The sequence below is a fragment of the Pelobates fuscus genome, chromosome 13 (assembly GCF_036172605.1).
Source record: "Pelobates fuscus isolate aPelFus1 chromosome 13, aPelFus1.pri, whole genome shotgun sequence".
NCBI lineage: Eukaryota > Metazoa > Chordata > Amphibia > Anura > Pelobatidae > Pelobates > Pelobates fuscus.
Window position 1 is genome coordinate 41,201,828 of NC_086329.1, and position 144,179 is coordinate 41,346,006.

The following is a 144,179-nucleotide window of genomic DNA, read 5'->3' on the forward strand; positions in this document are numbered from 1 at the left end:
TGGGAAAGGGTTGCACGACATCAGCCAGAACGGGTGGACGTTGGGTGGGCATTTGCCTTCAGATTAGGGGAAGTCCCTGGGGGATGAAGGGTTACATTGATTTATATTGATTTGTGTTGTTTATAACTAACTGCCTTATGTGCCATGGATGCTGTAATACTGTTTATTGTTAATACCTGTGTGCCTTTGTTATCACTATACTTTGTGCGCAGGTTATTGCTGTCCATTCGAACTTGTTCATGGGGGATACGGTGGAGTGGAGTCCCACCTGTATATTCCTTGCTACCTTACCTGGGCAGTGCTCGTTCTCCAACACATACACTCGTGCTAAGAGGTTTGTGACCAGACGGCGGGGATCCTCGACTCCTGGGCTGGTACCGGAGCGAGCCCCCGTTGGCACTGGTTGCTGCGCGAGTTTTCACCCCCCTTGCAGGAGGGGATCTAGAACTAGATCCGGGATCCACCCGGAATTTGGAGGGTGACCGCTTAGAGGGGGCACACCTCTTCTTACATTTTGCGCAGTCGGCCCCGGATATCGGACCCCAGAGTCGCCACTCGTGCCACCCTCTATAACCCCACTCTAACCGGTGGGAGTGCAGAGCTATAGCTCCATACTGGGCGATGATAAGGGAAACAGTTGAACTCATTTTGGGAGTACAGACGGAATGGTCCGCAGAATTGGCATTATTACATATCTCAACTCAATCCATATCGTCATATAAGAGATCAATACTTCGACACCTGCTTAATGCCGCTAAGGCTAACATTCCAGTTCTCTGGAAACAGAGCGCTACCCCGACCAAAATAGAATGGATCCGCAGGGTTGAGGAAATTCAAGGAGCTGAAGAAGCACATGCTACTTTGACAGGTCGGGAAACCAGGCACGCCGAGATGTGGACGCCATGGTACTTATACATTTCCCGTTACCGTGGAGGTGGAGGCGTTGCGGGATCTTCGGCTGGGGCACAGGACGGTGCGGACCATGGAGGGGGGACAACTCCCCTTGTACCTTGACTATCCTCTATCCACCTTTTCTAACCCCCTCTTTTCCCATCTACCTAAACACCGGGATCTGGGGTCCCGGGTCTGGGGCAGAGTGGGTTGACTGTAGATAAGCAGAAACCGCAATGACACTAATGAGTGATAGGGGCGAACAAAATGTACATTCACGTAAGTTCTTGGATAAAACACGATGACCTCTAAACCGAGCTGCGGAACATCGAGACCCCTCGTGGCCTGACTGCCAGACGCTTAGATGGGTATTGCTTAATTATGACGGACTTTTGATAACCCGATTGACATACTTGTCATCCCCCCCTGCATGCGAGTGCAACACCCATACTACACGGAACCTCGGCGCTTCCCACACGTTAGCTGGTGACGGGGACTTGGGCACTACGACTGGGATATAGGGATGTCTGAACAACGCGCGAGCTCTGCCATAGGTAATGGTCATGGGACAATCCTAGATCCCGAGTGTAACGGATCGCCTGGCACCCCGACTGGGTACCTCCGTTAATGGATGCTCCTAGCGTTTCCTGAGGACTCCAAGCACTGCAGCAGACACCACAACCACCGAATCAGAGAAGCGTATAAATCCTCTCAAGCATATGAATGCTGTAGACAGTTGAATAGGAAACCATACGAATAGGTTTACACTCCTAGCAGTCAAACTGGAACAGCATACCATAAATCCTCCCCCAATAATGAGACTTCACTTTGAGGGTTAAGCAGGAACTGAGGACTGGCTCATCCAGCCTGGCTTTTATTTCCAACTCACACATACAGGCCACACCCAGGGGGAGGCATAAAAGAACCAATGACATAGATGTTACATCCCACACATCCCCTCCCCTTAGTGTGACACATAATCCCATTATGCATACAGTTTAAAATATACTTTTACACAACTTTCATAACTTTAAAACCATACATCACATTCACATAAAAATACATATCCACAATCAATCCATTCAGGGGAACAACATATTAAAAAATGGCATGGATCAGACCAGGGGTTCAAAAGTTAGTAAAGTATCTTTTAAAACCCCTAGCTTTCCAGCTTCCTTCTCTGTGCTGGAGAAGTAATCCAATTACCTCCCAGCACAGAGACAGACTCCATTGAGCACATGGGGATACAAAGACAGTAAAACACTTTAAAATACATAAATTCACCTTTTACACATAACACACAGACATTTCACATATCCCCAGATAGCTGGGATCTGAGCGCACAAAACTACTGAATAGCGCGCAGATCCTATTCACACAGTATAATTGCCATGGAGCTAAAGTCTTTCCCATAGTCTTTCATTATATGAATAGGCTCCATGGTATAGCTATCTGGGGTATCACATTCCCATAAAGTCTGGTCCATAGTCCAAAGGAAGCAGGCGGGCAACCAGGCTTCTCCAGTTCACAGTGGCGAATTTGGTTTCGCCACACCGAGTATCTCACTTAAGCTATATATCGATACAAGCTCCCAATAGGGTTTGGTTCTCGGAGTCTCACTGGGACGATACCCTATTATCTCCCATACTGTAATGAAGTGAACACATGTGCTCCCAATAGGGGGAAGGAGCTCCATGAATCCCCGTCCCGAAATGTTGCGGTGGACCCTTGTCCACACCGGTCCCACAGGCACACTGGCCACTGGGCCTATAAGCTATGTGTGAGTTTTTTCTTGGGTTCCCCGAGTTTTTTCTTACTTACGTCTTACAAGTGTTCCCTGCCTGCTCTGACATGCGGGCCATAAAGTATCACCTTCGGTGTCGCTCCGAACATGTACCTTATCAAACTGTTCCAAGTCATGTTCGGATGGACAGGCTGCTACTTGCTCCATATATTACTGGTAACGACACATTACCCAATAATCCCCACCTTGTATATTTGCCCGGGTTCGCATGGCATTCCCACTGGACCCACGAGCCTTAAGGGGTTAAAGGCATACTCCATATAATCAGTAGAGTGTGTCAGTACGATGCCATGATATAATGCAACCATTTAAAAAAGAAAATCTTCCGCTAACCCCTCAGTACCCAAACCCCGCTTTCCCACTCAGTGTCATCATTTTGAGAAACCTCTCTATTCAATCATCCAAATACTCAATCAAGGTTTCGATTTATCCCCATTGTTATAAAATGTATGCTTTTATCTTATTACCATGAGTAATGAGCCCTCCTCCGTGCATCATAAAAGGTGGTAAAAAGTGATCATACATTTGTACCCTGATTGATGTCAGGTATGTATCACCCACATTTGGGACACTGATTGTGAGATGCGGTGCTCTGTGGATTTGTTTTGGGGGGGGGAAGGGGGTGAGTGTACCAGTGCAATTTAACCCTCTCGAGTTGTCAGACGTACAATTCATTCTTATGCTTTGCCTTGCTTTTTGCAGCTTTTCTTGAGCATGCCGTAGCTGCTGGTTAAATTGGGAACATGTTGGGTTGCCAGCATTATTCGGGCTGCCGGCCAGTATGGTTATCAGTACTGGTTGATTCATTGCTAATACCAATACTGGCTGCTGGGCGCAAATGACACAGACAGGCAGCTACAGCATCTATATCATTAGCAGCAGCTATAATGGTTGGTGGACGGTAGTTTAAATGACATGCCCTCGTGAGAAGGAGAATAAGGCAAAAATATCGTGAGTGTACAGAATTTAAAGAATTTCTCCAAATCAGTTTTATTTGCCCCGGTTTGGGAACTGGATTTCGATATGCTAGAACTTGGATTTTAATGAATAACCAGTATTATACATTGTTGTAAGTTGCTTTTTTTTTATTATTATGCCACCCTGCAAAATCCTTCTCGTGCCCCTCACGACATAGGGCACTGGATTTACCCCTGCAGCGCCAATCACAGACAAGATTCCAGATAAGCCACCTGCTGCGCCACGTGTTCTAGCTGGTGAAATCCCGCATGTCAATGTGTCTGATATAGTTGTCTGGTGCCGGAGTTGCCGTTACTCCTGCCTGGTGGTATCAATTCTGGCATAATATGCTGTCACAATAGCATAGCTCTCCACACTCTGCTAACACTATTTGCCATGTTAAAGGCACACTATAGGTATCGAGCCTACATTAGTTCATTGAAGTGGTTTGGGTGCTATGTCCCTGTCCCCCTTAGTCCTGCAATGGAAATCATTGCATTTTTTGAGAAACTGCAATGATTGCATTGCAGGACTAAGACTGCCTCTAGTGGTTATCAGACAGACAGCCAGTAGAGGCACTTTCTGGTGGTTAAGTGACATTTGGTCACCTCACTGACGCTGGACATCCTCACTCTCTGCTTGATGACATCCAGCGTCAGAGAAATCCGCATAGGAAAGAATTGGAGCAATGTTTTCATAATGGGAGGGATTAATGCACTTGCAGTGATCGCCGCGCATGCTCATTAGCGCCCCCCCTCCTTCCTCCACCAGATGATGTCAGAGGAGGCCGAGCACTGACTCAGCACTGAGGGAGATCGGCACTGGACTCGGGTGCATACAGAAAGTTTTTTTTAACCCTTTCCATGCTAGGTGCGGGGGCACGAGGCAGGGGGGAGGGGGGTGGGGAGGGGGCGGAGGCAGAGGGACTATAGTGTAAGGAATACAGATTTGCATTCCTTACACTAGAGAATCCCTTTAGGGGCCCATTTATTGCTTCAGAGATATTCACTGAGCAGATTCCAGTAGATATTGGACTATTGGATAAGTTTGGGATGTTGACACCTACTAAGTCCAGTGAGACTGTATTAATCAATATAGCGGAGTACAACCATTATATTGTGCTATGTCGACCCATTGTGATGTTACTATTACAAAACATTATTACATTTTGCTAAATCAGGGGCAGTCAACCTTCAGCGCTCCAGATTTTATGGACCACATCGCCGATAATGCTCTTACCACCATAATGCTGGCAAAGCATCAAGGGGAGATGAAGTCCACAACATCTGGAGTGCCGAAGGTTGCCTACCCCCGTGCTACTTTGTGTGATCTATGTTAGCATCATTGGGTTGGCATGGAATTCGCTCAGTGGAATGGTAACCTAGCAACCACTTTAGCTAAAGTAGAGCAGCCACTTGTGGGATCCAAGCATTTATCGTGAAGACCTCTTCAGGTATGATTGTTGGATGGTGGCACCTGGAAGGAGTAATAAAGAGAGGAATATTTAAATTAATTAAGGATGTCACAATTTTATTATTTTAACTCCTATTGGATGAGGCTGCAAAAGGTGCCACAGCATTACTGTATTCTTGCACACATGGAACGGCAATGTATCAGAGACAAACCTTATCTCTATTTTGCCCCATATCACCATTCCTTGTAAAGCAGTCCTTAATTTGCGGGTTATTTACTAAATTCAGAGTTGTAGCAAACTGAAATCAAAAAGCAAAATCTAGGCTAAAGTAGCCACATTGGCATTGTGACAGAGTGTGAGAATGTTTCTAGATCGGTCACTTTAGCCTACATTTTGCTCTTCAGATTTCAATATGCTACCGTTCGGAATTTACTGAGCAAACCCCAGTTATTTCATTATTCTTTCAATCTGCTAGAAATTTGGTAAAATCCCAGTGCCATACAGATTTTATTCCTAAACATTCAGGTAGTAGCAGGTAGATCTTTAGACTGTAAGCTCCTATGAGCAGGGTCCACCTCAACCTATTGTACCTGTAGTATTTTGTAATTGTCTCATTAATTGCAAAATGTCCACTTTATAACATTATAAAGCTCTGCGGCATAAGTTGGCGCTATATAAATGCAAATCATAATAATAATAATTATAAGGTACAAAACACACATAGTACATTAGGTGCTATTCAGATATATTTTAGTTTTTTGTTTAAAGCACATTCCTAAAATGTTTTCACCTTCTACATCCACCAATCCTTTTTATCAGATTTACCCAATTTTATCCCTCACCAGCAAGTCAAACAGGTTCTCTGCTTGCATCAATCTAAAGAAATAACTGTGATGTAATTCCCCCAGGCATTGTGTGAGAATGGAAGCTCATTATTATCACAATAAAAATGTGCAGATAGAGTCTAAGGGTGATCTGGGCAGCACAGGCTCTCCTGTAAAACCTGTCTGTAGCTCACACCTGTCTGCTCTATTCCCAAACACATTTTAGGATACATTCCACCTATTCTAAGGGGTGGAGGTTCTGAGCTCAGTCTCCCAGTCTACTGCATAAGGTGGAGCCTGTCTTTCCCCTCCTACATGACCATTTTGATAAGAAAGCTTGCATCTGGGTATTTCTCACAGTCTTTGTGTCTGTTTTTAACCAAGAAACACAAAACCCAGGCAATTCTTCTGTGAGGTTCATACAGGTACCATCCAGGAGGGCAGAACCTGGGCTGGACCACCCTTCTCCTGTACCAGAAGCAGCAGCAATGGATGGAGAGCAGGGGACTCCTGAGTGAGACTTGACTCCCTCCTCCCTTCTGTGCTGAGCAGGTTCTGTGAGCTGGACTCCAAGCAGTCACACAATGGCTAAACAATATGATGTCTTATTCAGACTGCTGCTGATCGGGGACTCTGGGGTTGGCAAGACATGTTTGCTGTGCAGATTCACTGACAATGAATTCCATCCTTCCCACATTTCAACAATAGGTAAGATAAGGCTGGGGTTAGCTGTGGTTACACTGCTCTGCTCATAGAATGAACGTGATACCCTACCTGTTATACACAAACATTCTATAGAACCATTGTGTGTCATTGTCATTGCAACAGTCTTTAATTATAGGAGATCCATTCTACTGTATACCTACAATGCCTACATAACATGTATCTTTAAAGACGTGTATTTGTGTGTGTGTGTGTGTGTGTGTGTGTAAACATACATAAAAACATGAACACTATACTATAGTGTGTGTGTGTGTGTAAACATACATAAACATAACAATAAATAGTGTGTGTGAACATACATGAACACTATACTACATATAGTGTGTGTGTGTGTATGAACATACAAAAACACTATACTAAATATTGTGTGTGTTTGTGAACATACATGAACACTATACTACATATGTTGTGTGTGTGTGTGTATGAACATACAAAAACACTATACTAAATATTGTGTGTGTTTGTGTTTGTGAACATACCTAAACACTATACTAAATATTCTATGTGTGTGTGTGTAAACATACATGAATACATGAACACTATACTAAATATAGTGTGTGTCTGTGTACATAATGAACACTATACTACATATATTGTGTGTGTGTGTGTGTGTGTGTGTGTGTATGAACATACAAAAACACTATACTAAATATTGTGTGTGTTTGTGTTTGTGAACATACCTGAACACTATACTAAATATTCTATGTGTGTGTGTGTAAACATACATGAATACATGAACACTATACTAAATATAGTGTGTGTGTGTGTGTGTGTGTGTATAAACATACATGTAGAGCTCTACGGAACTTGCTGGCACTATATAAATAATAAAATAATAATAATAATAATAATACATGAACACTATACTAAATATAGTATTGTAATAAAATGCATAAAATGTTATTGGTCAATGATCCAGTAAATAGTTTTCAGTATGAGGTGGCAGTTATTATTATTACTATTATTATTATTATTATTATTATTATTATGTTAAATGTTTCTTTAAATGTTCAGGTTTCATTTTTTTATTTGTTTTATTATGTAGTAATTTGTATTACTATGTGTCTCTTATCTGACTTAAAAGCCAACACGTTTTGCTGTGTAACTATTCTCTGGCAATGTACATAGCAGTATATTTTGATGGAACGTATTTTATGGTTGATAGGTGTGTTTCGTGCACAAGAAAAAGTGCAAATGTTGTGATAATGTATTGTACCAGGTTCCTCATTAATCAAAATGGCTTCCTTTAGTGTCAGATGTATTAAATATTTGGGAGTTAGGTAATGGGGTTAGCTTTACACATGAATGCTCCAGGCCACTCCTAGAATACCAGATATAAATAATTGCAAGCCAGTGACTGTTCAGCCTACTTAGGGTATATCAAGTGACATCACAGTTCAGTCACACCCTTCTCATGATGAGCTCATACTAATGACATCTGCAGAATGATATACAGCTGAGTGGCTAGTCATTTAACCCTTAATGAGCCAGTGGCATACCAGGCAAGTCTTAATACATTCATGTTAACCCATTGTCATGAATGGTTATTCTCAAATCACATAACATACTTTTACTTAAAATGGAACATTAGCATAAACCTTTCAAGTTACTTGGAGCTAAAATCACAGTTATAATTATTAATATAGCGCCAACATATTCTGCAGCGCTGTACAATAGGTACAGAACAGACTCTTCTAACAAAACACGATTGACATACAAGAACAGTAGGTGAAGAGGGCCCTGGCCAAACGAGCTTACTATCTAAAAGAAGAGCACTCCCTCTACTTCCGCTGACCTATAATGTAATTTCTACCAAAACCTAATTTAAGTTTTTTTTCTACTTGATGTCATTTAAAATAAAGAGTAATAGTATGCTCCGTCATACCGGCCCTTTATTTCTAAAGCTGTGTCCTTAAGTGGTTAAGTTTGCAGAAGGAAAATTATTATTTTATTATTATTATTAGCTTGTAATTTTTTTCCGTTCCTTTAAATACTAGGGAGTACCATGTAAAGAAGAGACTTGTTCATTTTAAATGCCTTATTGATCTAGAACCCCTCCATGTAGGATCTCATGTTTCATTTATGAGATCCTCTTCCACAACACATCATGTAGATGCAGTGGAATAATCCTAAATCATGCTTTCTGTTCTTGCACATATAGATCAATACCGTAAGCTAGGCAGTCTCACTCAGAGCCGATTAGAGTGACTAAGCAACTACTCTTGCTCCTTAACCCAAAATGACTAGAAATGTATTGAGATTGATGGGTTATTCAATAACGTGTGCATTTGTAGGAATGCATACTGAACCTCACATTGTAGCGCATAATAGCAAAATAGGTAACTTTTTAACCATTTTTAAATTAATAGACACAAGTATACACACAAAAAAATATTATATTTCCGCTGGAAGCATTATAGTGGGAATATAGAGAACATTATACCGTGCTATGTTCCTTGGGGTTTAACCATCAAACTGTGAATTGCAAACTTTTAGGTTAAAACAACAGAATTAGGGGAAAAAAAATCTAAAATGTAGTTAATGTTCTACCTGGGCTATTTTAACCTACAATTGTCTAGTCAGTTGTCCTAATTTTCAGAATTAATTAATAATTATTCTTTTTCATTTACACATAATTATATTGATTTATTGCCATTTATTCCTATTTCAAAGTGAAATTTCGCGTGAAATTTATATATTTTTTTCATTTTTGTGAGTAAGACATTATTGTAGTAACAGTTGTAGTAACAGCAATCATATAGCACCAACGTATTCCACAGCGCTGTACATTTTTAAAAAGGGGATTGTCAAAGCAAATCAAAGAGAAATAGAATCGGGTAAAAAAAAAAAAAAAAAGATTAACAAATTCACATCTCTGCCTGCTGGGGACCTGTGAGTCCTGTGTTTTATATTGCGGAACGGAATGATATAAAAGATAATTAAAAGATATGTACAAAAACAAATTCACACCATTAAAAAACTGAAAGCCTTCCAAAACTTTGATGTCCTGTTTTCTCTTAAAGTCAAGTTAATATTTGGAAGATGTGACATAAGTCTCTTGGCACAGCCAGGGCACACCATGCAAATAATAAGACCAGAAACAGTTTATTTTTTTCTGATTCTCTAACTATATTCAGTAGAAGAAAAGGGCAATACTTATTGCAATAATTAACAGGGAGCTAAGCCAAAACGGAATTTAGCAGTGTGGATTTCTACATTTAAATTTCAGAATATATATATAAAGGCGGGAGCATGGAGTTGTGGGAGGGACTAGTTTCCGCTATTTAAAGTACTTACCTGCTCTAGCCAGTAACTGTATCTTGATTGGCACAGCACATATCCCACCCTCCACTCCTAAATTTCTGAACACTTTTCTGAACTAATTCCTTAGGTCGACACTTTTTATTTTACAGGCCTACTGGTACGTTGGTTTCAACTGACTTATGCATACTCCCCATGTTACCTTGATGTTATGGTGTTATTATATTATAATGTTATGATGATGGTGTTTACAGCATATCCCGATCCCGACAGAAAACCCATCTGCTTACTGATCTTGCTCGTGGGGTGCCTGTTGTGCGGCAGTTTGAAGTGGTTGTGGTGTGTGGCATCGCTCTGTACTCATCTCCCAGGTCCCTCTTGTGCTCTGTGCTGTAGCTGGAGCCAGGATATGACATTATCCCAGCCCCAGCAACAGTATAGAGCTGCAGGGAACTGGAAATCAGTGTATACAGAGGTTGATCCTAGCAGCGTCCCACTGGACCCCAGGGATCAGGTTCCATTCCAGCTCTCCCTGTTAAGGTAAGACAAATGAGACTGGGTGGACATCAGTATTAAACTGATTTAGCCAAAAATAAATAAATAAAAAATTTTTGCATTGCAGTACATAAATGTTTCCATGGCAACAGTAATTAACTTTCCAGCCAATGAAAATGCATAAAAGAATGCGTCATGGAAATTTATTGCCACGGCAATTATAAACACGCTTCACTTCTGATTGGATGATGTGTCCAGTTAGGATACTGAAAGTGTCTCAAGTGGGCGCAAAAATATGAACCGATAAAATTTATTAAAGTGGGCAGCATGACATGAGGTGGGCAGATGTATCTGGACAGCCAGATGTAGGCATAGGAATCAGAAGTGGTTATAAAAATCTGACGTGGGCAGGAATATACGTAAGGGCTTGAGGTGGATAGAGAGATCTGAACTTCGCAGGTTGGAAGTTGGCTGAAAGACAGAGTTATCTGGCACAGCCTTTGCTCACATCTATAGTTTTACACAATAAATTATGGGCACATTTATTAACGGCAAGTTCTGATTATGAACCATGCTTTTGTATACATTTTTTTCTTTTGGTGTGTTTTTCTTGTTAATTCCCTCCCCCCCTCTCCCCAAATCCTACGAATGATGTTATTTCAAATTATTTTTTCTTGCTTTGCTACCAGAGATGACCATCATTTATAGGACAATCTACCTGATTCAATGATAACTGAAATTTCAGAACGCCTTCAACTATATACTTTCCAGAAGCATTCTCCTAGCCAAACTTGTTACTAACTATCTGACGATAGCTTTGTTTGTAACAGCAGGTAGATAGATATCAGTGTCCACAAATTACAGACATGTTCCCAATTTTAACAAAACGGTATTCCTAACACTACAATATCGATCTACCTTCACGGTCCCCCCCACGGATCGGGCTCTTCCTCTTCCAACATAAGCACGATCTGGGAACATAACGCGCATGCGTGACAAGAAACTGCAGTAACAGCCTCTAGTGACAGTCACTAGAGGCAGTCTTAACCAAGCGATGTAAAATGTTTTACATTGCGAGGTTAAGGGAAAAGGCTCACTGCACCCAGATCACTTCAATTAGATGAAGTGGTCTGAGTGCCTATAGTGTCCCTAAAGTGTATTTAACTTCTACCACCTGTCTGACGTCACAGGAGCCGGCTGAGGTCCAATCAAAGTCTTCTCATAGGCAAGACTTTGATTGAGCCATTTCACAGGATGGAAGGAGATAAGGAAGAGGGAAAAAATATATTAGTGGAAGCGTCAAGGTGGAGGGAGGGATGCTCTCCATGTGGGAGGGGAGACTAAAGCTTCTTTTTGCAGGCTGTCCATGCAAAGGAGAAGCAGTTACGTTTGTCAACAGGGTGTAGTGCGCGCTGCCAACAGACATATAATATAAATAGAATTGACATTAGGTTGTTCTTGGCTGCCGAAGTCACATTTGCCGAGGGTGCAACTAGTCCCCGGCACACAACTTCCAAGAACTTTGAATGTGCAGCTGAAACACTGTACATACATACTCCATCCACCATGACCACTTAAAAAAACAGAAGTGGTCATGTTGTTTGGAGTAACCCTTTAACATAATCCCAGGTAATGACAGTTCGATAACATGGTCCCTGCTTAAACAAACTTAAAATCTAGAGCCAGGTCTCCTAAAATATCACTAGTGTCGTATGAATCCCCAAACATTACAGACTTCAATGCGGAGTGTTCTCACTGATATCGCTCTGTGCCAAGACATTCCATAACCTCTAAAAGCACGTAATAGCGAATGCTCACATATCACTGTTCATGCATGACTAACTGAATCCTTAGCTACCCCCTTTCCTTGGGGCTGCCGCCTAATCGACCTGTGTGAATTCCTTTGTTTAATTTCCACAAGACAGCTCTAAATGTGAATGATTATAGTTACATTATTATATTTGCAAATCTATACGTATGAAATGTTACGGTAATATGTGACAGGGTGGAATGTGTGTTGCTAAGCAACAGGGTTTATAAACAGCACTTGGTCGCACTTTCCTAAGCTGCATTGTGTGAAGTCATAGTGAAATTGCAATAAGGCATCTAATTAGTCCGAAATAGAATTGATACAATACATCCTAGACTGTAAGCTTGTTTGAGCAGGATCCTCTTCAACCTATCGTTCCTGTAAGTTTTCTTGTAATTGTCCTATTTATAGTTAAATCCCCCCTCTCATAATATTGTAAAAAGCTGCGGAATCTGTTGGCGCTTTATAAATAGCAATAATAATAATAATAATCTATAAATGATTAACACACGTAGATGATAAAAATATGTTGGTGGGCATGCATGGCAGTAGGGTGCAAAAGTCAGAGCCAACAGACAGAATTTAGGTGATGATAGAACAGTCTGGCAGAAGTGGGAGAGACAATATGTCGGGGGCAGATTGGGATGGGGTACCAAACCACCAGGAAGGAAGAAGGAAAGATGATAATGAAAAATAGAAAAAGATGGGGAGACATAACTGCTAGATTAGATAGATGGCATGTATGTATAACTTAAAGATATAACTACACAGGCCATGAAAACTACCTGCCTAATATCATGTAGGTTCCCATTGTGCTGCCAAAACAGCTCTGATGCGTCGAGGCATGGACTCCACAAAACCTCTGAAAGTGTCCTGTGGTATCTGGCACCAAGACATTAGGGAACATGGGCAAGCATAAAGATTTGACTGTTCACTTGCTGCCTAACCCTTTGCAGGTGTCATTGTAATGATATAATCCATGGTATTAACTTTCCCTGTAAGTGGTTTCAATGTTGTGGCTGATCAGTGTATTTATTTAAAGGGACACTATAGTCACCAGAACAACTACAGCTTAAGTTGTTCTGGTGAGTATAATAGCTCCCTTCAGGCATTTTCAGGTAAACACTGCCTTTTACATTGCCCATAGGGACACCTCCAAGTGACCACTTCTTAGATGGCCACTGGATTGGCTTCCTGGCTCAGGCTGCACAATTTCTAATTTAGGCGCGGGACTGTTACTTTACTGTAAATAACACCATTGAATAAAACATTGAACGTCCCGGGCCCCCAGCCCTTCAATCTGCATATATAAACCTTTTTTTTCCATGTGACGCTCCATTTTCTTTGAAATGCATAGTAAAAATTGACATCACAATCCAAGTCTGGCCTTGCACAGCCAGCACGTAGATTGCAAAGGAGGAGAAACAGATTATCGGGTCTATTCAGTAAAAAAAATCTAAAAGTCAAACTGTAAACAAAACAAATATTTAATCGGGTATAATTCTCTAGCTTAATCACTTTTAGACTTAAAGGAACACTAGAGTCACCAGAACAACTACAGCCTATGAACCAAACCTACACGAGTTACTGTATGATTACCAAATTCTAACGTAACCAAAACTGACTCTATGTTCGCCTCACTAACTTTTATTAGGCTGGATTATATGCTATCCTTAACATGCAGGGTCACTCCTCCCCTTTCTTGCCTTCCCTGTCTTTTCTACATAAAGAGTACCCTGGTATTGCTATGTCCCAGTCATTTTTCTCATTATACCATGTCTCAGTAGCAGGGCCGCCATCAGGGGGTGACAACCATGACGGTTGTCACGGGCCCGGCGGTCCTGGGGGGCCCGGACTGCACAGGTAATCCTCTGCATGCCCGGGCCCCCAGCCCTTCAATCTGCATATATACATAGCGCGTACCGCTATGTATATATGCCTCTGCGGGCCCTGCTGGCTCCCAAGCAGGGCCCAGGATATACTTACCTCCCCTCCAGCACTCTCGCAAGCCACAGCAGTAAAGCGTTGCCGCGGGTTGTCATGACAACGCTCCGCGGCACGCAATGCATGCTGGGCTAGAGCAGTGGCTGGCAGGAGGGAGAACATGGAGGGAGTCTGCTGGGCTCCTCCTTGCTGCCCCAATAAGCGGAGCCAACGGACCACCAGGGAATCCAGTGTCCCCCTCCCTGGCTACAGGTAAGAGGCAGGGAGGGGGGAATACATATTTTTTAATTATACAAATTCTACATAAAAAAAAAAAATCCCAGCAGCATTTGTCACACATCCAACACACATCCAACACACACACACACCAAACAGACAAACTGCATCCACTACACAACCACACACATCATCCACTACACAACCACACACATCATCCACTACATAAACACACAAACTGCATCCACTACACAACCATACACATCATCCCCTACATAAAACAGACAAACTGCATCCACTACAAAACCATACACATAATCCACTACACAACCATACACATCATCCACTACACAACCATACACATCATCCACCACACAACCATACACATCATCCACCACACAACCATACACATCATCCACCACACAGCCACACACATCATCCACTACACAACTACACACATCACCCACTACACAACCACACACACATCATCCACTACACAACCACACACACATCATCCACTACACAACCACACACACATCATCCACTACACAACCACACACACATCATCCACTACACAACCACACACACATCATCCAGTACACAACCACACACACATCATCCACTACACAACCACACACACATCATCCACTACACAACCACACACACATGATCCACTACACAACCACACACACATCATCCACTACACAACCACACACACACATCATCCACTACACAACCACACACATCATCCACTACACAACCACACACATCATCCACTACGCAACCATACACATCATCCACTACGCAACCACACACATCATACACTACACAACCATACACATCATCCCCTACATAAAACAGACAAACTGCATCCACTACACAACCATACACATAATCCACTACGCAACCACACACATCATACACTACACAACCATACACATCATCCCCTACATAAAACAGACAAACTGCATCCACTACACAACCATACACATAATCCACTACACAACCATACACATAATCCACCACACAACCATACACATAATCCACCACACAACCATACACATAATCCACTACACAACCACACACACACACATCATCCACTACACAACCACACACATCATCCACTACACAACCATACACATAATCCACTACACAACCATACACATAATCCACTACACAACCATACACATAATCCACTACACAACCATACACATAATCCACCACAAAACCATACACATAATCCACCACACAACCATACACATAATCCACTACGCAACCACACACATCATCCACTACGCAACCACACACATCATCCACTACGCAACCACACACATCATCCACTACGCAACCACACACATCATCCACTATGCAACCACACACATCATCCACTACGCAACCACACACATCATCCACTACACAACCACACACATCATCCACTACGCAACCACACACATCATCCACTACGCAACCACACACATCATCCACTACACAACCACACACATCATCCACTACACAACCACACACATCACCCACTACACAACCACACACATCATCCACTACACAACCACACACATCACCCACTACACAACCACACACATCACCCACTACACAACCACACACACATCACCCACTACACAACCACACACACATCACCCACTACACAACCACACACATCACCCACTACACAACCACACACATCACCCACTACACAACCACACACATCACCCACTACACAAATACATACACATCATCCACTACACAACCACACACATCACCCACTACACAACCACACACATCATCCACTACACAAATACATACACATCATCTACTACACAACCATTCACATCACTCACTACACAACCACACACATCATCCACTACATAAACACACAAACTGCATCCACTACACACATCATCCACTACACACACACACACACACAGCATCCACTACACAAATACACACTGCATTCACTACACACATAATCCACTACACACACACTACATCCACTACACAAACACACACTGCATTCACTATACACACACTACATCCACTACACAAACACACACTCTGCATTAACTATACTCACACACTACATCCACTATACACACAATACCTCCACTACACAAACACACTCTGCATTAACTATACACACACACTACATCCACTATACACACAAACTACATCCACTATACACACACATTACATCCACTATACACACACACTACATCCACTATACACACACACTACATCCACTATACACACACACTACATCCACTATACACACACAATACATCCACTACACAAACACACACTCTGCATTAACTATACACACACACTACATCCACTACACAAACACACACACACACACACACATCATCCACTACACAACCACACACATCACCCACTACACAACCACACACATCACCCACTACACAACCACACACATCATCCACTACACAACCACACACATCACCCACTACACAACCACACACATCATCCACTACATAAACACACAAACTGCATCCACTACATACATCATCCACTACACACACACACACACACAGCATCCACTACACACACACACACCATCTACTACACAAACACACACTGCATTCACTATACACACACTACATCCACTACACAAACACACACTCTGCTTTAACTATACACACACACTACATCCACTATACACACACTCTGCATTAACTATACACACACACTACATCCACTATACACACACACTACCTCCACTACACAAACACACACTCTGCATTAACTATACACACACACTACATCCACTATACACACACACTACATCCACTATACACACACACTACATCCACTATACACACAATACATCCACTACACAAACACACACTCTGCATTAACTATACACACATAGAAACATAGAATGTGACGGCAGATAAGAACCATTCGGCCCATCTAGTCTGCCCAGTTTTCTAAATACTTTCATTAGTCCCTGGCCTTATCTTATAGTTAGGATAGCCTTATGCCTATCCCACGCATGCTTAAACTCCTTTACTGTGTTAACCTCTACCACTTCAGCTGGAAGGCTATTCCATGCATCCACTACCCTCTCAGTAAAGTAATACTTCCTGATATTATTTGTAAACCTTTGCCTCTCTAATTTAAGACTATGTCCTCTTGTTGTGGTAGTTTTTCTTCTTTTAAATATAGTCTCCTCCTTTACTGTGTTGATTCCCTTTATGTATTTAAATGACACACTACATCCACTACACAAACACACACTCTGCATTAACTATACACACACACTACATCCACTACACAAACACACACTCTGCATTCACTATTCACATACTACATCCAGTACACAAACACACACTCTGCATTTACTATACATACACACTCTGTCCACTACACAAACATACAATCTGAATCCACTATAAACAGCGTATCCACTTTACTCACGCACTTTGTATCCACTACACACATTCTATAGCCACTATACACACACAAACAAATTCAGTACACAGACACCTCATCCTTGTGAGTAGACTTAAGATGGGCCCTGTGGGGGCATTAGGGGGCGGGTTATGTGGGCGGACTTGGGGCGGGTCATGTGGACTGACTTGGGGGCGGGCCCCGGGGGGCCCAGACCGTAGGCTGTGTCAGGGGCCCCAAAATTTCTGGTGGCAGCCCTGCTCAGTAGCAGCGACTAAATCTACATTCTCATAGTAGTGTCTATATAGACATGACTCTAAGCTTATCATTTTTTAACACACTTGCTACAGGCACCTTCTGTCCTTGTTTTGGGGGGGCAATTGGGTTGATGTTTTATCACCCTTTTGCCCCCCTCCTAGTTTAACCCCTTAAGGACACATGACGTGTGACATGTCATGATTCCCTTTTATTCCAGAAGTTTGGTCCTTAAGGGGTTAAGGACCAAACTTCTGGAATAAAAGGGAATCATGACATGTCACACATGTCATTTGTCCTTAAGGGGTTAAATACACCCTAGCAAAACCTCTGAACTGCTCACTGAGAACATTTGTTCCCTTTTGAGAAAGATGCAAACCATCTTTTTTGTACAATTTATTTCCATTCCAAACAGAGTTACCATGAGAAATAAAGCCAAATCCTTGCTCCCGACACCATTCACCAAGCCACAAGTTAAAGTCCCTAATGCGCATCCGCCTGTCGTTCTGAGTGTTATGCACAGGCAGAACTTCAGAGAATGACAGTGTGGAAGCAACCTGCTGTATATCATTGGCAAAAACACTAAACACTTCCTTTAATTCTGAAACCTCATTGCAAGCCAAGTCATTTGTCCCTAAATGGACAAGTACATCCAATTCCCCATCCGGCTTTGCTCGCTTAACAATATTACAAATACGTCTCCTGTCTCTGTGAGCAATATCTCCGGAAAGACATCTCACAAGACTACTTATGTCGAGCTCCACACCTCTTACGATAGAATCCCCCAACAACAACTGCTTTCTATCTGGCCTCACCTTATCCTGTTTGTCATTGGCTGCAGCCTTGCTTAACTTTGACAAAGAGGATGGTGGTTCTACAAACTCTGTGCTGGAGCCTGTCTCCATAACACCACTACACTTGGTGCCTGAGCCTGTCTCCACAACACCACTACACTCGGTGCCTGAGCCTGTCTCCACAACACCACTACACTCGGTGCCTGAGCCTGTCTCCACAACACCACTACACTCTGTGCCTGAGCCTGTCTCCACAACACCACTACACTCTGTGCCTGAGCCTGTCTCCACAACACCACTACACTCTGTGCCTGAGCCTGTCTCCACAACACCACTACACTCTGTGCCTGAGCCTGTCTCCACAACACCACTACACTCTGTGCCTGAGCCTGTCTCCACAACACCACTACACTCTGTGCCTGAGCCTGTCTCCACAACACCACTACACTCTGTGCCTGACCCTGTCTCCATAACACCACTACACTCGGTGCCTGAGCCTGTCTCCATAACACCACTACACTCGGTGCCTGAGCCTGTCTCCATAACACCACTACACTCGGTGCCTGAGCCTGTCTCCATAACACAACTACACTCGGTGCCTGAGCTTGTCTCCATAACACCACTACACTCTGTGCCTGAGCTTGTCCCATAACACCAGAACATCTGGTGCCTGAACCTGTCTCCATAACACCACTACACTCTGAAAGTGCTGAAAATGAATTGTGTAGAGACACAGACTGTGCAATATGCCTTTTATCCACAACTCTAAATCTACCAGATCCTACAGTAATCCATCTGTCATTCCAAGGACATCTCTGCGGCAGTGGCTTTGCAAAATTTCCAGCCTGCGTTTGTTTAACGGATAATTAAAAAATCTCAGACTTTAAAAATACAAGTCAGGAGAATTCGGCTTTTAAAATATAAATATTCTAACGGTGGCATACTTCCCAACATTTGAAATGGACATAGATGAACACTTTTATTTTAGGTGTGTGAGTGTGGGTTTACCAGGGGCGGAGCTGTTTTGAGAAATTTTAGGTGACTTACTAATTTTTTTGTCATTTTATTGAGGCAAGATATAATTCAATACAGAATATAAAGACACATGGTACGCATAGCATAATGTAGGTAACATCAGTGCTGAAACTCCAGTGTAGTGCAGCCTCTTTTTATACATTACAACATTAGGTAGCTATGCAGGTTAAACAAATAGTGTTAGCAATAGGATATGTCAAAAAGTATTGCACTTTTAATATTATTGAATTAAAGAACTCAAGGTATGTAACACGTCTAGGCTATAAGCATAATACTCAGCAGAATTAACCCCTTAAGGACACATGACATGTGTGACATGTCATGATTCCCTTTTATTCCAGAAGTTTGGTCCTTAAACAAGACATGTACAGAGCAGGCAAAAGAGTTGAGAACCACTGGGTGATGGTAACGTGCCTGCATCTAGCTATGCATAATAAGAAGTAAACAACTAAAATACAGAACTAGACATATTCTAGATAAACAGAGGCAAATACTCATTGGTGATAATGCTTATAACGGTCAGGAGGCTATGTGAAGCCGAATAATTATAACTGCCTGTGGGTAAGTTCCAGTATGCACGCGGTTGTGCTGCCCAGGAGTGTGGACAGACGGTCATCCTATGCTCTTGACTGGGAAGCAGCAGACAGGCAAGTGTAGGGATTGAGAGGGAGTGGCCCCATGGGAGTGCTGTGGAGCCTTCACCCCGACCAAGGCCAGGTTACAGGCCGGCTTCTTCCTTCCACGGACTCGGGAGCTCGGAGAGACCAAGTCCTGCCCTGGAGAGGGGAAATAGAGGGCCTTGATGTTGTTTTGCTGCTAGTGGCGGCAGGACCTCGGTCTTCGTGGTTGATGCAGTGGGGTCTTGCCCCCTTTGGCCCTTGGCCTGAGTGGGTTAGCAGTTGTGGTCTTTTAAGTTGGTGGAGAGTAGTTATCCAGAGGAGGCTCACCCTTGACTGAGCCCTGCACTCCCGAGCCTCCGCTCGAGGTTGAGACAATGTGGCCACCTCTCGTTCCTCCAAGGCAGTCCAGAAGCTGTCCAAAAGCTCTTCCAGCCATGCCAGGTTTGCTCAGTGGAGCTGGATTGTTTCATCTCAGGTTGCATATGCCTGGGTGCACTCTGACTGAGTATAGCTGCCATCTTGTGTGGCGCAGCTGTAGCTAGTGGGGGACGTTGTTGTTCCGGGCTGTGGGCCAGTGGGGACCGGGATAACCCCCACCGGTCTGGGTTGGGGGGGAAACGGCCCTCACACCACTGCAGAGTCTGTTTGATTCCCAACTGGGTTGTCAGCCGCAACTCCCGATTGTACCTCGCTAGGCCGCAAATGCAGCGATTCTGTGCTTCGGTCCTGCTGGGCATCCAAATGTACCGGTAAGTGTCCAGAAGCCTCTTGGCACCTCAGAGACACAGCCGGAGCAGATTATTCGGCGGTGTACTTGTTTTTTTGTCATGCAAGAGCACACCAGCCACACGTCCAGGGGCGTATTAGCCGCGAGGCAAACAAGGCATTTGCCTTGGGCGGCACTTTCTAGGGGGCGGCAAAAAAAGCCGCCCCCCAAATGCCCAAGGCAAATGTCTTGTTAGCCTTGCGGCTAACAGACATGCTGGGCTGCTGCTGGGCAGTCGGGCGGGGCTCTTGGGCGGCTGGCGAGGGAGCACTTCATCTGAGCTGTCTGCTCAGCTCCCTCGCGCGCCGCAGAGTGAGGCTGGGAGCCGGAATATGACATCATATTTCGGCTCCGCCTCCCAGCCTCACTGTGCGGCGCGCGAGGGAGCTGAGCATACAGCTCAGATGAAGTGCTCCCTCGCCAGCCGCCCAAGAGCGCCGCCCGACCGCCCAGCAGCAGCCCAGCAGCCACTGGACCACCAGGGAAAAAAGATGCCCCCCCCCCAGCATTCCCAAAGGTAAGGAGGCTGGGGGGGTTGAAGTAAAAAAAAATAAAAAAAGTGTTAATGTGAGTGAGTGTCTGTTAGTGAGTGTGAGTGTGTGTGTCTGTTAGTGAGTGTGAGTGTGTGTGTGTCTGTTAGTGTGTGTGTCAGTGTGTTTGCCTGTGAGTGTGTGTGTGTGTGTTTCTGACTGTGTGTGTGTGTATGTTAGTGAGTGTGTGTGTCTGCTAGTTTGTGTCTGCTAGTGACTGAGTGTGTGTCTGTTAGTGCGTGTCTGTTAGTGCATGTCTGTTAGTGCGTGTCTGTTAGTGTGTGTCTGTTAGTGCGTGTCTGTTAGTGCGTGTCTGTTAGTGCGTGTCTGTTACTGAGTGTGAGTGTGTCTGTTACTGAGTGTGAGTGTGTCTGTTAGTGTGTTTGCCTGTGAGTGTGTGTGTGTGTGTCTGACTGTGTGTGTGTGTGTATGTTAGTGAGTGTGTGTGTCTGCTAGTTTGTGTCTGCTAGTGACTGAGTGTGTGTCTGTTAGTGCGTGTCTGTTAGTGCATGTCTGTTAGTGCGTGTCTGTTAGTGCGTGTCTGTTACTGAGTGTGAGTGTGTCTGTTACTGAGTGTGAGTGTGTCTGTTAGTGAGTGTATGCGTATCTGTCATTGGGTGGGGGTGCCGTGGGGGGGGGGTGCCTGAGTTTTGTCCTGCCTAGGGCAGCACAAAACCAGGATACACCACTGCACACGTCCGCTCAGTATGGAGGTCAAGCTGCACCCCCCCCCCCCCCCAAATGTAATTTAGAACAAGAACAAAGTATCTTATTTACAGTGACTGATTTCTAAATACATTTATTGTAGTTTAGACACATTACTGGGAATATTATTGCTGTGGAGCTCTGTTATACACTGAGCTCCTAGAAAAGATGGACAGAGGGATGTGGGCCCAAAACAGTGGTATCAAACTTTGACTTGAGGGGTCACCCTTGGACTGTCTTCAGTGATTTGTGTGATATATACCAGTTCTAGTATCAAATTGACAGCTAGAACCTGTAGAGTACTGTAAACCAAGACTTATGTAGCAATCCACCCATCTATTTATTGGAACAAGTTACTGGGAGGCAGATTTTATCTCCTGGCTACATGTATCTGGACATTGTCTTTGTAATCATTCAGTTTCTCTTGTCATAAATGAACAAAATATATTTGCAAAGGTATTAAACACAAGAACAAATCAAATCAAAGTATTGTCAGATACTCACCTTTCTATGTGCCGCTCATGTATGGCTGCCTCCCATTGCCGCAATCCTTCCAGGGCCGGTGCAAGGATTTTTGCCGCCCTAGGCAAAACAAAAATTTGCCGCCCCCCACACCATGTGACATCACAATGCCCCACCCATATGATCTGCCTTATGAACCAACGCCAGTGCTGCACACAATGTGTGTTTACATTAAAAGGCCTGCAGGGACAGGCTATAGACACCAGAACCACTACATTAAGCTGTAGTGGTTCTGAGGACTATATTGTCCCTTTAATGTGAGGTAAATTAGAGATTAGTGTGACTAATAATATACTAGATTGCGTACTTACAACCAGATGAGGATGGTGATGGGCTCTGGCTGCAGTTTGGCTCCACTGGTCTGGTGTAGAACAGGCTCTCTGGAGGCTGTTTGTAACTGTGGTCACAAAATTCAATGTTCTGGGAGAACAGGAAGCAGCTCCATTTTTTGAGCCCCCCTTACACAGCTCAAGGTCTGGGCCCCAGGGCCTGACTGTGAGTATGCCCATAAGGCCCACCCATAAGTCCACCTACAAGTTCCACCCATGAGTTCGCTCACAGGGAGTGGAGTGTGTAGGGGATTTGTTATGTGTTGTTGTAGAGCAGGGCTGTCCAACCTGCGGCCCCCCAGATGTTGCTGAACTACAACTCCCATGATTCCCTGGCTATCTGTTTAATTGAAAGAATCATGGGAGTTGTAGATCAGCAACATCTGGGGGGCCGCAGGTTGGACAGTGTGTGCTTATGCAATGTAGTGTATAGGGATACCAGTTAGTGTAGGTGATGCAGTGTGTTTGTATATAAGGGATGTATTGTATGTTCTGGTTGTGTGTAAGGGATGCATTGTGTGAATCTGTGTATGTATAGGGAAGCATTGTGTGTGTGTGTGTGTGTCTAGTATGAAAGAGAGAGTTTGTGGGGTAGTATAGTCTTGTCCGTTACTGCACTTCCCTCCTGTTCCTTAGAGCTCTCCCCTCCCGTCCCTTAGAGCTCTCCCCTCCCTTCCCTTAGAGCTGTCCCCTCCCTTCCCTTAGAGCTCTCCCTGCCCCACTGTCCCTTAGTGATCTCCCTGCCCTTTTCCCGTAGTGCACTCCCTGTTTGGTAGTGATAGTTTGGAGGGTATCTGAGGACCTCTCACTGTTTAAGAGGCCAACCGCACCCCTTACTACAGCTCAAGAGGTCCTAGGAGTTGCTTTTGCTTTTTACATTGAGAAGTAGCTGACCCCTTCGAAGAGCCCAGTGGCTAAGAAAAGCCCCCCACTTTGAGCTATTCATATTGATGAAGAATTTCATGTGATTTGTGTATATTAGGCATTTAAATAACCTGTAATGTTTTAGTATCTGTAATATTTGTATATGGTACAAAAGCCATATAATCGGATAAGATAAACTGCTTATGAATTTATAGCCTGCCACGCCTGACCGTTTGATTACTTATTTGTTTACACACCCTGTCTGGACAGATTATGGTACAATCTAAGGAAGAGGAAGATAATTGTTTAACTCAGCCAACAAATTTGTTAAACTTCAACCTTTTATATAAACAGTGTCAAATACAACGTATACAAAAATCAGACAGACAGTTATTAGCATTTTGTTTTTCTTTAATTTATTATTTATATATTTTAGTCTAGAAAACTGTGCTTCCACAAACTGTGGGTGCAATACCCAGGCACAAAATAGACAATTGAGAATTGTGGAAATTGTTCAATGTTTAGGAAACATAAACATATAGAAAAACGTTTCTCCACGGCTCTTTTGGAGGTAAATATGCATTTTATTTTTTTTCTGATGTATTTTTCTAGATTTTATGTAGCTGAAATGCCAAAAACAATCACTACTAAATATGCATAAAGGAGTTTATGCAACAAACTAAATTTAAATTAAAAATGTACTAATCCCCCCCCCCTTTTGTTCTCTCCTCTCCACCCTTGTTGTCTTTCCCCACCTCCCCCTTAGTGGTCTCTCCTCCTAAATTCTTTTGCTAAATTTTCAACAGAAATTATTTTTTTTCTTCAGTCTATTATTTTTAGTTATTCATTGTAGTGTTATTATAGTGAACTGGCTACTAAATAGCAACATTTATTGCTGATTTTCAAGAATTCTCCAACTCGGCTATTGTCACAACATTGCTATATTAGCATGAATGTTGCCATTTGGTTTTCAGTTTACTACAATTGGGTGTTTAGTAAATAAAGCTGCAGTATTTTTTATTTCATTTTTGATTGTGTACATCCTTAGCAAATGGTTACTGCAACCCACAGTTTGCCTTTTTGGCTTACAATACCCTACTGGGCATTGCCAATAGGTCCTCCTCCCCCCTGGAAAAAAATAAAAATCTTCATCTTTATATTATTATATTGTTGATTTATTTATCTTTCCACCACATTTTCCAACAGAAAAGTGGTTTGTTTCACTTTTTTTGGTCGCTCTAAATAAATCTGTCGGAAATTCCTATGAAGAGAATAGTCACTTTAATTTGCCTTTAGCACTCTGTGTGAGCTCTGCCACTATTAGGCAAGCCTTGAGAATGTCCCTCAAACCCTGAAATATCTTAACCTATGGAATCTCACAACCAACAGCCTCAAAGTAGGGTGTCAGCATCCCGTTAAGAATGCTGTAGGAGTTAGGAGAATTATTAGATTTTGCAACTGCCAAGTCAGTACCACTGTTACTATGGCAACCAGCTATCAATATGACTGTCATGCAACCCCTCACTGGAAAGGAGATAGCTACAATCTTTCTGTAGAACAATCCTCTGTCCTCAGCTCTAGCCTTTTGAATAAAAGAGGAGCTTATTTTTTTTACCAGCCTCCCTGTGATAGGCTGCAGAGGTTTGGAATGAGAACAAACACATGGAATTCAAGGCAATTGAGAAGCAGGGCCTGCCTTGTAGGATAACCAGCACCCAACTGACAAGCAGGACCTCCCTTATAGGAGATAACCAGCCCCAACCTGGCACCTGCCTTATAGGATAATCAGCCCTCCCCTACTTTCAATGACCACAATGCAATATCCTGTAGTATGCTACCAGTGCCACTGATACTACAACACACTGACGTAGACTTTGTTTCTCACAGAGTATCATTTTATTTACTATACTGTTTTTTCTTTAGTCAAATTTTCAAGAAAGAATGACATAAAAACAAGCATAAATTGTAGTAGAAAAGCAGCACTCTCTTCCAATCCTATGTGCTTAACTGGACCGGAGGTGGGCAAAACCCCAGTCAAATAGTAAGCAAAACATCAAGTTGGTCTAGGCATTTAAGGTTGAATTTTAAGCAGAATTGAAAACACTGCAACATTTTGACCTCAACTGAGCTTGATAAAGACCTCAGTTGAGGTTGAAACATTGCTGTGTTTCTCCAGTAAATATGCTTAATATTCAATCTTGAGTGTCTGGACCCGTTTGGACCAAGAGAGGATGTAAACCAGTGTCCATGCACAATATTATACAGTGTTTATTCACTGTAGATGCTGGGTCTCTGAAACCCAAAAGCTTTCTAAGAATACCCAGCAGTATTGCTGGGGTAGCATGAAATACATTAATTAGGGCATCTTGAAACTGTGGAGCTTTAAAGAGTGGGGAAGCCATAGAGTAGGAAGAAAAAGAGAGAAGGAGGGAAAGGATGAACAACGAGAAAGTAGTAAGATATTAAGGGCATAATTAGTGAGGCGAGGGGTGTTAAGCAATGGGTATGGCATCCAAATAGAACCATGTTATAAAGGTTTAATCTAGTGGATCAGCTTGGTAAGGTGACATCTGCCAATCAAGAGTATCGGAATATTAGGGAAGATTTGAAAATGTTGCTACTCTATTTTCTGTTTATGTTATCCCAACTTTGTCCTATTTCTGCTATTCGGTCATCTGCTCTGCTCTTGACTTCTCCATTATTTAACCTGCATCTGATTGCCTTATTTTATGCTATCCTGCTATTATTTTGTATGCTCCGGGCTTGGTGTCTTAGACAATTTAGCGTTTGTCTGCATCACCTTTTCTCGTATGGTGTTTTCCTTGTCCATTCTAACCACCTAAGGATACATCTTTCTATCTTTTTTATGTTCCTTTACTTGCGCTCAAAGATTAAATAAGTCAGACTTATTCTCTGAACAAAAACGGTAAATACTGTAAATGCGTAGGAAATTTGAATGGCAGTTTCACTGGTCTTGGTGTGAAATATTCTGGTTTGCACTCAGGATCATTAAAAAGATATACAATTCCTGTGAAATGTGGTTTCTCTCTCTAAGAGCAGTATCAAAGTGAGTCCCTGTTGTGGTGCTGGAAGCTAGATATGATTTTTTTTTTAATATTTATATATATTGTGTGTGTGTGTATATATATATATATACACATATATATACAGTCACAGCAAGAGATTTGTTACAGTTTGAAGCTCTTCAAATGCTAATTAGATAATTGAAACATTATGAATCAAGGCTTCACGTTGCAGTAATGCAGATAACTGGAAATGCCAACCATTCACCGTAATGGCCAAGTGTTAACCTCGGAGTCAAAGCCATGGTTACCTAGAGGAATTGGCATTCATTACCTAAGTGATGAGTCACTCACATGTTATCATACAAGCTCTTTAAATAACAATGTATATAGTTGATTCTGCTCCATGACTTCTTGGGTTGAGAAAATCTACATCTAAATAGTTAGAAACATGTATTTCTAACATTAGAGTGTTCCTGTAACGCTGATGTTCAACGAGTTCAATGAGATTGATTAGCACCTTTATTTTTTTTTCTCAATTCTTATTTAGTGTTTTATCCAGAGTGTGTAACATAGGTTAGCAATGACACCTCATCAAAATTAGAGATGCATTCTAAGGATCACGACTACATATGGCAGTTATGGTGCTAGAAAGGTATAGGCACTTCCAACTGGTACTCTCAGTTCGACGAAAATCCAGGACACAGCATCAGTAGCCTACTACCACCATAGAAACTATAAAGGCTGTTGTAGTTATGGTGCATAGAGCGTCCCCTTAATGGAACACTCCAGCCCCATATTTCAATAAAGTTGTTAAGGTGTCTGGAGGTTCTGGGCGCTGTCTAACCTAATATGGGTTAAACTGTTTACAAATGGCTTAACCCAAAATTTGTCCAGACAGCGCCCGTCAACTAGGTTCCTTTTCCTCTGCCTTAGTCCTGGACTTCAATAAGGAAGCCTTAGACTGGGTGCATAGTTATTGTCCACAGAGCCTGTCTCTTTTTGGAGCTACATAAAATATTGCTATTTAATTGAAACAACATTATTTGTATTTACATTTGGTCATATATCAGAGCCTCACAGAAGCTTCTCATTCGTATGGGCTCCTAGTTGTAGCTCAGTTTGGATGAATTTGGAGGTAGGTTTTCAGACTGAGGGATAAATCCTGTGAAATGTTGCCATTGGGAATTGCTCCAAATATTTTTATCTTCTTAAATTTTAAGCTGAATGAATAAACGCATATGTCACTGTAAATGCATGTGTGCTTATGATATTGAAGGCGTGGGTAGTGCATCTGTTTTTTTTTAAGTATATAACAGACTCATCTTTTAGATAAGCTGTGGAAGAGAGGACAGGAGGGTTAAACGAGATCATGCTAGGGCAGTTGACTGCAGGACACGCAGGCAGGATTATAGGAGATATCTGTAACACTGCACTGATAGTACTGTGATGAGCCCAGCTTAGCTGGTAGAAAAATACGGCCTACCCTCTGCAGGCTGGCAGAAGCAGAGCAAAGCACCAAGACAACTGGCCTGGCAGATAGCCATGTAAAAGGGATAGAGAAGCTCCACTACAAAATGCAATTAAAAAAAAAAATCTTTATAAAAAAAAAAAAAAAAAAAAAGAAAAAATATTTTTCTGTAGTCTCCATTTTGTCACACTAGCCCCAGGAATAGCTAGTCTGATGATACATAGGACTATGTTGATGATGACACTTTGGCTGAGTCAATGCTACTAAGTGAGGAATGTAATCAATGCTGGTTTAAAGGAACACTATAGGGTCAGGGACACAAACATGTATTCCTGACCCTATAGTGTTAAAACAACCATCTAGTCTCCCTGGCCTCGCTAAATATAGTTAAATCTTACTTTTAATCAATCTGCAGCTGCTAGATCTGCCCCTGATCTGCCTGCTTTGCTAACATCATCAGAAGTGATTCTCTGAGCCAATCACAAAGCTTTCCCATAAGATTGTCTGAGACTGTCAAGGAGGCAGATCAGAGGCAGAGCCAGCACAAGTCAAACACAGCCCTGGCCAATCAGCATCTCTTCATAGAGATGCACTGGATCAATGCATATCTATGAGGGACGTTCAGTGTCTCCATGCAGAGGGTGGACACATTGAATGGCAGTGCTGCACTCTGAGTAGCCACCTGAGGAGTGGCCAGTGGAGTTATGTCAGTGGAGTTGTAAGTAGTTTATTAGTGATTTAGGGAATTTTCCTCATCCAAATATTTTTTTTTTCTCTTATGTCAATCCCTGAGATGTTATATAACATCTGGTGCTGTTGTGTCCGGTGATGCCACGCATATCAAATTAATATGCAAAATTGCACAACCAGTATTTTTTATCCAAAATAGGTGGCAACCCTAGAAGTGTTAGACCAGGCCCCTGGAACTACGAATTGGCTTGGCCCATTCACCATCCACATGTAAAGACAGACAGTGGGGAGGGACACAAACCAGTAACGTTCCTAGAGTCCTGTGGGATCTTAATCTTTCTTTGTGGTCAACTACTCTCGATTAGACACCCTGTTTGCTTTTAAGTTGAAAAATACATATTTCAGGCAGGAAAAATACCAGCATGTACCTTAAAAATGGCAACACCCTTTAACCTCCCGAAACTGACCCCCTCAATCACAGAAACCCTAGGGGAAGAATTCACAGCAGACAAAATAGATAGAGCCATCACTCGCCTTAAAGGACATAAAGCCCCGGGCTCAGACGGCTACGAGGGCAGCTATTACAAGACGTATAGGGAGGAACTGATACCCCACCTACTAGGATGGTTCAACCACCTGATGCAGGGCGGACGCCCCGACCCAGAAATGTCCACAGCCCACATTGTATTAATACCTAAACCGGGGAAAGACACATCATACCCAGAACATTACAGGCCCATATCATTGATCAACCATGACGTAAAACTATTAGCTAAGATACTAGCAGACAGACTGTCCCCACACATACATAAATTAGTTCATCCCGACCAAGTGGGATTCATCCCCGACCGCCAACTATTTGAAAATACCAGACGTAACATCAACCTAATATGGACGCAGACGACTTCACAAACCCCAACGCTCGTTCTCTCGACGCCGAAAAGGCGTTCGATAGAGTTAATTGGCTATACCTGTTTGAACTCTTGCGACATCTCAGAAACATATATAAAAACAATCCAAGCCATGTACACTGACGTCAAAGCACTCATACGGATCCCCGGCGCCAAGACATCCCCCATCACCCTGCATAACGGCACTCGCCAAGGCTGCCCACTGTCACCTCTCCTATTCGTACTCACGTTGGAACCCTTGCTACAAGCAATCAGATCAAACAAAGCCATAGAGGGAATCACAGTGGGCGACCAAACATATAAAGTCTCGGGATATGCAGACGATGTCCTTCTCACCCTTACAAATCCAGGACATTCGATGACGGCACTAGACAGGGACCTAACAGAATACGGAACCCTCTCAGGATATAAAGTCAACCTATCAAAATCCACTGCCCTCCCAATAGCCATGACAGCAAACGACACGACGCACATTAGGAACCACCACCACATACCCATAACACATACCACGATCAAGTATCTAGTGATACATCTGACGGCTGATCCCCGAAAGCTTTACGGAGCTAACTACACCCCCCTTATTAAGACCCTGGACGCGGACCTTGACAAATGGACAGATAAGCCCATATCTTGGATAGGGAGAGTACACACGATAAAAATGAATATACTCCCCAGGCTCCTCTTCCTCTTCCAAGCCCTCCCCATCCCCGTCACTAAAAAAGACCTGGCCCCCTTACAAAGGGCAATCGGAGACTTTATATGGCATCGCAAACGACACAGAGTGGCCCGCAACATATTATATAGACCCAAAGACGGAGGGGGGTTGGGGTTGCCCCATCTCTATAACTACTACCTAGCGGCTCAATTGGCACATGTGGCCATGTGGCATTCAACGCCGGGAAACCGCAGATGGGCAGACCTAGAAGCTGGCTTAACAGGAGCCGATTTGCCCCAATTCTACATATGGGTACCCAGAGAACACAGGGCTATCCTGCGCACAGACTGCCCAGCCATACTGAACTCCCTACGGGTATGGGACTCCACGGCCCTAAAATTTAAACTAACCTCGGCCCCCTCCCCAATGATGCCCCTGTTAAGAAATAGAGCTTTCTTACCGGGAATGAGGGCCCAAGATTTCAAAAACATAGAGGAGGCGGGGCTACAGAGGGCGATACATTTATATGAAGGGAACCAAATGGTGACGTTCGAAAAGCTGACAGAAAGGACCAGGTTAGGCCCCTCAGATTTCTTTAGATACATGCAAATTCGAGACTTCGCACAACATAAATTAGAAAAAACGGCAGCAACCACTGCACTCACAGGTTTCGAACGAATGTGCCTCAAAGAAAATCCCCCAAAGGGTCTTATAACTAACCTCTACGCACACCTATGCACAAACAGCTCAGATTGGGGCAATCTCCACTACACCACACAATGGGAAACCGACCTCAATGAGACACTAGAGGGCACAGACTGGAGAGAAATCTAGGAAGCGAACAGGGCTATCTCAATATGCGTCACCCAACAAGAGCAGGCCTACAAGACCATGCTGAGATGGTATACGACCCCGGCAAAACTATACCGCATGGGAAAAACCCCAGACGACCTGTGCTGGAGAGGGTGCGGACATAAGGGGACTTACATCCATATGTGGTGGGAATGCCCAAAAGCACAGGCTTATTGGAGAGATATAGGGAACCTATTGCAACAAGTATTTCACAGGCACATAACTATAGACCCATGGGTGTTCCTGCTCTCGAGAACTCTAGACGACTGGCCTAGGAAGCAACAAAAACTGCTTCATAAAATCACGTTAGCGGCCAGACTTACCATGGCACAGGCATGGCTTAAACCAGAAATCCCCCAGGTGGCCGCAGTAATTCATAAAATAAAGGACATACGGGTTATGGACGACCTCACAGCACGAGTTAGAGGTAATATAAAAACCTACTAAAAAATCTGGGAAATGTGGATGGCTGGTGATTGGGGATCGTAAGTAGACCATACTAGGACCACCCCACTGATACAAAGCCTTGAACCGATACCACACTAAACTGATAAAAAGGGAACCACCTCCTACACGGCGCTCCGACCCTCACCATGAGAATCCGCTCCCACCCCCCCCCAGACTATCCTCCCCCCCCCTCTGTTTATCCATAACGGAGAGGATGAGGGACAACAGACTAAGTCTACTCATCCACAACATCGAGAGGGCATACTCATTAAGTATCCAGCCAACGCGCATTGTTGGATGTTACACGAGTGGATACCCCACACTCGGAGCACAGGTCTGGGCTACGAGGCTCGACCCTCCGGGCATGATGCTAAATGGTTTAATTAAGTTTAACTATGCACCTCTATATTGTGCACCTTTATTATGTGTTTCTTTTTGTCGTTCTCTTTCTTGAATATTTTCGTTTCTCACTGTACTATTCCTATGTACAATCTACGTAATGTATAACCGTGACACCAATTAGCTAACACTAACAAACCTGAGAAAATATACCTAAACCGCGGACGCGGTATGTTCCAATGCAAATTGTACCCAAACCAATGTACTCAGAGGAACTTGTCATGTAACTTGTGTTGTGTTATAAACAGAAATATCAATGTCACTCCAAAAATAAAGAATTTGAAAAAAAAAAAAAATGGCAACACCTTTATGTGTATTTAAAAAAAATAAAATAAGGTTCTACTAAAAATGCAAGGTTATTTTTTAAGTTTAGTACCTGGCTAATTGATCTGTAAACATCCTGGTTCAGATAGTGACTCTCCAGTGTTTGCTAGACTGCAGCTTCTATTATCAGCAACAGACTATCTTGTTGAGGCTGTAGTTACATTCCAGCTGTTTCTGCGGTTTGTTAAAAATCTCATTATTTTGCTTTTTTAAATCTCAAATACCATCCTTACTCTGAACCATGTAAAGTGTAGGGATTCCAGATTTTCATTATTTTATGTTACATTGTGCATCAAGTAGGGCCTGAAACCGTTATAATTTTAAGGGTATATTCATACAACATTGAAAAATCTTGCTGTTCTGCTGTCAGATTTAATCTAATTTATTGTTATTGGAGTAAGTAATTATTTAAATAATACTGGAAATACACTCCAAAGTTAAAATATAAAATATAGCTGATATAAGAATGGATAGTGAAGATCTCTATTTTTTTTTTTTTTACCAGCCAATAAAAAAAAAAAAAACACTGCTTATACATGTGTCTGCATCCAGGTTTTTAAGGAATTATTAGGTTTGACAATAGAAAAAAAAACAACAATGTTTTTTTTTTGGCACCAAATATTTATGTACATGTTTATTCGCTCAAATTTTGAATTGACAAGTTTTCTGGTTCAGTTATTCTGTCATAAAAAAAAAATGTAATTCTCTTCTTGATTCACACCTAGAATGAACAAAAAAAACCTTTATCCTACCATTAGTATGTATTTGGAAAAATTACATAATTGCAGCTGTATTAGTGGTCGTTTCTGTTTGTGTCTGTATGTATACACAATGCACGCACACATTATATAACAGAATTGATGATATTTAGTTCTTGAATTGAGCCTGTTTTTATTGGAATACACAATATTTTAATATTCTGTGGACATCTCTAAATGAAAACCTGTGTATAAAAATAGGACAGGATGAGAGAGAGCTAAGTGCATGGTTTGAGTCGTCATCATTACACTTATATCTGTATGAAAACACCATGTTTCCTAAAATATCTTTCATGCAATTTTAAATCCTAATGGATCATTGTTACAAAAGGTCACTGTTGATGCTGTTCTGAGAAACCCGTGCGTATGTCATGAAAAAGACTTGAGATAAATGTGAACGTATATGAATGTAAGAGTGTAATTGTGTAGCTCCATAAACGTAATGAATCTGAAGATAAAAATGTATATATATATCATAGTACATATTTACCATTACTGTATAGCGCATACACATATAACGCACAGCAGTTACCTTGTTTAGAACATTGATCTGGTATCTGGTACCCCTCTGAGCAATTTGATAATCCCGAACTAACATTTCGGCATTAACAATTGTGAATCGATCATCACAAACATCCAGTTGTACAGAATGTAAAAGTGCCATTTCCAAATTCTCAGTTCGGTTCAAGAGGGGCAGGTGATGGGTGCTGGGGAGAGCCCCAATTTTGTCAAACCACTCCAAAACAAATTTACAGAAAATCAAGTGACAGCGTCCATAAGCTCATATCGCCATATCCACCACAGCATAGGATTGGACATGTTTTCCCCTGTCATCTTTAAATTGGGCCTTTTCTTGTACCTTTCTCTGCCTCTAGGTTTATTATTTAGTATTTCACCATTTACTGTAAATTCCAGATACCCAAATTTATGCAACACTCTGGTACATATCTCCATCATTAACACCTCACTTAGTCAGGTACATCACATGTCCTCTTGGAGGATTGGGCAGTGCAGTAACCTCCATATGTCCAGCAAATAATTATGTTAAAGGACCACTCTAGGCACCCAGACCACTTCAGCTTAATGAAGTGGTCTGGGTGCCAGGTCCAGCTAGGGTTAACCCATTTCTTTTTTTATAAACATAGCAGTTTCAGAGAAACTGCTATGTTTATAAATGGGTTAATCCAGCCCTCAAATCCTCTAGTGGCTGTCTCACTGACAGCCGCTAGAGGCGCTTGCGTGATTCTCACTGTGAAAATCACAGTGAGAGCACGCAAGCATCCAAAGGAAAGCATTGATAATGCTTTCCTATGAGACCGGCTGAATGCGCGCGCAGCTCTTGCCGCACATGCGCATTCAGACGAATGGGAGGAGAGGAGGAGGATCGGAGGAGAAGAGCTCCCCCCCGGCGCAGGAGAAAGGCAAGTTTTAACCCCTTTCCTCTCCCCAGAGCCCGGCGGGAGGGGGTCCCTGAGGGAGGGGGCACCGAGTATGTTTTCCTGGCACTACAGTGGTCCTTTAATTCTGCAAACCACCACAGGTAACCAACTGGCAAGTTTCTCATACATGCTTTGGAACAAACATTTCTGCTCCTATAGCAGTGCTTATGTTAGTGCTTATGCAACATTTTTTGAAGTACAAATTGTCAGGAACGCTGTCGGCTTACTTCTATGTTCCGGCGTTCAGTCTGACATGACACGCTTGCATACAGCATGCTTTTATGTGCGACCGAATTCGGGTCAGAATTAGGAATTTGCTGAACTGAATTCCAAATTCGCCGGACCCAATTTGGCGCAAAAATATTGTCAGGGGCCAAAATGGATAGGTCAAGCATTTCCCACCAATCATAAGAAATTCCAAATTAACCTGGACAAATGAGACTACCCTATTTATACTCACATCTCCCACTCCTTGTTGCCCTGTTGTAGTTCTTGTTAGTCCAATGACGTGTTTCTGCTGTCCTAATTTCTGGTAATTATTCCTGTACTGGTTTATTGTACTTCCTGTCTTCTGTAATCTTTTGACCTCAGTTTGTGTAATTTTTAACCTGTTTATTCTGTATCCTATTGATGTCGGCTACCCACACTGACTCAGTTTTCATATAGCCCAGCCATTCTACGTACCGGTATACGGAAAGCCTATTTATTGTGATTTGGTCTGTGCGTTTTGGTTACACCTGATCCCGACACAAATACATTCTTTTCTATATATTAATTGAGTGTTAAGAGTATACTTTTGCTTAAATATTGTTATTATATGTCTGGCATTTAATAACCAAATAATTTGGCAAGAAAGAAACATCTAAGTTTACAACACCGACATGTTTAGGGATTAATAGGTCACCATTACCACAATAAATATCCAGTAGGGTCGAAACGTTGCTGTTTTTTTTTTTTGTTTTTTTTTTTTTCCAGGAAAAGATATTTTATTGAGACAGATTAATAGGAGAAATCACTGCAGAGACAAGTGAATGATGACATCTCATGAGAAACGTTGCTGTTTTTACCCCAATAAAGCTGCATTTTTTTGTTAGCTCAGAGTGCCTGAATCGTTATTTATTCACCATTACCACAATGTCTTGCAAACACAAATGTTGGTCATGTTAGTGTTGTGTTTGTGTTGTCTACTAGAATCTGATACATATGTAGGTTAGGATAGCTATTTGTGGATATGCTATACAACATATATGCTTACTGATTGTAATTAATATGACTTGTATTTTCAGGTGTCGATTTTAAAATGAAGACTATAGACGTTGATGGAATCAAAGTACGAATACAGATCTGGTAAGAGCCACTAAAACGAGTATGAAGTCACAGTTTATCTATGTTATTAAGAGGTCTTTAATTGTACAGAAATAACTAATACTAAATGGTTAGTTAAGATGCAGTGGAGAATTGATAAGAAAAGTATAAAACAGGGAAAATAGAAATTGTCTATAAATTATGGAGCTGGAGAATTTCTCCAATTTGGCTATCTTGACCTAAAATTTCAAATTCCCATGTCCGTTCTTCACAATTTCTGGAGGTGTCCAGTTTCAAGAAAAAGTAGTATACATTTCTACATCTAATTTAATTTCCATACGTCACAAGTACATAGTTGTTAAATATAGAGATAAGTATTAGACTTGTTTATAGTAGACAAATTTGGTTCTGACGAATCACTTTGTTTGAAAATTAAATTTAGTTTGGGAAGTCCGATAGTCATCCATGTGGCGGTTCAGGTGGTTCAAATATTGTCCACGCAAAATAGTCCGGAAAAGGATTTGGATGAACCAAAAATGGTGCAAATATGGGTCAATCAGTAATTGGCCAGATATGTACAAGTACATAATATAAATATTATGCATAGATTTTGTCATACACTGATTGCATTTTCCTGCTATTTAGTCAACAGATCAAGTTAGAAAAAGTAACCAATGGGAAAAAGAGGAAGAACAGTTTTTCTGCATCTCCTTTTTTCCCCTTCTTACTTGATCGATGAATACAATCTACATTTAGTGGCTGTTCCCTAACCATCAGTCATCTTTTTTCCCCATTATTCATTTATTGGAGCCGCAGGCGCAACTCTGAATAATGAATAAAGCGAACATGCTCGTCCATTGCGCGACTCATTTGTTCGAATATACATCTATATGGGGCTTCTGAATTGGCCAAAACTCATAGGAATTGCAATTAAGCCAAAATGCATACAAGTAATAAGTAGATATAATGTGAGACAATGCTCGAAGGTGACAATTCACTTTTAAAGGAAAAAGGGGCAACAGGACAGTCCTGCACAGCCCACCACTTGGACATACATCCTGCTGTCAGCACAGTTAGGAATTTGTTCATTACATTCTGGTTGCACAAAATGAATGTGGAAATCCTGCTTCATGCTCAAGATTACATTTTGCATGATTATTTAGAATCTGTATCTTGGAAGGGATTGTGACTATGTAGGTTACTACTCTAGAACCTTTCCAGGGTATAATAAATTAGAAGGCTTTCCAGGCCAGTCAGCCTCAACTCCTTCCAATAGGACAGTATTGATCCACTGTGAAGAGTTCAAGTCTACATCAATGGATCATAGTCACAGAGGAAAGAAAAAGGTCCAAACACTCCAAGGCTTAGGTAGGCAATTTTATTGGAACTACAGTGTCCAGCTGCAATGTTTCGACCTACATACCTTTCTCATACCTTTCTCATACATTTCCTGTTGGTCGAAACGTTACTGCTGGATACTGAAGTTCCAATCAAATTGCCTACCTAGGCCTTGGAGTACGTGGATCATCTTCTTTCCTCTGTGACTGCAAACTACTTCTTGGGCCTTGGTGTTGGCCCCAGACGTAGTAGCACCCAGACTTTTATCTATGGGTTGAGTGCAGTTCCATTTTCGTTTTTTGGTTCATCAATGGATCATCACTTGGCATTTAGTACCTAGTGATCGATGCAGTTGACATTTGACATATTCCGTAGATTATGTTTAATTAATCAATGCAGAGTTCTCCAGCTGTTTTTGAGAAGATCAAACAACAAAGTGTATCTAAAAAATCATCTAGAACATTACATTTAAGCTTTTTTTTTCTTTTTTACATTATTGCAAACTATAGAAAAAAATTAGATGCCCACGTAATTGCGCAATGGGAGCTTATATTCTAATTTCATGCATCTGCAAGCTCTTGTCTAGACAGGTTTGGGAGGCAATGAGACAGATCAATGAACCAGTCTCATCCACTTACCATGGTAATCCTGATGGCTTGGTATCAGAGCATCTGAGTAATCACAACTCGATAGGAAAACATGCTGGCAAGATTTTAAAAAGCCAAGATAATTATCACCATATTTCACACTTGCTCAGATTTTGATATGGCATATATTGCTTGATTCATTTTAACAATCTGACATTTTCCATTCCTTGGGGACATGGCTAGTCTGTACAGATACCTGCCTATAATATAACAGAAGAGAAAATACAAGCTGCGCTACATGTAATAAAAATATATAATGGTATAAAAGATATAAAGTGCTAAACAAAATTAACTTCCGCAATAATGTTCATAAATTCTCATGGAATTTTAATTTTTTTTTAAATATGAGGCAAACATAAGTATAAGGCTTATTTACTAAAAGATTAAAACAACAAGCTATTTGCAGACAGTAATGTGCACACTGCCAAAATAGACTTATAACTGTGCAACATGCAGGAACTTGGGTGGATATTTCTGAATTTGTACAGGGTAAAAAACTTTGGTTCTTCACAGCAAAATTTCCCCAATGTACATTTTTTTGATACCTTCATTGAGAGGTGTCTGTTGATTACCGACATTGTTGATAACCCATAACTGTTGATATTATCCATGTTATACCTTTTGAATATTGCATTCACACACAAAAAATAGTTGTAGGGAAAAAAAACAAAGACTGGACTAGACGGCTGCGCGGCGCAAAGGTTAATCATAGCGCTTACTAGCCAGCCACCACATTAAAAAAATGTATAAACAAATTAAAGTCTGAGGGGGGTTAAAACCTCCCCTGTGCCCTCACTTGCCATGCTGCGAGTGGAGGCATGTCAGCTAAACAGCAAGCAGCCACCAGCTGCTTACTAGCAGCCACCATTGGCTAGTTACATACAGGGAGGACCTGGTACAAGTCCTCTTCATACCCCCACCGATCGTCGGTTGGGGGCTTCAATTTAAAGAATAGGGGATGCACAGACCACTGTCCAACCCTGTGCCCCCATTAATTAAATAAAGCAGGTAGGGATCTAATCAATTCATAATGCAGGAGTAATGGGGGACATATAACAGAGGCCAAAATTTGCCCCATCCAGGTTTTCAGCCTCTTTAGATTTTTCTTTAATGTGAAATAGTAAGCTACACAAACTCTGTGCAAACAGAGGATATATTTATCCATCGTAAAATAAACAGGATCATGCGGTGTGAGTGATCACTGTATGATCAATTGTATATGTCACATTGTTTCCAAGTTCACGTTTAGACTAAGTATTGTGACCAAGCCAAACGGATCAATGCTCCAGTCACCGTGTAAATCCTGGCGGCTTAGACTCAAAGTTTGTGGATGATCACAGCTTAAAAGAAAAGCATACTGACAAGCTCTTAAAGAGCTGAAATACCAATTATCATCGTATTTCATGCTTGTGCCAAAAGAATGTCACATTTCAACTGATCTTTAATAACTTTTTCACATTTTCCTTTATTTATGTTTTTTTAGGGACACGGCTGGTCAAGAAAGATATCAGACTATAACAAAACAGTATTACAGACGGGCACAGGTAAGTACTTAAAATGTGTGCTTGATCAGTGGTTTTGACCTGTATTGTTAGTTGTCGGAATACTGTAATATAGCAGAGATGGCATGTGCCTTTAGAAGTAGTGGGTGTAAAATATAAGTGCAATATGGAGCAATTGGGAGTATTTTAAGTAACCCCAGTGTTTGTGTGCTTAAGAATGAATGAGGAATCAAAGGCCAGCAGTTTAGTAATCGTAACTGGATATCGACTGGAACCATTTCGGTTCCATATTGGTGAGCAGTGCATCACATTTTCTCACATCCAATTTGTGAGCACATTTTCTGAGACTGCTTCTTTGGAAAGTTGTTAGTGTTCTAAATTGACTGATAATTAAAAAAAACCATATCTGGCAGCATAAGGGGGACAAGCTTAGAGGGGGATCTCAGGTCACTGGCCAGGTATATCTGCTCTGATCGGAGGAGATGACACTCCCTCGCTCATTCTTACTCATTGCTTTCTCTCTCGTCGTCCTGGTTGCGATGGCCCTGCTCTCGTGAATGAATGAGTACGTTCAGCAACATTATAGGAAAGCGTAGGGAGATGCGGGTGTACAGTCAACAGCTGCCGATTACTGCTATTAACGTTGCAAAATAAAGGTCACACAGCGGCCAAGTGGCAGTCACCATTGCCTCTGTTGCCCGTCTGTTTATTCGGGGTTTGAGGGTACTGGTGTAGGGCCTTTGTTTCATGCTACTTAATTGTTTCTCTATGTTTTACACTTTCATTCATCATGGTCTTCTATTGGACCTGCAAGTCCAAACTAATTTCAATAAATAATTTAATCTGTTTATTAATATGGACCTGTGTGTCCCATTGCTTGCTATATGTGCTCTTGGATTACAATAAAACACTAATTTACAAAAAAAATAAATAAAAAGGATCTCTGTTCGCACTTTCATTGCTCATCCCTGAAGTCTTAACCTAAGGGTTTACTAAATTGCCGGTGTTTCTTTAAATTTTTGACCATTTCAAATGCAGTCGAAACCACTTTAAAGTGGTCCTCAGACACAAAAGAACAATGTCATTGAGGATTCATGGCCTCCTCCAACAATGGTCCAATCCAATGTGTGTCATAATTCAATAAGGCGGAAGATCTGCCCAAATTACTGACAGGTCAGCCTGGCGTGTATGCCCAATGAGGGCAATTTTTCAGTGCTTTCTGCAGGGTCCTAGTGCCCTAAGCACGAGCTCAGTCAATGATGTAGTCACACTATGCTTTTGGGAAAATGTCCCTGGTGTCCCCAAAAGTTGGAACAGGGCTGGAAAATTGGGACTGCTCTTTCGAAGTTATGGCCTGTCAAACCTGGAATGATTATGTGGCCACATATATTATTTACCTCTGACACAAGTGTACAGTAAATAAAGGATAGCTCATAAAAAATGTGTTCATCAGGACCCAAGCCTGTGTTCCAGTTTGACTTTGGGGTGTAGTATTCAGGGAGGCAGGTTTGGAGTATTCTATTGGTTATGCTATTGATCATTTGGCAAATCAATAAATCATTACACATGCACATCTCTCTCAGTGCATGATGACATTGAAGCAGAATGTGCATGTGCAAAATCCCATCACTAGAACAGTGAGAGAGCATTAATGCAGTTTTTAAATGCTTGATTACTTGAACGGAGATCTGCATAACATTAATCACTAATACAAATTATTTGTCAGATGTGTCAAGCACTCATACTGTTTATTTGTCCGAAATGAGATTTGTAAACTTGTTTTGGCAGGGTACGTTTAACTCTTAACTTCTTATGTACGTAAACATGTATGGGAACATTGGTGGCCATGAGCCCAAAATTGAGACTGAATCCAGCCTGATTCAGGACAGTTGGGAGGAATATTAGAGAGAAACAGTGGATGGGGCTGCAACAAAGAAAACCTATTAACCAATACAATGAAGTTAGTGCCAGCCTGAAAAGTTGAAAGCAGTGGCAACTGGTGAAGTTTAAAGATGGCGGTGTGCTTGACACTACCCCTGAAATTAGACTCTGCCCTCTTAAATCCATGTAATTAACCACTGACTTAAAAAGATACCAAGCCCTTTTCAACACCATAAGCCTATAGATACATATATTCGGGGAAATAAACACTTTAAAGAGGTCAGACTCCATCACCTTACACTACATCCAATGTTAACCCTAGGGTATACAAGATCTTGTGTCCCAACGCAAAGATAATGGGTGACATCAGTGATCCTGTTAGAATAGACTTAACATGTCTGAGGGCTCTATATACAGAAAATGGTGAGGTTTTCAAAATGTCCCAAACTTTTTTACATGATTAATTCCTTACCCTCTCAACCTAAAATGAAATAGACACTTATCTTTACTTCTTGCAGTGCCAATAGATGTATTTGTTTTCTTCTTCATTGTTTTTTTTAAACAAAAACTGCTGGTGGTGGTACGGTCTCACCTGCCTCTATGGACCAGTTTCCATTAGTGGAAGGACTTTGAAACAGTTCAGATACATGACTTGGTATATTTTGCAAATCAAAATAAATAAGGGGAATGAAAGATTTTAGTTATAAACAAAGGCAGAGAGAGTTGAATTATTAAACTGGGAAAAAGGGGATATCAGATAGCATGTCTATATCACAAAATAGATACAGACTGTATTATGATGAATTTCTTTCTTTCTTTCTTTTTTTTTTCAACAAAACAAAAACAAGTTTAACTCTTTTCTTGCCAAACCAGACAATAATAGTTCATATGGACGAAAACATTTAACATTTGATGTTTATTAGAAATTTTAGCCAGATCTCCACAAAGAGAAAATATATATGTCAACAATAATTAAGACCGGGAGTTATGCCTTCTTATCACAATGTGCTGCAGAGATGCGTAAATTTGTATGGACTAATCGATTAAGTTACTCGAAGGAGGCTGTTTTGACATTTATTTGGCATGCTGCAGAAATAAGGGACCCAATGAATGACCACTGTCTGTTAATATTGGTATCCCAGGGGTCCACATTATTTCTGTTTAAATCCTTTTTTTAATCTTACTATTTTGATGTGTCTTCCAGGACTGACATAGTTAATTCTCAGTTTCTCCTGTTGCTATGGTAATTTATTAATACATGCACTTTTTTAGCTTTCAAAATGATAAATGCTATGGTGATTGGTAACAGTTGTGGGGTGGATGTTAGATACAAGGGTTAAGGATTTAAACATGTCTGAAATTTCATTCATCATTGAATCAGTTGGACTGTCCTATGAAAGGTGGACATTTTTGGCAGCAAAGCAAGAAAATATAGAGCTGACATAACATCAACACAAAAAACTTACAAAAGCGTGTGTTATATGAAAATTATTTTTTTGCATAATCAGAACTTGCTGTTACTGAATATGTCCATAATTTACTGGGATAAATCAGACACGAGCAAGGGCTGTGCTCGGTGTGCCCAGGCAGAATCTGATAATATGGAGACAAATTCATATTATTCTACCTTGTTTTTTTAGGTCTGTATATTAAAAAAATACAAAATTATATTTGGGATTGTTAAAAATAAATTTTAGTTTAATTTATTAGTAATAGACAATGAATTGGTTCATACCCTAATGGAATGCTTTTTTCATGCTTTTGCCATTGGCCCGTTTGTCTTCTTCAGAACCAAGTGGTCATTTCAGACTCCTCTGCTAACTCTGTGTCTTTCAGCCAACTTCCAACCCGTGAAGTTCAGATCCTTCTATCTACATTAAGCCCTTACATTTATTCCTGCCCACGTCAGATTTCTATAATATATTTCTATTTTGCGCCCACTTCAGACACTTTAAGTATCCTTGCAGGACACATCACCCAATCAGCAGTGAAGCATGCTTATAATTGCCGTGACAACACATTTCCATTACGCATTTGTTTGCTGCATTACCATTGGCTGGATAGTTATTGGTGGTTACCATGGAACTATTTATGTACTGCAATGCAAAATGTGTTTTTTTTAAAAGCTAAATTAGTCCTGCCAATATGAACTATGAATTTGGTAATTCTGTAAAGCAATGTTTCTCAATTTTTTTTTTTTTACACGATGTCCTGCAGGTCTAAAATAAATTCCCAAGTATCTCAGCCCCAAGAAAGTAATTTCTATTGATTTTAAATCCAAATGAAACAACTAGACGCTGATATTTAAATTAATACCATATTGAAAAACAAGCCTTATAAAATGTAGTAAATAATATTTTGAAAATAAATATGACATACCGTAATATGAATATTGTATATTCAAGGAGGTGTGTATGAACTATTAATCTGAATTATAACAGTAAAAAATGAAAATATAACAAATGCATTATAGTTACACACCAGAACAAACTGAAACACACACACATAGGACACTGACACATACACACATTTACACCCACAAGACACTGACGCACACACACATTTAAATTAAGAGGGCCCTGACACACAGAGGAAACTAACACACGCAGAGGACACTAACACATACATTTATAAACAGAGGAAACTGACACACACATTTATACACAGATGGCACTGACACACACATTTACAGACAGACACACTCTCTCTGATATGACACACACTGACAGACACTTACTGACACACATTCACTGACAGAGACTCACTGACACATGCTCTCTGATTTGACAAACACTGACAGACACACACATTTACTCACAAATTATTATTTTTATAAAATTATTTTTATTTAAGTCCACCCAGCCTCCCTACCTTTGGGAGAGCTGGAGTGGATCTTTTTCCTGGGGTCCCTTGGCGATCTTTTCCCTGGGGTCCAGTGTTGGGGTGTGTAATCTTCACGTTCCTTCAGCACTGCTCTGTCTAGCATGCTGTATAGTGATGTCGGGGCTGGATAACGTCATAACCCAGGCATCCTGGCATCATTGCAGGCTGTGTGATGGAGCTGTGCTATAAGATAATAAAGAGTACAGCTCCATTGCCAACTCCGTCTCCATTTTCCTCAAGTCGTCCGTATCCTGGTCAAAAGGTCACTTCTTGGCGTACCTCCTGCCTTTGGTACTCGTACCCCCTGAGGTACACGTGACACAGGTTAAGACACTAGGCATTAAAGGATCAAAGCGGTTTTCTTTGGCCTGACAAAATATAGTCTACTGAAGATTTTACCATCTTTGATCTCTGTGGCAAGAATTTCTACTACTGAAATACTTTTTCAACTATTATTACAGAACTGGTACAACTTATCGAAGTCACTGTCTCACTATCCTCTCTTACTCAGAGTTAAAAGGGGATTACAAGAAGGTCTAGTGTAGGGCAACATAGTCACATTTGAAAAGAAACCTTTTGATATAGGATTTGAAAGGATGAAGACTTACCATTTCAGTGCAAGGTTACCAAATATATTTTTTAATGTCTACCCTGAAAATCCAATTTTCTTGTGTCTTGTACATCTGTGGCTTATGCTACCTTTTAATATAAGAACCATAGGTCATATGGAGGTTAGAAATGTTAAAATGATAGACTAATACTGCTTGTTATGGGAACCAAGAGAGGCTATGTATTTTTTTATTTTTTTCTAACTGCATTGTCAAAAAAATAAATTACTCTTTCGACAGAACAAGTTGCTTTCTCGACAGAACAAGTCAGAAGAATGCATGGCCTCCCATAGGTTGTACATCCAGCACATACTTAAAAAAGGAAGAAGTCTATACATATCCTTTTTGGCAAAACCCATTATAAATTATATAACAACCATTACTAATAAGTGGATAAAACAGGCACTCTCTCTTAACAATATAAAAAAAGCAGTGGAATACAAATTAGGTGTATATCCCTGTAAAATGCAATATATTTGGATGTCATTTTAAAATGCAACATATTCTGTGTATCTCTTTAAAGTGCAAAATATTTTATTATTAAAACATTAACACATAAATTATGAAATTAGAATAGATGTACCTTTCAGGTTGCATTCTTCATCAATGGATTTTAGGTGTTTCAGGGGAGGTGTAGTCCACACAAATCTGCAATACAAAGGATATATATTGCTTAATTAGCAAGCTTGTCCTACCTAAAGAAACCATTATCGATATCGGTTTCTTATTGTGTTAAAGGGGCTCTGTCTATTGTGACAGAGCCGCATTAACCAAAAACAAGTTTAGCAGAATAGCTTTTTTCATTTTATTCTACACTTTTAAATATATTGAAACAGCATAAAAAAAAGTCCTAAAAGCAGCGCTACCTGCATGGTTCTGATAGTTGGGGGCTGGCCAGTCTATCCGCCAGCCCTTTTTTTTTTTTAAGATCAGAGTGACCCTTTTCCGGTGGCCCTCACCATTGTGGGCATCACGGGTGACACAATTCACATAAATGACGACGGCCCCCCTAGACTACGCCCCCTGGTCCCAATTTAAAGGGGAGCAATGTTGGGAGGTATGCCAACTATAATCCACCGAATACACTATGGACCCTGGCAGAGTGCACGTTCCCCATGATGCTGACACTGGCTTCACTGACAACTCATCTTGTTGGAAGGTTCTCCTGCTCTCCCCTGTCACTCAGTTATTGGCATAGAGTCTAGCTAGGCAGAGACCGGATTGTCCACTGGGCAGAGGAGCCATGTCTTCATATTGCTTTTTTACAGATACTAAACATTTACCAGCATTTTTCTAGCACTTTAATAGTTTTAAGGTCTGTAACTTTTGTATGATAATAGAAAATATTATATTCAGCATGTTGCAGCAGTAATTGAATTCTGTGGCGTAACCAAGAGTTCAAGTACTAATTTGTTTGTACCATTAGTAATCTAAAGCACTCCAATCCAATTAAGTGATTTCTGCCATTATCTGATTGAATTTCACACGATACTAATAATACTAGAAATACATATTTTTAAAAATGTGACAATATATTTTCTAACTAAAGGGAACAAAAACTTTTTTATAAAAAGGAAAAACTCTCTCAAAATGAAACAATATTCAGAAACAGTGTGTTGACCATAGGTACAAAATTCTATTAATCTAATAACACTTACCATTTATATAGTTATGGGTATAATAATAAAGTTTAGTTTGATAGATATAAACTTATAGCATAGGACTTGGGATACACTAGCAACATGTGTTTGCACGCTATCTCTATAAAGTTACACGTGATTCTTTTAATTTAATCATGAGATTTTTCAGAGATGAAAGATTAAAAAAAGATTGTATTTCTTCAACCGATTTATTTATTTTTGTTTTCATTTGCAAACACTGATATGTGGCTTTCAAAGAAACCTGAAAGGTCATTAAGGGGGTTCATCAAGCATTTTAGACAATACAACTTATTGTAGTGATTATGGTGCTTGAAGCAGGTCTGTACTGCCCATGGCCGACTGCAAGCTCAGTGCTGGCAGCATATTTTGAAACAAAATGCATTGGTATCTTTACCCAGAGAATAAGGCTTTGGCTACATGTGGCAAACACCATGAATATGCCAAGTAAGTTTCTAAATGTTCTTTTCCTCACAATATTTTAGACCAGGGGTAGGCCACCTTCGGCACCCCAGATGTTGATTACATTTCCTCTGATGATTTGCCAGCATTATGGGTATGTAGTCCACAACATGTTGAGTGCCAAAGGTTGCCTACCCTTTTTTTAGACTTTTGTACCAGTTCGAGAACCTGGCTCTGGCCACAACATGCTCTTTCTATCGTGGTTGATGGTAGGAGGTACATCTTTCACCCAAAATAACATGATCAGTAAGGACTTAATGGGATCTTGCAGTTTGGTGAAATTATCTATAGACAATGATGAGATGGCTTGTTCACCACGCCGACTGATAAACTGGTTTTCCATGAAGGTATCTTTGAGTGCTGATAGATAAGGATCCCAAAATACCTTCAGAGCTGTGACCTTTTTAAAGTTTATCTGTATATGATTAAAGGGCACACATATTTATATGTCTGAAGTTCCATGTAAGTATTTATAACCGGTGTGAAGTATGTGCCAAACTATTTCAAGTATGTCTGGCTTCCGAAGTGTATTTCTTTTAAACAATTTGGAATTCTTACAATGACATATTTACTTGTGTATGTATATTGTTTTGTTATGGGGTATTTTTTAAACTTGTTACATTGGCAGAAGAATGCTAATCATGCACATAGAAAAAAAAATAACAAGCTGTCAAATTCAACATACTTTTTTTATAATCGGGTACTTCGTCATCAACAGTAAGTGACACTAAATGTAGTGGGGGTGGGGGGAGGGAGGGGTGGAGAATGTCACAGGAAGAGTAGAATTGGGCTACAGGGAGAATTTTGCCTTGGCATGAAATTCAGGTAAATTGTATTAATCACTGTATTTTTATTACGAAAATGGGAAGCCCATGCCAGCACTCGCCACTCCATCCAAAAATAGTGATTTCTGAATATATTGTTTTCATTGGAGTAATCCTTTAAGTACGTCATGAAATTGACCACTTGAAAGGAAACCATGCACTATAACTACTTCAACCAATTTTAGTGGTTATGGTGCAATGAGTCTTTGAGTGCTGTCCATCCCACACTGCATACAAATATGGATGAAGTTGAAATTGCAAATCTGAAGTGTACATTTCTTATGTCTCTGGGTGACTAGTGGACCTCAGGTTCAGTCAAACCACTCAAATGGCTTGCTGCTGAACCAGGGGACGTGGTCTATAGAATAACATAAATACTAGAAAGGGCTGTAGTTGTTGTATGGGGGTTGTATTACCTCACATTATGTTTCTGTATGGTAGTACCTTATTAAAGGAACGCTGCAAACTCCTAAAGCACTTCAAACTGCTGTAGGTGTAACAGAGTGTCCTTAAAGTCTTATTTTATGAAAGTGCTAATTTCAAGAGAAACCTTGTCTCCTGTGAGGAACATTGGATTGGCAAGAGAGGAATGGAGTTGTAGCAAAGAGACCCTCTCACTACTGGATAGGAGATAGGTAACATATTTTTCAGGGCACTGTGTGGAGGGGAACAGTAATCTTAAAGTAAAAAGGAACCCACTAACATTACAAAGAAATGTATTTCTAATACTGGAATGTTCATTTTAACATTACAGCCATTGACGGACATTACACACTGTTGCTCACTCAGCAGTTACAATTATTCTCAATTGCATCTCCTTTTAATAATTTCTGTAACTCAAACCCATTTGGAATATGAGTTGCAGATTTTTTTTTTCTAAAACACAAATGTTTGCATTTACATCTAAGCCACTTGCAGAACCAGTCTCTAGGTTTATTCAAATACTTCTAAAGAAAAGTAAAATCCTCTCAGGTTGTATTACTTCAACTGATCTATTTATTTTTGTAGTCATTTGCTAGTCATTTGCTAGTCATTTGCTAACATTTATATGTGACTTTCAAAGCAACCTGCAAGGTCATTTTAGGGGTACTTTAAGCATTATAGACACTACAACTTATCGTAGTGATGATGGTACTTGAAGCAGGCCTGTACTGGTCATTGGGCCAAGGCCGACAGGGAAGATCATCTGATCAAAGTGCTTGCTTTGCTATGTGCCTTCACGGGCCAGTGAGGAGATCCATCACCAGCGCACTGCACTTTCTACTGGAGAGTGAAGTAAGGAGGACTCATGAGGCTGAATGTTTTTTCCACGAGCTGCGAAGTTCAGAGGATATACTCAGTGCTATGTTGAAGCATTGCCATGGTAATCGCGGCAACGCTCCAACATAGCACCGAGCTCCACAGATGAGTGAACTGAAGTCACTCACCTTGACTAGACCACCATGGCTTGCTATGCCCAGGCATTATACCGCCCAACACAGTCACACAATGTCCCCCTACACAAAATATATCACCTATAGACACTACATCCCTTATAGACACACACACACATACGCACACTGCACCACCTACACACTCTAGATCCCCTACACATCTTCTATACAGGGAGTGCAGAATTATTAGGCAAATTAGTATTTTGACCACATCATCCTCTTTATGCATGTTGTCTTACTCCAAGCTGTATAGGCTCGAAAGCCTACTACCAATTAAGCATATTAGGTGATGTGCATCTCTGTAATGAGAAGGGGTGTGGTCTAATGACATCAACACCCTATATCAGGTGTGCATAATTATTAGGCAACTTCCTTTCCTTTGGCAAAATGGGTCAAAAGAAGGACTTGACAGGCTCAGAAAAGTCAAAAATAGTAAGATATCTTGCAGAGGGATGCAGCACTCTTAAAATTGCAAAGCTTCTGAAGCGTGATCATCGAACAAGCAAGCGTTTCATTCAAAATAGTCAACAGGGTCTCAAGAAGCGTGTGGAAAGATCAAGGCGCAAAATAACTGCCCATGAACTGAGAAAAGTCAAGCGTGCAGCTGCCAAGATGCCACTTGCCACTAGTTTGGCCATATTTCAGAGCTGCAACATCACTGGAGTGCCCAAAAGCACAAGGTGTGCAATACTCAGAGACATGGCCAAGGTAAGAAAGGCTGAAAGACGACCACCACTGAACAAGACACACAAGCTGAAACATCAAGACTGGGCCAAGAAATATCTCAAGACTGATTTTTCTAAGGTTTTATGGACTGATGAAATGAGAGTGAGTCTTGATGGGCCAGATGGATGGGCCCATGGCTGGATTGGTAAAGGGCAGAGAGCTCCAGTCCGACTCAGACGCCAGCAAGGTGGAGGTGGAGTGCTGGTTTGGGCTGGTATCAAAGATGAGCTTGTGGGGCCTTTTCGGGTTGAGGATGGAGTCAAGCTCAACTCCCAGTCCTACTGCCAGTTTCTGGAAGACACCTTCTTCAAGCAGTGGTACAGGAAGAAGTCTGCATCCTTCAAGAAAAACATGATTTTCATGCAGGACAATGCTCCATCACACGCCTCCAAGTACTCCACAGCGTGGCTGGCAAGAAAGGGTATAAAAGAAGAAAATCTAATGACATGGCCTCCTTGTTCACCTGATCTGAACCCCATTGAGAACCTGTGGTCCATCATCAAATGTGAGATTTACAAGGAGGGAAAACAGTACACCTCTCTGAACAGTGTCTGGGAGGCTGTGGTTGCTGCTGCACGCAATGTTGATGGTGAACAGATCAAAACACTGACAGAATCCATGGATGGCATGTTTTTGAGTGTCCTTGCAAAGAAAGGTGGCTATATTGGTCACTGATTTGTTTTTGTTTTGTTTTTGAATGTCAGAAATGTATATTTGTGAATGTTGAGATGTTATATTGGTTTCACTGGTAAAAATAAATAATTGAAATGGGTATATATTTGTTTTTTGTTAAGTTGCCTAATAATTATGCACAGTAATAGTCACCTGCACACACAGATATCCCCCTAAAATAGCTAAAACTAAAAACAAACTAAAAACTACTTCCAAAAATATTCAGCTTTGATATTAATGAGTTTCTTGGGTTCATTGAGAACATGGTTGTTGTTCAATAATAAAATTAATCCTCAAAAATACAACCTGCCTAATTCTGCACTCCCTGTAGACATACACTGCACCACCTACACACACACACACACACACACACATGCTGTCTACAGCCCATACACAGAATGCATCACCTATATACAGACACACATACACCACAGCCCCAATACACACACTCGCTGCATTCCCTATACACACAAATTATGTCCACTAGGCACAAACGACAAGACATTTTACATCACAAACACACAAAATAATAGCACCAATCTATTTACACAAAACACCACACCCCAGTCAGCTAACTCTACACAGACACAATCCCACAAGCAGCTCCAATCATATGTACAATTACTTTTCTGGCCTTTTTGCCCTTTGCTATCCAAATGTATGGAGACACCAGAGACAAGTCACAAGCAAACACAGCACATGCACAAGCATGTCATTAAATTCGTTTGAGCTCTGCAGAACAAATATAGGGCCTTGTTCTCATACCAGAGCTCTTCAGCAGGGTTCTGTGCATGTGCTGCCCTGGAAGAACATTGAACCGACATGCGCACTTTGAGAGAGGACATGACACCCCCTGTCTCTGGCCACACACCTTCCCACTGGGCCACTGTGTTTAAAAAAATATCTGGCCTGAAATTTTCTCCACTACAGTGGTCGGACTATCCTTTTAATAATACAAAGAGACAGACTCAATAAAAAAAGCATATAGTGCAGGAGTTCACAAAGTAGAGATAACTGGATTACCTATGTTTTAGGCTACCAACTAGGGCTTTGGGCTCAAACAGGGGATGCATAACTTGACTCCTGTCGTGGCATTAAATTGCTGTTCTTGTTCCATGGCTGAGCAATCCCCATTCTTATATTTGTGAGTTTCTCTGAGTTTAACCCCTTAAGGACAGACGACGGATATATTCCGTCATGATTCCCTTTTATTCCAGAAGTTGTGTCATTAAGGGTTTAACCTACCTTGACTTGAAGGCTTCGACCCATCTTCCATAATCAATGTGGTTGAGAGGGTCAACATCCATTAAGTTTATACATTTACTCTATACATTTTCAGTCAAACATGCTCAAAGATATACTCAGGGCTGGAACATGAGAGGTCCTTGTGTATCTAATGGAGCAAGTCAGTATTTTGAGGGGGGAACCATTTAGCCATTCAAAGCAAGAGAAAAAATAAGTTCAGCTTCCTAAGGTCACTGGCCTGTGTCCCTATAGTAACTCTTGCAACCCCCATACCTGTTCCCCCCCAGTTTTTGTTACAACAGAAAATAAAACAAATCAAATATATTGGCATTGTAAGGACTACTGGTGTGTGTTGGAAAAAAACGTGCCAGTCACGATTACATTTGCAGCTTCCATTTTCTCTTTTATTGATGAGCAGAGATGCAGCGGTTTTAAACAAAGCCTGGCATCTCCTGGGGTTAAGGTAGAGTGTGCCTCATTACACATGTGCACATTATTTAGGTAATTATTAGGTTTATTTATGTGTGTAGCTAATAATATGTGTGAGGTGACTAATTATGTGTATGGCTATTTAGTTGGATATGAACTTAAAATAAGTTTGTGTGGCGGGGAGTTGCTTAATGAGGGGGCCATCATATTATTCTTGATCCAGGCAGCAAAAGGTAGCTCTGGATATACATCTTATGCCTACTTCAAGATGGCTCCCACAATGTCTAATTTTAAACCAGAAATCTCCAGAATACAGGTGAGGGTTCAAAAGATGGAATCTATACATTAGCTAGTAGCTTTCCTTGAAAATGTATACATTAGCTAGTGTTTGTTTCAAGTGAAACATATTATTACTGTGTATAATATACTGTAAATACATGTTACCATTGCATTGTATCTTTTCAAGAAGATTATATAGGAAGACTGTTATAAACTGGATTATATAAATACAGTGTTTGTGTGTGTGTGTGTGTGTGTATTATTATAACATAGTTACTATTTCTACTCGTCTTTTATATATACATATTATATTATAAACATTTATAAATACAGTATATATAAAAGACGAGTAGAAATAGTAACTATAATTATAATAATAATTTTATTTATAGACTGACATTCGTATAGGTGTGTGTATCACACACACCTCTGACATTCTTATAGGTGTGAGTATCACACACCTATAACAATGTCTGTCTATAAATCTATAGATTGAATTATTTTTATTATTGTTTCTATTCCTAGTTGTCTATTTAAGTCACATTCTTATAAAATCCTGTTTGCTTTCTAAAATCGTCTTCATTAACTGCCATTCTTTTTCTATTTTCCAGGGAATATTCCTAGTTTATGATATTACAAGCGAGCGTTCATACCAACACATAATGAAATGGGCAAGTGATGTAGATGAGGTAGGATAATTTCTCTCTTTAATATCTTCCTTCCTTTTTTTTTTTTTTTAAATTTACATTTTGAACACTAAAATGACAAATGTAAGTGAAAATAATGGAGATAAAAGAAAAAATGATTATATAATTTATTTTCTTTATTATATCGCAATTTATGTAAACAAAGTTCCATTTGAGTTTATGTCACTTTCCAGATAAGAACACATATACTTATGTGACTTCAGTTGGGATTCCAAAACATGAAAAAAAAACAAACAAAAAAAAAAACACACAAATGAAAGACAATTATCTGTTTACTTCTTGTGAAGCGATCCTGTGTAGAACAGAATGGTCTTTGTATCAGCCATTTACACATTGGTTTGTGTGTAACACAATTTCCAATCTTGGTCTGGTTAGGGAAACACTAGTCCTGCTTAAAGTTAGTTATAATATTCACAATGTTTTTTTGAAGGAGAAAGGCAGGTCCTCCTTTACCTTCTGGCTTCCCCATCCCAAGGTTGATGTGACCACAGTTTCATAAAAATTCTTCCTTACTTCAGTTTTGTGAGTCAGTGGACAATCCTTGAGTACCCTTGTTCTCGGTGGGTGGAAAGGACCATAGAGGCTGGTCCTCAAGAAGGAACACGAGACTCTTAACAATGACTAATGACCCCTAACAACAGATAGACACATTTTTTTCAATAAAACTGCAATGAAGCACCATTAAGGGGACGAGAAGGTCATCTGAGGTTGTAACTTCAAAACGAAGCATTGACTCAAAAAAAGAGACATCATCAAGAAATATGTTTTCACTAAAACTGCAATCAGACACTAAGAAAGGGAATTTAAAAATCATTATAGAAACGAAGGAATTCATATTGCAATGACAATAAATTTTAGTAAAATGTATCTGCGGCAGATCTGACTATATATCATCACTTACCAAGAGTAAGAAGCAGAGATTCATGTCTTATAAGGCTACTTAAAATCACCCATTAAAGCAATTAAATGTTTAGTCACACCATATGGACGTATTTTGTTTACGCCCACCACTGCTTACAAAGCAGCACCCAGTAAAAAGCATAATTATAGTAATAATACAGCCAAATACTAGTATCAGTTTGACAAGTAACTGTATATTAAATTGCTCCCTCACAAGCCTTTCCAGGGCATATATTATACCTTGTATTGAAAGAAACATGAGTAATATTTATGGTATTAGTGTATCAGATTGACAATAACCATTAACAGGACATCTGTACTGAGAAAAGACATTAGTAGGCAGGCCGTTTAAGAGGCATGTCCATAGCGAGCTAGTATAAGCTGACCTGGGAAATGATCAAGTCCCAATTTGTGTAAGGAAGACCTCGACAGACCTCGTGCCACACTAACTCATGACAGTTTGTGATACAGGATTTACCATATATGGCGGTTTATTTCAACTCCAAAAGTACTTTACGTATAATCTAAGAATATAAAACATATTATCTCAGTATTGAAAAGACAATTATAAACAATGTCTATATCTAATAAGCTCGCAATGCTTACTTTAGGCTCTGCTATTGGCTGACGTTGGCAGAGGAGGGGCCCAATCACAGACAAAAAAAAAAAAAAATCATTCTTACAAACAGCGAGTGGAAGAGATTTAAATATATCTCTATAAATATTTCTCTATAAATACAAAGCATTAAACTCAGAGCAATCATGAGCTAAGCCCTGCACTGCTTCTGGCTCTATGATGGTGAACGCGTGTAAGAAGTCAAACTGTTATAAAACAGTTTCACTCCTTACATTGGGCAACAACAGAGCACTGTAGCGCACAATTGTGGTTATGGTGCTTGGAGTCTTCCTATCATCTATATATATATATATATATATATATATATATTTTTTTTTTTTTTCCCAATGGTAGGTAAATAACCATGCCAAATCTCTATTTTATTTAGCAAACAATATCCTATAAAACAATTAGGGTTTATAGCAACACTGCAAATATATAATAGCTACTTACCTAAATAAAGTACTGCACATTGTTTCCTCTGAAATTGAAGCTTTCATTTCATGCCTGTGTATGAATAATATCATGTGAGATTATTGTCACATTCATTGCAAGGGCTTAAACTCCAGGCTATAGGTCACATGACACACACAGGTTTGAGTAATTGCCATTTATATAGTTTAACAATAAGTGCATAAGTGCCAGTGATGATATCATAGGATTTGCCTATCCCCACATTGTAAATGGCTAAATAATGTAGACTAATGACTAGGGTTATTTACTACAGCGAGAATTCAAAGTTTATTTGAAACATAGCCAAACTAAAAACATAGGTGACTTTTTTTCAATTTCAACTATTTTGACCTTCAATTTGAAATGCACTTTGAATTCTCATTTTAGTAAATAAGCCAGTATGTGTTAACACACAGGTGCTGGTATTTTCCAAGTTATAAGCAGAATGGACTTACACTCAGGCTTTGTCTATATTTAACACACACAGGTGCAGATAATTGCCATTTTTATTGTTCAGTAATCTGCTGGGTTTATCCTCTGGATACTGGTCATTTTGTAAACACAGAGGCAGGAATTAGGGATATATTAACCCCTTAACTCCTTAAGGACAGAGCTTCAGAAGCTTGTCTTTCACTTAATGACACAAGCATTTTTTGCATTTTTTTGCTGTTTGCATTCAACTGCAATTTGCATTTTACCAATTTATTGCACCGACGCATATTATATACCGTTTTTTAAAGGACAGAAAGGGCTTTAATTTGATGTAACATATATTTACATAAATGCATATTTATTATTAAAAAAAATACAGAAAAATGCAAAAAAAATGAAAAATCTTGATTTTTTTAACAGTTTTTGCAATAATAATGTGTGCACAATTAGTGCAGGTTAAGGAAAGTAATTAAAAATAAATTAATTTAGTTGTTCTGATTTACAGAATATATAATGTGTCTGGGATTTTAAGTTTTTTTTGGTAGTTACAGGTCACAAAGCACAAGGAGTAAAATAAACTTTTAATGTGGAGCGATTTTAGAATTTGGTATGTTTGTCTTGTAAGCTTAATAGCCATGAAAGAAAACAAAATAGCCACACAAAAGTATATATTTATATAAAGTAGACATCACAGGCTATTTACCTAAGGTTGTTTTGACACTTTCTACGTAGCCATTTTACCGCCAACCTCTGCTAAATATTGGAGTAAAATTTTGTTTTTTGGGGGTTTTGGCACACAAATTTATAACAAAGAACTTCTCATGTGTATTTTGTAAAGTTGGTGTGTGCTATTCCTGTACAAAGTTTTATTATGTGTTCAGTTACTTCTGCTGAGTACAACGGTACCCCCATTGTATGTCTTTGGCACTATTTTGTGAAGCTACAGTGCCATATAGGAGACCTGTCCTTTTCAGTATTCACAGTAGAATTTTGAGAGACGGATTTAATGAGCCTATGCTTCCATTTGGGGTATTATAACAGTTTGACTGTTCAAAAAAAAACCACAAAGGCCTAGCATTTGTAAAAGTAGACACTCCAGGGTATCTCATAAGGTGCATATTGTGCCTTAACATGCCCCCATTTTTTTACCATTACATGCCAAAGTATGTGGTAAAAAATAATTTTGTGCATTTTTTACATACGGATTGCATTTTTGCTGGGCATTTTGTATATTTCATATGTGCCACTAAGTTCAAAACCTCCAAATTATGCTCAGCTAAGTCTTCTGAGTAAAAAGACATCCCCAATTAATGTCTTTGGCACTATTTTGTAGAGCTACAGTGCCATATTGGAGACCAAGCCATATCAGTTTTTACAGAACTTTGGATTTTGACGCTGGGCCTATGTGCAATTTCCAAGCATCTTCGCAGGTTTTAAATTCAAACTACCCCACAAAGGCCTACCATTTCTTAAAGTAGACACCCCAGGGTATTTCAAAAGGCATATTTTGAACCTTAGCGTGGGATAATTTTTCCGCTAGCTTGTACCAGGTGTAGTGGTCATAAGCGTTTTTTCTGCCTTTTTGACACACAAAGTGAGTTTGCACAGTATATTTTGCAAACCTTATGTGTACCACCACTCTATAATATTTGATATGTTGCTCAGCTATGTCGGCTGAGTACAAAAATACCCCCGTATGTACCTTTGCCAGGTAAATGTGGACATCGGAGGGGCACATTTGGGACACAGCCATTCCAGTTTTTTTCAAACTTTACATTTTTACGCTGTGCCCATGTCCCATTTTAGAGTATTTTACCAGGCTATATAATCCAAATACCCCATAAAGCCATACCATTTCTTAAAGAAGACATCCCAGGGTATTTCAAAAGGCATATTTTGAACCTTAGCGTGGGATCATTTTTCTGCTAGCTTGTACCAGGTGTAGTGGTAATGAGCGGTATTAAATATTTTTTAACTTTTTAAAACTTTTTTTACTTTTTAAAACTATTTTTTAAACTTTTGTTATGCTTATTAATTTTTTTAAAGTTTCTTAAACTTTCGTAAAACTTTTTTTTACAGATTTAATATTTTTCTAAGCTTTTTTTTTTACCGTTAACCCCTAACTAGCAGTAAGCAGCACTAACAGTAAATTCCCCATTTTCCCATAACTCCCACCCACCCCAGCTAGCAAAATATTTAATTATACAATATTTAAATTAGTTAATTAAATAAATTTAACCCCTGAGGGTTAAAAAATAAATAAAAGTTAATCGTCAGGGGTTAAAAAAAATTAGATCACAGTACAATACTGTGATCTGTATTTTGATTACTGTAGGCAGTGATCGACTGGCAGGGAAGGGGTTAATTTTTATTTGGACTGGGTAAAGGGTTTATTTTTTTTTATTTTTTACTTAAACGTTATTAAAACTTTTTTTTAACTTAATTTTTTAACTTTTTAAAGCTTATATTAAAACTTTTTTTTAACGTTAACCCCTAGTTAGCCTAACACTAAATCCCCCAATTCCCCACTAACTTCCACCCTCCCCAGCTAGCTAAATTTATAATTTTAAAATATTTAAATTAATTAATAAAATAAATTTAACCCCTGAGGGTTAAAAAAAAAAAGAATTAACCCTCAGGGGTTAAAAAAAAAATCAGATCATATTAAAATGTAATCCCTGCCAATTGATCACTGTAGTCAGTGATCAATTGGCAGGGAAGGGGTTAATTTTTTATTAAAATGGGTAAAGGGGGGTGGGATTTTAAATTTACTTTATTTTTTTTAACACTAGGGGGCAGGATCAGCACTGATCCGTCTCCCTGCACTTCACAGTGAACCCGGAAGTGCAGGGAGGCGGAAGGTAAGTATACTGAGCACATGTGCCCGCTCAGACATGCTGTCAGAGCGGGTACATGTGCTGGGGCAGCCGGATTCGGTGCTCCCGGTCTGCCTCTAATACAGAGGCAGACCGGGAGCACCATTAACCCCACGATCGCCGCAATTGCGGCGATCTGGGGTTAATTTTACCGCGTGACGGACGAGGTCCGTCACCCGTCGTTAAGGGTATCCCCTGGATGACGGACCTAGTCCGTCACCCGTCCTGAAGGGGTTGTGAGCAAAACAAAACGCAAACAAAACCTGGCATTTGCGCTATATGTCTGTCCAACCGTAATTCACCTCTTTCATATTAAATGCACCCCCCCGATATTATATATCATTTTATTCAGGGGAAACAGGGCTTTCATTTAATATCAAATATTTAGCTATGAAACATAATTTAATATGAAAAAAATGGGAGAAAATAAGAAATGTTATTTTGTTTAGTTCTACATGACATTTTAACTGTCAATGTCATAATACTGTTTGCTTTTACTGCAATAAAATACACATATTTGTATTCAGAAAAGTCTCACGTGTAAAACAGTACCCCCTATGTACAGGTTTTATGGTGTTTTGGGAAGTTACAGGGTCAAATATTACATTTGAAATTGAAATTCGCCAGATTGGTTACTTTGCCTTTGGGACTGTATAGTAGCCCAGGAATAAAATTTACACCCATAATGGCGTACCATTTGCAATAGTAGACAACCCAAGGTATTGCAAATGGGGTATGTCCAGTCTTTTTTAGTAGCCATTTGGTCACAAACACTGGCCAAAGTTAGCGTTAGTATTTGTTTGTGTGTGAAAAATGCCAAAAAACACAAATTTTGGCCAGTGTTTGTGAATAAGTGGCTACTAAAAAAGACTTGATATACCCCGTTTGCAATACCTTTGGTTGTCTACTATTGCAAATGGTATGCCATCGTAGGGGTAATTTTCATTCTTGGGCTACCATAGGGTCTCAAAGGCAACGTAACCAATCTGGCGAATTTTAATGTGAAAAAAATGAAACACAAGCCTTATATTTGACGCTGTAACTTTTGAAAACACCATAAAACCTGTACATGAGGGGTACTGTTGTACTCGGGAGACTTCGCTGAACACAAATATTTGTGTTTCAAAACAGTAAAAAGTATCGCAGCAATAATATCGTCCGTGTAAGTGCTGTTTGTGCGTGAAAAATGCAAAAAACTTCACTTTTACTGGCGATATCATAGTTCTAATACATTTTACTATTGAAACACTAATATTTGTGTTCAGCGAAGTCTCCCGAGTAGAACAGTACCCCCCATGTACAGGTTTTATAGTGTCTTGGAAAGTTATAGGGTTAAATATAGTGCTAGCAAATTAAATTCCCTTTACTTTCGGCATGGGTTGTCAGCCAGGTCCCGCTAATTGTAATTAATTAGGATACCTAATTATGTAAAAATATTGTAAAAATATAAATAGCCTTAGAGCAGACGGACGTCGGGTCCTCAGTCTGTGACCAAGGACCCGACACAGGAGGGGGCCCAGCGGCTTGCCCATTATGCCGCCAGGTGGAAGGCCCCTCCATTCAGTCTGCCCTGGGAAGAAAGCATCCTGTACAGCCTTCCGGTCTGCAGCTCCTCTGGGTGCAGAGCTGCAGACTGAGTTGTCTCGTGATCTCCAGCAAATCAGAGCGTTGCCGCAGGTTACCACAGATTGCTCTGATACTTCTGGAGATTGCAAGATACATACCACGTGGTCTGCAGCACTGCACCCGACGGAGCTGCAAACCAGATAGGAATCCACAGGACCACCAGGGGAATGACTCCGGGATAAAAAGTATGTTTGACTACCCACCTTATACACACAATGCAGCCCCTATTTAATTTCACTTTGGTTGTTAGTAGGGGCCTCATGTTTAAGTTTCGCCTAATGCCTCACAAAGTCTAGAGCCACCACTGCTGTGGAGGTTAAATCTATCTATTAGGGAGCATGTGGTCCTATTTATACAAACATCAGAGATTGTTTCCTGTCCAATAGGTGTGAGTGGGAGGAGCTAATACATTACTTAAAGGGACACAATAGGCACCCAGGCCGCTTTATCTCATTGAAGTGCTCTGGGTGCACTTTACCTGTCACCAGTAACACCTCTAGGTGCAGTCAGATTGCCACAATAGTTAATTCCTATTTCAGTGCTGCACAGCGTGCAGCACCTGCGTTCAGCATCTCCATGCATATAAAGAACCTTGTGAAAAGAAAACCGTCTGACTTAAATCAAGGTAAAGTGACTTAGAGCATGTTGGGCCACAAAAGACCACATAATTAAGGCCACATAATTAAAAAAAAAACAAAAAAAAAAACAGAACATTAGTCGCAATAGTTCAAAATCTACACTAGTTTTTAAAACATGATGCTATGATCCCAAGTGTATTGCTTTTGGGTTTACAGCTAATGGTAGTTTGCCACCTTTACCTCTCTGTTTGATTTGTGGGGAGACACTATTTATTAATAAAATATTTTACCAGGATGGATACATTGAGATTTCTCTTGTTTTCAAGCATGTCGTGGGTCCACATAACATTGCATTGTTACAATAGAATACAATAGTACAAACACACAATATACTATTCATATATTATATATATATATACACATATATAAATTTAATGCATAACAGGTCATTAATATATTCAACCATGACAGGTGCTGAGGTATATTGCCATAGATCTCTTAAAAGATTTTAGATTGAATGAAGCCATCCCTCCTAAAAAGACACCTGTATACCAAACATCCAGAGCTAAAGGACAAACCAGTTAGCTCTTTATAAGAAAAGTGAAAGTTAAAAATAAAATAAAAAATCAACTGATGTCATGAAATGCTATTTAGAAACATAAACAGTCACTATGAGCTTCATTTGAAATTGGATACTTTGTGGCAAACTCCCTCCCCCCCCCCCTCCCCCCCCCCAAAAAAAATGTAAATATTGCAGTTATTGTGTTTGGAAAAAAAGAGGTAGATACAGTTAAAAACATACCTCATGCAAATGATACGACAAGAAGAATTTACATATATTAGAACAAATAACAAAACAAATATTATAAAGAAGAAGAAAAAAAACAGATTACCAGTGGAAAAATGTGTAAAGGAACTTAAAATATTTACCCTCATATACCACTTAAAGGACCACTCTAGGCACCCAGACCACTTCAGCTTAATGAAGTGGTCTGGGTGCCAGGTCCTTCTATGGTTAACCCATTTTTTCATAAACATAGCAGTTTCAGAGAAACTGCTATGTTTGTGAATGGGTTAAGCCTTCCCCTATTTCCTCTAGTGGCTGTCTCACTGACAGCCGCTAGAGGCGCTTGCGTGATTCTCACTGTGAAAATCACAGTGAGAGCACGCAAGCGTCCATAGGAAAGCATTATGAATGCTTTCCTATGTGACCGGCTGAATGCGCGCGCAGCTCTTGCCGCGCGTGCGCATTCAGCCGAATGGGAGGAGAAGAGGAGGATCAGAGGAGGAGAGCTCTCCGCCCACCGCTGGAAAAAGGTAAGTTTTTACCCCTTTCCCCTTTCCAGAGCCGGGCGGGAGTGGGTCCCTGAGGGTGGGGGCACCCTCAGGGCACTCTAGTGCCAGGAAAACGAGTATGTTTTCCTGGCACTAGAGTGGTCCTTTAATTAGTAGATATATCAAGATTCCTCTTTGTCTTTAAAAAAGAGATCTACAAATATAAAGATAGGGCAGTATTGTATGTAAACCAGAAGTGTATTTGTGGATTAAGTTCACTCACAAAAGAATTTTAATAACAGTAAGGAGTAAAGAGTTCTCCAGTCCCCTCCAGATACATATGAATATAAAATGAACAAAACATAGTGCAGAGCTTCAAAGTAGTAAACACTTTTTAATATCTATCTCACTTCGAGAATCAACGTGGATCCCGTTGTCCAGCAGACAAGGGCAAAAGAGATATGCTCTTCTTCCAGATAGTGCAAATAAATAAATAAATAAATAAAATCTGACAGAAAAACAAAAAAAATCTATAAAAACAAATGTCTCGGCCCCTGCGCATTTCGTTTAACTGTTCACACTTCTTCAGGGCAAATGAAAGTCCCATCTCTAGGTATGGCTGGCATCAATATTATCGCCACTATTTCATTTATATCCATCTTAAAAAAAACATTGCGCCATTACATACAGATAATAGTTATGTGAATGTGTCATGAAGCTTCACATACTTGTAAAAATTATTTTATGTCTGCGTACCAAGCAATTACAACAAAGACGAAGACTGAGCACAGGTATGAGGTCCAGTGCAGGTTTATTGGATGGTATCACTGCTAGATTAAGAGCCCATTGGGCCTGGTGCTGACAATTATGATGGGCCTAATTACAGAATCTTATCGACAGAAAACACTAAAACACTTATACCTCCTAAGTGGTGGAGGTGGTGCTGAAGGTAAACTCACAGGATGCAGCTATAATAAAACACATACCCTATGCTAATCTCTCACTTTCATCTTTCAAGTAAATCCATACCCACTACCAGCAGTGTCCGGTGAAGCAGAACGTCAGTGGGCGGGGTAAAAGGTTGGGCCATTGTGACGCGAATCACGTAACCAGAACTGCCCAAAGGGATGAACATGTCCAAAAAGGCAGCCTGTATGCTCAAAGAATTGTAAGGCCAGCCTAGTGTGAATGCATAAATACATCTAATGATGTACTCGCTCCACGCATTCTAAGGACTGTCCCCTAGCACTCACTTGCCCACTTACTATCAGGCAGAAGCTCCTGATATACAGTCTGGGACAGAGAAAACGTGTATGTAGTGAGTGTAGAAGAAAGAACATGTCACAGTGTTAGAGAGACTGAAGCTGTAGGCGCATTTGTATAGTGCATGAAGTCAGCGTTACCTTTACTGATTTCATTGTCAGCCAGTCCACACAAGTTTTGTTCCCCTACATCCATCTTAGGTTTGAAACTTAAGCAAGAGCATGTGAAGAGTAGTAAAAAAAAAAAAATATATATATATATATATATATATTTTTTTTTTTTTAACCAATGGGCCTATTCCATGGTCATGGGCTTGGAGCTGCAGCTCCATCAGCCCCTTTGTTAATCCAGCTCTGCATCACAGTAATAATTTCTTGGTTCTAACTGAGCCTTCATCAAGCTTGATCAAAGCTGTATTAGAGCCAAAACGTTGTTACTCAGGTACCTCTGATTTTTGTCTAATACCATCCTTTCTTAATTTCTCAGATAAAGTCCTAATGGTTAATTCTAAATATTTTTCTCCAGTATGCACCTGATGGAGTTCAGAAGATTTTGATTGGAAACAAAGCTGATGAAGAACAGAAGAGGCAAGTTGGAAAACACCAGGGGTTGAAGGTATGCTCTGTGTGGAGTTAAGATGTATCTATCCAGTTAAAATCCTATACAGTATCAAAGGGAATTCTATGGTTAAAATGTAAGTTTTATTTAGAACACATATGTGTCGTCAGAGAACATGAAGTCCTTATGTACTAACATTCTAGTTTGAATTTACATTCTTTAAGAACCATGAATAAGTATCTAATTTGGAATTAAACACACTGGCTTTGTAGAAAAAGTATGGAAATAGCAATAGTTCGTTTACAAACCCCAACGTTATTACTCCTCTTGTAGAGATGTCCCGAACGGTTCGCTGGCGAATAGTTCCTGGCGAACATAGCTTGTTCGCGTTCGCCACGGATGGCGAACATATGCGATGTTCGGTCCGCCCCTATTCGTCATCATTGAGTAAACTTTGACCCTGTACCTCACAGTCAGCAGACACATTCCAGCCAATCAGCAGCAGACCCTTCCTCCCAGACCCTCCCACCTCCTGGACAGCATCCATTTTTAGATTCATTCGGAAGCTGCATTTTTTTTTATTTTTTTTTTTTTTTTTAGACAGAAGTGTGTTATATTTGAGCATGCTAGGCTGAACGTGCGTATATCATGGCTAGTTGCACTGAGGGTATGAGTATATAGCAGCAGAGGCGGCTCTCTAATTAGGCAATTTAGGCGGCTGCCTAAGTCCTCGCGCTTGCTGGGGCCTCGCGGCCGCCTAAATCGCCTTAGGGCAGACTGAACTGTCAGATCTTGGGTGCATGACCGAGGATCCGACAGTGAGAGGGGGCCCGGCGGCTTGCCCAGTATGCTGTCAGGTGGCCCCTCCACATGGTCTGCCCTCAGATCTACAGCTCCGCCGAGTGCAGAGCTGCAGATCAAATGTGGTTCTCGCGAGCACACAGAGCGTTGCCGCAGGTTACCACCTAAATAAGGTATTTATTTATGTGTGGAGGCTTGTCACAGCCTCCACACACACTGCCCTCCCACCCCCACTGCCCCAACACTGCCCTCCCACCCCTCACTGCCCTGCCCCAACACTGCCCTCCCACTGGGAGATCGGCCGCCTCTCCCGCCCGGTGAGCACCAGGCCACACTTGCCACGCGGAGGTAAGTAAGACTCTGTCGAGTTGCTGACCGCTATTAAGCATGTCGGGTCAGTCAGGTAGGAGCAACATTGCTGGGTCATCCCTTCTGGGGTGAAATTCGCTTGTTGATAGCTGCTTAAAGTGAGATATTGAGGGAGCTCACACAAAGTGCGTCTTTCCTCCATGACAGCTAGGCCCCGCCCCCCGGAAGCTACATTCTTAGTGAGAGGAGGGACAGTGTAGCTACTGCTGATTTAATAGGGAAATCGATAGCTAGGCTAGTGTATTCACTGTCCACTACAGTCCTGAAGGACTCATCTGATCTCTGCTGTAAGGACAGCACCCCAAAAAGCCCTTTTTAGGGCTAGAACATCAGTCTTCTTTTTTTTTCCGGTGTAATCTAATTGCAGTTGCCTGCCAGCGTGTGTGTCAGGCTCACAGCGTATACTGTGCGCACTTGCCCAGTGCCACCACTCATATCTGGTTTCACAATAGCTTGCATTTAAAAAAAACAAAAACGTTTTTGACTGTAATATAATAGCAGTCAGTTTCCTTCAAACGTGTGCGTTTCAGGGCCTGCCAGGGCACAGTGTCACACCAGTGCATGTCATATCTGATGTAACAGTAGTGTACATTTAAAAAAAAAAAATACAGGGGGCTTGTTGTCCCCTTTCGGAGACCCTTGGTGTTGTACGTGGCTGGGTGGAGGAAGAGACCTTCAATAACATCAGTGAGGACAAGGAACGGGACATGGCTAGCTTGGTATCCAACCTTGTGCAAATGGGGAGTTTGCGGTTGTGCAAATGGACTGTTTGCGGTTGTTTGCGATGCGTTAAACGGGGAGTTTGGTCTGTCACTGTGAAGCGGGCGTAACCTTTACACTACCTGATCGATACAACATCATACCTGATGTTTTAAAGCACGTTATTCCAAACAATTTAGGAATGTTAGGTGATTTATGCCCTTTATGGATTAAAACCAGACTCTGCATCAACTATGTAATTTTCCATAGGAGTTTTGCCATGGATCCCCCTCCGGCATGCCACAGTCCAGGTGTTAGTCCCCTTGAAACAACTTTTCCATCACTATTGTGGCCAGAAAGAGTCCCGGTGGATTTTAAAATTCGCCTGCCTATTGAAGTCTATGGCGGTTCGCCCGGTTCGCCCGTTCGCGAACATTTGCGGAAGTTCGCGTTCGCCGTTTGCGAACGGAAAATTTTATGTTCGGGACATCTCTATCCTCTTGCAATATGGAGTTATGTTCCAAATTACAGCAGTGTCTTCAGACTCAGCACCACACTGCAAAAAAATCTACTTTTTTTTTAGCAGACAGTGTTCACTATCATTATTATTTAGCAGACAGTATTATCGATTTACCACTAATCTGCTCATCTGAAACATGCAGCATGTGATTGGTGGATTTAAAGATATAGTTTAACATTTAGATGCAGCACTTTTGCCAATCACAGAAGACATGCAGTCTGATCTCTAACGCTTTTTAACTTGTTTGAAAGAACATGCTCCACAGATTTTCTTTAGACTATAGTATTTTGAAATATTATGATCACTATGTACAGAGAGAGATCACAAAACTGCAGTCAGTGTATTGATCAGCTAAACACACTGGATAATGTTTAAGCACTGCTTGTGATATTGATATGTCCATATGTAAAAGATTAGGTACTCCTGATTTCCTCCAAGTTTGCCAATATTAATTGAAGCTTTACAAGTATATTTGCCAGCCCACTATTTAAAAAAAAATGTTTTTTGAGGGACACTTACCATTTTGGCGATTACTCCTAAAAGCACAGCATGCCTGTATGTAGTGTTCACAGGCTTCTAATTGAAAATCAATTAATTGATTAGTAAGGTTCCTCTGAGACATCAGCTGTGATTAATTAATTGATTGATTTCACCCTTCAGCCTTCTAAATTCCACATACCAGGGGCAACACTGTCAAGCTCTGCCAAACAACAGGAAATTTTGGTGGATTGTAAGCTCATTGAGCAGGGCCCTACCCCTCTCTGTTCCTGTACGTCCAGTTGTCTGGTTCAATTACATGTATGTTAGTCCACCCATTGTACAACGCTACAGAATTTGATGGTGCTATATAAATAATAATAATAATAACTGAAAACTAAGCTGCAAATTTTAGGCTAAAATAACAGATTTGGAAAATCTGTTCAACTTAGCTATAATCACAGCTCAGCTATTTTAGCCTGAATATTGCTATTATGGTTTTAGTTCCATTTAGTGTGCAGCTCAGTGAATGATTCCTTAAAAATCAATATCTTTAATTATTTCAACACATTATTATTATTATTATGATATTTATAGAGCACCGTCAAATTCTGCAGTGCTTTACAATGGGTGGACGAACAGACATGTAGTTGTAACCAGACAAGTTGGACGCACAGGAACAGAGGGGTTGAGGGCCCTGCTCAATGAGCTTACATGCTAGAGGGAGTGGGGTAAAATGACACAAAAGGTAAGGATAGTATTAGACTAGTGACAGTTGCAGAAGAGGAATCAGTCGGGAGCTATTAACAGTTTAATTGATACGCTTTTATGAAGAAGTGGGTTTTTAGCGATTTTGTGAAGTAGTGGAGACTGGGTGAGCATCTAACGGAGGAGGGAAGCGAGTTCCACAGGAACAGTTTATTCATTCAAATGTGAATTGTCAGTAATTCAAAGTGAATTTAATTTTAGGACAAAATAGCAAAACTAGAAAAATTCACAAAAAGCTGTATTTTCAGTAATTTTTTTTTACCTAAATTTTAAAAATTTGTTTTGAATTTGCATTGACTTACCCACAATTCCCTCTTTAGTGAGTTACCCTGTAATTCTGAATTCTAGTCTCAGCTCAGGTTTGGCATGCCCTGCCCCATGTCTGAAATCTAAGGAATCTAGAAAATGTTTCTGTTCACCAATACCTATTGTTTACCAGCTGTAAACAAACATTTTAAAGACTAAATTCAAATGGGAAACACCTTAAGTGGGCCTTTATAAAGTAAAAGTTTTTTTTCTTTCTTTTGGTCTTCCTTTCCTAATGCCCTTTGAATTTTAAATCTGTAATGAAGATTTTAAAGGGAAACAACTTTGTTTTCCTGGCACTATGGCTCTCTATAGTACCCCTCTATGTAAAGCCCCCTACCCTCGTGGTGCAGAAGGGGTTAAAAACCCCTTCTGTCACTTACCTGAGTCCAGCTCCGATTTCCCTCGACGTTGGCTTGGGCTCCACCTCTGCTCCTCAATGGCCGCACTCGCATTATTACTTCCCAAATAGGGAAGTATCATACAATGCTATGCATGAGGACATCCGTCAATTAGGCGACCAGAGGTCTGGTAGACAGCCAATAGAGGTGGAGTTAACCCACTAAGGTAATTATTGCAGTTTATTAAAAAACTGCAATAATAACCTTTGCAGTCTTAAGGAGCCTAGGACATCGCACCCAGACCACTTCAGTGAGCTGAAGTGGTCTGAGTGCATATAGTGTCCCTTTAACTTACCTGAAATTGCTCACATATACATTGAAAATACAGCATATTTCACAAAGATACATGATGTATTCAATGTAAAATATAGAGAATTACTCACCTCTCCTAGGTTCTAGCACCGCTTTGTGGGTGTTACTCTTCGTGTCAAATCATCTTCTGCTCCGCTTCCATTCCACCACCATTCTTCGTTGATTTTCCTCCTCAGTAATGTCGGCACACTGCTATAAGCACCAACTAGGGAGTTTCCATAGCAACCAGAGCACATGCGCTGTGGTTGCTATGCTTGGGAGAGCAGAAGGACCTCCTCTGGGAGGTCTTTTATGCTCTCCCTTGTCAGTCAAACCCTTTCAGTGTCAAGGCATGGACTGAGAACTATTTTGAAATAGGGTTCTCTCCCAAATTATACATTTGCTAGCAAAACTGGTAGCACAATTTGTAGACAAATTCTTATGCTTTTTCAAAAGAGCATAAGGACTACAGGTATCCTTTATTGGTTATACTTCCCTCCTTCACAGTTGTCTTTATTTATGGTACACCAAAATCACCAATTAGAACCTAACTCCAATGAATGCTGCCACTCATAAAACCACTCCCAAAAGGTTTAAATGAACACAACCAACAACAAAAAATAGGACGCAAATAGAGTGCAAATGAAAGTAAATATAGCTGTATTGGGCAATTTGTTCCAATTTATCTATTGTGACCTCAAACTTGAAAATTGTTTTTAGTCCTCTTTCAATTCCGGACAATTCACTCATTAGAGAATAGATTTCATGCATTCATCACTTAAAGGATTACGATGTAAAAAAATACCCAATGGTGAATATACCATTAAAATACCATGCAGTTTGTATATTAATTTAGACTAGAGGGTGCTAGATCAGCATTGGGCAAATAAGTCAGCAATAGCCATATAATATAATGGGATCAGTAGGAATATTCCATTGGTTTTCATGGTGATTAATCCACCTTTTAGAACTTTACCCTCTTTTCTTTTGGCAACCGTTTTAGAAATGTTCTCTTAAAATAAATAATACAACATATTATTATAGAATAGTGCAAACAGTATGTAATACAGCAAAATAATGCATTTAAAAATGATTCTGCCTTAAAAATATCACCAAGAGGGCTGACTAGCTGTTCATGGATTATAACTCCTATCATACTGTGCCAGCCATGCTGAGAATTGCAGTCCAATAGCTGGAGGTTCACCGGTGTGCACCACTATTTCTTAAACATTTTATTTGCCACACACTTCCAAATAACACAAATGCAGCATTGCAGGCTTGAAATTAGATTTTATAGGAGGAGAAAGAAACCTTTATGTGTAGAATGGTAAATCCATTTGAACACACTTTGCAAGCCCCACAAATTACTATCCTTTATTGGAGCATTTGGAGGTCCGGTTTCTCTTCTTAGATACAACCTCCAGTGAAGTCCATAAGTAGTTAAACGTGCCTGGTGGTTTTGCATTAGAAGTATCCTTGAATGTTGAAGAGCGTTTGATATGGTCACCATGGAAACAGTATCCCCGCTTCCCAAAAGGGACAAACTGTGCACTTCACTGCTGCACATTACATAGCTGACAGGGGGATGTAAGCAGAATAAATAAATCAGATTCTCCCTACGGGATGGAGCACAGGTGAGAAAGAACATTTTTTTTTTTTCTAGGAAACCATTTTAGATCATAGAATAAAAAGCATCCTCAACACCAATATATATAAACTACCGACACATACTGTGCAAAATATGACCATGATAATTGTAGATAATGCTAACGTAGTGGACAGGTACGTGTCCTCCAAGTCCAAAAGCGTGAACCAGTCGTTTGCAAGGAGCTGATCTCGCAAGAGACGGATACCTTCCATCTTGAAATGCCGATACGCCACAAAGCCATTGAGTTGGCGTAAGTTGATGACGGGTCGGCAGTCTCCCGTCTTCTTTTTGACCACGGAGATATTGCTGAAAAAACCCGTATCAGATGGAGCAAATTCTACCGCTCCTTTGTTGAACAGTGCGCAAATCTCTTCGTCTATGAGCTTTGTGTGGTCCTCCAATGCCCGAAGGGGTGGGGGGTGTTCGGTCTGCACCAGAGTACCGGTGAATTCTATTACATATCCTCTTATCGTCTGAAGGATCCAAGCATCTCTAGAAAGCTTTTTCCAGTTCTGTGGAAAAAGAGACAGTCTGCCTGCGATTACATGTAGTGAAGGAGGTATGCTCACTGTTGAAACGTCCGCGTCATCATCCACGAGAGCCTCTGGCACGAAAGGATCCCCTTGTGAAGGCAGCTTGTGATGAAGAGAAGAAGTTATGTGGTGTTTGAGTTCTAGGGCCTGTGGACCAGAAGCGGCTGGTGGCCCAACCCCTCTGCCGACCAGCCCTGCCAAAAACACCTCTGCTAGGTGTAGGGTTGTGAAAAAATAGTTTTATGGATGTTTGGGCCTTATTGACAGTTGTATACAAGTTAACATGCTTCTTTAACTCCACTATGAACGGCTCTCCAAATAACATCCCGTTTGCCAGGGGTCCCAGGTCCTTCTTTCCTAACTCCAATAGTTTGGAGTACATCTTTAGCAGGGCTGCCTTGCGTCGTTCTGCACATATGGCCACGTTCGTGTTGCCTAGCATGCATATGGCCCGTTGCACCCATTCTCTTACATCATGTGCGTCCAAAGTCACGCCCAAGGAGAGAGCCAGGTCCGCAAAGTACAAAATATTTGCTCGTTGAATCGAGCATATCTAGTAGCTTATCTTGGGCAGGTTTAAGCCCTTTCTCTATTCCCTTTCGTGGGTCAATCACCACTGTGGTGTCAAACTCCGAGGTATGAGCGATCTTGTCTGGCAGTATCGGTCTTGAGCATTCGGCCTGAAGTTGAGCATGTTCTTCCTTCTCCATGGGTTTTCTCAACCAAAAGTGAATGAAATGTGCCAGGTGGTCTGGCAATCCCTATTCTGACGATTTCGGGTGACTAATCGTGCGGGGATCAAACATGGGTGTACCCTGAGTGTTGTGGAATGCACTGTCCTCTAGCATATCAGATGATTTGTGAGAACCCCTCTTACCAAATTGACCTTCTCGAAACTTGTCTTGGACGTAACCTAGGACCTCCTGTGGCAAAATCTGCCATTCTTCTTCCTCTGACGGAAACTCCTCTGCTCTCCATTCATCCACGATCTTCAGTGAGGGGAAGGCATAGAGTCATTTTTCTTTTGTTTTTACTGTATGTATTGGGGCTGATGTGTACTATGGTCGTTGCTGCCGCCCAGGAGTGATTGGAGTTTGAGCAGAGGACTTGTTTTTTTGTAATTGAGTTGTAGCCCATAGAGTGTGAGACGGTAAGGGTCTCGATATAGTCCAAGGGGGTTACCCTTGTTGTGGCCCAAGGTTGTGGGGACAGTACCACTGCAAGTTTTCCCTCCAGTATCGAGTAACATGGAGGTGCCGTGTCGCTTATGGTTACGACCTGTGGTCTGTATATGACAATGATGGGGCGTACCCCATGTTAGTTGAGTCCCTTTGGTTATGGCGTATGGGGGGTCACCCCATATGTAAGGGGGTTCACCCCTGATAGTATGTGGTTGCCACTGAAGGGCCGGTGTAAGGCTTGCTTGGGGGGTCATCAATGGTTGTCAGTGTGATGATTAATCACACCAATGAATGCCTTTGCTAGAATGGGGGGGTCACCCCAGTGTTGAGGGGGGTCACCCTACTATGGTAACTCATCTTGGAGTGTATAAGTGTAAATGGGCATATATCCCTTTAAAGTTGGGATCCCTTCTATGTGGATTGCCAATACAGAACCAGAACTGGAACCAATACAAGCAGGCAGTGCAGTACATATATCTAATATGAAAGATCAGACACTGTTTCATAGGTAAGTGTAAACAGTACATATACACAATAGAATTGCTCAAATACTGTACAATATAAAAAGGAAACAGGATGCCCGATCGTGGGAATCACGATCTGGCTATTAAAATGGCCGATGTGAATTTTGCGGTATTGCGCGCAAATATTGTGGGTGCATGTTTTCAACTGCATATTATGCTATCCATCTATAACCTTTAAAAAGATAACAATTGTGAAAGACAATAGTCACCTCAAAGATACTATATAACATAATAAAAATATATATATAAAAAAAAAGAAACTCATCCCTACCTGCCAATAATTTTAGCTAGGCCCTGGTTTATTACAGCTTTGCTCTGTGGATCAATATGTTAGATTTTGCTTCGGTGTGATCAAATGCCTAAACTTTAAATTTTGTGTGTGGGTGATGTACCGTATATACTCGAGTATAAGCCGACCCGAATATAAGCCGAGGCCCCTAATTTTACCCCAAAAAACTGGGAAAACGTATTGACTCGAGTATAAGACTAGGGTGGGAAATGTAGCAGCTACTGGTACATTTCTAAATAAAATTAGATCCTAAAAAAATTATATTAACTGAATATTTATTTACAGTGTGTGTATATAATGAATGCAGTGTGTATATGAATGCAGTGTGTGTGTATGCAGTGTGTGTGTATGAGTGCAGTGTGTATATAATGAATGGAGTGCAGTGTGTGTATATGAGTGCAGTGTGTGTGTATGAGTGCAGTTTGTGTACAATGAATGCAGTGCAGTGTGTGTATGAGTGCAGTGTGTATGCAGCGTGTGTATGAATGCAGTGTGTATGTATGAGTGCAGTGTGTGTGAGTGCAGTGTGTGTGTGTGAGTGCAGTGTGTGTGTGTGAGTGCAGTGTGTGTGAGTGCAGTGTGTGTGTGTGTATGAATGCAGTGTGTGTATGAATGCAGTGTGTATATAATGAATGCAGTGCAGTGTGTGTGTATGAGTGCAGTGTGTGTATGAATGCAGTGTGTATATAATGAATGCAGTGCAGTGTGTGTGTATGAGTGCAGTGTGAGTGTATGAGTGCAGTGTGTGTATAATGAATGCAGTGCAGTGTGTGTATATGAGTGCAGTGTGTGTGAGTGCAGTGTGTATGAATGCAGTGTGTGTGAGTGCAGTGTGTGTGAGTGCAGTGTGTGTGAGTGCAGTGTGTGTGAGTGCAGTGTGTATGAATGCAGTGTGTATATAATGAATGCAGTGCAGTGTGTGTATGAATGCAGTGTGTGTATGAATGCAGTGTTTGTATGTGTGAGTGCAGTGTGTGTGTGTGTGTGTGTGAGTGCAGAGCATTGGTGGGGGGTGGGCATTTTATTAATTATGATTTAATTATTATTTTAATATTTTTTTGAATGTTATTTTTTTTAGGTAACTATTTTTTTTATTTTATTATTAATTGTATTATTTTTTTATGTTATTATTTTAATATTTTTTTTTATTATTATTATTTGTTTTATTATTAATATGTTTTCGTCCCCCCTCCCTGCTTGTTAGCTGGCCAGGGAGGGGGGCTCTCACTCCCTGGTGGTCCAGTGGATGGGCTGTAGGAGGGGGGCTGTCAGGAAGCTGTAACTTACCTTCACAGCAGCTCCTGTCAGCTCCCTTCTCTCTTCTCCGGTGCGTGCAGCTCCCAGGTCAGCTCCCTCTGCAACTCTCAAGGCCACGCAGAGCGTTGCCACGGTAACCCGTGGAAACGCTCTGACCCCGCGGCTCTCGCGAGAGTTGCAGAGGGAGCTGACCTGGGAGCTGCACGCACCGGATTAGAGAGAAGGGAGCTGACAGGAGCTGCTGTGAAGGTAAGTTACAGCTTCCTGACAGCCCCCGGTCCATGTCTGTATTATGGCAATGTAAATTGCCATAATACAGACAACTGACTCGAGTATAAGACGAGTGGGGGTTTTTCAGCATAAAAAATGTGCTGAAAAACTCGTCTTATACTCGAGTATATACGGTAAATTAAATTGCAAAGCCTGTATGTTTTTATAAAGCAAATTGTTGACCATAAGCAATTACACGTTGGCGGTGGAGACCCATTTGATTATATCAATGTGCTACAAAGTAAAAATGTTCTACAGTTCTACTCTTCTTCTCATGTGGTCCTATGGTGTATGTGTGTAGAATAGTATATTTAATGCATAGAGCTAGTGGATTAGAATACATTTGTTTGAAATGTACGGAAATTGATTAAATGGACTGATGAAAAAAAAGTTCCTTGTTTACAGAAGTGTCAAATGTAATGTAAAATAAAACACACAATCCAAGTTATGTATGGTGCTGGCAGGTATAGTTTAAACTAAAGTTAAATATCCTGCAAATATTCTCAAGAAATTTAAAAAATATCAACAGCCTGATCTAATGTGAAAATACATTTCTGTTCAGTACAGAGTCCTGGGAGGTACAGCATTATCACACTTCAAGAAATTATACTTTTTTTTTTATCCCTTTTTTAAAATGATGTATGAAAATGTTTATGTTTTAGAAATCTGTAATAAATGCTGGCTAACAGGTTCATGTCATGTTTTTAAATGACGAAGTATCAGATTGGAATTTTTTTACACCGGCGGTAAGTGGTTCCAAAACAAGTAATAAAATAAAGTCACTACATATATGTTGATGATCACAAACTATACAAGTCAGCATAGAATGTATAATTATGTTTGATGGTTCTCTCCGATTCTTATTGTCGAGTTATTAATTGCTAGCATGTTAAGGTAATTGTTTAGAAAATGAAATGAAAAGATAAAGGGATGGATATATATCTACAGATAAATCTAAAGATGTATCTTGGTGTTCAAAGCATATAATATTACATAAACATGAAGACTTTTATTTCACGTTGAGATTCTGTAAAGTGTAAAGCAGAAATAGTACTTTGCATTATTTTGGCTGCTTTACACATTTCAGAATAATGCATGATAAGAATGGTAATAAATAACAGATTTGCACTTATATCTAGAAATGTAGCATTATATAATTTTTTGCGAATATTGCAAGTGACGTGAGGGATGTGTGTCTCACATTTTTCTGGAATTAAAGATTACCCAACGCATTTCACTCTGTTTTATTTGATCGGTATGGCATGTTTTAATATCTTCTTTCCCCATCTGGAAAAGAAAGTGTTACTGAGAACAGGACAAGGAAGTGCCACATTTACCATCTAAAAATATCAGCTATATAATGGCACATTTTACATAGGGACAAAAAAGGGGTCTGGCGACGATACATATTGTGCAACTGTCACTGAGCACTACGCATAAATAAGGTCTGTAGAGGACATACCAAGACCTCTAAGAAGTGACTGTATAAATAGGCCATAAAATGATATGGAAAAAAATGACTCCTTTTTAATCCTATTAGTCAGCTGTTGTGTTGATATCTAATAATTAAGAAAACAAAATGGCGCATATCAACATAGTTTTCCCCCAAAGACCATGCTTTGAAACTTCCATGTATTTTGAATAATGTTAGATGCTTTGTTTTTACTATTTACATACTAAATCATATCCATATATTGGCCAGATATTTTATATAGCTGAAAAAATTAAATTGGACGTGTTGGATTGACTGAGGCTTGCTTATTTTTTTGCAAAATGAAAGATATGTAATCCTGTTATGGTTTTATTTAAATTCTGTGTTTACTGCCATGGGTTGTGGCGTTTGTCAAAAATGTGTGAGCAGCACATCGTTGGTGAACAAAGTGAAAACAGATTTACCAAAAGGTAATTAATTATCTTGTCACGTGTAATAATCTTGTCACGTGTTCAAAGGTTAAATTCCCTTAGTTGGCTTTTTGAAAAAAAACACCAAAAAAAACAGAATCTTAAAGGAACACTCTGGGCAGTATAACAGCTTCATATGAATTAAGTTGTTATAGTGCCAGGAGGTTCTGTCCACCATCTTATCGTAAGGGGTTAAACCATTTATGAATGGTTTAACCCCAAAGTTTTGATCATAACGCCCACTTGTTTGTCCACCTCGCTTCTAGCCATGAGGAAACCTTTGACTCTGATATCACTAGATCCGCATTCACAAAATATATGTACCTCGACCTCATAGCACCAATAAAAACTTTGCCTGGATTGTTGCTTTAAATCTAAGTTTTCTAGTACAGAATTTATGTAATACAGCTCTCACAAACATTCATTGTTTGTGACTGCAGGAATGGCAGACAGACATGCCTTGTTGCTTGGCTAAAGAAATAAATATCTGCAACCGTATACTCTGGATGTCCCCCCGGGATCACCTTCAGACTTCCAAACAAATCACACGAGCTCCAGTTCCCCCACACAACGATTATGTGTTTTGGCCAACATTGGTTGGGTAAACAGTGAGGTCTGTGCATTAAGTAGTCCGTTTGGTCAACTTGTAACAAGTGTAATAAGAGGCCTTTTAGTTAAAGGGTAGTGTGCCAAGTTGGTAGAACTGTCTGCTTAATGGCAGTGTGCCAAATGGTGTGATGTCTTTGCTGAGTATGTTAGTGAGCTGCATTGGGAAGTCTGTGATTGGACAGCCACAGAAAGTCTGGGCGGGGTTTGAAGAGGAGGGCTTGCAAAGGCTTCAGAGAAGAGTCCTGCAGCTTTTGCAAGCTGTTTTTTTTTTTTTTAAATACCCTGGATGACAGACTACAATACACATTATTATTGGCCAGTCAGTAATTGGAAACTGTAGCCAGGCAGCTTGAAGTACATGGTTAGACACAACTAACATAGACAGCACTGAATGAAGTGATGTGAACAACGAAAGTTGGTCAACTTTGTGGTGGAATGAAGAATTGATCTTGATGTGTGATAATATAACTCCTATTGTATCTCCTCTGATATAAACATTAACTTACCTTAGTGCAAATCTGTTCTTAATTACCTGTCAGTGGGGACACTGCTGTGTCTGCCTTTACCCAACGAAGCAAGATCTGAAATGAAATCGGCACAGCTTCTTCATTTTATATAGTGTAAATATGTAAATTTGAACACTAAGAAAAGTCTTCAGAGCACGTAGATATATATATTAACCCTTTATTTTTTTTTACAGGCAATGTTTAAACAATTGAACAACATATTGAGAGGACCATGAACTAAGGACAAAATGTATGTATAAACAGATAAGTATTTTTTATTTTGCAATTAAACAAAAAAAAAACAGAGATATAAATAGTCACTTTATTTATCTCATCCCACAAACCGCAATATAAAGTCATTTTCTTATGGGGTTTACTACATATGATCTATCGGTCTATTCACTAAACAGTAAGTTGAAGTGAGTGGACAGCTAGTTTGCAAAATGTCAGCCAAAATCGCAATGATTTTTTCAATTTTTGGGGGGGTTTGATTTCATACCACATTTGGAGAAACTCTGCCCGATAAGGGGTTAAATCACAAAAATGAAAGAAATCTGTATGATTATTACTATAATAAAATTCAAGGCAAGTAAAATAGTTTCTAAAAGTTAATCATTTGTTGAATACTTTCTAGATACATACTACTGGAATGTTAAGTACCTGCTGTTATCTCAAAATTACATGAATTTACGTTTTTTGAATTTGTGGAGTGAGAATCACTATAATAGTAAATTCACTGCATCAGCTGATAAGATATTGTTAGCTTCTCAACCTAAACTACCAGTGTAAACTGAATTCATAGGACCTCCCACCCAATCATCAGGTAAAGAATGGAGGGCACTAGGGATGTACAAACAAAAAAGTTGTCACTCCTTATTTCAATTCCAGCTCTGTCTCCAAACCAGCTACGCAGAACATCTGTGACCATGTGCTTCTCACTTGGTATCTCTTGGAAATATTATGGAATGTAATCCAGAGTATCATGGATGATGAGTGTATGGCACATCCAGGATTGCTCTTTTCCCTACAATTAATTAACCCTGGCCATTAGAGAACCAATTACGCTACATCTAGATATGTGAGTAACCATGTCAATTCGTCATTGTCCGTACTCTAGGTTTACAAGCCAAAACACTATATGTAGGACACCTTTCTTGTCCAAGGCTCTTGAGAGTCATTCTATAACTCCCTGTACGAGAGGGACAGTCCCTATTTTGTGCCCAAATATTTCTGTCCGCCTTTTCCATCCTGATGTCCCTCTTTTCTCGGAGCTCCATATTTTGGCGTGTTCTCAAATACATTTTAGCCTTATAAATTATTATTACTAGTGTTATACCTACATTTTTCAAAAAAGCCCTGTCCCTGGTCACACCTCCACTCACACCACAAAAACTTAAAGAGGCCATATTTGTCCCTCTGAAATGTTGGAAGATATGTTATGTATGTACAGATGCATTGAACTTATATATGTGGAATTTTTGGGTATATTCTGTTAGTGGTTACTGCAAATATAATATGTAATAAAATATATATTTGTGGAGCTTAGTGCTTAGATGGACTGGAATTGTCACAGTATCTGCTATTTCTTATAGCTGTGTATACTTAGTGTGTCTCCTCTCTAACCTCCCAAATTTATTTTTACTTACAATGGTCTTTGGGAAGAATACAGATATCTTTAGGAAAATATATTCATGAAATACATTATATTTTCAGTCATTGTATGTTCAGTATGTCTGCAAGAGAACATCCAGTACATGGTGTTAGTCACTATATAAATATACAATTATTATTCAAAGACATCTGACAAGCAGAGTCAAAGCTGAGTAAACAGAGGCCAACAGACATATGGCGAGAATAAACTTTGTAATCAGAGGAAAGAAGGATCATGTGCCATTCAGAGTGTAAACATTAGTATCGTTATGCATTCAAGAAAAAATAATATGCCCAATCTCTTAATGATAATAAATAAAAGAAACCTTTGTTAAATTCAAAATGGCAATTTGTTATATATAGAGTTGTTAGGTTATGCACGAGATGTTGTGCTCAAGGTAGACAAGATGTTGTGCTCAAGGTAGATTGCAAATTGTGAACCCGGGGGTTAAATTAAATCTCTCTAAAGGGAACAGTGATATTCTAGGAGACTGAAAAAGTAATAAGGAGAGGTACACCATGTCCAAAATAAGGCTGAGCTCAGAGGTTAAATACAAAGCATACATAAATAAGTGGCTCTGTGGACCACATTTTCTTTTGTCACCCCACAGATCTGGACATGTTCTGTGTCCAGATATCAATCCATGTAATTTTGAATGATGTATTTAACCACAACAGAGTGCAAGAGAATACTGATTGCCCTTTGGTGGGTTCTTGTTCAAGTTAGTATTAGCTCATCTTGTGCCATTAAAGAGAGAACATAAACCATTTGGGTGTTGAACCGATGAAGACTATTCCAGACCTAGGATCAACATCCCAGACAATTGTTTCTACTTTGGCGTGCCTCTTCATTGAGGCATGATTGACACTTCCCTATGCGCAGTGAGCAAGGTGTCCACATCTAGAATACTAATTTTTAACTACCTCTACAGAAATCCCTACAAAACTATCTCGTAATATCTCCTTCTCTTAGAACGCATCCATGATGTTTTTCTTTAAAGCTCTATCTCAATCCACAAGCATCATGTGCATGTCTGTCCATACTAGCAAAACAAAGTGACAAGAATGAAAAAGTGCAGAAACACTTGGGGTCAGTAACCCCTACAAAAATTTCCCATAGCTTGAAATGGCTCTGCTACAATTTACATTTTCCTCAATTAGAATAATTCAGAAGATACTACACAGACCAGTACATTTTTCAGAACATCAAATACCTTCATTGTGAATCGCTATAACTGATTGTAAATGAGTATATCAGAATATCAGTAAAGCTCAAGATCTCATCATTCGGTAACCAGAAAAGGTGTTTGATCATCAATTGACATCAACTTGTAGGTCCTGAAATCACTCTTAGATTTGTTTACCATTGATTAGAGTGCTCATTCCCTGCTATATTGGAATATGATGAAATGATTGTGTTTGCACTGCAAGATGCCTCTAGCTCAGTAAAGTTAAGTTATGTTCTTTTGCCATCATAAGATCATTGTAGACTATTGCATATTCTAACAACATTAGATATGGGTGTCTGGATTGAGATAAGTAACAGATGGTAATAATAAGTCACAAGGCTTTCTTTGTCTGAGAATTCTGGAATGTGGTCCAGAACCAAGGAATCATATGAATTCTTATTTGATTGAAGTAAATAGACTAGACATGCTTTGTCACATATATCCTTTATTGAACTGGAGTTTTGGAGGTAGGCTGAGATCTTCTCTGGTTTTAAGGAAAAGGACTCTATTTCCCCCTCCCCTTAGTCCAGCATTTAACATCCATAATCTTGTAGCATCCTTTGTTGTTTTAATATATAGTAGTAATTGTAAGTAGAATAAACCTAAAAAAAAGTCTCAAAGTCTCATGCGTACTGATGTTTCTGACACACAGAAGAATTACAATAAATATGTATATTAACATCCCAGCAATTGGCTGAATGTCTTCCATGTGATATTTGCCCCTTCTTTGACATATCCCCTCATGTTTAACACTTGGCAAAAGACATTTTAAGTTAGTTGCTCCATTTGGCTTTCTACAAATCTCTTGGTGTAAACGGCCATATAACTTTTATCATTATGTAATATTTTTTATCATTATGGGATATGATGTGATATAACCCATAAGGCCATATAACTTTTATCATTATGTAATATTTTTTTATCATTATGTGATATGATGTGATATAACCCATAAGGCCATATAACTTTTATCATTATGTGATTGCACCAGGTTTTATTGTTGACCCTGCTATATGTTTCTGCATCATTCCCCCTTGGTGACACAGTTAAAAGTTTTTGTAGAGAATGGGTCACACAGGTTCTGATTCAGTTCTGTATGCATGCATGTCATTTTGTAGGATGTGTCAGTATTTATGTGAAGGGTCCATATATAACGGAAAACTTTGATTTTAATTTTTGCTGATAGAGCTCGTTTGCCATTTTTGTGGCCTACCATTTAATCACTTTAATCATTGGACCTCATTGAAACTAACCCTGCTTCATTTTGCTTTGAAAGCTTACAATTCAAAATGTTATTTTTCATACTTATTTTATAGTTGAACGATATATACTTCTAGGAGTCAATCCACTCACAATATAACTCTCATGTGAAGCTGTATGCATCATTGGGAATTAGTTTAAAAATGCAAAGTGAAATTTAATGTGTGTTTTTTTTCTATTCATTTTTTATGTAATACACGTCAGTTTATGAAATTTGAATGTTCAGCATCCATCTGTGCCCAACATAAGCTGGAGAACGGGCATTTGATGTGTTCTTTGCCTTTTATCTTCCATCATTGTCACATATTTAGTATTACCACTGGGCTATAGGTTGCTTAAATGTTGCAAATCTATGTGAATTAATTAATATTTCTCTCACCTGTATACTGTTCTACTTTATTTAATTTAAAATTCTATTATGTTTTTAGCTTGCTGAAGAATATGGCATGGACTTCTTTGAGACAAGTGCCTGCACTAATTACAACATAAAGGAGGTAAGAAATGTAACTGATTTTCAACTCAATTTATTTCAGTAAATCTATTTTAAAAATCTATAATTAAGTAATTAAGTTGTGATTTTATTTACTCACTTAGAACTGGCATGTAACTCCTTAACCAATAGAAGTAACCTTACTAAAACTGTTACCTTTGGGGGGAATTTAATGTTATTGTAAAGCAAACTGAAGAAAAAAATTCCCAATGATGAAACTATTAGCAGTTGACTTTTTTATCCCAACCATTAAAACAGTTTACAAAAAAAAAAAAAAAATCTCTACCTAAACGGAAATTCTTGACCACATAGTCTTGTATCTCCTATTGTGGGCTAAGTGCACTGGTCTGGTCCCCCAGTCTTATTTTATCTCCTCTTTCTTGTTGTTGCCTGCTCCTCAGTCATCTTTTATCTCCTGTGGCTTTCTTCGAGACAATTGATAAAGTCGTTAATGCTTTTTTTTTTTTTTTTTTTTTAATTCTTTATTTTTGGTGCATAGTTAAAAGTTACACACACGCAAGCAATACCCTAACAGCTGTTACTGGCATTTCCATCAACATTTAATAACAATAGTTAGGCATATATAACGGAGCACATTTTGTAAATTAAGGTAGTATAAACAGTAGTGTAATGCTAGTCATAAAGATGAACTGCCCATGTAGACTGACTAGTCGTATATAAATGTAGGAAGATCAACAGATGGTCTAGTCCTGTAAGTAGGTGAGTATCCCCAGATAGCTGTGTGTACATTGCAAGGGATAGTAAGCCCTCTCTCTAATCATGATGGTGCTATCCATGCCTGCCCATGAGTGTCGTGCCGGTCTGTCGTTGATTGCACATTCCATGCGGGGGTATTGCGTGCCCATGTGTGTATGGCACCCCATAGTGGGTAAGTCGTATGTGGCGGTGTCGCTAGTGGGGTGTTCATATGACTCTCTGTAAGCTCCTGTCGGTTATGTATCCGCTGATTTGTGCTTTCGGTAAGACCTAAATCGTTGTCATCTAATGAATAGGGGGACATACAAATCTGTGAGGTTAAGTGAAGGCTATGTTGTCGCGGTCTATCTCTCAAGTTACGATGGTTGGGGTTATACCCGTTGTGCTAGCCATAAAAGTTGACTTAGCATGCCTAAATCACCCTGAGGCATAGAGGGGGGTGGGGGGACATTGTGTGCGTGACAGTCGGGTAACTTTTGGTGCTCTTCTGTCCCAGAGTGGGAAACTGTTAAGGTGGTTCACGTGGGGTAAATGCTATAATGGTAGTACCTAGGCCCTATAGAAAATCCAGTTGTGGCCATGGCATAAGAGTTCAAAGTGGTGCGTCTAGGCACACAGTCTCAGGTGGCTGCTGGGTCCCAGCCATGAGGATTCGAGTGTCCCGCAGCCTGTACTGATGGGCCCAGTGAATCAGGAGGAGGACCAAGAGCCTGTAGGTGTGTTGCCGCTTCAGCTTTGTCGTAGATTGTGATGGTGGAGTCTCCCAGTGAAATGAGCAGTGTGTGAGCTAGGCTCCAGCGGTAGCTAATATTCTTTGCCCATAGGAGGGATGTGAACATACGAAGTGATCGCTTCCTGGTCAGAGTCCCCCCGGAGAGATCCGCATAGAAGGCTAGTGACATCCCCTTGAAGCTGTAAGGTGACTGCACTCTAATGGCGGCTAGTACCGCTGATTTATCCTTGTGGCTTTGAAACTTGATCACCAGATTTCCTGAGGCTGCGAGTGGTGCTTTGGCAGGTTTCGGGATTCAGAATATTCCCTCTAGAGACACTGCCTTTGCCTGTTTCTGGGTTAGCAAGGCCACCAGGAGATGTCAGGCGAAGTGTGGGAGTTCAGCTGTCAGTACATTCTCTGAGACCCCCCTGATTTTCAGGTTTTTCTGTTTTCTCCTTTCCTCCTGGGCATCGAATCTGTGTTCACAGGTTAGATTTCGTTGCTGCAGCTCTTTCACCGCCTGTTGCAGCTCCGTGATTTTTTGAGTGTGAGGTATCTTCCACTACGCCAAGGTGACTGGTCAGGACCCGCATGTCCTTCGTTATCATGGTCACGTCCACCGATATTTTCTTCTGGAGGTTCGCCATGAGCTCCTTGATAGCCGCCAGTATTGCTGGTGCGGCGTCTGTTCCCGGGGGCAGTGGCGCCAGACGGACCGTCTCTGGCAACAACGGTGTTGGTGTGGGGTCTCCCTCTGCTTCGATCGACATCCCATCTGAGATGGCATTTTTGGCTTTAGGGCTCAATGGGCCTGCCGCCACAGATCACACTGCTCATACCCTGCCAGGGTCTGTCAGGTTTTTGTTTTTTGTATTCCGGCCATTGGGGTTGGTGTTTGGGTCTCTCAGTGTTCCTTTTGAACATGGATTGGCACATTTATGTGTTTTTTCCCCTCCGATACTCCGGAGCTCAGAGGCCATGCGACTGTCCTCTTTGGTAGTTAGGCCATGCCCCCTGTCTTTAATGCTTTTAACTAAATGTTGGGGCTACCAAAGCTGCTAAATATGCTCTGTCAAACACTTGGTGGTGTCAAGGTGTGGGAAATATAAGAAAGGGGAGTGTAGTCATTTTTAATCTCCACATCAGAGTGAGGTTGATGAAAACTGCTTTATAGCCTTGTAGCCTTGTACATTATATTTTAAATGCTCAGATCCCACTTTATATTGATTTAAGATGGACTGCAACCTAACTTGACATCTGTTTCCCTCCTTTACAGTCATTCACTCGACTCACAGAGCTGGTCCTCTTGGATCATAAAAAAGAGTTAGACGGTTTGCGTGGCTCTTCCACCGACGAACTAAATTTGGCTGACCTCGAGGATGATGGCAACAAACACGATGGATCATCATCTTCCAAATCTTGTTGGTGCTAGAAATTTCGCTTGTTGGGATGTGTACAAAGATTTATTTGAAAATGAAGTATATGCGGAGTACTTTTGGGAGAGTTCCATAGGTGTTAATTGTCACTAAATCAATTAATATAGATGGAATGTAAAGCCACCTTATCAAAGCTTTGTGAATATTCATCCTTGTGCTGAATTCTGTTAATTATATCAACTTTTTCATATGTTTGATTAACAAATGACTCTTAAAACACTTTAAAACAAGATGTTAAATATATGTCCCATTGCAAACTGTCACACACATGGGCCAAGAAAGCACTCTAATTGCAATTCCAGATTAATTCTGTAATCTCTTAAAAACCTGTAACATTCCAAGCTGTCTGGTCCCGATACAATCTGTGTCCACAGTTGAGGTCCTGCTTACTTAGTATAAACAGCTCTATAGAGCCCTGCTTACACTTAACATACTTATTCACCAAAATGAGAACTGTCAAGAAGTCAGTGTGAATTAGTGTGATTTTTAGGTCAAAATAATGGGGGGGGGGGGGGGGGGGGATCTAAATTGGCTTTGTTTCCTAAAAATTCACACTTTAGTGAATATACCTGTAAGTAGGTAAAAAAAGGACATGTAATAAGGGCCAAATATTTCTGGTGGTCCACATGGGTTCTTAAATGAAGAGTTTTTAATCAACATTTTAGCAACACTAGTGTATTTTTACTAGTACACAACTGCAGGATGTGTCTGTAATGCTTCTATAGCTAATTACATTATGACACAAGATATCCTCTTGTTAGGGTTCAATGTCATCTTCTGCTGATTTGGAAATATCTCAATTCCTGGACTACTGTAGGTATTTTATGTTGGCCATCATCTATGCTTTTAATCTGACGGAGAGAGAAGGACCTACCCCAAGACATTGTTGTACATATTTTAGGATTTGGATTAAACTTTAAGAAACACAGATGATAATTCCAAACACGGAAAATATACAATTGGTCCATCTCATGTGCAATTAACTGAACCTCATTATTTGACTTGTTTTTCAAAAGGGCCTTTTGCAAATCCAAATAATCTTGTATTCCTTTACTGTGTTTGCATATACTACGTCCATTAAAAGGCTCTTTCAAGTATATACTTACTTTTCTTTCAAGTGTTTTATCACATTACCCCAAAGTCTTCAGATATGCTTTTATTAAGTATTTTAAGTCCTACGTGCAGCCTGATGTTTGCTTGTTCTGTAATTGTGTCATGAAAAATACAATGTGATAACCAGCTTTAGTAAAACTTGGATCTTGTAGACCAGTTTCTTGATGATTCAAGGACAGCTGTCCATAAATTTTACATTTCAGCATTATCTTTACACCTTATATACGTACAAGTAGGCAGGAACTATAATTTTCAGTTTAACATTTTTTGGCATTTGGAAATATTGTTTGAAAACTGTTGGAAACTGCTAGTGATAATAGCCCTGTGTATCCGTGTTGATTAATGTGCTATACACACAAATTATTTTTTTTGTTTTAATATAGGAGTTTTATCTCACTAGTTTTATGGCAAAGTATGCTAAATTAAGATTTCCTTAATCCAAGTATTCGGGTGGTGGCAATGGAGATGGACCTCTGAGAAGCTTTAAAATGCTTCCTAATGTCCACCCTATGGGATCATCAAATATTTTAGGCATATCTCAACCTTTTTGGTCTAAAACTAGTAATCATAGGTATGTATACCCCCCTACCCCAGTGCTACAGCAACCCTTATTTCTTGGAAGTTATTGAAAAGTATGAGACACAAACAGCTTAATTAACTGTTTTTTTGCAATGTACCTGTTCAATTGTCTTCAGTCATACAGGTTATAAGAAATGTTTTTAACCACATGGACTTTCTCTAAGTCTAACACTAACCTTAAGTAAAGCTTACAGAAGGAATATGTATTTACAAGCAAGTGAGCTATATCATATGTTTAACACAGTATTTTTTTAAACTAAGGGTGACTGAATAAATATTTTGGTAATGCCAATGCTTTTCCATAAACGCCTCATTTGTCATGAGACTTTACTGCCCCTTTACAGTCCGTTTGTTGTTTTTTTTTTTTTAAATGTTTCTTTAAGTCATTATTATACTCTTCCAGTTCTTTTGATCAGTTCTAATTTTTCAAGATCTGCTGGTTTAATTTATGTTATTGTTTAACTATAGGTGCTTATGTATTTTCCTTCATGGTCACAATCTGTGGCAATATCAAAATGTTAAGTTTCTAATGCTTTAAAGAGAATTCTATGACCCAAACATTTTGGTGCAGAATAGCCCCCACCACCAACGTCCTGTGACACCGGTGGGTGAAGTAAAGGTGGGCTGATTGGTAAAGCGAATTGCGTCACTGGTGCCACCCTCTTTCATTGCTCTCTGCACGGTCCTAGTGCCCTGTGTGTAGCGCAGATGCATTCACACTACATTTTTTGGGGATAGTTCCCTGGTGTCCCCAAAAGTGGGACACTAGGAAATAAAGTCAGGTCAGCACCTTGAAATCTAAACTGCACTGCCAAAATCGGGACTGTTAGCTCAGCTAGGTTGTTGGTTTTTAAAACCTCGTTTTCTAGAAGCCCACATTTTTGTTCCTCACTCTCAACACGTAGTGCTTGCCCTTTTTCTCCAAAACACTGTTGTTGTAGATGATGTTGTTACGGAGGTACATGTGAGTCGCAGTAGTGCTTTTTACAGTCGAGAGCCAACGGGTGGACTACAACTCTCATTAAAGTTTGCTGTGCCCATTAAGAAATGTTTATGGGATAATCTCACCAGTGCCATGTATTAAAAAGAATAATGGTATATCCCCAGCCTGATGTTTTTTTTTTTTGTATAGTTATAATGTATTAAAAGGATGAATGGTACATTACCGGCCTGACGTTTCCCTCTGGGCAAAAGAGGATGGTTGTTAGCATGTTGACAGTGGTATCAGGAACTGAAGTGTATATAAATTCCTATAAAAAAAATTAAAATGGGATAAATTATAACTACAATATATAACTTATGGATAGAATGAGATACTTAGATAAGCAATTAAATTATAATACATTATTTTAAATAACATATATAACTTATATATTTAAATCATTTTATAAAATAACTTTAATGGGCATTGCTTTACCAACATTTAAATGGTATTTTATTCTGGAATATACTTGATATTCTGTAGGGCAGATGTGCCCAAAAGTTAATCTTTCAAAGTCCTCTTTTGGGATTTTTTTCCGAAACGTTCTCCCTTGTTTATATATTTGATATCGAGTAAGAAAAAAATATAAGCATTCAGTAATATTTTAAAGTGGTACAAATTGCCAATGTATGCAGCCACTTTTCAGAGAACGTTTTAAAAAAAAAAACATGTACTTGAATTAGTAGTATACGTGTTGTTCTTGCTCTAAAACAAGGCTTAACATTTAGCACAATGTTTACGGTTTGTGATGCAGGTATATGTGAACTCTATTTCTTTAGGACTGGCTGAGCACCTTGGGAAATATAGTTCACAAACACCGTTGGATGCCAGGCTTGCCATCACTGGCATCAAATCTTCTGGGAGCTTTTTTCTCGGCAAGCTAGGCACTTGCTTAAAAAGACGTTACCATGATTTAAAAAAATATATTTGAACCCTATAGGACTAATAATATGTCAAAGCTGCCTTGATCACGGGAGTTGGGCTTAATGCAGAATCCTTTCGAAGAGTTTTTTGGGGAGTATAATGCTATAGAGTTAAGGAAAAAAGAAAGAAAAAAACAACCAAAAAATTCTTGCCTCTGCTGCACTTCTACATTTGGGATGACTTCATTGCCCCCGATGTCTTCAGAACATTAACAACTGCTCAGGCGTCTATAGAGAAATTATTATTATGTTATTATTTATAAATTCAGTATCAGTGCATGTGTGCGCAGGCATTTATTCAGTAATTCGTCCAATGGGTTAATCTAATTTGCATGCTGTGCTCAATGTGCCTGGCACGGCACCCAAAGTGAAAATAATCTAAATTGGTTAAATTATTACAGAAAAACTATAGTGCTGGGAAAACAAATTTATTTTCCTAGAAATATAGTGACTTATAGTGCCTCCCTCCCTCACTCACCCACCTTCCCTGGTGGCGCTGGAAGGCTTAAAACCCTTTCTGTCACTTACCTGATCAGGCTCTGCCTCCGCCTTCGCCAGCCGAGTGCAACGCTCGCATTGGGACTACCCCATAGGAAAGCATTGCTCAATGCTTTCCTAAGGGGTTTTAGATGATGCTGGATATTCTCGTGCAGAGCGTGAGGACGTCCAGCTTCATTTATTGGATTAAAAGTCCACTAAGGACTTGGAAGTGCATCTAGTGGCTGTCTGCTAGATAGCCACTGGAGGTGGACTTAACCCTACAAGGTAATTATTGCAGTTTATCAATAACTGTAATAGTTACAATTGCAGGGCTAAAGGAATTTGGACAGTGCGCAGCCACCTAATGGACCCCCGCGGCGGGTGGCTGTGTTCCTGGCAGAGGCGGCGAGGGAGCTGTGTTCTCCCTGCTCTGCTCCCTTGCACACCATTTGCTGATGCAGAGAGCCTAAATATGATGCCATATTCCGGCTCCCGGCATCAGTAGACAGCCCTCGCGGTGCGAGGGAGCAGAGTAGGGAGAACACAGCTCCCTCGCAGCCTCTGCTGGGAACACAGCCGCTTGCCTCACTGAAGCCCCACTGGACCCCAGGAACAGAGCCACGCCAGCTCTCCAGGTAAGGTGTGTGTGGGTGTCTTTGAGTGCATGTCTGTAAGTGTGTGTGTGTGCATGTCTGAATGTGTGTGTGTATGTGTCTTTGAGTGTATGAGTGTATATCAGTGTATGTGTGTGTCTGTTAGTGCATGTGTGTGTCTGTGTGTGTCTCTACATGTCTGTGTGTGTGTGTATGTATGTGTGTATGTATGTATGGAACTCTGTGTGTGTGTTTGTATGTATGTGTGTATGTACGTGTGTGTCTGTATGTATGTGTGTATCTACATGTATGTGTACATGTGTGTGGGGGGCGCGGAGACGTATGGGTGGGGCCCTGGGCAATTTTCGCACCGGGGCCCCGTGGTTTCTAGTTACGCCTTTGACAGTGCGCCCAAACCACTTTAATGAGCTAAAGTAGGCTGGGTGCCTGTAGTGTCCCTTTAAAATATAAATATTTCAACCCAACTCAGTTTTTAAGAAATCTCACAAGTAAGAGTTCTGTGAGGACAAGAATCTAGATCACAGTAAGGTGTTATAATAGCAATGTAGATGTCAGATTTCCTACAAATTTACAATTTTACTCATATTCTCATCGCAATTGTTTACATATCTTTATTTTTTTATCTCCAGATAAAAAAAAGCCAGTTTTATATGACTTCCTTGCTGCAAAAAGTATTCATTCATATACATCTACATCTACTTGATTAAACATTGGGGGCTATTTATAAAGAGCCATTGTGAGGCAGTTTTCTAACAGCGGAGCAATAATCAGGTACAACTGATTGGTTTCCATGGTGACTTCTAGACCCGAAAACCACATTTGCTCTGTAAATAATCCCTAAACTCTCTATGAGTCAAGCACCTAATCCCTGACTCACTGTAACCTGTTTAAAGCATCTGTGAAACTAAAGCCATACGACATGATTTAGCTTTGTTTAGCTGAGTCAGAGAGCGACAGACTAAGCCATCTGTAAGGAAAACATGCAAATGTTACAACTGATTTAAATCTGACAGCTATATTGCTCCTAAACCTATTACACAGTCATTTAGGCTGTGCTTACATTTAAAGTGACACTTCAAGCATCAACTTTGCTCACATATGTCTGAGAATCTTGTAGATACCCATCGTGATTGCTTGGTGACAGATAGAAGTTTTACATTTTTTTTACTTCTGGTCCATCATACAATTTAAGTATATCTAGCGCTCTCCCAATCTGCCTTTTTTTGGAAATTACAGTAATCTGTTAGAGTTTTATGTTTATAAGCACTGTATGCAAGTTTTGATTGACAACAAACTTCTTTTATTTTTTTGTTGTCCTGACTCGCTCCCCTTTCTTTTCTTCCTTTGTGCTTTCTTTGTCTTTTCTTGGCCTCCTTTAGTCTGACTGCAAGCCTGCTCTGTGTTGAATGGGTTGTCTAAAGTCTAACTTTGCAAGCTGGTCAAGTCACACAGTTGTTGTATAGTGTAACACCTAAATTTCCCTCAGTCCTCCTGATCACCCGACAGACCTGCTCTCTCACTCAGTGTCAGAAGGACTAAGATAAGGTACAGCACAAACATGAATATTCATGTGTGCCCTGCACTTGTGAAGGTTTTCAGGGCATGTAAACCCATACGCAAGAGTGTCAACAGCACTCAATGTATGGGCAACCTTGACTGGCTGTTCTTGTAGACTGATCGGTTGACTGGCTGTTCTTGTAGAATGATCTGTTGACTGTCTGTTCTTGTAGAATGATCTGTTGACTGTCTGTTCTTGTAGAATGATCTGTTGACTGTCTGTTCTTGTAGAATGATCTGTTGACTGTCTGTTCTTGTAGAATGATCTGTTGGCTGGCTGTTCTTGTAGACTGATCGGTTGACTGTCTGTTCTTGTAGAATGATCTGTTGGCTGGCTGTTCTTGTAGACTGGTCTGTTGGCTGGCTGTTCTTGTAGACTGGTCTGTTGGCTGGCTGTTCTTGTAGACTGATCTGTTCTTTGGCTGTTCTTGTGGACAGATGATCATGTCCCGGCCCAGCTCATACCGCTTCCTAAATCAGTCCTGCCAAAGCTGTCCTACCATACAGCCTAAGCAAAATTCTGCTAACAATATTGATTTAAAAAACTTAAATACCAGAGTTAAATTAGAGTACGGAAGAGTGAACACTTTACCTCTTTCTCGGACGTGCTGCAGCCACTGTTTTCTACAGTTGCGGCACATGTCAAATATCCCATGTGGGCTCCCAGGGATCTTGTTACTGAATATACTCATACATGACTACACTTGTTAGTCCAACATGGATCATAGACACCCAACTTCACAGAATGATAGTTAAAACCAGATTACCTTAATGGAAATTGACATTACCTTGTGTTATTAGTTTGGTTCATGTTTTTCATTATTGAAAGTAGTCAGTTGTTCAACTTTCAATGAATAAAATTAACAGTGAAATGCCTTCATATTAGTGATTTCATAATAACTAATGGGAGAAAGGGGACTGTCTGAGACAGATCAGTTACTTCCCGATCATTGTTAAAATAAGGTTAATTCAAAGATGAGTGCTTTTCATTTGTTCTTGTTTTTTTTTTAAATTAATTAATTTATTTATTCTGCACATGCAATGCATTATATACACACTAATACTACCTACTCTGCCTGTCCCACAAAGTAATTTATTTCATTTTTAAAAATACATTTTAGGATTTAGGAGGGGTAGCCTTAGGGGCACAATTCCTGCTACAAGAGTATGAGATTGAAAACGTTATTAGTTATGAAAACTAATCTCTAGTTTCAGTACACATATTAATAGCTTCAGATTCAGTATAAATATTCAGGTTAGAGTTTAAACTATTAAATAATAGCAAAATGCATATGTTGACAAAAACATTTTATGTGGTCAACTTGTAATGAGAGCACGCATTTTTTTGTGTGAAAGCATAGGAACGTTACTAATGGCAGCAATATTATCTGCTATATCATACAACAGATACATTATACAAACATGTATTTGGGAAAACAAGTTAGGCACATGAGTAGGGTTTGTAGGTCAGTGATTTTAAAATAAATATTAGATGATACCGTGAAAATGTGAAAATTGTGGGTAAGGATGATAAGTCTGGCTGTATCACTCATCATAGACTGGGAGGGGGTAAGCTGGACATGTGTAAGACCAATGAAAGGTGGGTCGCAATAACCAAGACAGGAGGTGAAGGATATAAACAGGTGCTATTGTTCCATCTCTTGTTAGAAATGGATGGAAGATTGTGAGCTCTGTGTTTAAAACCCCTTAAGGACCAAACTTCTGGAATAAAAGGGAATCATGACATGTCAGACATGTCATGTGTCCTTAAGGGGTTAAGTTGGAAGTGGAAGGCTTCCAAGATTAATTGGATTTTAGAAGAAGGCACAATCAAAGATGACTTCAAAGTAGTGAATTTTCAGGGTAGGTCTTAGTGATGATACTATTAATACATATGTTTTGGTGATGTATTGATCATTTTGTTTGTGGACATTATGAAATTAGGATTAAGAAACAATAGAAACTTCTTGTGCTATGGAGCAGTTAGAGAACACCATGACGAGCTAAGGAGATGTTAGGGTATAAGCATGTGGTGCCATGGATAGGTCAACATGATTCCAATCAACCAACAGAGAGAAGGAGACAGATATGGAAGACGCGATTTGAGGATGGAACAACATTTTTGAGTGGAGGAACCAATCAATTAAATAAAATAGGTATCGCAGTTGTAAGCTGGGGGGTTAGTTGAAAGGTCTGTTTGGGATAAATTTCACATAATTAGTATCTGGAGTTATGAAGGAAGTAAAGTATGTTTGCAAGCAAGGCAAAAGTGTATGAACTTCCTACACGTGTGTTGTTTGGGTATCCCTCTAGGGCTAGCAAGTTAGCTTTATGTTGGAGTCTAAACGCTAGATAACAGTCTACAGAAGATTTGTGTGCTCCAGGACCCCCAGCAGAGATTTCAATATTCACGTTTTTCTCTTTCTATGTGCTAGAACAGGTGTAGGTAACCTTTGGCAATCCAGATGTTGTGAATTACATCTCTCCTGATGCTTTGCCAGCATTATGGTAGTATGAGCATTATGACACGTATAGTCTACAGCTATCTTCTAACTAAACAGAAGATGCTTTATAGCAGTAACTGCACTTGAAAAGTTATTTTGTATTTATTTATTTATAAAATGTTTTACCAGGAAAGATACATTGAGATTTCTCTCGTTTTCAAGTATGTCCTGGGTCCACAAAACATTGCATTGATACAATAGGGTACAATAAAATACAAAACCAATATTAATACACAATATATACAATATTATCCTGACTGGATGTCACTTTGTATATTGACTTTGTTTTTCTTTAACAAATAGCTTTTGCCTATGAGTTTGGCACCTGTATACCTGCAGTAGCAATACATAGTCATCATACAGTACTGTATTCCCAAATTGCTTTGCATTCACTGCTTCCTATATGTTTAACTGTGTAGATTCTAATGCTCACTACTTTGGATTTTAAATGATATTGTATGCCATGTGTACATTAGCAGGAGAGAGTCCATTATACATTAAGATAGGGGTAGAATTAAATATTGCTACAGGAGATAAATTAAACGTCTTCTGCATATTTTGTGAAGCAATTGCTCAGATAGAAAAATAAAAAAATATTTTAAAACATCTTATTTCACTGTATCGGAACACTGAACATGCCCTATTTCCTGTACCCCGCTAAAATAAGCAATTTATTGCTTTTAGCCAACATTTTTCAGAGTGGTTGGAGTAAACTCACTTGACACCAAATTGTAGTGAATTGAATTTTGCAATTTTTTAGGCAAAAACTTCCCCGTAGTCAATTGGTTGATGCAATTTAGGCTACCTTACCTAAATTTTACAGTTTACCTTTTAATGTATTACGATTCCACCTTTAGAAATTAAACCCTTCGTATTTTGCACCCTGTAAAACAAAAAAAAAGTATTATTGTGAAAAGCATCAAAATGTCTTAGAGAGTATTTAGTTAGCTGGAGTTTGGACTTTTATACTTGGACTTTCTACCATTTAGCTTATATGCTTTTGAGAAGTCTTAATATTGTTTTTATTATTTTTTATCTCTACAATAAATCGTTATTTTTTTTATATCAGTCCATATAGTCCTTTCTAGCCTCCAGGAACACTATGTGGGGAATGCTATCCCAATAAATTAGCATTTTGCCAACAAACCTCAGAGCCAGGAATTCAAGGCTCTGTCTAAGGTGAGCATAACCATTACTATCTCACTATTTTGTATACACTATCTGTACAATACCACCAATGAGGTTCTCTCTCTCTGCTTGTTCCATATCTTCGGGAGAACATCGTTTGGGATAAAGGGGTGTGTTGCTGCCTCAAGAGCAAAAAGGAGTCACTTACGGAGCCAATAGCTTATAGGCTCCAACCCACGTGAGTGGTTTCAACCAATTGCTACTATTATTCATTTTTTATTTTTGTAAACCATCTGCACTATATTCTCTCTTTTTGTTGTTTTACTTTGTATGTACATTTGGACACATTGTATCACTATGTTGGAGGGGTGAGTATACCCCCTCATTATTTATATTAATATTCATTATAGCGCTCCACTCGCTGGTATATTGTTTATACCTTTTTATTCTAGTATTTATACTCAGAGTGTATTGACATGGTTGCTGTTTTTGGCATTTCAAAACAAAATAAAAACATTTTAGTAATCAGCGTATCCAACTGCACAGACAAATTCGCCATGAGCATGAGGTTTTTGCGTAGGGTGAATCATTAAATATCATTTTTTTTAAACTTTCTTTAACAAGACCCATGAGTGACACTCGTTTAATTTGCTCAGCTGAAAATGTTTCTAGCACTGCCTCCGGATTATTGATTTGAATATCATGCTTTATCAAGGAACGAAGTAATGTTTGCACACCCTGTTTGCTATCAATAAAAATAAATGTCTGTCTACCATCTGGTGACAGAGAGCCGTCATGGATATGTTTGCCTGCTTTACCAGAATCAGTATGTTTAATAAAACTGTCATTTCATTATTGATTGAGGCTTCCAGGAAACCACCGAAATCAAGACAGTATTCATGAGAAATGTTTTCCCAATGTTGATCTTTACAACAGTGATAACTGAACCTTGGCACTGCAGATGTTGTTAAACTACGTTTCCCATGAGGCTCAGCTTAAAGCCAGTGAAGTGTGCTGTCACGGGAAAAATTTCCACCAATACTTGCAAAGCCCAAGGGACACCTGAGCAACATCAGACATGTAGAGCATCGATTTTGTAGTGCCAAGACTGGTGATTGCTGCTTTACAGCCTGTGTAATTTGTGTTTGCTGTTCTTGATGCTTAATTAAACATTGTTTTATTATCATATTGAAGTAGGTCATGTGAAACTGAGACAATCGTTAGATGTGTTGGCATATTTACAGTTTATGATATTTGGAAATAGGAAATGTTGCAGACTGTGGTCACACAACATAACATTACCAAAACATAATCTCTGTTCTTTAAAAAATAAATATCTATTTTACATCAATACACTTGTAGTGTGAATAATTGTTGCAAGTAGGATTTGTGAGATAGTTTAATAAAGCAACACAAGACGTTCTTTTGGAGGGTGGTAGACATTAAGAAGTGTCACCAAGGGGGCGTGGCCGGCAGCCAGCGGGAATGGACGTGTAGTGCTGTGCTCCTGCCCGACCGGCGATAAGCGACGAATTTCAGCGACTTAAACTGCAAGTATTAAGCAGTAAAATACCCCTGCCGACCCCTGATTAGCGTCCCCACAGAATGGCAGCAAAAAATAAAGCAAAGCTAGATAAAGCAGCATTCTTTACCCAGAAAACGCAGAGACAGAAAAAGCCGCCGGAGAGGGAGCAAGATGGCGCCGATGACGGAGCGGATGCTCACATGTCGGACGAAGAAAACGAGGCGCAAATGGGGAACGAGGGTCCTATAACGGAGACAAGAATGAAGTCCCTGTTGGAGGCCCAGAATAACTCCCTAATGCACCAATTTAAAGAGGTAATAGCAAGCTTAGCAAAAGATGTCTCGGATCTGGGAGACCGTACCTCTCACTTAGAAAACAAGATGGCGGAGCATGCAGAAGCCCACAATACTATGGCTGACGCCATGCAAGAGCTGGACCAAAAAATCAAAGCCCATGAAGAAAAACTGACAGACCTGGAGGATCGTTCCAGAAGGAACAATGTCAGAATCAGGGGCATCTCGGAAGAGGTGGACGGTAAACAACTGCTCCAGTACACTATATCTTTCTTCGCCAAACTCATACCAGAGGTAGATCCAGACCTGCTTATTATAGACCGCATACACCGAGTCGGCAGACCGAAGCATATCCCGTTATCCTCACCAAGGGATGTACTGATGAGAATCCATTATTTTCACGTAAAGGACTTAATTATGAAAGCGAGTCGGAAGCAACATCCGATGGAGGAATACAAGGCCTTACAAATATTCGCAGACCTGTCATCAGCAACACTCCAACAACGTCGGAACCTAGCGAGCATCACGGCCGCTCTTCAAGCGCAAAATGTACCTTACCGCTGGGGATACCCTACACGGTTACAAGTGATGAAAAATGGAACGCTCCACGTAATCAGAACTGAGGAAGAAGGACAAAAAAAGCTCAAGGACTGGGACATAGCTATACTGACCGCAAAGCGCCAACATGAGTCTAATACTGGGAGGCTTAACCCAGAATGGCAGAAAGCACCATGACCCAGATGGGACGGTGGTAAACTTCTATGGGTAACGTTGAGCAATTTACAAGTTGCTTAGCTCAGTCAGATCGGATAGCTTTTTTAAAGAAACAGGTTTAAAATAAAAAAAAAAAGGGGGGGATGCTATTTGGAGTAAAGGATATTTAGCTGGAATAATGGGTGACCACTAAGTAAGGTATATATTGCTTTGAAAAAAAAAAAAGGAAAAAAAAATACTTTACAATACTAAGGTACACCAATATACACATAGTGGGTATTATACAGAATACATGTTAAAAGGGGGAAAAATGAGGGATAAGCATAGATTGCAGTTTAGAGTAAATCCAATGCCAAAGGGATGTGGTTCTCAATGGCAGAGGATAATTACGCCACGTCCACAAGTGGTTGCCAAGGCCCGCAAAGAGGCAACCATAGACCCAAGAGGGTCAGTTCTTGGGCCAATATGTTCATATTTGATGTTCTTGTTATAATGCAAGTTATGTATTCTATGATATGTTGTTTTTCCACCCTATTCCTTCCCACCTTCCCACACCTTCCACTGGAGAATCTGAAGCTCAGAAACCCTAGATACTTAAGAGTCCCAAAGAAACCCCAGAGTACAGAACATGAAAATAGTCACATACAATGTTAAAGGGTTGAATACCCAACACAAACGTAACCTTTTGAGTAAAGATCTGTCCAAATGGAAATGTGACATAGTGTGCCTTCAAGAAACACATTTTAACAACCAGCCACCCAAGCCCCTATACCCCCAGTCATATAGCAGACAATACCACTCTATAGCAGGCACAAAAGCCAGAGGGGTATCTATACTGGTACATGATAACGTAGCTTTCACCCTCCTGCGTAAAGTCGCGGACCCTAAAGGGAGATATCTAATTGTGGTCTGCATAGTGAACGAAGTAACCTACACACTAACTAACGCGTATTTTCCCAACTCCAACCAGGCCCAGTTCCTGGAGACACTATGCAACAAAATAGATAAAACAAAACAAGGTACCCTAGTATTATGTGGGGATTTCAACTTTATAGCGGAACCAACAATGGACTCTTCAGCTAGATTTACCAACCAAAGACTGCGAATGCTGCAAGGCTCTTGCAAATCACTTAGATCCCGACTACAATTCCACAACTTGATGGATGTGTGGCGTACCATACATGACCAAGAACGGGACTACACATTCCATTCGGCGGCTTACAACTCTTATACGAGATTAGACCGATACTACACACTCCCAGCAAACCTGATACAGATAGAGAAATGTGTGATAGGGCAGATCACTTGGTCTGACCACGCACCGGTATTTTTGCACATAAGAGACACACACACACTTCAAGGGAAAGGGTTCTGCAGGCTCAACGAATCTATTCTACACGACTTAGACTTTATCAAAACAGTTAGAGGTGCACTGGCAGAATACTTTACCAGAAATGACACTGAGGGGACGTCCCTAGAAACCTTGTGGCTGGCCCACAAGGCGGTGGTTAGAGGACTTTTCATACAGAGGGCGAGCTATCTAAAACGACAGGGGGAAAAACAACTGACTGAAAGACTCCATAGATTAGACCTTTTGACAAAACAAAATAAGCAAAATTCAACCACGGAACTAGCCACACAAATCAAAACACTCAAATCTCAAATAGATGAGGCTAACTTACTTAAAACCAATTACCAACTGCAGAAATTAAGAGCTAAGTTCTACCATCAAGGCAATAAAGCAGGCAAGGTATTGGCCAATCTCCTTAAACACAAACAAGCCAAACAACGCATAACATCTATACGTATAAATAACTCTACGACAGTACATAAACCCCAAGACATAAGCGAAGCATTCGCCAAGTTTTACGAAACCTTATACAACATAGAGACGGACCAACCCAACTCCATACCGACTGAGGAACAGATCAACTCCTTCCTAGATAGGATAGCCTTGCCCAAAATAACCGCCACCCAAACCGAATCCCTAACTGCACCAATTGAAGCTAGCGAAATCCTGAAGACCATAGGGGGGTTGCCACCCCATAAAGCTCCAGGACCAGATGGCCTGACAGGTAAATACTATACGGTATTTGGTGACATACTGGAACCATACCTGACGTCATTGTTTAACGCCACCACCAAGGGTAGAGGGCTGCCACCGGACATGCTTTTAGCAAATATTATCACACTCCCTAAACCGGGAAAACAACCTAACGAATGCAAAAACTTTAGACCTATATCATTGCTCAATGTGGACGCAAAAATGTATGCTAAAATCTTGGCGGCAAGACTCTCTAAGATCCTACCCACCATAGTACAGGGCGACCAAGTGGGGTTTGTAGCGGGGCGACAGGGGGCGGATAACTCCCGTAGGGTGGTGAGCTTGCTGGGTCACATGAGAAGGGCCGGGGCTGAGGGCCTCCTGCTTTCGCTGGACGCCGAAAAAGCGTTTGACCGGTTGGGATGGGGGTTCTTGGCCGCGGCCCTGCAAAAATTCGGGATCCCACACAGGTTCGTCTCCCAGATTATGGCCCTTTATAATGGACCGACGGCGGTAGTGTCCACCGGTGGATATACATCCAATAGGTTTAAGCTGACGAATGGCCAAAATACCAGACGTGTTGCCGATTACGCAGTTTATGCTGCAAACATGGGACAAACACAAACACCAGCTAGTTAGGACACAAAGAATTTCCAAGGCCACGCCACTTTCGGCTCTACCAAACTGGATCCCACACTTTAACGCAACCGCATGGCAAGAGGCGGGAATTCACCACGTCCACTGCTTTTATGATAGAGACAAAAGGTTGTCCTTTTCGCAGCTAGTGCATAAATATAGTGTCCCACAGTCCATGTCATACACATATCTTCAAATTTCACACCTCCTAGACTCCAAAAAAGAACAAACAATACAGGCAGACCAGGAAGGGAACATAACCAAATTCGAAAAGTTGTGTATGGGGTTAACCCCACAGAAGGGACAATTGTCAGTGTGTTACCAAGCAATCAACACCCATCCGCCTTTCGCACAATGCAAATATGCAGAGGCATGGGCAAAAGACTGCGGGGAGCCCATTACCAGAACACAATGGGACACGTGCCTACGTGCATTAAAAGGGATCACTCACTGTGCAGCGCACATAGAACTGCACAGAAAAATCTTATTAAGGTGGTACATGGTCCCAGCTAGACTGGCGCGGGTATACCCAGACAGTTCCCCCCGATGTTGGAGGTGTGGCGTACACCAGGGTACGATGATCCATGTATGGTGGGCCGGTGAGGTACTCACCCCGATGTGGACAAAGATACACGACATAGTGAGAGTCATTTCAAAAATAGAAATACCAAAACACCCTCTACACCTCTTGCTACTGGGCCTACCATTGAATTTACCATGGGAACACAGAGTGGTAATAACCCACGTTCTACTAGCTACCCTATATCTCATAGCGAGACACTGGAAACAAGATAAACCTCCGACAATTAAAGGAATCATAGACACAGTGGACACTAACAAAAAATATGAATTAGCATACGCAGAATCGGAGGGAAAAAAACAAAAAGTGAAGATGGCATGGACTGGGTGGGATGACTTCAAGGCGGGGTATGGGGGATAAGGTGACCCGCAGCCCAGAGTGACGGTGGTCATGAGAGGTTCAAGACGGGTAGATGTAGTCACACGAAGGCTTGAGCAGCCAGTGGAATTACGTAAAGCTCGAGACTTGCTGGCATAACATGGGAAAAGAGGGAAGGATCCCAACCCCAATCCCCCCCCCCTCACCCTCCCCCCACCCTTTCCCTCTATGAAGAGGGGATTCCCTAGTTACACCCCAAGGAATTGTGGTCAATGTTGTACCCTGAACAAGGGAACGAGAAGAGAGGAAAGTAGACATAATTCAGTGATTGTGTCAGGGCTAAAGTAGTTACCTGTATGTGCAAGTGATTGTGTAATTGTATCACCCGGTGAAAAAAAGGTTATCTATGTATCTGTACTAGCACCTATTGATTATGTATTAACCTACTGTATGTTAAAATCTTGACTACGAGACCAATTTTCAGAGGTCTACTGTGTACCCGCTCCTTTTCTCTTCTGTACCCTCAGCAATTACCTTGGGTCTTTCAAAATAAAAATTGTCAAATTTAAAAAAAAGAAGTGTCACCAATAAGCATAGCAAAATTGTATACATATTCCACATCCAAAAATTGGTGGGTACGAAACTAGGCAGGAGTGGGCAGAAAACACAAAGAGGTATTATAGTAACTTTGTGCATCAGGTACTGTCAAAATTGGTATGTGTCACTCACACCCTACTTTCCCCCCCATCCCCACCACCGGGCTTCCCAAGTGCAGAGCACTGCGCCAGATATACTTGAGCTACACTTTTGTGGTTAGCAGAGAGATAACCTGGGATGGCTAGACAAGGGTTCCAAATGTTCTAAGTGTTTAGTGTATTTTCATATGTTGTGTTATATTAGCTAACAGAACATTTTCTTTAAAGGATACGTGTAAAGAATGTATCTGCTACATTCCACAACCCTGAAGTTGCATATGTGAGTTCCAAAACTTTCACAATTTCAAGTGGTTGGGATCAGATTTACCTAAAATGGATATGTTATTTTTTCCTTTAATGACATGTTCAAAATACCTTTGTTTCTAGTTTTCTTTATGTATAAACTGCAGTTTGACCAAGCTCCACGTCCTTTGTCAACTTTGTCATTGTCCATCTTGGTCAATACTCACCTCCATGTAGCGTTGCATCACTTCCAGCAATGGCTCGTCACGGATCCTCATTCCTATCACAAGCGTAAACTGAGGTCTGTGGAAGCCGCTGATGTACTGGGCATGATGTACTGATGTACTGATTTGAAGAACGTGCCTGTGACAAACTGCCATTTGCCACTGGGCATTGGAGAGGACTTATTGCTAGCCTCCTGCCCTGCGACTATGGCCCTGCAGTTCAAACCTGTTATTTTCCCTGCCGAAAGGTTTATTTGTGCCTTTCTGCGGACTGTTAAAGCCATGCTACCCCAGATAGCTATGCCATGGAGCCCAGCCGTATACTGAAAGACTGTATGAAAGACTTTGGCTCCATGGCGATTGAACTGTATGTATGTGATCTGAGCGCCATCCGGTAATAATGTGCGCTCAGATCTAAGCTATCTGGGGATAGGTAGAAAATGTATGTTTTATGTTTGTGACATGTATATTTTAGAAGTTATAGAAATGTATAAAATGTATAAGTTTTAGCTTGGAGATAATTGAGTAGATACAGTAGGAAACTCAATTATCTCCCAAGCAGAGGGGAGGGAATATGTGGGATGTAACCGATATGGGATTGGTTAATACCTAATTGCCTGTGGGCGCCTCCCTTGCAGGGGAGCACTGCATAAAAGCAGACTCTTGTCATTAAACCAGAGTTCTTCTTGACCTTCAATACGTAGCCTTGTCTCGTTATTGGAGGGAACTGCTATATCACACTGGGGATTGCTATGCTCTGCATACTCCCTTGAGCTTTAATCAATCACTTTGTTCTTGTTCCTGATACCCTCTCCTTTCCCACACGGTCCTGAATGCTGGAGGTTCATTCAGGGTGGAAGGAAGACGGTGCCACTTCAGTTAAGCTACGGCGGTTGTGGAGTCTCAGGAAGCGCTAGGAGCATCCGTCAACGGAAGGTGATCCGTTACAGTGCCCAATGAAGTTAAAAATATGGGATTTCTGTCCGCTGCCATCTTAGAAACGCAAAGAAAAAATCGCCGTGAAAGACGACCCGGCGGGACTTACCCAACATGATAAAGGTAAGATACACTGGTCTACGAGGCAAAAAATTAAAGGGAAAGATGCCTATGATGCAGCCAGTGGAGCGAATTAGTGTCAGAGCTGCTTTAAGTGTTAGTTGGGGTTGCTAGGAAAGGGGAAATATTGAAAATGTAATTGTAACTTCATATATATTTCTGTGTTACACTCATACGCACCATACATTCCCAGCTCACAGAAAAGAATGGGTATGAAAGGAGGACAAGTGGCTAAGGAATTGCGTGATGGTTTGAGTCAGGGATTTAGGGGACAGTGAGTAGCAGAGATTATTTTGAGGGGTTAAGAAACCAATTAATCCCATGGCCCTGAACACATTCTAACGATTCCACCTTATCTAGCCCATCACCTGGTCTGCAAACGGAGGAAAACTCACCCGAATCGGTCCATCAACCCACCACAACTGGCACTGTAAAAGCAGGGGTACAGAAGGACACCTCGCAAGCCTACAAACACGCTGGGAATCCGGACCGGGAACTTGGGGCCTACAACGCATGGTGGATGGGAGAAACGGCCGCTCTCCCGACCCTCCAAAACAAGCGGCACCCGAAGCATCGGGCCTTCCAACCCCCCCCAGGACCAGAGGGGTCCACACAAGCATGTACCTTAAGCCTAAACCGAATGCAATGGTTGAAGACAGCCAAAAGCGTGCAACAAAGATGGCGGACGTGCTCCCTGAACAGGGGCGAGAACTGCATAAACTGGCGGACGATCGACCGGGCTCGGTAGAAGGCATGCTACATCGCCTTGACAAACTGTTTGAACAATTCTGGCAGAAGATAGAGGCTCGAAAGCAGCACTCACACTCCCAACAACAAGGGAGAAGGCGAAGCGACGGGAACCGCAAAACGCCTGGGTCTCCCATGGGTAAAGCACCCTCCAAAGCACCCTCCAAAGCACCAGGGCACCCTCAGCCTAACTTACCAAGACGAAAGGCCGCTCCGGTAACAGCCGCAAAGCATATCCCACGACGACAGAGTCGCAACAACCGTGCCCAGAAGCGGACCACTCCGGGCCCCCGCAGCATTTCAGAGGAGAGGGACCTGATGTATCCCATAGCCAGGCTCCACGGATCCCGGACATGGCCCCTCCAGCAGACATGGAGGGAGATAGGAAACAAACAGGCACACCTACCCCAAATATCGACACCCAGAGACTCTCCCAAAACATTGAGCCGAGGCATTGGCTGATTTCACCATACCACCCTGGGCGCGGCACCCGTAATATCTGGGACATGTCTCCTGGTGCTGCACCTCCATACCAGCACTGATGATGCCGCTAATCCAATTTAATTTCTTGTTATGCCATAATTGATGTTCTCTTTACATGCCTTTACTTATGCACACTCCATGAAACGTTGGGACAGCCCAAGGGTTTGCTTTACTAGTATCACTGTATTGGCCACCTTAAAAGCGACTCTCATAATATATTCTTTATATACCTGCACTATGCTATAATGATTTAACTGTGTCATGCATTTGCCCATACTGAAGAACAGCCATGCAGGATACCATTTAAAATCTTGTACCCAGCCTAGTTAACATAAGCTACTACCGTGTAATATTCTCTTGTATCATACATATACTAAGGAACCTCATTAGATACTACAAGCCTGTTCATAAATATAAAATGTGCAATTACCCATGCCACTGTCTAACTTGCATACACCTATGTACGCTGTTGTGGCATTTACCACTGTTATGTATCAACCTGCACAACAAAAATAAAGAATTTTTAAAAACTAAAGGACCTCTGAACTTATTGTGAGGATAACAAAGTATTTGATCCCCTGCTGATTTTGAACGTTTGCCCACTAACAAAGAAATGATCAGTCTATAATTTTGTCCTAATAAAATGTAAAAAAATATGCATTCTTTTAAGTCCTGTATACAGTTTTACAAAATTGTAGAGACAATTTTTCCCAATTTTTTTTTTTTTAAACAAACATACTTACAGTTAATATTTCTATTTCAACCCCTTAATGGGAGTTGACTATTAAGAATAGTGGTCCCTGCTTGAATAGAGAACAATAGTTAGTAGTGTTAGGACTTTCATTCTAGGAGCCTACTGCCTTCTAGGGGTCAATTTTTAAAATGGCAATTCAACACAATTTAGATGAGAATATGAATATACTTACCTACCAATTTATTTACTGCCAGAAAAACTGTTGCATATGAAAATACATTATTTAGATTTGAAAACAGGCTGAATTTTGAGTGTAACACATCACTTTCAACATTCAGTGTTTAATTCACCATTAAACCATTAATTAATTAATTAGTATTTGCACAATCATGCAATAAAACGTGATGTAAGTGATAAGATACAGCTGCAAACAATCAAACCACTTGACTGTGAAAATCATACCCATGAAGTGCTTTGCAACTCTTTTTGACTGCTCATGAAAATAACTTTTTTGAACCCCTATCGGGCCTATAACTGAGCTGAGGAGGATATCATAGTTTTAGCATCACCTGCACTTATTATTTTGATAAGACTAATGGGCTAGGACACTAATGAAAGTGTTACTTTAACCGCTACAGCAACTTCAGTGATTTTAAGTCACCGTGGTGGTAGGAGTCAGTATGTGCATTCCTTGATTTTTTTGGAAGGTGATTCATTTTGGGTAACTGACTGTCATTATAAATAGATTTCACTCATGCATACAAACCTTACATACGACTGCTTTTCATTTACATCTCCACAAGATGAGGCACCTTTGGGCATCCCACCAAATATGACCTAGCACACCTTGTCACAAGGTTGTCCAAATACAATTTTCTTCAATTATATTCTGGCTAGTTTTGCCCAGATCTGCTTTCTCAATTTCCTTTTTGTATATCCACCCGTTACTAGTGTGCAACAACTATCATCCCATGAGAGTCTCCATCCACCTTTCACACTAACTGTAGAAGAACATACACACATAAACATGGTTATTTTTTTTTTTTCACTTTTTTATTGAAGAATGTTTCAACATCAATGTATGGACAATAACAATTACCATAACATCAAGTTGATGATCAAAATAACAATAACCAGAATAAGTGAGACAGACGTATCATTGTGCAGTGATCATGCTTCAAGTCACATCATTGATGCTGTTATTTTCATACAAAAAAGATAACCAGCAAAATAATAAGTCGATATAGCATATGTTTACAAAACAAAGCATAGTAAAGTTCAAACCATACATAGAATATAATTTGCCACAAGCGGTAAATGACTGAGGCAATAGGAGTGTAAGTCACACATCTCAATCTGAAATCACAGAAAGGGTTTCCCATTGGACCCAAATGTTATGAAAAATATGCGTGACATAAAATATCTAAGAAGTGGCCTAGGGAAGAGGCCATTTGGAATTGAATAGAGGTAGAGTTTCAATTTCTGACTATGGCTTTTTTAGTTGTCAGAAAAAATGGCACAAAAGATATTTTAATGATCTTGGGAAAAGTGAGGGGAAGATATCAAGTAATGCTATGCCTGGATCGGGGTGAACCGATTAACCAGACAGCTTAAATGCCAAATGGAAGATGTCATCCAAAAGGATCTTTAATAGGTGGCGATCCAACCATATATGAAGGTTGGCCTCCCTATTGTCCAATGGCTTCTCCAACACCAATCAGCACAATATACCATCTCATCACAATTTTATATAGTAATTCAAAATGGGAAGAGCAATACTTAAGTCCTTGCATAACAGCTACTGAGAACCCTCACTCCTCATCTGTTTTTTCCCATTGTAGGTCAGCGTCCCAATGTGCTTTATATGAGCACGATTCTGGGAATTTAATTTAAAGGACCACTCTAGGCACCCAGACCACTTCAGCTTAATGAAGTGGTCTGGGTGCCAGGTCCAGCTAGGTTTAACCCTTTTTTATATAAACATAGCAGTTTCAGAGAAACTGCTATGTTTATATAAGGGTTAAGCCAGCCTCTAAATCCTCTAGTGGCTGTCTCACTGACAGCCGCTAGAGGCGCTTGCGTGATTCTCACTGTGAAAATCACAGTGAGAGCACGCAAGCGTCCATAGGAAAGCATTGTAAATGCTTTCCTATGCGACCGGCTGAATGCGCGCGCAGCTCTTGCCGCGCATGCGCATTCAGCCGAAAGGGAGGATCGGAGGCGGAGAGCTCCCCGCCCGGCACTGGAATAAAGGTAAGTTTTAACCCTTTCCTCTCCCCAGAGCCGGGCGGGAGGGGGTCCCTGAGGGTGGGGGCACCCTCAGGGCACTATAGTGCCAGGAAAACGAGTATGTTTTCCTGGCACTATAGTGGTCCTTTAAGCTAAGAAGATTTAATAGCAGATTCCTGTTTTGCGTACGGCAAGTTTAATAGCAAAGTATTTGAGAGAGGCAGACAAGAAGTCGGGGGAGTAACCATGTTCCAGGTGTAATTTAAAAAAAATATATAATTTGCAGATATTTAAACAATTCTCTATGTGATAAACTGCTAGTAGAACAAATATCGGAGAAGGGGAGCAGGATCCTCTTTGACCTATTATCACTGACCTGCTATAAATTTATCTATCCCTGACTGAATAATGTGGAGACAGGAGTCAGGGATTCAGACAGGTATAGTGCATAAAATTAATTTTAACTGAGGCAAGTCTACCCAGCCAAGATAGTTTAGTCTTACTCCAAAAGAACATATCTACCCGTATCTGATTCCATTTGCCTCAATGTTAATAGGAGGTATTGTAGAGATTTTTTTCCCACAAGCTAAATGGTTAAAAATACTATATAGTTATTTTTACAATCATAGGGAAATGATTGTTTCAAGGTTTGAATAGTTAAAGGGAGGATTTGTGACTTAGGAATGTTAACTTTGTGATAGCAAACACTCCTAAACTGTGGTAAGAATAGATTGTAAATGAGATAGAGAGATAAAGGGATCAGAAAGAGTTAACATAATGTTATCTATAAACATGCATTGTTTATAGGTATTAGAGAGGACAGGATCATGGCTATTATCCATAAGTTGTATCTTTGGTAATATAAATTGCTTAACTTTGGTATCTTCAGTAGATCAGCAAAATGTTAGTATAGGAGTAAAATTGTTGGCAATTTCCTGACACAATTGTAGACTAGTCCCTAGCATGCGTTGTGTCTGTTTAGATTGATTGTTCTAACTTCTCCCAATATAGTATAGCCCTAGTGTGGTTTCACAGCTAATACTTTCTCCAATCAGTTGTACTGCCATATGTATATCAGTTATATACTGTTCTACTGCCATATGCAACAGCCTGATTTAAAACCAATCCAGCACCTGACTTGCAAGCAACAGAGCTCTTATATTTAGTGATTATTATTTTTTTATTTTATTTAAATGTATATATTCCCATTACTTTGTAAGCCTGTGCTAATCATACTTTGCATATCCCTGACACATTGCATATTTTATCACCTCTATGTCTTGTCCGTTATGTTAAAAGTTAGTTTAACCAGCTCAGGCCCACATATCTTTCTTGTTATTTGTTTAATGGTTTTATTTCCCTACATGGATACCTTTGTCTTATCTCTGTGATTTTTGATCTTTCCCTTTGTTTTTGCTTGACTGACCCTTACCACTAATATCCACAGATGCATCTTCCCCATTCCTTAGTTTTATTGCAGGGCCATCTGACCCAGGGCTCGAGTCCTGCAGGAACGCGTGGGAACGGCGTTCCTGCACTTTTTTTAGAGCAGGAACGCCGTTCCCGTTTGTGGTCCTGCAGGCACTCAAAAAATGCCGCCCCCAAATGCCCCTGTGTTTCCCCTGTCATGGGGGGCCCAAGAGGTGGCCTAATGGCCACCTGAAGGACCCCCCCGGCCGGCGCTTGTCTCTCTGTCAGACGCGGCGAGGGAGCTGTGTTCTCTCTGCTCCCTCTCGCCGCGCGCCGTTTGCTGATGCTGGGAGCCGGAATCTGACGTAATTTCCGGCTCCCGGCACCAGTAGACAGCCCGCGCGGCGAGAGGGAGCAGAGAGAACACAGCTCCCTCGCCGCGTCTGACAGCAAGACAAGAGCCGGCCGCACTGAAGCCCCACTGGACCCCAGGGACAGGTCCACGCCAGCTCTCCAGGTAGGGAGGCTGGGTGGACATTTTTAATAAAAAAAAAATAAAAATTCAATATGTGTGTGTCTGGGAGTGTATGTATGTATGTATGTGTTTGTGTGTGTGTATGAGTCTGGTAGTGTGTGTATGTGTCTGTGAGTGTATGTGAGTGTATGTATGTGTGTGTGTATGTGTCTGGGAGTGAGTGTCTGGGAGTGTATGTATGTGTATGTGTATGTGTCTGGGAGTGTGTGTGTCTGTGAGTGTATGTGTGTGTGTGTGTGTATGTGTCTGGGAGTGTGTGTGTCTGTGAGTGTGTATGTATGTGTGTATGTGTCTGTGTGTGTGTGTGTGTATGTGTCTGGGTGTGTGTGTGTGTGTGTATGTATGTGTCTGGGTGTGTGTGAGTGTATGTGTCTGGGAGTGTGTGTGTCTGGGAGTGTGTGTGTGTGTATATGTGTCTGTGAGTGTGTGTCTGTGAGTGTATGTGTGTGTGTGTATGTGTCTGGGAGTATATGTGTGTCTGGGAGTATGTGTGTGTCTGGGAGTGTGTGTGTGTGTATGTGTGTGTCTGGGAGTGTGTGTGTGTGTCTGTGAGTGTGTGTGTGTCTGTGAGTGTGTGTTTGTGTCTGGGAGTGTGTGTCTGTGAGTGTATGTGTGTGTGTTTGTGTCTGGGAGTGTGTGTCTGTAAGTGTATGTATGTGTATGTGTCTGGGAGTGAGTGTATGTATGTGTATTTGTGTGTTGGTGTCTGTGAGTGTATGTGTGCACCTGAGTGTGTGTGTACGTGTTTATATATGCATACAAGCTTTTTTTTTTTTTGGTGGTGGGGTGGGGGTGGAACTCGAGTGAGTTCCCACACTTTATTCCCCAAGACTTGACCCCTGATCTGACCCTAATATATCTCTCTCCCTCAGCCTGATTTCAAATATATCCATATAGATTTGTTTGTGTATCTTTTTAATGTTTAATTTTTACTCAAGATACTGTTAATACTTGATCAATCAGCTTAACAATTAACCTAAATGGATATGCCATATGAATTCATTCATTGTCAAACAAATATATTCCTGTAAGGACGAGTGCATCAAATGCACACATATACCAACTAGGACGCTCACAATAAATATTCCCAGGTCTTTAGCAAGTATACCAAAACAATATTGTGAGTAAATTCTACTTGGGATTTGCATGTCTAATTCTCAAATGCAAATATGGATTTTTAATATTGGCAATAAGTAAAATTACTCCCAGCACACTTTTCCAGTAATTATTAGTATTTGGCTGTTGGGGCCTTAATTGTGCCCATTTATTTTCATTTCACAGTTTAGTGAATGAACCAGACGTGTTTAAACTTGGTTCAAATTGGTATTTTGGGTTTGATCTATGATATATATTTGGTACGTGCATTAAAACTTAGATATTTTACTTTAGAGAAGGTCGGATACCTGTTTTGCAAGTCCTTTAGTCGGGTTGCATTATCTTATGAATATAGACATAGGATTGACTTCATAACTGTTTAGTTTTTACATGCACATGTGCCTGTTAAATATGAATTAACATCAAGATTTCTATTAATGTCTGTGGGAGTTTTGGTACTAGCTTTGAGAGTTGTTCAGTGGTGTAATGGATGAGATACACATCCTTTAAATTGGGCTGTTAACATTGTATCTGGTGCTATTAAAGCAAGGGTGTTTCCATAATAGACTAGTTTGTACCAATTTGTTCTTTTAGCATGTCAATGACTTCATCTTTGGTGATTGCTTCCCACTGGGGTGGAATCGCACCTTTCCCTACAAACCTGCACCCATAATCATTTTCCAGGTTGGTTCGGAAAAAAGAAACAAACCATTTCCAGTAGGGCTGGGCTGAGGTATCCGGTGTGATACTCCACTTTTCATAATTGGGACCAATCTTTCGATAATCTTTGTATGGAATTTCTTTTGTATCACTTATTACTGCACAGGCATCAGATGATACAAGAGTAGAACAGATTTCTGTGACAAATACATTGGAATTAATCCATGGAATGCCACTAATTGCTTGGGATCGGTGGAAAGGGACACTGTGGTCCCCATCATGACCTGGGATGGTGTTGGTGCAAATTGCTTTGCAGAATGGGCACTGCTCCCAACATCCACATAGTTGCTTCACTAGAATCTTTGATGGCTTTGTCTCAAAACAGTCAAAACTACTTCTATCAAGTTTGTTTTTCAGGGTATCCATCGCCACATCCCAAGCCTTGCTCATTACTTCCTTGATAAACTCGATGTCTCGGATCTCCTGATGCTCTATGCTTCTTAATTCACCTCTTGAAAAGGAGACAATGTCTTCCACTCGTTTGTAGAACTCATCTAGCCACCCTGATACATTGCTGCCTTTATCTGTGGCAAGCTGGGTAGATTCACTAATTGCCAAAAGTAAAAGATGATGATAATGATCAACACTGATGTTTATTAAGTTATTCAGCCTTGGAGAACTCTGGTTTAAACAGTAGCCATGAACACATTCCTCAATGTAGCTTTCAAAAAATTGCTCTGGAAAATGCAAGTACTGTCTATATTTTTCAAAGTCTTCATGTTCGGCGAGATGTATTAAAATGTAAGTTTCCAACTTGGACCGATTACCACTAAAGGCTGGAAAATTACAGCTCATCTCATCTACAACAGCTAATGCTGTTCGGTTATATACTGCAGAACAAACATCATCTATGAGCTTAGAGCATAGGTAATTGGCGAATGTTGTGACTGAAGTAGCTCCTTCACAGGAGATTTTGAAAAAAAAAAAAAAATCTTCCCGTCTACTCTCAAGAACTTCCAGTGGGTCATTCATAATATGAAAAACCTGCTGCAATTCATCAAATGATGGTATCGCCATATGAAATAAGTATAATGACAAATCAACTTTCAAAGTTTTAGTGAATGTGAAGTTGTTGCTTTCCGATTTCAAATTACTGTCATCCAGTACTATGTTTATTATTTCATGAAAAAATCCTTCATTATAATCTACATTATTTTGGTGTTTTTTTTCCAAATATTCAGTAATCTCCTTCTTGAGGTTAAATACCATTTTCTGAATGAAGTACTTATCATGTTGAGTTAACGATTTTTCCCGTAGAAAACCTCTTTTCATAGAAATGTGCTTTCCAAAATCAATGGAAAATAGCTTCCACTTAGAGACATCTCTCAATTTGTCAGCTATACCAGGCTCATTTTGGAAATAATCCCAAATAATTGCTTCTGCATCCCTAATTAGATTAGGTTTTTCAACAGGCGGGAGTGAGGACTTGATTTCCATCACCCAAGACTGCCAGAGAGTAATGAAATGTTCTCTCAGATCCTCTTCTTTTAAATCCTCGTTTTTTATAGTAAGCGCCACTTGCTTGCTTTTTTTAAAGAGTTCTTCTTCATAGTCTGTTTGCTTTTGTTTTACTTTGCTCTGGCTCTTTTTTAGCCTTATCAGATCTTGTCCTTGTCGTTTAGTTTCTTCGACTAGTTCAATCAGAAGATTCTTCAACCTCTTTTTAACATTTTCTCTCCACTGAATCAGTATTTCTTTATCTTTGTCCTCATTGAAAAAAATGTTCAATTCCTTATCAATATCAACAAACTTCTCTTGTACCATCTCTTGTACGTCCTTCCGTTCCAATTTACTAATCTCCCCTTTCTTAATCTTATTGCTCAATTTTATCTGTAACTCCAGAACATGTCGTCTTAACTGCCAGGTCCAGTGGTTGTATCTATTTTCTACTTTGCTGTAAGCAGAAATTTCCAGGGTGTTTCTAAAGCTGAATACAAAGTTCTCATTCTTTAAGGCAAGCCAAAGGTCCTCGATGCGAACTTTAAGTTCAGAGAAGCTCAAAAGACTTTTTGCCTCTGTTCCACCAGCTTGAAGAATAATATTTCTCAGTTCTTGGGCATTTTGAGTGTATGCAGGATTGGGTGGTGCCATTGGTGGGTTTCCTAACCACAAGTGAGCAAAATAAAGGATATGTTTCTCTGCATCAAATCTGATGACATCCCTGAAACGTTGGACATTACAAAACTCCTGCTCAGCTGCAAGACTGGTTATTTTGTCCAGTTCTTTTTCTAAATGTATACGGCCTTCCAAATTTTTCTCAGAAGCAGACATTTCTGATACATTTTGATGAACAAACACACAACTTGGTGAAAGTTTTATCTGTTTCATCCTTAGAAAAGCCTGCACAGCAATTTGGAGAATATCTTTGATCTCAGAAGGGTTTTCTCCAAACACATTTATCAATGTCATATTCCCAACACCAATAACGAAGGTTGCTAGCTCATTATCATGATTCTGATTTGACTGGTTGACAAGTTCCATTGACCGAAGTCCTTCTGTATCAATTACAAGAATGAAATCAAAGCCTAAATCTTTCTTCAAATCTTCATCAATATCAACAAGTTGCATAAATGCTCCTCGTGTGCATCGTCCAGGACTGACTGCAAATTGAAGACCGAACATGGTATTTAGTAGAGTTGATTTTCCTGAGCTTTGGACCCCAAGTACTGAAAGCACAAATAATTTCTTATCGCCTATAATTTTAATAAGCTCATCAAACACAGCTCTAATCCATTTTAATGGAAGGTAGGAAGCATCTCCATCCATTAGTTCTATCGGATAGCCTGATGCCATGAGATCTGCAGCAATTTTGGGGAGCTCTGTGTAACAGTTATCATTGTTAAGCTTAAGTTCACTTAATACTTCATATGTTTGACCAAGTTCCCTTAGTACATGCTCTAGACCAAACATACAGGCATTTATCTTTCTGCTTAGGTTGTCCATGTCCTGTAGGAGAGTGCTGCTCAGATCCTCACTCTTAGATTTTTCTGTTTGAAGATGGGACCATAGTTGATTGTACTGATACTGCAGCTCCTTAATACGATCACAAGAAAGATCATCTATGTATAATTTAAACCACTGTAAAAAGAACATTTTAGTTGGTTTTGGTAGTGATTTTAGCTTAGTAATAAAAGACAGCATGAAATTATTGTCTTGGGTCTTTTCCAACTGTTTGCGTCTTATTGCCATTTTCTCTGATTCTATTTCACTTTTATGTTGCTCAATACTTCTCTTCATCCTGTTTGCAAGACGAGACAACTCTTTATCTTTTTTGCACCATGAATGCCACAAGTGTCCTGAAATTGGCAACAATTCTTCCTTAGACTTTATTAAGTCATTTTCCTTTATGTAGTTAAGCAAATATGTGCCTGAGGCTTTCCCTTCTGCGTGCTCAGAATTATCCTCATCAACAAAGAAACCACAATCTCGTGCAATCTTAGCACAGGTTTCAAGACTTTGTGACTTCTTGGAGAGTCCCAATAAGCGCTTCAGGGTTCTAGACAGCTCTTCCAGGATTTTGGCTTCATTTTGGTTTTTGAGGCCAATTATCACCTGAGTAGAATTGCTTGTTCCTGTTGCAAATTCTCGATCAGGGCAGAGGCATATCAAAGGTTTTTTGCTTTGTAACATACGTGAGAGCAAATCTTTGCCTTTTTTATCCATTTCTGAATCAGAGAACAGAAGGATATTAACAGTAGAGATCTCAAGTAGGAAATCAGATTGTTGATTGTGTTCCTTTGCATCTCCATGTAAATTGACAAAAGCAGTGCATGACTCATATTGGTTCTCATCCTTCCCACTAGGGCAAAACCAAAAGATTTCAGCAACACCTTCCATTAATATAGGTTTCTTTTCACAGCCTTTGCAGTTTCTATGGTAGAAAATGTCATGCTTTGAGGTACTAAGCAAGTTGTTTAATATTTGTGATTTTGAGAGATTGGACTTTCCAATCCGTGTGAAACAGGCCATTGGATTCTCAACTTTGCAAATGAGTTTTTCTTGATGACTTCTTGCCCCGTCTTTTCCTGCAGATAAAATACTTTTTTGGACAAGTCTAAAAGACCACAGAGGCAGTTCTATTGAATCTTCATATGGCAAAGGCACGAGGAAGGGAAGTGCAAACTGGCACAGAGAAAGCTTGGAAAACATATATTGTCTCATGAAATCATCTGCACAGTAGAACATTGCCATGAGGATATCTGCAGGATGCATGTTACTTTTTGCTTGTATGGTATCTTCTTTTTGAAAATTATTTAAAAAATCATCTGCTGAATCAAATGTATTTAATTGTTGTGTTGGGTAACTAACATTTCCAGGAATATTTGCTTGACTTGTATCTTTGCAAACCAAGTATCTGAATCTGTAATCTAACGTAATAAGCATTTGGACAAAACAGGAAGGCAGATCATGTTCTGTCTTTAATTGGTCTACTGAGAATTTGCTCACGATACAGAGTTTTTTTCTGCTCATCTTCTTGGGGAAATATTTGTCTAGCCCAAGGCTCTGTATCAAATTAGAAAACTCCTGGTTGGTGGTAATTCTCGAGCTTTCTTCTGGAGCTTCTTGAAGGTCGCTGGATGTATGTGCTGATATATCTTCTGGACAAATTATTTGACAAACATTTTTTATTCTATTGGTAATTTCTTCAGGTTTTTGCTTCATTTTCGCTCCATAGAGATCAGCAATAAACAGATCCAAATCTTCTTTTAGAGACTGAAACTCACAGGATTCAGAATGCTTTTCTAGAACATCTAGAATATCCTGTTCAAGGTAACTTTTCATGTTTTTTACCATGTAGTCTACAAGCTCTTTTTTTTGTTCGAAAGATTTAGGTCTAATATCATCACCTGCTGTTAAACCTGCCTTTAGCACAAAAGCTTGTGCTCGATAAGCCTGAAGTTCCCTGAGATTGTTGTACTCCTTGTACAGGCGCTTTATTTCCTTTTCCATGAATCGAATTTCTTGCCAGCCAAGGAAATATTGGAAATCTTTCTTTCTTAAGCAGTAACCAAGACTGCTCATAACGGCAATTATCAAAAGTTCAATATCAGTCTGTCCCGTGTGTTTAAGTGTCTTTAAAAATGAATTGATTGCAGAAAGAACATTAATATTAACTTTTATTTGGGTTTCACTCATTTCTTCCTCGGAAATGTACAGACAAGTACTTGCAGGAAGAAGATCATTCTTTGCTTGTGAGAGAACATTAATGAACATCGAAAAGTCTTTAATAGAAACAGAGCTTTGCTTTTCCTCTGACTGATACACCCATTTGATTATAAAAGAGTATGCAGTTAAGTTCTCCTTTGAACATTCATAATTTTGCAGCAAACATTTAATCTGTAACCGGATGAAAGTCACATCAGATTGGTTATTTTTGTATGATTCAATAACTTTACCTAAGAAACGTTGAATCCCCTTGTCAGGCAGACAAACATTGACCCAAATGTTATAGTTTTTTGTTATTTCATTTAACCTTTGCTTAAAATCAATCAGCCTGGTTAACTGCTGTTCTGCTGATGTTACCTCCCAAGATGACACATCTGACAGAAACTTCCTGGCTTCCTCCAGTGCACTGACAATATTCTCACCAAATAGCAAATGTTGGGATTGATTAGTAATGGCTTCATAGACTTTTGTAAGGTCAATGCTAACTTGTCGGACATCTTTGAAATCCTCCCTGTGAGCAAAAAGAATTATTTCCCATACAGGTATAAGGCAAAAGCCTCGATCAATCACATTCCACGTCTTGTTGCTAGCAACAAGTCCACATTTCCATGAATTGTGGCAATCAACACCAACAGGTCCTCCAGTTTTGGTCACATAAAGCTGTGTTTGTTTTGTGAGTGTTTGTTGTTTTGTTTCAAGAGATGATTTTTCAGAGTTAGTTCGTGTCACATCGACACTAGCTGCGGCAGAGAATAACCCTTCATAGCTGCCACCTGCATAAACATTGAGAGCCTCTGAATTCTCTTTTTTAATTTCCTCTAGCTTGTCTTCCTTGAATCCTTGCGAAGTTGCTTTCCACCAGAAAATTCCTCCAAAGTGAATGGTTCCTTGATTTGCATGGGAGCCATAACTAATGAAAAATTTCTCGTACTGTTCTCTAATCAATGTGAACTTGTCTTCTGATGGGCTGTGTCTTGCAAGCTCCTCAATGGTTTGTAAATCCTTAAGAGCTGCTCCAGAAAGACGGAGCTTATCTTTAGGAATATAACAGGATGCCAGTGGAATGTAGTTGTATTTTGTCGTGCAAAAATAAGCTTGTTCGGTGTGGAACGCACTCTTATTTGCAGACTTTTCAGATGTCTTATAATTGGCATTGGCTTCTGCCTGAAAACCCAAGAAACCACCCTTGGCTGAGGCAGCTATGCTGTATCCAAGCTTTTCCATGGTTGTATGGAATGTTGACTCTGCTGTAGAAGATGAGAATTCTTTCTGTTCAAACACAGGTCCTTTCTGTGGACAAGTTAAGTGAATGTCCTCCGGTAAAGCAATAATTTGTTCTCTCTTTTTTAGGACATCATCTTGTTTTGATGTCATATATATCCCTTCTAAAGCAAGGCCACAAGAAGCATTAAGCAAAACACCTTTATCAGGCAGGTTGGTAACATTACAAAGTACCTCATCCTTCATGTTCAGCATTGTGTGGAGCTTCTCGACCACTTTTTCCAACGGTTCATTAGATGAGGGCCATGATTCTTTTGATATGTCCATTGCTTTGCACAAGTTTTCCTCACTTTCCAAAATTTCCTTGCTGAAACGTGTTTTGCCTTCATTCATCATTTTCTTCAGTTCTTCCAGGGCTTTCTTAGAGCCATCTTGATTTTCCTTTAATCGTTTGACGCGGTCATCCTGCATTTGACTTAATGTTATCTGGCCTTCATCAGCGTTCAACAGTTTTCTAAGTGAGTGTTTTTCCCAAGGATGATCAGCTTTTTTTTCTATTTTATGATAATCTTGCGGGCCAGTGTGTTTTAAGACTTGCACATTTGTTACACCCAAAATTTGCTTGAGCAGAGGCAGCCATTTTTTAGGCTCTAATCCCACTTCATTTAGTTTTTCTGCCAAGTCTTTTTCTTCTGTGATTCCTTGTTCTTCACCTGCTTCACTTGTGCGTTCCTCAGTCATGGCTGTTAGATAAGATAAGAAATTTTATTGCATAAAAAAACCTCAAATTGAACCAAACTGTATTTATACAATGTGAACAAGGCGCAAAAAAGATTATCTTAATGTTCAGTGAAGACAAATGTAGATGTTAAAGTGGCAATGTAATATCTTTTCAGTTAAAGCTATATTTAACAGTAAGAAAAAAGAGAAAGACATTGCAACAATAAACATCATTTATGTTGAGTGGAATGATTATGTTATTATGTTATTATTTATATAGCGCCAACAAATTATGCAGCGCTTTACAGTGGGTGGATGAACAAACATGTAGTTGTCCCAAGCAAGTTGGACACACAGGAACAGAGGGGTTGAGGGCCCTGCTCAATGAGCTTACATGCTAGAGGGAGTGGGTAAAGTGACACAAAAGGTAAGGATAGTATTAGACTAGTGACCGTTGCAAGAGAGGAATCAGGGCCGGCCTTAGGTCCTTAGGCGCCCTGTGCAAAAAATCATCACAGCTCCTCCCCGCCAGTTATACCCCTTCATCCATGTGTAGTGTGTGTCAATGTTTGTAGTGTTTGTATATAATATGTATTAAATTAATAATTATTTAAAAACAAAAATGTATGCCCCCTTCCCTGTTGTTACCTTGCAAGGAGGGGGGCATGCTGATCTCTGGTGATTCAGTATGCTGGGAATCTGGTCGGCGCCTCTACCAGGTGCAGGTGCATAATAATATGATGTAGTGTGCGTGGTGTCTGTGTGTGATAGGCTGTCTATAATATTTGTAATGGGTGTATTGACTGTGTGTCATATATATGTGTGTGATATTTGTGCTGCACACAGTCCCAGGCAAAAAGTCACACACACAGTTACAGTCTTACACACACACAGTTACAAGCAGTCACACACATAGGTGCAGGCAGTCACACACATTTGCAAGCAGTCACACACAGTTACAGAGGGGAACACACACACACAGTTACAGACAGACTGTTACCTCTTTCCATTATGGACTGGAAGGGGGAGCAGGGGCACAGTGGAGGTGGGTTTGGGAGCAGGGGCAGTGTAGTGGTAGGTTGGGGAGAAGAGGCACAGTGGGTAATTATTTAGCAGGCGCACAGTGGGTAGGTGTGGGGGGCTGGGGGCACAGTGGGTAGCTGGGGGAGCAGGGGCACAGTAAGTAGCTGGGGGAGGAGGGGCACAGTGGGTAGGTTGGGGAGCAGTGGCACAGTGGGTAGCTGGGGGAGCAGGTGGGGGGAGCAGGGGCACAGTGAGTAGGTGGGGGGAGCAGGGGCACAGTGAGAAAGTGGGGGCAGCAGGGACATAGTGAGTACGTGGGGGGAGCAGGGGCACAGTGAGTAGGTGGGGGAGCAGCGGCACAGTGGGTAGGTGGGGGGGAGCAGGGGCACAGTGGGTAAGTGGGTAAGTGGGGGGCAGGGGGCACAGTGGGTAGGTGGGGAAGCAGAAGCCCAGTGTGTAGCTGTGGGAGCAGGGGCACAGTGGGTAGATGTGAGAGCAGGGGCACAGTGGGTAGCTGTGGGGGAGCAGGGGCACAGTGGGTAGCTGAGGGAGCAGGGGCACAGTGGGTAGCTGAGGGAGCAGGGGCAAAGTGGGTAGCTCAGGGAGCAGGGGCACAGTGGGTAGCTCAGGGAGCAGGGGCACAGTGGGTAGCTCAGGGAGCAGGGGCACAGTGGGTAGCTCAGGGAGCAGGGGCACAGTGGGTAGGTGTGGGGGGGGAGCAGGAGACCATTGCATAGGTGGGGGGGAGCAGGGGCACTGTAGGTACATGGGGGGAGCAGGGGCACAGTGAGTAAGTTGGGGGGACTCAGGGGCCCAGTGGGTAGGTGGGGGAGCAGGAGCCCAGTGGGTAGGTGGGGGAGCAGGGGCACAGTGGGTAGCTGTGGGGGAGCAGGAGCCCATTGGGTAGGTGAGGGGGAGCAGGGGCACAGTAGGTAGGTGGGGGGAGCAGGGGCAGAGTGAGTAAGTAGGGGGAGCAGGAGCATAGTGAGTAGGTAGGGGAGAGCAGGAGCCCATGGGTAAGTGGGGTGGAGCAGGGGCACAGTGAGTAAGTGAGGGGGAGCAGGGGCACAGTGGGTAGGTGGGGGGGAGCAGGAGCCCAGTGGGTAGGTGGGGGGGAGCAGGGGCACAGCGAGTTAGTGGGTGGGAGCAGGAGCCCAGTGGGTAGATGGGGAGGAGCAGGGGCAGCGTGATGCTATGTGAGGGAGTAGGCACTCCCTCCTGCTTCCCCTCTCACTTACCAGGCAGAGGGTTCAGTACGTGTAGCTCCTCCCCGCCTATCGCATAGATCCGCCTCGCATGTCACATAGCTCCGCCCCAAGTTCGCTATACACCAGAGTGGAGGATAATAAAATCCTCCACCCTGGTGCCGTTTGAGGGGTGCTCAGAGCACTCCTATAATGCTGGTTGTGCTGTGTAGCGCGACCAGCATTAGGGGAGAGCTCTGAGCACTCCCTCACAGCTGTCACTCAGGCCATGTGCGAGCTGTGTCGGCAGCATGGCTCCCCCTACTGGCATGGAGCCCTGGGCGGCTGCACAGCTCGCACACCCCTAATGCCGGCCCTGAGAGGAATCAGTCGGGAGCTATTAACAGTTTAATTGATACGCTTTTATGAAGAAGTGGGTTTTTAATGATTTTTTGAAAGAGTGGAGACTGGGTGAGCATCTAACGGAGGAGGGAAGTGAGTTCCACAGGAACAGTGCAGCTCTCGAGAAGTCTTGAAGGCGAGCATCAGAGGTGGGAGTATGGACAGAAGATAGATGTAAGTATTCAGCAGAGCGTAGGGGTCAAGGCGGGACATACTTGTGTATTAGGGAGGATAGATAGGTGGGAGCAGCATTATGTAGAGATTTGAAAGCAAGAACCAGAATTGTAAATTGAGCTCTATATCTTACAGGAAGCCAATGTAAGGACTGACAGAAGGATGGGAGGTGCGGGCGGACAGGAAGATGAGCCTCGCCACCGCATTCATTATGGACTGTAATGGTGCAAGTTGGGAGCACGTAAGGCCACTGAGAAGCGGATTACAGTAGTCAAGGCGAGAAAGGACAGTGGAATGGACCAGCACCTTAGTCACATCTGGCATTAAGTAGGGTTGGATGCGACTTTAAAACAGGATAGTAAAACCTATTTCTACAGTGATCATATGACAATGGTTGATCAGATAAATTTGTAGTGTAGACTAATGTGACAATAGCTGTCTAGCTAACATGTTAAAAAAAAAAAAAAGCGGTGCAGAGAGTTACGGAAGTCAGAAGGAAGAAGTGTTGGGAGACGGAGCCCCAACTTTGGGGTTAAGTCACTGCCACACGGCTTAACCCCTGAAGGTAAGAAGGCGCCCAGACACTTATGTCCCATAACAAATGAGCTTTACGAATTGTCCAGCTCTTTGTAATTATAAAAGTAACCACTTTTTTTCTTGCTTGACTTAAACCTGGTATTCAAATGCTGTACACCTCAATTTTGCTTTTCGTTTGTTAATTCTGTAACTGCCAGAAGTGAAAACTATTAAATGTCACAATTTCTAAGCCACCCAACATGCAGAGTGTAAATGATAATAGTAGTAAGCATACACCGGTCCTTAGACTGTTTGATAGACAGAGAATAGTCAGGGACAAGCTGAGTCAGGGAAACCAGAAATCAGATAAGTAAGGAGCTGTAACCGAGTCACAGGATTACAGAATGGAGAATAGCCAGAGTAGCCAAGATCAATTAACCAGAAATACACAGAGAATACAACACAATATTGGGAACCAAAAATTGGAGGCACAACAGGGCAATGATCCATGCCCTAGGCCTAGGAGGACTTTTTATAGTTTGTGTCTTTAATTGTATAGCCACGCCCCCTAAATGGTCAAATTTGAAAGTTTTAGTGGGTTGTGAAGTCATTTGCGCCATGACGCCGCACATGCACTGCGTCATAAAAGGGGGTGGAGCTACTGTTGCCGGTGTTGGAACCACTGAGAAGAAGAGAAGGACTAAGAGAAAGGTCTCTCTCCACCTGTTGAACGTCACCAGGCTGTGTTACAGCCTGGGAAACATAAGCTACTGTGACAATACATTAATAAAATGGCCAGACTAAACACAGAGGAGCTGTGGGTGCGTCACCCTGTTCTAGGTCAAAATCCCTAATTAGAAAGGACAATATATCAGTAACGGAGTTCTCTGCCAAGCTTCATGCATATAACATATAACAGAAAGGCCTTTTTTTCAAATGGAAGGTATATATTGAAAAAGAACATATTTGTTTTAATGCTCTTACAAAGCAGTTATCAAAAAACATATACATTCATTAGTTTTTCATAATTTTTTTCCACAGTCTCTAAAATCCTACTTCTTTTCCAAGTTGAGCAGCTAACCTGATCTGCCCCTTTACCCCCCATTAATAGCACCCTTTTTAATGCTGAGTAGTGCCTAACCAAATGTTTTTCATATGGAAGCATTATGGACACAGTAAGCATTTTTAGAGGTTACTTACTTTAAAAAAATTAGAACCTTATAAATATTTTAAAAGATGAATCTTTTAAAAAATATCTATAAATGAAATACAAATATTTATATTGTGCTGAATTAGATCCCAAAATGTGCTCATCTAAAGAATTTGTGTTGCTTCCTGTGAAACCATCTAAAGCAGGAGTGGGCAATTGTTTTGGCTCGGGGGCCACTTTGTGGGAGCGGAGGTTAGCGGAGGGCCGCACCTTTTAAAATGATTGCATTCATTAGTTAACTTTGCACTTCAGAATAGGTATAAATTGTATCAAGCACATTTAATTTTAGGATCAGTTTAATGAGACAAATGTACTCTATTACACTTTTCTACAATTTGTTTGAAATCAGGAGTGAGATTGCTTGTTGAGATTCTCATCACAGCCTGCAAGTTAACGTCTGTCAAAGAGCATCTATATTTACTCTTGTTGATCTTTGATGCAAGGAAAATGTTGCTCACAAATATATGTAGACCCAAATATAGAGAACATTTTCCCAGCAAATGTCTTCATATGTGGAGATTTTTCAGCAGACAAAGATTTGTAATAGTCAACTAATGTCACAGCATTAAAGGGGAGTGATGAGAGGATGGGTTATGGTGACAGGGAGAGGGAGGTGATGGTGACAGGGAGAGGGAAGTGATGGTGAGGGGGAGTGATGCTGAGGGAGGGGGGTTGATGGTGAGGGGTGATGATGTTAAAGGGGGGTTGATGGTGAGGAGGAGTGATGCTGAGGCAGGGGGGTTGATAGTGAGGGGTGGTGATGCTAAGGGGGGGTTGATGGTGAGGAGGGGGTTATGCTGAGGGGGGTTGATGGTGAGGGGGGTGATGCTGAGGGAGGGGGTTGATGGTGAGGGGGGTGATGCTAAGGGGGGGTTGATGGTGGGATGGTGATGCGAGAGGGGACTACATACCTTAATATAACCCTGGTGGTCCCGTGGGTTCCCTGGTGGTCCGGTGGGCATTATTGCAGACCATGAATCTTGCGAGATCCAATCAGAGCGTTGTTGTGGTAACCCACAGCAACGCTCTGATTGGCCAGTTCTCGGCAAGACACATGGTCTGCAGCTCTGCTCACTGCGATTGTGGCCGGGCAGACAGGAGGGGCCTCGCACCCGGCGGCATACTGAGAAAGCTGCCGGGCCCACTCCTGGTGTCGGGTCCTCGGTCACTGACCGAGGACCCGACACAGTCGGCCCTCAGAGAGCCGCCTTTGCTTGGCGAGCCACAAAAAACTCTGTGGCGGGCCGCATGTGGCCCACGGGCCACAATTTGCTCACCCCTGATCTAAAGTAAACATCCATGCAGATACTAAACTCAAGATACTTAAAATGAACACTTATTTTTATGGAGTGTGAAGGGGACTGTGTGAATGACAGCAAGAGTAGATGTGGCTAGGGCTGCATAAATAGTTATTTAACTCCTAAAAAGGAGTTGAGCAGTAACACTGCAGCGGCATAATCGATACACCAAAACCCCTTCATAAATTGATACTATAGTCACTAGACATGTGCACCAGTGAAATTTTTGTGCTAAATATTAATGTCATTCACCCATTTCAAATTTCGTCCATAAAACATTTGTTTTTTGGATGAAATTTGGTAAAAATAATTTGTTTTCGTACATTTTGGCGCATGCGCAAAAAACAAAAAGAGCAAGGAGCAGCGCTACCAGCTCACTCCTTGTAATAAATATTAAAATTTCCTACCCAGCCCCTGCATTAAAACTTATGGGGGTCACTATGACACCCCAACCCGTGACCCGAAAATTCAGACAAAATCATATTCGTCCTATAACGAATGCACATGTATAATAGTCACCAGAACATCTACAGCTTATTGCATTTGTTCTGGTGAGTATAATCATTCCCTTCAGGCTTTTTGCTGTAAACACTGTCTTTTCAGAGAAAATGCAGTATTTACATTGCAGCTTAGGGATACCTCCACTGGCCACGCCTCAGATGGCTACTAGAGGTGTTTCCTAGGGCAGTGCTGCACACTGTGCAGTACTGCCATTCAGTATCTCCACCCTCTGCATGGGGACACTGAACTTTCCTCATAGAGATACATTGATTCAATGCATCTCTATGAGGAGATTGGCCAGGGCTATGTTTGACTGGTGCTGGCTCTGCCCCTGATCTGCCTCCTTGACAGTCTCAGCCAATCCTATGTTACAGCATTGTGATTGGCTCAGAGAATCACTTCTGATAATCTCAGCCAAGCAGCAGACTGGAATAAAGGTATGATTTTTACTATATTTTTGGGGACAATGGGGAGACTGGGGGGCTAGATGGTGGTTTTAACACTATAGGGTCAGGAATACATGTTTGTGTTCCTGACCCTATGGTGTTACTTTAAGTTAAAGTGGTTTTGGAAATTAGAACAATCCTTCAAGTCATAACATATCATGCTCTTACCTGGGAGATAAGGTACATTAAACCAAGTGCTGCTCACCGTCACCGTGTAATAATTCCTCTCTCGCTCTGGAAGTTAAACAGAAACAGAAAGCAAAGTTTAATATTTTAAATAAACACCTACTGAAATTTGCAAACACAAAGTCCTTTGAACACCTGCCGTTTACTCACATGAATCACAGGACAACTCGTAAAGAAAACAAAAGAAAATCAACAAAACCAATTTTGGGTTTAGTATCTGTAGCAGTTTAAATTTTTTTTTTTTTTATTAAAGGGACCCTCTAAATACCAAAACCAAAATCAGTTTTGATGTATAGATCTGTTAAGCCCCTGCAGTCTCACTGCTAAATTCTCTGCCATTTAGGAGTTACATAACTTTTGTTTCTATTTATGCAGCTCTAGCCACACCTCCCCTGGCTGTGACTGACACAGCCTGCATAAAAAAAAAATCTCATTTTTCAGTATAGTCCTTTTAGTCCTGTTTTTTTCTGTGGTCATAGTACCCAGTGGCACATTAAAGGATCACTATAAGGTCAGGAACACAAACATGTATTCCTGACCCTATAGTGCTAAACCCACCATTTAGGTGGCTTGCCCCCCCCCCCCTTAGCCCCTCGTGGGGACGCTGAATGGCAGGGCTGCTTACTGTGCAGCCGTGAGCCAGGAAGCCCCTCCAGTGGCCATCTAAGGAGTGGCCACTTGGAGGTGTCCCTAGGGGCAATGTAAACACATTCATGCAGTGTTAGGGAGCTATTATACTCACCAGAACAACTACATTAAGATTATTCTTGTGTGTTTACAAATGAGTCAGTGTACTCTTCTCCACTAGTCATAAGTACTAATATCATGCTTTATTTTCATGTAGTTATATGTCTGGTACCATTGCATGTCTCATATATGTGCTTTACTCCTTAATCGACCTGTAATGCTAGTTTTATACCAGACAGTTTTTGTCTTATCTAACCTAAACGTGAAGCCTGTGTCTGGATATCTGATACTGCATTTATGTTATTTTCTCTTGTTTTCTTTTTGATTTCCTAAAAATGTGTTAGTACATGTAATAAATCTGCCTGGAACCAAGTACAGTGAGTGCCTGAGATTTTTTTCATTATGCCATAACAATATGACATCATGTGTCTTATTGAAAGCTTGAATTTGCTGTTGTGGCTTTGCAAGCCTATGTGTACTCTTTTGCACTGAAGAAAATAAAGATTGACACAAAAAAAAATGCTAAAAAAAAGCTCCCATTTTAAATCAGATCTTACAGCACAGTATGTTTACTTTAGTAATTATCTCTTGTCAGGTGCAGACTGGTGTAACGGATCGCCTGGCACCCCGACTCGGTACCTCCGTTAATGGATGCTCCTAGTGCTTCCTGAGGACTCCAAGCACTCTGGCAGACACCACAATCACCGAATCCGAGAAACCTTTAAATTCTCCCAAGCATATGAATGCTGTAGACCAGGGGTAGGCAACCTTTTAGCAGCACTGTGCCGATATAGGATTGTGATGTCCCGTAGCGTGCCGGTCCTATTTTTTTATAAATCGAGGTGTGTATGCTGCCGTATTCTGCTTGTGTTATTTTTACTGTAATTGCTTTGTATCGTTGTATTTGTGCGTATATATGCAGGGCTGTCTTTAATAATGACTGGACCCTGGGCAAAGCATTTGCTTAGGGCCCCCTGGACCCTGTCCCCCCTTCCCAGGCATGCAATCACGTCCTCCACCTCAACACAGTGGCGGACCTAAAGTAGAGAGGTGCAAGAATTCTGGGCGGTCTCCCTGTTGCATGGGTGATTAAAAGGTAGATCCCCATCTGTCGTGCAACTCCAGAAATGCATTGACAGCTGGGGCTCTACCATTTACTCATGTTTGCAGGTCTGTATTTAGCACTAAGCAGTTTTTGTGGAATATGTTTGTATGTGGTGTTGGCGTGATTGCAAGCACACACACACACACATACACAGATATACTGACACACACAGAGACATACTGACATACACACAGACATGCTGTCATACAAACATACTGACACACACACACAGATATACTGACACACACATAGACATGCTGACATACAAACATACTGACACACACACAGATATACTGACACAGATATACTGACACACACACAGACATACTGACACATGCTGACACACAAGACATGCTGACACACAAACATACTGACACACACAGATATGACACACACACAAACATACTGACAGACATACTGACACAGACATACACTTTAAAACCCACCCTCCAGTTTCCTACCTTTCCTGCTGGTGGCTGAAGTTGTTGGGAGTTGGGGTCTAGATCTCTTGGCCAGCCCCCCTCCAATCTGCCTACTCTTCTTTCCTGCGTGCTCCTCTCTTTGTGGGAGGAAGTGATGCGTGGCCGTCACTTCCTCCCAGCCTGCTGCCGAAAAGCAAGGGGCCTGCTCGCGCTGTTAAAGCACCTCAGCGTGTGACCGGGTCCCTGCTGATAGAAGCCCAGCGGGTGGTCCTTTGTGCATGGGCCACCCGGTGAGCCTCCTTAGTGTGCAGATTACCAGCCAGAGGGTTAGAAATAGTTGAGGCCAGCAGGGCTCACGGTGCAGCTGCCCAGTTTGCCCCGCATTAAAGAAGGCCCTGCGTATATGAGCTATTATATTGTTTATGTTCATGAGTAGTTTATGGTATTGTGTATGATACATAGATATGAATGTAAACTGTGTATGGGTGCTGCTTGTGGAATTGTGTGTGTGGATGGATATGTCAAAGTGTGTGTTTGTTAGTGTGTGGGGGCTGTTTGGGGTATTGCATGTGGGGTTGTGTGCATGTATGTGGATTGTTAGTGGTATTTCGTTTGTGTGGATTGTGTGTATGTTTGTGTGTGGGCTGTCCGTATTATTTGTATGAGGGGAGGGTTATTCTGCATTCCTGTGTATATCTAGCAGTGTGGGTGGCTTCCCTGGGTTCCAGTGGGGACTAGTCCGGCCAGGTACATGTTAAGGACAGGAGCTGCAACAGCAACTGCAGGCTGCTCTACTACAGTGTGGATTCCTATTCACAAGTGCTGGGAGGAAGTGATCTGAGATCACTACCTCTACGTGCTGCAATGCATAAATTGAGGATTGTCCTTCACCACCTTTTCGGATTAGCAGATATCTGAAGTTTTACTGGGACTCCTGATAGGCCAGAGCATGTTTGGCTCTAGCAGCCTTGAGTGCCGTACAAAGACACCTCGAGTGCCGTGCATGGCACTAGTGCCGTAGGTTGCCTACCCCTGCTGTAGACCATTGAATAGGAACCATACGAATAGGCTTGTACTCCTAGCAGTCAACTGGAACAGCATGCAATAAATCCTTCCCCCCAATAATGAGACGACACATCACTTTGAGGGTAAAACAGGAACTCTGGACTGGCACATCCAGCCTGGCTTTTATTTCCATCTTACACATTTAAGCCTGCCCACAGGGGAGGTGTAAAATATCCAATAGCATAGATGTTACCTCCCACACATCTCCTCCCCTTAGATTAACACTTAACCCAATTGCACATACAGTTAAAACATACTTTCTACCCAGCTTTCATAACTCTAAAACCATACATCACATTCACATAAAAATACATATCCACAATCAATCCATTCAGGGGAACAACATATTAAAAAATGGCATGAATCAGACCAGGGGTTCAAAAGTTAGTAATAGTATCTTTTAAAACCCCTGTCAGCATGACTTTCCAGCTCAGACCGGTTACCTCCCACAATGCCTCACAATCCCTCCCCTCTGGCCTGGAGATAATTGAGGAAGGAATCTAATTATCTCCAAGGACTGAGGCAAAACTCCATTACCCACATGGCAGACAAAAAGACAGTAAAAGACATAAAATACTTTAAAATACAGAAAGTTACTTTTTATCCATAACACACAGACATTTCACATATCCCCAGATAGCTGGGATCTACGCGCACAAAACTACCGAATAGCGCGCAGATCCTACTCACACAGTTCACTCGCCATGGAGCCGAAGTCTTTAACTACACGAATGGGCTCCATGGCATAACTATCTGGGTTAACACATTCACATAAGGTCTGGTCCATAGTCCAAAGGCAAGAGGCGGGCAAACAGCCCCCTCCAAGGACACGTGGCGAGTTCGGTTTTGCCACACTTCTCCCCTTTACCCCCCAGACTAACAGGGTATCTGACCTCCTGCCGGTCCGTGCCCTGGTTAGTCCAGCAACACACCCATGAAGCACAAACAGCAGTACCTCCCACCCACAATAACTGGTTACTACATCTGGGTAGAGGAGAACTTTGTCCAGGTCCAGGTGCCTCACCACGGCTGTGTGGGGGACTGGTAGTCTGCCTTGGTGGGTTGCTGAGTGGGCAGAGACCAGCGGTACTCTGCCCTGGTGCCAGCGCTACCACTGAAGTAGCCTGATTGGAGCCTGGTTGTGATACCGGAGAAACTGACGGAAGCCAAGCACAGAGAGATGGACACAGGTTTCTTCAGGAAGGAAGAGATTCTTTATTGGATCACCGATCGGGACTCAGAGGGACTAGCGTCACCAAAATACAGCAAAGTCTGAGTACTGAATACATAGAGTACATTCCTTATATAGCACTGTAGCTCCTCCCACAATTAACTACACCCACACATACCCTTAACCTATTTAATAAATAGAGTCTAAACTCATCCATCCGGTCTAACCACGTGGCTCATCTGATACAAAGGAGAGGGACGCGTAATTCCAGTTCTTACATTCCTGCACCTGGTCAGTACAGTGATGACAGTATCTTAGCTACGTGTTATTAACTAACTGATACTACAAACACATATACATACATATGCCTTGTGGCAATCTTAGCCTGCTAAACTTGTATTTTACTGGAATTACATCACATTCCCCCCTTTGATGCCTCTGATATTTCACAATTACTTGAGGCATCACTTAACCTTGGTTTGCATATACCTCAGGTTACCATGAACCAGACCAGACTTATCTTATGATGTGAATCTTTTAACACTCATCTTCCTGCATTGGTTCTCCTTGATCTAGAGCCTTATACTTATATATCGCCATTATCTGTGCAGCAGCCTTCCTCTCTGCTATACTTCCTATCAGGCTTTGCACAGACCTAACTACTAAGGGTATAAGACACGGTAGGAGTAGACACAACAGTAAAATCAGTAGGACTCCACCTACCACTGCCTTAAGCCCTCCAAACCACTCATACCAGCTACCAAACCAACTACTTGGATTGTACCCTTTCCATACCTGAGTAGGCACATGCACTAGTTTAACCATATGGCTAGTAAGCTCAGCTATTGCTTGCCCTTCGTCATCTATTTGAAGACAGCAATTGCTCAGGTTAAACTTCCCACATACACCTCCCTCTACTGCCAAAAGGTAATCCAAGGCTAATCTATTTTGGTACACTGCTGTCCTCATCCTGGTATTATGCTTCGCTAGAAGATTGAGTGCTTGTGAGGTCTCATTAGTAATAATCTCAACCACCGCCTGTAATCTTATAATACGGTTGAGCATATAAATTGGGGTTCTATAACCAAAGGTACCATCTTCTGCCCACGTGGCTGGCCCATAATAATCTATAATACGCTGGGGAGGCCATTCATTATCTTCCCAGGCGCCTATCTCTATGGGTCCCCTTTTTTTCCTATGATTCACATCATACACTTTAACACCTAAAGTCTCACCTGTTTCAATCGGTAACAAGAAGAAGGATGGTTTGAGCATACCCAACACACATGCCCCTTCCCAGTCCTGTGGCAACTCCGAATAGGCTTTCTTACCACAGATCCAGTACAAATTTGCTGGGGCTCTCCAGGTAGATGTGATGGATAAATCAAACCACACATCCTTTAAACTGGCATATCTAGCAAACGGGTTAGATGGTTCTGAGACATTTGAAGCCGACCACCAAGTTGTATTTTTAGTATCATCATCATAAGCTTTTTGCCCTAGACAAGTTAATTCTCCTACAGAAGTATTATACATTATTCCTTTCCTTGCTATGCAAACATAACCTATGATGGAGGTCTTTAATCTCCACTCAGATTTACCTCTAACACTCAAATGATAATCGGCTTGTGTAGATATTAGTTGGTCAACTGCCTCAGAACCGGACATTACCTCCTTTGCTTCCCAAGGCCATTGGTCTCCCATGTTAGTACCTCCACACACATAGCAGTTGGTAACATTAAGACTACCGGCAATACTTTCAGCTAGGTCAATGAACAGGTTTTTAGCGTTATGGGGGATCTTATTATCTATACTCATCTCTTCATAAAAGGAATGGTATACTTGATGAGTCTGGGAGGATACCGTATCAGTCTCTATTCCTATAAACAATAATGTCCCAGGATCTAAACCCGTCCCGTATATTTGAAACCCAAATAAATTTCCATACTTATCTAGGAACTTGTCGGGGTTATTAATAAGTATATGGACTGGGTTGCATTCCATAGACTTACAATAAGGGCTAGTCGGCAACTTAGTCACTATCATGTCTTTGTCTACTGTCTGTCCCCAAGTTGCCCACCCCACACAAGACCAATATGGACAAAAGTTATAGTCTTTATTTGGGCATCTAGGACTCACATATTTATTTTTACTACTGGGACAAATATATTTATCATTAGACCCATACGTCCTCTCCCATCTAAGATCCCCACATACATTCCACGGTTTTCTACCACTTGATATCGCCTTACATGCATCAAATAGCAGAACACCCGAAGAATGTACGGATTCTAACACCGTCTTATTAATTAGGGTCCCCTGAGGATCTCCATTCCTGAGAGTCAACCAAATTGTACGAGGTTGATACTCTGGACTGAAGCACTTAGGTTCTCCTACTCCTAAATGGCACACACTATAGTCTATATTTAGGTATCTACATCTTGATACCTCTCCTTTACATTCGTATTGTGAATGCCAAATTAGGGTTTGGGAAATATGGTTACCTGTTCTCGTAGTCTTAATGCATACCTCACAGCTAGGAGTGTCGGTACCTCTACCTTCCTGAATATAAAAACACATATAAATAAACACAATCAAAAGCACATCTTTCGCCGTCATCCTCAGTCTTCGTCCGTGCGATGGAACCTCAGCTTCCAGGATGTGAGGGCTGCAGGGAATGGAGTTCTGCTCGTCTTCACAGGTGTCCCTTCGAGACTTTCCTGGCTTATACACTATGTGATGGTAAGCGGACAGGCTTTATTATGGCCTTCTCACTCACACCTGTAACAATAAAATTTGTAATCCACAATAATTCCTCGTTACTCCGACTGAGTAGTGCGTTTCAACCGGATCTTGCAGGGATTCTCTGGATCTGCTGTAATTTGCCAAGAATCGACTGCTGCTGGTTTAACCCTGGAGTGATGTATCCACGGAGTTACTTCGGCTACTTTTATCGCTGTAGGGGTAGACAAAAGAACAACATAAGGACCTCTCCACTTGGGCCCTAACGGTACATTATTCCACTCTTTAATCCACACTTGGTCTCCTGGATGATAACTATGAACAGGGGGATAAATATTCACAGGTAATCTATCTTGTACCCATTTCTGTACCTCCTCCATAGTCTTACCCAACTCTACAACCTGCTGCCGGGTAATTCCTTCTCCCAACTGACTCAAGTCCCCCCTTAAGTTACCAAGTACGGGAGGTGGTCGCCCATACATGATTTCAAAAGGAGAGAGGCCCATCCTTCTGGTAGGGGTACTGCGGATTCGCAATAAAGCTATGGGTAAGAGAACGTTCCACTTAAGTTGGGTTTCCTGACACATTTTAGCCAACTGGTTCTTTATAGTTCTATTCATTCTCTCTACCTTACCAGAACTCTGGGGTCTATATGCAGTATGAAGCCTCCACTTTATACCAAGCATATGAGTCAGTTGTTGTAGGCACTGATGAACAAAAGCTGGACCATTGTCCGATCCTATAGAACAGGGTAGTCCATATCGGGGTATTATTTCTCGTAGCAGGAATCTTACAACTTCTCCTGCTTTCTCTGTACGAGTAGGACATGCTTCTACCCAGCCTGAATAGGTGCACACAATTACCAACAGGTAACGATGTCCACCCGATTTAGGCATTACTGTAAAGTCTATTTGTAGATCGGACATGGGGAGTCCCCCCATAAACTGAACTCCTGGTGGCTTTACTGGTCCTTGTCTTGCATTATTCTTAGCACACGTTACACATCTGCGTACAATGGCCTGAGTCAAGTTGGACAATCTTGGTATGTAGAAATGTTTCCTGAGAGATTCTTCAGTACTGTCTCTCCCAGAATGTGTCCCGTTGTGATAATTTTGGACAATTTCTACCGCTAGTGATGCTGGTATGACTATTCTTCCATCTTCTAGCTGATACCACTTGTTCTCCAAATACTTTCCCGGTTCAGTCTTTAACCACTCCTCTTCTTGAGCTGTATAAACTGGAGTCCATTGGGACAGTGGAGTTGGTATAAGAGCAGCTATATGCCCCACATACTCCTGTCTTCCTGATTCAGCAGCACGCTTAGCTGCACTATCTGCCATCCGATTTCCCTTGGTTACATCACCATCACCTCTCAGATGTGCTCGACAATGAATAATACCGACTTCTTTCGGCTCCCACACTGCTTCCAATAGTTGTAGGATTTCAGCTGCGTACTTGATTTCTTTGCCCTCTGAATTCAGTAGTCCTCTTTCTTTATACAAAGCTCCGTGGGCATGAGTGGTTAAAAACGCATACTTAGAGTCCGTATAGATATTTACTCTTAAACCTTCAGCCAATTGTAACGCTCGTGTTAGTGCTATTAATTCTGCCTTTTGTGCTGATGTTCCTTTCGCCAGTGGCCGAGCTTCTATCACCTTGTCTATTGTTGTCACTGCATATCCTGCATAGCGGATCCCTTCTTTCACATAACTACTGCCGTCGGTGTAATATTGAACATCGGGGTTCTGGATGGGAAAATCACGAAGATCTGGTCTACTTGAAAATACTTCATCCATTACTTCCAAACAATCATGTTGACTTTCAGTAGGTTGCGGCAAAAGGGTAGCTGGATTTAAGGTGTTTACAGTCTCTAAATGCACTCTTGGGTTTTCACACAACATTGCTTGATACTTGGTCATACGGCTGTTACTAAACCAATGATTTCCTTTGTAATCCAACAACGTCTGTACTGCATGTGGGACTCGTACATAAAGTTCTTGACCCAGAGTGAGTTTATCGGCTTCAGCTACTAGCAGGGCGGCTGCAGCTACGGCTCTTAGACAAGGTGGAAGTCCGCTGGCCACTGCATCCAGTTGCTTAGACATGTAGGCAACAGGTCTTTGCCATGATCCCAAGTACTGTGTCAATACTCCCACAGCCATTCTTCTTTGCTCGTGTACATATAAGTAGAATGGTCGTGTGTGATCAGGTAGACCTAATGCTGGGGCACTCATCAAAGCCTTCTTCACATCTTCAAATGCCGTTTGCTGTTCTTGGGTCCATAAGAAGGGGTCGTGCTCTGTACCTTTGATGGCTGCGTACAGAGGTTTTGCCAGTATCGCATAGCTGGGAATCCATATCCTACAGAAGCCTGCTGCCCCCAAGAATTCTCGCACTTGTCTTCTATTCTTGGGTATTGGTATTTGGCAGACAGCTTCTTTTCTCTCTGGCCCCATAATCCTTTGACCTTCAGAGATATGGAATCCCAGATACTTGACAGTTGGCAAACACAACTGAGCCTTCTTCCTGGACACCTTGTATCCTGCCTTCCAGAGAATATGTAGTAGATCTTGCGTTGCTTGCTGACATTTTTCTTTTGTAACTGCTGCTATCAACAAGTCATCTACATATTGTAACAATACACATTCTCCTGGGATAGACTCGAAATCCAGTAGATCTTGACTTAGAGCTGAACCAAATAGGGTAGGTGAATTTTTAAACCCTTGGGGCAGTCTTGTCCAAGTCATTTGGCGTTTTGAGCCCGTTACAGCGTTCTCCCATTGGAAAGCGAAAATACATTGGCTTTCTGCGGCAATTCGGAGGCAAAAGAAGGCATCTTTGAGATCTAAGACTGTGAAGTAAGTAGCCCCGCCCGGAATTAAAGCAAGCAGGTTATATGGATTGGGTACAACTGGATGTATGCTAACAACCGCATCATTGACTGCTCTTAAGTCCTGCACAGGTCGATACTCATCTGTGCCGGGCTTTTGAACAGGCAGCAATGGGGTGTTCCAGGGGGAAGTACAGAATTTTAGGATACCATACCGTATGAACTTATCCAGATAGGATTGGATGTTCTTCTTAGCCTTCTGCGGAATGTGATATTGTCTTAGGCTCACTGGATAAACCCCATGTTTCAGTTCAATTTTTATTGGTGGAATATTGCGGGCCAGTCCTGGTGGGTTGTTCTCTGCCCAAACTCCTGGTATGTTAAACAATGTCTCATCACTCCTAGGGTTTTGGCTAGTCAACACTGTATAAAGTCGCCACTCTTCTTCCTTTGGTACGGATAAAGTCATAATACCTGAAGGTCCATTAAACTTTAAAGATGTTGTTCCATCTGGTAGGAACGTAATCTGCGCTTGTAATTTGGATAGCATATCACGTCCCAGCAATTGGACTGGACATTCAGGCATATAAAGGAATTGGTGTTTTACTACGTGGCCTCCCAATGTACAGAGTCGACTTTTAAGAACCGGTTTTTCAGCACTTCTTCCAGTTGCTCCTATCACAGTAATAGTCCTTCCAGATGGAGGAGCAACTAGATTAGTCACCACTGAATGTTCAGCACCAGTGTCGATCATGAACGCACTCCTTTTCCCCCCTATTGATACATCGACCATAGGCTCCGCTCGACCAAGGGGGATGGAGCCCGGTCGGTATCAATAGTCCTCCATGACAGTGTCAGCCAATCCTACAAAGTCCCTACCTTCTCTATCGCGGGACCTTTGCGCTGCTGGAATATACCTGTCTTCCCTAACACTTCCTCTGTTCCCATTACTCCCTCTATAACCATTACTCCCTCCGGGGCCTCCTCTACCTCTCGCTCTACCTCTAAAGTTTCCGTAGCCTGCCCTGGGTTGGTCTCTCTCGTACTGCTCTCTTTGCGGACATTCGTTCCTCCAATGCCCTTCTTCCTTGCAATACGCGCATTGATCCCTACTCAAAGGCTCCCTACTCCATCTATTATTGCCTCTATCTGGGCCCCGTTTATCTACGCCTGCGATCGCTACCGCTAGCATATCAGCCTTTTTACGCATCTTGCGCTCTTCCTCTTTCTTACTTTCTGTATCCCTGTTCATATAGACCTTATTTGCTACCTCCATTAGTTGGGTGATGGACATACCTGCAAACCCTTCTAACTTTTGTAGCTTGCGCTTAATATCTCCGTATGCTTGGCTGACAAAGGCGGAGTTAACCATTCGGGAATTGTCTGCGTCTTCCGGATTAAAGGGGGTATACAAGCGGTATGCCTCCAATAATCGGTCATAAAAGACACTGGGCGCTTCATCGCTTTTCTGGATCACCTCAACTGTCTTCGACATGTTAATGGCTTTCTTTCCTCCGGCTTTCATGCCAGCAATTATAGCGTCTCTATAGGCTCTGAGTTGAACCATATCAGCACCATTTACGTTCCAATCGGGATCGGTGTTGGGATAGTGTGTCGCGGCCCATGCTGCTGGATTGGCTTGGTTCAAAGCACGGGCTCTATCCTCTAATGCTTTAATGGCTGCTTGATTTATTCTTGTCCTTTCCTCATTGTTAAATAAAGTCATTAGTAACTGCTGGCAATCAGCCCATGTCGGATTATGCGTCTGTACTATTGAGGTGAACAGATCAGTCATAGCTTGTGGTTTCTCAGTATACGAGGAATTATGGGTCTTCCAGTTTAAAAGATCGGTTGTGGTAAATGGGACATATACGAAGACTGGGTCAGCGTGTGCCATTTGACCTGCGGCATCGATATAAGCTGACCCGGGATTTAAGCGAAGAGGCATCTGATAGTGCTTTAATTGTTGGGCACCAGTCAACTGTCGGGTTTGGATGGGGCTACGTAGGGAAGCGTCAGTCATGGGTTCCGGTCGGGGAGAGATAGGGTATGGGGATGTGGGAGGTTGGTTTTGGGAAAAGGTAGTGAATAGAACACTTCGAGCCGAGCTAGATGAAGCTTGACCGGAAGTCTGAAGTGGCGCCAAATCAGGATATTCATTTTTAATGGAGGTTGGTCTATCTGGTTCCGGAAGGGGGGATTTAGTACGAGGGGGGGTGGATCCTGCACTGGAGGAGGAAGCGGAAGTGGATGGGGGTAGTGAGGGAAGGGTTACAGGACTTCCTGCGTTTGCGTCACTTCTTCTTAACGGAAAGTAAGGGGGCGGCAAAGGGATCTCGGACTCAGGGGGCGTGTCCAAAATGGGCCTAACACCAGTCCTAGTGGACGAGCAAGTCCTAGCTACCATGAGGCGACACTGCTCCTCGTGGCATGTCCGGAGCCATTTTGGCGAGTCATTTACGGCCTGTCTCCAACAATCAATATAAGGAAACTGGCCGTAAAGTTCAGGCCTACCTGATACAGCCACGTGTAAGCGCTGTACCAGAGTTGGATCCAAACTGCCACGTGGCGGCCATGCCGCAACCAAAGTAGGCCACTCCCTAGTGCACAAAGTGACCAAACGTACAGGGGACATCTTAACCCCAAAATCACAAACTTTGAATCCCTTTTTAAAATTCTTAACCATACATCCTAAGGGATCCGGAATCGTTGACTGCGACGCACCCATATTTAACAGTGGAACGTTGTCGACAACGATTACTATACACGCGTACTATTCAACAGTCACACCCGTTTCCTCTGGCAACAGCACCACGTGGTACGGTTATCAAGTGAAACGTACACAATAACAATAAACACTCAGGGAATTCCCGTACACACACAGCTGCTACACCAGTCACTATATAATCAATATTATGCCCTTTGGCGTAACTACACAGTCACCCACGCTATAATTCTCTATATACGAATTACCCGTCTATAACACACCCCAGTAACATCGTCTTTTACAAATAGCGGTTACAGTACGGTTAGCATAGGTCAAAGCACAAGTTAAGGTCACAATACAATTATTAGTGGTTATGGTGTTAAACATGCAATGGACGACAATGATTAGTACTTATTATATAATGTCAGTAAATATACAGGGTTATGGTACCGTGCACTATAATACAGCAACACACTATTAACACTCTCGCTAGACGGCTGAGCTCGCGCTATCTAACAAGATATACACTTTACTAAAACAATCGTTAACACATTTACAATTCCCAACTAAACTATTGGCCAGTACCTTGAATGGACTACCTAAAACTATATACACCCGTTTTGGTTAGCCACACTGCCCAATCACCACATATATAGCGAGCTAGAGAACCGAATTTACACAGGCGCCTCTTAGTCGCACTATCAAAAGTCTAGTGGGTTCCAAATTTACACGCCTTCCCACTTAGCCCAGATAGGATGAGAACTAGCGAACCGAATTTACACAGGCGCCGCTTAGTCTCCCGGTCCCTCCGACCTAGCGAACGTAATATACACCCTAGAACGCTAGTCTAGACAAGACACCGGTGTCCGGCTAGGGCTATCTTACACCAGGACCCCGCCTGACTAACCAAATCAAACGGTCTGACTAAAGAGCGTTCGATCGAGCGGTGCGCCTTCGCTCCTTCCCTCCGACAGAGGGGGCAGATACAGATTCAAAAACCCCTTTGGGCCTACCGCACAATCGGTATACCCCTAGTGGGTCCTGCCGTCTAAAACAGCAGTTATCTTACCTCCTCGTTCCTGAACCTGAGTTCACACTCATCGACGGGGACACCCCAGCACTTCTCACGTAGAGGCCGATGATCTCCTGGACAACAGACCAGTGGCGCCGAGACGAAGGGAGGTCCACGCAGAAGTTCAGGGGTGCAGCCGTAGAGAACGTGGGCAAAGATAGACCGTCTCACGCCTCTGCCTCTCAGCTACCGTTGAACGATGAGCTTCCCGGCCAATGCACCAAATGATACCGGAGAAACTGACGGAAGCCAAGCACAGAGAGATGGACACAGGTTTCTTCAGGAAGGAAGAGATTCTTTATTGGATCACCGATCGGGACTCAGAGGGACTAGCGTCACCAAAATACAGCAAAGTCTGAGTACTGAATACATAGAGTACATTCCTTATATAGCACTGTAGCTCCTCCCACAATTAACTACACCCACACATACCCTTAACCTATTTAATAAATAGAGTCTAAACTCATCCATCCGGTCTAACCACGTGGCTCATCTGATACAAAGGAGAGGGACGCGTAATTCCAGTTCTTACATTCCTGCACCTGGTCAGTACAGTGATGACAGTATCTTAGCTACGTGTTATTAACTAACTGATACTACAAACACATATACATACATATGCCTTGTGGCAATCTTAGCCTGCTAAACTTGTATTTTACTGGAATTACATCACAGTTGTGGGAGGGGGAGACCGACCGTCTCCCCTCTGGGTACACAGCTCTGCTGCTGGAGACAGACTGTCTCCCCTTTGGCTAAACAGCCCTGTCGTGGGGGGGCAGGACCGACCGTCCCTACCCCCTGTGCTGGAAGTGCAGAGACCACTGTCCCATCTGCACAGGTGTGGGGCTTACAGTCTCCCCCTGGTACATTAAGCTGCCGCTGGGGAGAGGTGGTAACCAGCTCCTCTCCCATTAGAACACTCTGCCACTGGGGAATGGAGACTGGGCTCTCTATTCCCTGTACATTAATGATCCGCCGCTGGGGAGAGGTGGTAACAATCTCCTCTCCCATACATACTTCCCGTCTCTGCGGAGGGAGACCGACTGTCTCTCCTCCCAGCACAGAGTCCTGCTGAGGGGGAAAGGGGGCTGGGCTCTCCATTCCCTGCTGGATACTCTGCCGCTGGGGAATGGAGACTGGGCTCCCAATTCCCAACAAATCACACTGCCGCTGGGTAGGGAGGATGGCCCCTTCAGCTCCCTGTAACTTGGGCGCAGAGACCACGGTCCCCCTTGGTGTGCTAAGCTGCCGCTGGGGAGAGGGGGTAACAAACTCCTCTCCCTTACACACTTTCAGCCGCTGGGGAGCAGGGCTGACCCTCTGTACTCCCTGTAGGCAGGGCGCAGAGACCACGGTCCCATCTGCGCTGGTGAGGGGCTTACTGTCTCCCCTTGGTGAGCTGTGCTGCCGCTGGGGAGAGGGAATAACAAACTCCTCTCCCTTACACACCTTCAACCGCTGGGGAGAGGGGATAACAGGCTCCTCTCCCTGCACCGTAGACTGCCGCTGGGGAGCAAGAACGGCACCTTCAGCTCCCTGTAACGCACACTGCCGCTGGGGATCTGGGCCGACTGCCCAGCATCCCTGTAGGGCCGGTAGAGAGACCGCAGTCCCATCTCCACCTGCCATCTGTGGGTCTTCCCAGGACCAATCCGTGAGGCCCCTCAACATTTGTGAGTAAGCAGCCCCCTCCAAGGACACGTGGCGAGTTCGGTTTCGCCACAACTGGCCATTGGCAAACCAAGCAAAACCCTGATTGGTCGTGATAGCCACGGGCCAAGGCCAATATGGGAGCTCAAAAAAGTGCGGGTGGTCCACGACCAGTCCACGGTCTCCCACATCGCCCACCCATGTTAATGCTGTCTTGGGGAGAGACTGAACCTCCGACACATCTCTACTTTGGTCTCTGTATCAGAGTAATGCTGTGGGTTAGCACAGAAATGCTCTTGTACTTTTCCAGCACGCAGGCAGGATGTAGCTGCCTGCACCTGCTGAGGGTGTAGACAAAGTGTGTTTCCCACTGGATCACCATGGTGTAATATACCCTCCTCTCTGGACCAAGGGAATAAACATTTGATTTTTTAAAATTAAAATAGATTGTATCTAATATTTGGCCCTCAACAGCTCCTGCAGACCCCACACCCTGTGTATGACAGCCCATATCCCCCCACACACTACAGCTTCTACCTCACCACATATTTCAGCCACTATCCCCACAAACACTACACCCCATTTCCACACATACACTACAGTCCTTATCACCCCCACATATTAGAGCCATTATTCACCACATATTTCAGCTTGTATCCCTCAGGACCTTATCCCCCAACACACACTACAGCCCCTGTGTCTTCACACACTTCAGCCCCTATCATACACATACTAAAGACCTAAGGTCCACAAACACAACACACTTTCTATACCCACGTACACGACATTCTGTATCATCCCCACATACTACAGTCCCTATCCCCCTGCACACTTCAGTCCAAATACCACCACACATACACTACAGCCCATCCTTCCACACTCTAAAGTTCCTATTCTCCCACATACAGATACCCTACAGCCTCTATACACTCACCGCACCAAAAACCCTCTCCACACACTACATTGCAAACAGCCCAATTCACAGACATACAACACCAAAAGTAGCCAACCCTCTAGCAGTCTACTCTCCTGCAATTAGCCCTACATATGTAATCCCAAAAGCAGAATTTCCACACACATATAACCCTACAAGCAGTCTCCTCACAAACACATAGGACATCACAGATAGTGTACAACACACATGTAACCCCAAAAGGAGCCCCCCCACACACAAACAGGTTCTCCATACATACACACAACACCACAGATAGTGTGCACCACACATGCAACCACACAAGGTTCACCCCCACACAAAAACAGGTTCACCACACACACAAACACACACACACTACACCACCAGTAGTCTACCACAGAAATGCTAATTCATGAGACATTTTCCCTGCGAGAGCTCTTTAGCAGGGCATTGAGCTTTAGTTGCCCTGATGGGGCATCAAACTGGCATTTCCACTTTGGGTGTATATGCGTATCATTGGTGATGACACAATGTGCCCCTCACTTTGGCCCTGCCCTCTTGTATTGGACTGCCTTTCTGATTTTTGTCACAGTCCGGCCCTACCTCTTGCTCTATACATTGAACTTTAATCATACACACCAGGGCCGGATTAACATACATAACATTTTTTTTACACACACACTACTCTTAGGTTTGCCACCTGACTGGTATTTTACTGGCACAGCCGGTATTTGAGACTGCCTGGCCGTGCCGGTATTGCAGTAATACTGGTAATACAAATGCAGGTATTTTTCTCAGAATAAGTGGAGATTACTCTGCAATACCAGCACCGGCCAGTAGGGGTCACTGTGTGTGGAGAGAGGCAGGGATAGGAAGTTACAGCATATCCCCATAGACATATAATACCTAGACGCCGTATTGACCTCTGGGGGGGGGGGGGCATGAAATGCGGGCGCCATTTTGGGCCAGTCACCCGGTGTGGTATTATATGTCTATATATTAGGACTTCTGTCCCTATTTTTTTTTAATTTACTTTGCCTTAGTGACAAATGTTGACAAAAGGTGGGCATTTTTATTTTTTAATTATTATTTTAATATTTTTTTTGTTTCATTACATTTTTTTATTATTATTATTTTTTTATTTTATTATTATTTTTTATTTTATTATTTTTTTATTTTTTATTTTTTTTATTATTAAATCTCGCCGCGGCTCTCGGAGATTTACACTGGGAGCTGACCGAGGTGCTGAACGGACCGGCGGAGGAGGAGAAAGCAGACAGGAGCTGCAGGAAAGGTAAGTAACATCTCTCTGCAGCCCACACAGCCCGCCCCTCCACTCACACCGCCCATCCACTGGACCACCAGGGAAGGAGAGCCCCCCTCCCTGGCCAGCTAGCAAGGAGGGAGGGGGGACGAAAAAATTTATATATATTAATAATAATAAAAAAATAAAAAATAAAAAAATAATAAAATAATAATAAAATAAAAAATAATAATAAAATAAAAAAATAATAATAATAAAAAAATGTAATGAAACAAAAGAAAATATTAAAATAATAATTAAAAAATAAAAATGCCCACCTCCCACCAAGGCTCTGCATCACACTCTGCATTACACACACTCATACACACACTGCACTCATACACACACTGCATTCTCATACACACACACTGCATTCATTATATACACACACTGTAAATAAATATTCAATTAATATAATTTTTTTAGGATCTAATTTTATTTAGAAATTTACCAGCAGCTGCTGCATTTCCCACCCTAGTCTTATACTCGAGTCAATACGTTTTCCCAGTTTTTTGGGGTAAAATTAGGGGCCTCGGCTTATATTCGGGTCGGCTTATACTCGAGTATATACGGTAATATCCCAGGATTAAACATCATGCTACTGGATCTATACACCCTCCAGGTGGATTTTAAGACTAACCATGTTTACTTTGAGGACCTTGCTCTGCAGATCATAGACATATATATTCTATATATGTCTATGCTGCAGATCACACTGTGACCGATCCAAGATGGCGGCCCCGCGGCTCATCAGCGCCAATAGGAAGTAGCAGGCAATGCGGCATCTAGTATGTTATGTCTATGCATATCCCTGCCTCTCTGTACTACTCACTGATCCGTGGGGACCAGCAACACAGCACAGAGTCCAGACAGCAGCTCTACAGCTCAGATAAGTGAGGGATGGGGGGGAAAGGCAGCAGGGACACATGGGGACACTGAGACACTAGGGGACACATGTGGACACTGAGACACTAGAGGACACTGAGACACTAGGGAACATATGGGGACACTGAGACACTAGGAGACACATGGGGACACAGACACTAGGACACATGGGGACACAGACACTGGGAGACCTGGGAACACTGAGACACTTGGGGACACTGAGACACATGGGGATGCTGAGACACATGGGGACGCTGTTTCTCCCAGTGTCCCCCATCCAGTGT

General features: G+C 41.3%; 2 protein-coding genes across 2 annotated transcripts; one reads left to right on the top strand and one right to left on the bottom strand.

The window, feature by feature from the left end:
* Window positions 1–6,213: 6,213 nt before the first annotated feature.
* Window positions 6,214–85,674, top strand: RAB15 (RAB15, member RAS oncogene family). Its single transcript, XM_063440521.1, has 7 exons — window positions 6,214–6,598; window positions 36,438–36,498; window positions 39,925–39,985; window positions 53,655–53,732; window positions 64,295–64,384; window positions 82,246–82,311; window positions 85,016–85,674. The coding sequence occupies exons 1-7, from the start codon at window positions 6,475–6,477 to the stop codon at window positions 85,169–85,171; spliced, it is 636 nt and encodes a 211-aa protein (XP_063296591.1). The 5' UTR covers window positions 6,214–6,474; the 3' UTR covers window positions 85,172–85,674.
* Window positions 85,675–110,942: 25,268 nt separating this feature from the next.
* Window positions 110,943–125,387, bottom strand: LOC134582870 (interferon-induced very large GTPase 1-like). The gene is made up of 2 exons (XM_063439542.1): window positions 125,326–125,387; window positions 110,943–118,426 (listed from the first exon to the last, which is right to left on the bottom strand). The coding sequence occupies exon 2, from the start codon at window positions 118,422–118,424 to the stop codon at window positions 111,144–111,146; it is 7,281 nt and encodes a 2,426-aa protein (XP_063295612.1). The 5' UTR covers window positions 118,425–118,426; window positions 125,326–125,387; the 3' UTR covers window positions 110,943–111,143.
* Window positions 125,388–144,179: the final 18,792 nt, after the last annotated feature.

Excerpts from the sequence above, each read along its gene's own strand:
- RAB15 (XM_063440521.1), top strand. The coding sequence starts at position 6,475 with ATGGCTAAACAATATGATGTCTTATTCAGACTGCTGCTGATCGGGGAC. Across the intron at positions 36,499-39,924 it reads AAAGTACGAATACAGATCTG|GGACACGGCTGGTCAAGAAA; the intron begins GTAAGAGCCACT and ends ATGTTTTTTTAG. Across the intron at positions 64,385-82,245 it reads GAAAACACCAGGGGTTGAAG|CTTGCTGAAGAATATGGCAT; the intron begins GTATGCTCTGTG and ends TTATGTTTTTAG.
- LOC134582870 (XM_063439542.1), bottom strand. The coding sequence starts at position 118,424 with ATGACTGAGGAACGCACAAGTGAAGCAGGTGAAGAACAAGGAATCACA.